Here is a 144,179-nt window from a genome sequence, read left to right on the forward strand (position 1 = left end):
GCATAGGTTCATTTGATGATGTTCACACAATGACAAAAATTGCCTAACAATGAGTTTCTCTGAATGTATCATTGTTAAGCAACATATGAACATAAGTCGACATTATTTTTTATTTTTATCAGGTCTTTTTATAATATACTTTTGCTGGCGGCACATTCTCTAACCTTTTCTTAGCTGAAAATTCTTTCCATCAGCTCATTTAAAAGATAATTAGGTTGGATGTAGAATTATGGGTTTGTAGAAACCTGTATCTATTAAATTATTTCATTGTCTTCTGTTCTTTATAGTTTCTTATGGAAAGTTTGCTATAATTAATATTATTATGTGTCTTTTTCCTCTGGCTGTTTTCAAGACCTTTTGAATAATTTTTGGTTTCCTACCTATTGACCTTAATGCATCTGGGGATGTTTATCCTTATTGTTGTCCTACTTGGGGTTTGCTGAATTTCCTTGGTATGCAGTTTGTGTTTCATCCAATTTGATATGTTTTTATCCATTCTTTTTAAAAATATATTTTCTGTCTCATTTGCACTTTATATCTCTTTGTGGAATTACAGTTCTACATATATTATTTAATATTGTCCTATATGTTGCTGAAGTTCTGTTCTCTTTATTTTTTTATTTATTTTCCTCTCTGCTCTTCGGATAGGATGATTTATGTTTACATGTCTTCAAGTTCACTGAACATCTCTTCTGCTGTCTCCCAAGTTTGTATGTATTTAAGTCAGTAATTTATCTATTTTAGATATTATCCTTTTAAATACTAGAATTTGAGTTGTGTTCTTTTATATTCTTTCTTTTGTTTTAGAATATAAATTCTCTTGAGGTTTGTTTGTGTTGACTGCTTTTTCTCTTGACTGTGGTATATGTAGTTTCCATCAGTTAAAAACTCTAAGATAATATCCAAGCCACTCTAACTTGGTGATATGCAAGTTCCAGACAAAATCTTCTGTGATGGACGAAACTGAAGCTTATATCCAGATTCAGCTGGGGTCCTTAGATTCTTTTTCCACTATAATTCAAGGATCTTTCAAATATTTGAGGGATTTCTAGGAGAGTTAGACTTGCTCCCCAACTCTCAGATCACTCTTCCTAGTATTTAATACCCTAAGTTGCTAGCTTCTTTTGTGGCCTGAACTCAGTACTTTGACCTCTCAAGTCAATAAGACTGTAAGTTTCTGTTTGAGTGCAAAGGACCCCGTATTAAGTAGTTGTTGAATGCTTTCAAGAGAAAGGCTGAATTAGTATAGCTCTCACCCTGTGCAATTTACTCATTGGAAAGATTGAATTTCCTGTACTTTCTCTCTGATATTCTTTGCTTCCCAGTGCCTTTAAAGAGCTATACATGTGCTAATATTTGTTGAGAGTTTATAATCACTATTTGTTAGTGGATTTGTCCAACACCAGCTACACTGAATTTAGAACCAGAATCTTAAGATGTGGAGTTTTAATTAACTTGGGTAAGTAAAACCAAACTTTAGGCCTATGAGATAGGCCTAGATTTTCCCCACAACATCTGAAACTGCCCTGTTGTGCTGTAGGTATCAATGAATGTTGGCTGATTTAAAGTTAATTAAATCTGAGCAATTGAGCAACATTGGAGAAAATGATACCACAAAGCAGATTGATATCACTATAAATTCATAATCACTAGCTTCAAGTACATCCAAAACATTGCCTGACAATTTCACTATATTTCTTGTTTTCGATTCATTCTCTTATTTTTATAATAATAATTTCAAACTTTCTCATGCTCCTTAGGTCTCTAGCAACCTTTCCCTATAAAGCCCACTGTCCTCATCACTATTAGTATATAACTTTGCTTTTTGCTATATAGTGAATAATAAAATCATCAGAAATAAATGCTTCAACTTTTTGGCAGCAACCCTGCAACTTACATACATCTGCCTCCAACACAAAAGGTGACTGGAATAGTGATTGGCACATAATAAGCATTAAATAATAGCAATGATCTTTACCGTATCATCTCAGCAGCATTATTATATGTATCATTGTTTTCATTATTGTATATATTATATTTTATATTGTTATCTAACATCTTTTTCTCAATTCCTTCACTTGTTTCTCCAACCGTGTTCTCTCTTGAGTGCTCAGAAATTTTATATTATCATTTGACCTTCTCCTCTCTCTTATTTTCAGTTGGATTGTTAAGTAAAATTCTGTGCTTATAATCTGTATATATTTGTATGTAAGTATTATCATTCATCATCTCTTCAAACAAGTTTGTTCTATCAAAAAACCCTTTCTTCTCTATGCACATCTTTTCAACGTAGGTCCTATTTTTCCCTCTTCACTATTTCCCAAGGAAAATTCCTCAATGAGTTACTTGTACTTGAAGTCTATTTTCTCATAGATTATTCCCTCCATAACCCGATCTACTAAACTGACACTATCAAAACTGCTCTCCCTATGCCGACATATGACCTAAATTAATCATAGTCAATACATATTTTATAGTTGTAATATACTGTAAGAGACATATCATGGCTCTAAGATTAATGATAGCCATAAGGACCACTCAAGTGTCTCACCGGATTGACACTCCATGTCACTTACAGTATCGTGCAACCCGGTCCTGGGATTTCGAACCCTGGCCTGGGGATTTCAGGAGACCAGGCCACTTCAAGACAGATGCAACTTTCATAAATCTTAAAAAATTTACTCTTACAAGAAATGCTTAAATTCCATTTATGAAAGAAACACCTGGTAATGGACCCAGACTGAATACAAGTATAAGAAAAGGAGATGAATCCCATAAACTCTTAGAATGGTCTCCAGGGGGACCATTCAGATGACCTCCAGGGGGTCATCTGACCCCCTGACTGCATCTGGCTCAGGCCACTGACCTGCTCCCGCTACTCATCTTGTAAAAGTGCTGCCAAAACAAACTGAACATGAGATGGTGCTTAAGACACATCTTTGGCACAAATGAGATTGAAGGGGGGAAGTTGCACCTGGGAAATCTGGTCAACTAGGACCACCGGAGACCCCTGAACATGACAAGTCTTTACCTTACTTGATCTCACAAAAAAACATGGCCAGGCATGGTAGCTCACACCTATAATTCCAGCACTTTGGGAGGCCGAGGCAGATGGATCATGAGGTCAGGAGATCGAGACCATCCTGGCCAACGTGGTGAAACTCCATCTCTACTAAAAGTACAAAAATTAGCTGGGTGTGGTGGTGTGTGACTCTAATCCCAGCTACTCGGGAGACTCAGGCCCAAGAATCGCTTGAACCAACAAGGCAGAGGTTGCAGTAAGCCAAGATCATGCCACTGCACTCCAGCCTGGTGACAGAGTGAGATTCCATCTCAAAACAAACAAGCAAACAAACAAACAAAAAGCTTGACACAGGGAAGCACTCCATCTCTGAAAACCTAGTTTTCTCTTGGGTTCTGAAACACAAAACTCCTCTCTTCTTTCATATTTATCTATGAATGCTTCTTATTTATTTTTCTTTCACACTAATAACATGTTAAATTCCTCCAGGTCCTCTTCTCACCTTAAACCTGCTGCCTAGGCAATCTCATCTACACTATAGGTATTACCTGTCATCTGCTTCATAATGATCTCTCCCCAGTTCCTGTCACTATTTCACTACACACACACACACACACACACACACACATACACACACATATAATATATGTATATATATACATATAGTGAATACACACACACTATTTCACTATATATATAGTGAATATACACACAGTTTCACTACACATACACACACATTACACACACATAAACACTACACTACAGATACACAATTTCACTATATATATAGTGAATACACATACACACTCTCTCTCTATATATATATATTGTGAAATAATGAAAGGATTATGTGTGTGTGTGTGTGTGTGTGTATTCCACTTACTTAGTTTATCAAACCTCAACTGTGGGTTCCTGATATGGTTACCCAATTGCACACTCAATATCTCTATAAAGAAATTTAAAACAAAACTTCAACATGTCCAAAAATGACCTCATAATATTTACCCCCGAAAATATTTTTCAGTTACTTCTGACTTATTTTTCATCCTAATGACCAAAATCAATCCACCATTGTCTTCTGTTAAATGTGTATTCCAAACAAATTCTCAAGTTTATACAGTTCTCTTCATCACCACCATTATTCACCATGGTTGTTAATACTGCTTCATCTCTCATATCTCTGAGTCTTGGAGGTAAAAGAAAATATGCATAAGAAGACCATGCTGACTACAGAGTTCAGAATGATAGATCCTTGCACTCCATGTATTTAAAAGCAGAATGAAGGGACAACAATTATATTTATTAATTGTGGAATTTAACCAGGCAGGAAATATCTTGACATTCTGGCACAACTAGAAGTAGTAACTAAATGATTAGTTTGAAACTTCTAATTTAGCATTTAATACCAAAGAAGAAGAATAAATAAGAATCAAGAGCAGTGTGTCTGAGATTGTGGAAAATGTAAGTAAACGGTAGGAAAGTTATAGGTAGCTTAGTTGGCTGATCAGGGCCTTATTTTCTTACCGATTCTTGGGTTTGGTTAAATAACAGATACTTGCTAAAGTCTTTTAGAGGTAGAAAATGGTATGATTTGAGGTCAGCTATATCAGATCAACGGTTTATCCCTACAAACTGTACAGTTTCAGACATGGAAAGGGCATTATAGGTCACCCAGTAACTATTCTACACCCAGTATCTAATCTAGTTAAATTACACATGAAAAATAGCTCCATTAATAAACCCAGTATTACATAATTAGATAAATTCTAAAATGGAGGCAAAAATACAACTTTATCCTTTATTTCACTTGTCATTTTAAAGACAATGCTTGATTTAGATGAACAAAGAATGAATAAAATAATAACTCGTATTTGTTTCATGCATACTATGTGCCAGGCACTGTGCTGAGTGCTATATATGTATTATCTCATTAAAACCTCTTGATTATGTGAGGTTTGTTGTATTATGGTCATTTGGCACCTTAGGAAACTGAGGTTTGTAAATATTAAGTTACTTGCCCAAGATCAATCAGCTAGCATTAGACTAAGGCTGAAACATAAATTTGTCATATGTAAAGCTGTCACTCATTATTTAAACTCTGTATCCACAAACCTGTTGTGGTTTTTATCTACATAATGTTTCAACTCACAAACATGCCATCTTTTCTTGCATCATTTATATAGTGTTCACAGTTTCATGGGGCACAAGCTGTGTGTGTGCAATGAATCAACCTTTGGAAGCTGTATCGTGATCAATGTAGTAAAACGATCTTCCCTTGTCAAAACAAAAATGATAGGTCCTGCCAGAATAAAAGCAACCAGGTTTGATTATAGTCTTTACCTCTGTGATATACACTTTGGAGCCTACAGGATTACCATGAAATTATAGCTCTCCATGTTTCAGTGTTTCTGTCTAATATGTTCTTTATTTTTACATTGGCAGCATGTCCTATGTAAGACAGTTTTGTATTGATGTAGCTTTGCGTAAGTGGGTCCTAGAGAGTTTTTCCACCTCTCATTATATTGGTAACACATAAATCTCAGAGCACAAATTAAAGTTGACAAGAAATGTCACTTTCTTTGTTTCCTCAATAAGAGCACAGTTTTTTTCTTGGGCTTCTTATTTAATCTAATGGGAAAATATTTAATCTTAGTCATTCTGGGATAAATTCATTTATTTAATTAAGAGCTTTTCAGGGGTGGGGCCAAGATGTCAACTAGAAGCAGTGGTGTTTGGAAGCTCCCATCGAAAAAAATATAAGAAGCCTGTGAATCTTTCACCAGCAATCAAGGTATCCAGGTTCTCTCATAAAAATTAATGAGAAGGCTGGTGTGACCTTCGAACAGTGTGGTGTGGCAGCCCACCTGTGAGCCACACAGGGAAGGAGAACCCTATCCCCCAAGCCAAGAAAGGCAGCGAGTGAGCACATTACTCAGCCGGGGAAACTGTGCTTTTTCACAGAACTGTGCAACCCACAGATTGGAAGATGCCACTCTTGAACCCATGCCACTGGGGCCTAGCATCCCAACCCCAGAATGTGCAGATTCTTACAGCCTCTCAGCTGGAATCTGCTTAAGCCTACAGAACTCTGGGCGGGGAGGGGTGACCAGCACTGGCTGCAGCTGCCTGCTGTCAAAGTCATTTGAGCTCCTTGGGGGCAGGCACCAGCCAGCACTGGGACTCCCAACTGCCTAAGATGTTAAGCTCCATGGACGAGGGAAGGGTAGCACCCCTTTCTATAGCTCCAGGATGCGCTTTTCCCCTGCTGGAGCCAGGGAGGCTGGACTGCTCTGTCCCAAGACTTTGCCCCACAGCTCAACACACTGGCTGTGCAGTCTGCGGCCAGAGTGCCTCTTTAGGCCCAGAGGCTCAGGGATAAAATTCGGATCTCCCTGGGCCTGAACCCCTAGGGGGAGGGGTGGCCGTAGTCTCTGCGGACCAGCAGACTTAGCCTCTCCCCTGGTAGTTCTGAGGACTTCCAGGCAGCCCAGATGAGTGGTTCCCCCCCCCCCCAGCAAAATATACCCACTCCACCAAGGGACAAAGTGCTTCGTTAAATGGGTCCTACTCCCTGTGCCACCCAACTGGGTAAGATCCCCCAAGAGGGATTGTCAGACACCCTATACAGGAACAATTCTACTGGCATCAGGTTGGTGCCCCTTGAGGTCAGAGGTCCTGGAAGAAGGAGCAGGCACATATCTTTACTGCTCTCCAGCCTCCTTGAGTGACATTTCCAGGCACGGGAGCAAATCAGATGAATAGGGCCTAAAGTGAATCCCCAGCTAACTGCAGCAGCCCTACATAAGAGGGACCTGACTATTGAAAGAAAAAGAAGCAGAAAGTGACAACAACAGTATCAAAAACAACAAAAAAGGCCCCCCACAAAAACATCATCCAAGGGTCAGCAGCGTTGAAGACTGAAACTAGAGAAACTCATGAAGATGAGAAAGAATCAATGAAAACATGCTGAAAACCCAAAAGGCCAGAGTGCCTCTTCTCCTTCAAGTGATTGCAACATCTCTCCATCAAGAGCGCAGAACTGAATGGAGTATCAGGTGGACAAATTGAAGTAGCCTTCAGAAGATGGGTAATATATAAAAAAACTATGATGAGCTAAAGGAGCATGTTCTAGCCTAAAGCAAATAAGCTAAGAGCCTTGATAAAAGGATAGAAGAATTGCTAACTAGAATAACCAGTTTAGAGAGGAACATAGATGACCTGATGGAGCTGAAAAACTCAGTACAAGTACTTCGTGAAGCATATACAAGTATCAACAGCTGAATTGACCAAGTGGAAAAAAGGATATCAGAGTTTGCAGACCACTTTACTGAAATAAGAAATGCAGACAAGAATAGAGAAAAAAAGAATGAAAAGGAATAATAAAAGCCTCTGAGAAATATGGGACTTTCATAAAAAGACTGAACCTACAAATGATTGGAGTACCAGAAGGAGACAGGGAGAATGCAACAAGCTGGAAAACATATTTCAGGATATTATACAGGAGAACTTCACAAAGCTAGGAAGACAGGCCAATATGCAAATTCGGGAAATACACAGAACACCCATTAAGATGCTCTATGAGAAGATCAGTCCCAAGACACATAATCATCAGATTCTCCAAAGTCAAAATGAAGGAAAAACTGTAAAGGGGAGCCAGAGAGAAAGGCCTGGTCACCTACAAAGGGAAGCCCATCAGACTAACAGCGGATCTCTCAGCAGAAGCTCTACAAGCCAGAAGACATTGGGGGCCAATGTTCAACATTCTTAAAGAATTTTCAACCCAGAATTTTATATCCAGCCAAACTAAACTTCATAAGTGAAGGAGAAATAAATTCCTTTACAGGCAAACAAATGCTGAGGGATTTTGTGACCACCAGACCTTCCCTGCAAGAGCTCCTGAAAAAAGCGCTAAATATGGAAAGGAAAAACTTGTACCAGTCACTGCAGAAACACACAAAAATATAAAGACCAATGACACTATGAAGAAACTGCATCAACTAATGTGGAAAATAACCAAATAGCATCATGATGACAGGATCACATTCACACACAACAATACTAACCTTAAATGTAAATGGGCTAAATGCCACAATTAAAAGACACAGACTGGAAAATTGGTTAAGGAGTCAAGACCCATTGGTGTGCTATATTCAGGAGACCCATCTCAGGTGCAAAGACACAGGCAGGCTCAAAATAAAGGAATGGAGGAAAGCTTACAAGCAAATGGAAAACAAAACAAACAAACAAACAAAATTCAGGTTGTAATCCTGCTCTCTGACAAAACAGATTTGAAGCCAACAAAAATCAAAAAAGACAAATAAGGCATTACATAATGGTAAAGAGAGCAATTCAACAAGAAGAGCTAACTGTTCTAAATATATATGTACCCAATACAGGAGCACCCATATTCATAAAAGAAGACCTACAGAGAGAATTAGATTCCCACACAATAATAGTGGGAGACTTTAATACCCCACCAGTATTAGACAGATCAACGAGACAGAAAATTAACAAGGATATTCAGGACTTGAATTCAGCTCTGGATCAAGTAGACCTAGTAGACGTCTACAGAACTTTTCATACCAAATCAGCAGAATACACATTCTTGTCAGTGCCACATGGCAGTTATTCTAAAATCAACAACATAATTGGAAGTAAAATACTCCTCAACAAATGCAAAACAACTGAAATCATAACAAGCATTCTCTCAGACCACACTGCAATCAAATTCGGACTCAGGATTAAGAAACTCACTCAAACCACACAATTTCATGGAAATTGAACAACCTGCTCCTGAATGACTCCTGGGTAAATAATGAAATTAAGGCAGAAATCAAGAAGTTATTTGAAACCAATGAGAACAAAGACACAATGTACCAGAATCTCTGCGACACAGCTAAAGCAGGGTTAAGAGGGAAATTTATAGCACTAACTGCCCAGATCAGAAAGCTAGAAAGATCTCAAATGACACCCTAAACTCACAAGTAAAAGAGCTAGAGAGGCAAGAGCAAACAAATCCAAAAGCTAGCAGAAGACAAAAAATGTCTAAGATCAGAGAAAAATGGAAAGAGATAGAGACATGAAAAACCCTCGGAAAAAAGAAAAAAAAAATGAATCCAGTGGCTGATTTTTTGGAAAAAAAAAATGTGTATATATATATATATATATATATATATATAGACATAGATATAGATATAGATAGATAGATAGCTAAACTAATGAAGAAGAAGAGAGATAAGAATCAATTAGACACAGTAAAAAATGAGGAAGGGGATATCACTACTGACCCCACAGCAATATGAACTCCCATCAGAGAATACTATAAACACCTCTGTGCAAATAAACTAGAAAATCTAGAAGAAATGAATAAATTCCTGGATGCGTAAACCCTACCAAGACTAAACCAGGAAGAAGTTGATTTCCTGAGTAGACCAATAACAAGCTCTGAAATTGAGGCAGTAATTTATAGCCTACCAACCAAAAGAAGCCCAGAACCAGACAGATTCACAGCTGAATTCTGCCAGAAATACAAAGAGGAGTTGGTACCATTCCTTCCAAAACTATTTTAAAGTATTGCAAAGAAGGGACCCCTCTCTAAGTCATTTTGTGAAGCCAGCATTATCCTGATACCAAAACCAGGAGGAGACACAACAAAAAAAGAAAACTTCAGGCCAATATCCCTGATGAACATAGATGCAAACTCCTCAAAAATACTGGCAAACCAAATCCAGCAGCATATAAAAAAACTTACCCACCATGATCAGCTTCATCCCTAGGATGCGAGGCTGGTTCAACATATGCAAATCAATAAGTGTAATCTATCACATAAACAGAACCAAAGACAAAAAGCACATGATTATCTCAATAGATGCAGAAAAGGCCTTTGATAAAATTCAACTTTGTTCATGTTAAAAACTCTCAGTAAACTGGGTATTGATGAAACATATGTCAAAGTAATAAGAGCTACTTATGACAAACCCACAGCCAATATCATATTGAATGGGCAAAAGCTGGAAGTGTTCCCTTTGAAAACTGGTACAAGACAAGGATGCCCTTCCTCACCACTCCAATTCAACATAGTATTGGAAGTTCTGAACAAGGCAATCAGGAAAGAGAAAGAAATTAAGGTATTCAAATGGGAAGAGAGGAAGTCAAGTTGTTTCTTTTTGTAGATGTCATGATTTTATATTTAGAAAACTCCATCACCTCAGCCCCAAAATTTCTTGAACTGGTAAGTTACTTTAACAAAGTCTCAGGATACAAAATCAGTGTGCAAAAATCACAAACATTTCTTTACACCAACAATAGGCAAGCATACAGCAAAATCATGAATGAACTCCCATTCACAATTGCAACAAAGAGAATAAAATATCTAGAAATACAACTAGCAAGGAATGTGAAGGGTCTCTTCAAGGAGAACTACAAACCACTGCTCAAAGAAATAAGAGAGGACACAAGTGGAAAAACATTCCATCCTCATGGATAGGAAAGATCAATGTCATGAAAATGGCCATACTGCCCAAAGTAATTTATAGACTCAATGCTATTCCCATCAAACTACCATTGACATTCTTCACAAAATTAGAAAAAAAATTTAAATTTCATATGGAATCAAAGAAGACACCGTGTATCCAAGACAATCCTAAATGAAAAGAATAAAGCTGGAGGTATCATGCTACCCGAATTCAAACTATACTATGAGGCTACAGGAACCAAAACAGCATGGTACTGCTACCAAAATAGACATATAGACCAATGGAGCAGAACAGAGACCTCAGAAATAGCACCACACATCTGTAACCATCTGATCTTCAACAAACCTGACAAAAAGAAGCAATGAAGAAAGGATGTTCTATTCAGTAAATGCTGTTGGGAAAAGTGGCTAGCCATATGTAGAAAACTGAAACTGAACCCCTTCTTTACACCTCACACAGAAATTAACTCAAGATGGATTGAAGACTTAAATGTAAAACCCAGAACCATAAAAACCCTAGAAGAAAACCTAGGCAATACCATTCAGGACATAGGCATGGGCAAATACTTCATGACTAAAACACCAAACGCAATGGCAACAAAAGCCAAAATTGACAAATGGGATGTAAGTAAAATAAAGAGTTTCTGAACAGCAAAAGGAGCTATCATCAATGTGAACAGGTAACCTACAGAATGGGCAAAAAATTTTTGCAATCTAACCATCTGACAAAGGTCTAATATCCAGAATTTACAAGGAACTTAAACAAATTTGCAAGAAAAAAACAATCCCATCAAAAAGTGGGCAAAGGATATGAAGAGACACTTGTCAAAAGAAGACATTTATGTGGCCAAGAAACACATAAAAAAAGCTCAGCATCACTGATCATCAGATAAATGTAATCATAACCACAATGAGATACCATCTCATGCCAGTCAGAATGGCGATTATTAAAAAGTCCGGAAACAACTGATGCTGGAGAGGATGTGGAGAGATAGGAATGCTTTTACACTGTTGATGAGAATGTAAATTAGTTCAACCATTATGGAAGACAGTGTGACGATTCTTCAAGGATCTAGAACCAGAAATACTGTATTACCCAGCAATCCCATTAATGGGTATTACCCAAAGGAATATACGTCATTCTACTATTAAGGCACATGCACATGTATGTTTATTGCAGCACTGTTTACAATAGCAAAGACATGGAACCAACCGAAATGCCCATCAATGATAAACTGGATAAAGAAAATGTGGCACATATACACCACGGAATACTATGCAGCCATAAAAAAAGAATGATATTATATCTTTTACAGGGGCATGGATGAAGCTGGAAACCATCATCCTCAGCAAACTAACACAGGAACAGAAAACCAAACACTACGTGTTCTCACTCATAAGTGGGAACACTGAGAACACATGGACACAGAAAAGGGGACAACACACACCATGGCCTATTGGAGGATGGGGAGTGAGGGGAGGGAACTTAGAGAATGAGTCAATAGGTACAGCAAACCACAATGGCACACAGATACCTATGTAACAAACCTGCATGTTCTACACATGTATCCAGTTTTTTAAGCTTTTCAGTCAATTCAAAGTGTTTTTTCTTTCAACTTCTCTCTAGGGACCATGTAAGATCTACTTTCTAGAGGGCTTCAAGTATCGTGAAGGCATTAAGAGAAATTAAGTATAGTGGAATCTAGTAATTCTTAGGTATCTTCCATACTGATATTCTCTTAAATTTATATTATCCCATCTTGTCTGTGGGCCTCAGTATCTGTGTGCTTTAATGTGCTGAGAAATTCATGTTCTCAAATGGTCTTTGGGTGCATAAAAGACAGCCGCATATACTTTATCCTGTTAATGAGTCCTTACTAGTTCCAACCCTGTCTGTTGCTATTTCCATATTACTATTGAGGTGGGGGTACAGAAATAATTGTTTTCAAGTCTTCTTCTGGCCTACTAAAAACTCTCTTCAGGTTTGAAAGGACCTTTGTGTAAACATATAGGACAAACATTTTTATTCTGTGACCCTGTAATTATATTCCCCACAAAAAACAAGAGCCTCAGAGCCTGCCTGGTATCTGTGAGTGTCATCTTATATGGAAATAGTGTCTTCATAGATGTAATCCAATTAAGATGAGGTCATTAAAATTGGCCTAAATCCAATATAACTAGTGTCTTTATAAGAAGATGATGTGAAGACAGAGACACAGGTAGATGACAGCTATGCGATGATAGAGGTAGCTGTTGGAGTGATGAATCTACGAAGACAAGAAGTACCGAGGATGCTGGCCACCGCCAGATGCTAAGAAGAGGTAAGGAAGCGTTCTACTCGGAATCTCAGAGATAGCAAGGACATGCTAATACTTTGATATTGGACTTTTAGCCTCCAAAGCTGTGATATAATAACCTTCTATTGCTTTAAGTCACCCAGTTTCTGGTATTTTGACAGAACAGTTCTAGGAAACCATTATAGGTCTCTACACCATGCTGGCAGAAGAATGCTTATCAAGACTTTAAAAGTCTCAGAAATTCACCCAGGTTGAAGTTCTGTGGCTCCTTGAGTTCTTGGATCCTAAAATTCAATTAGAAGTCTCATTGCCCACATCACCCTGGGAATCAGTCTAGAGAAGACATGATAAAAAGACATGGTGCAAGCACTTTTCTTTGGGTATACACAAAGATCTAATTCTCTTCCCTTTGGCTCTGTCCATATTCTAATTCTTCATTTAGCATGAGTTCATGCAAAAAAAACACTACCAGACTGATCACTTATTCTTCTGTGTCTATGGTTTTTATATAGACTTTATGCTTTGAATTTGTCAGGATTCTGCTCTTTTTATTCAAAGCTAAGTTTCTTACAACTTAAGAGCTTTTTTCCTTCAAAAATTTGTCTCTGTCATGTATTTCAAAAGCATATTTTGAAATTCAAAGGTTAAGAATTTATCTCTTCAATTTGTGTTCTTCTACTTAATCATCACTCTTCCAAATGGTATAGACTAAATAGATGAAAATAAAGAGTAATAGAAAATTAGCAGAAAAAGAATCACTTTAAATTTTCAAAACATTATGTCATTTTTGGAAATTATTTTGATGTTGGATCAGCCTATTTGGAGGTTTGGTTTATTATGGTCTACACGAGTTCGCCAGCCTTTTTCCTTTGTGTCATTATAAGAAAGAATATCTTCAGCCAATACTCCCTGAGTGGTGGAACTGTAATTGACTCAGTATGAAAATGTTAAAGGAAATGAAAACATTTCACTTTCTTCCTTAAAAGAAAGCTGAGAAAGCCTGGGTTTAGGAGTAAAGTTTTAGGCTGTGCCTTACGTTTCACAAAGGGTTTTTGTGTATGTTAGTTCTATATAGGGCTATAAGTTGGTATTAGTCCTGGGATCAAGAATTACCTGATTCTTGATATTGACCCACTTCTACAAGGGCTCTGAAGAGAAGATATGTGAGAGAGAATCTACACAAATGAACATTAATACTCAAAGTTCTGACCTCAAACCCAAGTGAAATTCTAATGAGCTGTGCTGTACCATGCAGAGGAATCTATGTGTATGACATACATCCTTTGGCTTTCATGCCAGACTTTCTGTTGGCATCTTGGCACAATTTCAGCTGTCTTCTATACCATTTTTTGTATTGTAAAGTATAGTGCTGTAGATACTATAGTTAGACTTCTTGCCAGTTTAGTTTCTAGCATGGAGAAATATAATTGGCTTAGGGAGCCTATGCTAACTTTTATTTTTTGTGTTACTAAAAGTGCTTCAACCTGTCTTCCTTACTGAGATTGTTCAGATGTGTGTCCCCTCCAAATATCATGTTGAAATGTAATCTCCAATGTTGGAGTGGGGCCTAGTGGGTTGTGTTTGGGTCATGGGGGCAGATCCCTCGTGAATGAATGGCTTAGTACCCTTCATACAGTAACGGGCGAGCTCTTACTCTGAGGCCACGTGAGATCTGGTTGTTTAAGAGTGTGGCACCTCCCCACTTTCTCTCTCACTCCCCCTTTTGCCATGTGATGCTCTTGCTCCTCCTTTACCTTGCATCATAATTGTAAACTTCCTGAGACCCTCACCAAAAGCAGATGCCAGTGCCACACTTTTTGTATAGTCTGTAGAATTGTGAGCCAAAAAAAAAAAAAAAACAAAAAAAAAACATGTTTTCTTTATAAATTACCCAGCCTCAGGTATTCCTTTTTAGTAATATAAATGGACTAAAACACTTTCATATACCTGGAGAAAGATTATCTTTAAAAATATAAAACTATGTGATAGGACTATGATCTTAGAATAAAGAGAGATCTAATTGGCCTTAATTTTTTCATTAATTTACTGTTGAGTTGGGTATGTACCCTCTCTGGGCCTCCATGTCTGTAAAATGAAAGGGTCAAGAAAACTGACTTAGAACTTACCCAGAATGTTCTTTAAACTGTCCCAAAGGTTCTGATATAGGAAGAAAAAGATCTTTCTATTTTAACAGGCAGACTTCATACTTTAGAGTGCTCAGGTCATGGCTAGAAGCTTTAACATTCAGGGACACTACATCTTGTGAAACCTTGAGAAGTGCCACCTGCTAAGATTGAGGCCTGAAATAACTTCTTGGCCCTGGTCAAAGACGAACACTGTCATTGCAGGCAGAGTTGGCAAGAAAAGGAGGAATGATGAGTTCCCCATCACCACTTCTCCATGTCTCATTTAATCATCTCTACAGTGCTATAAAGTGATCAGTTATTTCCAGTTCATAGATAATGAAATAAAGTGAAAGTGACTTGCCCAAGTTCTGGTCTTCGTATGTTGGAAAACTGCACTTAAATCTAAGTTTTCTACTTCCAGCTTTCTGTCTTCCATACTCCAGCTGACTTGCCTATGTACTGGCATTTCTGCATGCAAAAGTAAAATGAAATAAAATAAAAAGGCATTCTCTACTCATCACCTTCTGAGTCTGTTCTTAAGTGTTACTGATTTGATTATACACTTAAACTGCTTCGAAAGGCACTGTGTTCCTTTATTCACAAAATGGGGATAATTACCGCTGGCTCTCAGACACTTCACAAAATAGTTTTGGGTTTAATTAGAAAATGAGCAATAGTTTTAGAAAGCTCAGTGCATCCTTGGTTATTAATGGACTGAACTATTTTTAGTCAATTAATAAGACAGTCTTTTTCTATTCCCATTCAAATCTTCAATCATATCTTTAATTGTATACCTCTCACCACTCCCTTTTAAGTAACCCTATACAGACTCTCCTCTTCTTTTCATCTATACTTACTTTTTGGAAAAGAAGTTGACGCAATCATTTCTACCTTTATTTGAATTTCTCAGTGAGCTATATCCTCTAGGATAGTATCAATTTCATCTAAAATCAGGACTGTTGAATTTACCCACTAAAGGGAATTTAGATGTTAGTGAGGAAACATTTGAAGAAGTAAAATGGTTTTCTTTATGTCCTTGAAATTAAGGTATGTTTCTACAAATGGCTATCTATAGTTATTTTTTCCCATTTACCATATCAAAAAGGAAAAATAATATTCAATAACAAACACAAACATTTATATCCATGCTCTCCCCCATTACAATTTCCAAATCATAAGGAGATAGTAGGATATAGGATGTTTTATAAGCAAATCTATTTGATACATGTTTAGTTTTATTCTCCTATAGGTCCACAGCTGGGATTGCAATTAGTCACTTCACAAAGTTTCAAGAACAACTGACAGTGTTGTTTATCTTGCACACTTTACCTCACCTCTTACTGAAAGAGACTCTATCTCCACTTGCTACAGAGGATGTGTAGCTTCAGTTGAGCTATTTATAAGATCACAGTTCTGACTTCCCTGATTGGTCCAGGCAGTAAACATATGATCAAAGTAGACCAATAAGGTTAATTTGCATTTTTTGTTAAATACTGAAGCTAGGAAAGAGAAGTTCTATTTCTTTTCTTGTTGACTAGTTATAAGAATATGACAAGAATTGCCAGCAGCCTTATTTGCTGTAATGTGGAGATTCCTGAAGAAATAACTGCCAGTGGAGGGGAGAGAGCAAGAGAAAGAGAGATTTTAAAACCATAGGTTTTTGAGTTATTTAGTACCAATTGCTTTTCCTTTGTCAGGCCACTGCAATGTCATTCCAATGAACACCCTAACCCCTTTTATTCTTAGGTAATTCAAGTTGATTATCTGTCATTTGGAGCTAAGAGTGATGAGCTTAACATTATGGCATAACATTATAGAATAAAGTAATGCTGTAAATTACAATCAGGAGGTAGATAAGGAAGTGAGAAAATGCAGCTTGCAATGGAAAAAACCCAGCAGCCACTAGAACTAAGTTAAATACATAATAAAAATGTATTTATTGTAATTTATATATATATATATATATATATTTTAGATGCTTGAAAATACAAGCTGTTAAGGGGATTGTGGCAAAGAGGATGAACATCTCTTGAAAAATTAGTTATCTCCAGGAACTTATCATCTAGTTTTGTCTTTAACCTTCTGGAATTATTTTTGTTTCCATTTTACAGTAAAAAAAATCTGAAACTTTAGGAGAATAAGTGTTTTGGTCAAGGTCACACAGCTGGGAAGTGCTATGGTACAAGAAAACCTAGATTGCAGGTATATATGATAAGCTAAAGATTTTTCCAATAAATATACCGCAAAATTTACATGGAATTAATGAAGGAGGTGATCAGTAATGTCCCTGAGTGAAATTGTTCTGAGTGTAATCGTGGCCAGAATCATGACATGAGAAAATGTTAAATACAGAAAGAATATTTGAAATGATTTAGCCTAGTTCTCTCCTTTCACAGTTCAAGAAACACAGACTCAGAAGGGCTAGTGAACTTACCTCAGGTCCAATACCCCTTTAGTTGGAGTGTGTTCATGCATCAGTGGTCTCTCAAATTCCCTGCCAATCTGGAGAGTCTCTGTGTTCTTCTGATTTCACAGCATGAGAATGCCTTATGTCTTCCACATAGAGCAATGCCAGTGAAACTGCAAGAAGGGATACTTTTAAAATGAACATTTTAAATTTCATTCCTCAGTATTTGTATGAGCAGAATGCAAATGGTGTCAACTCCATTATTTTCTGCACAAAATGTTCCCTGCTCAGGGCCAAATCAGGGGTAGGAAATATGGAACTGTGCCCCAAGTACCTCAAGGGCAGCTGGCCACTTCTATTTCTAGATCCCAAACACCTGCATTTCTCAAAAGCTGGTGCCATTTCAGAAGAGACGTTTGGAAGTCATCAGTATACTGCTTACTTACTGTGGATTTGAAAACCTTGAAATGTCAAGTTTTAGCTTGAGGCCAAGTTGAATTTTTGAGCCCTCATACTGATGGGTGATGAGATCATTTACATTGGATTATACCTCTGGTGTGTGAGCAATTCAGTAAATGATGAATACAGTGGGAATCACTGCAGTACATCTGCTGGACACTTTTACAGAATAGTTCTCTCATCTCACTTCCTAGGTGTGCAATCTTCAATCAGGAAACGTATTTGAAGCAGGAAATCAGTTTCTAGGGCTGTATCATCTGCTCTTGTCTCCTTTTTTTTGTGGAGTATAATTTTGTCCAGTGCTATGTCACAAAGTAGACAAGCACAGGACAATGATTCATGGCTAGAAAATAATGCACTTTTTAAAATGCCACCAAAGTTACAGCAGATCATTTGCTGACTGTTGTTAGGAAATAATAACATTTTGTAAAAGAAAAATAAAAGACACAGAGGAATTAACTTTTTTAAAAATAAAGAAGTTAGGTATTGAGCTAAATGCTGGGAATTCAGTCCATTGTAACACGAATGTGTCCCTGGTTCTTACCAAGCTTTCCACCCAGCTGTAATGTTAGTTGATTTTAATAGGCAATTTTAATATGATAAGTGCTGCTAAAAGTTAAATAAACAGTATTAAAGGAATAAATGGTAAAATAATTTAACTTAGTTAAGATGACCTTGCAATTTGTCCCTGAATAAGCTGTATTTAAGCTGATTCCTGAATGAGGTGAATATTGAGGATGTGTAGGATTAGTATTCAAATAAAACCAAGACAGCAAGGGCAATCCAAACAGGACAGTAAAAGTGGAAGCATTCGTTCAGGCAGCAGTTATATTGAGTCCTGTGCTTCTACCTTTGCTTGTTGTGTAATGTGGGTTATTTTGGGTGGCTTCTATTTGCTTTTTATTAACACATTAATTTATCTATGCATTCAATAATCCTGTATTGATTGTTTCATTTGTTTCTAGCACTGTGATAGTCACTAGTCCTTTGAGCTGGAAGCTAGATTTTGTCTAAATTTTTGATACTTTAAAGTCAAACATTTTATGAACTTGGAGTTATATTTTGATGCTAATAAAAGATATGTGATTACAAAGGCTTAAACATTTTCTGGTAGATGTCTAGGTGTAGCCTGTTGTGGAGAAATAAAAGCTCTTTCTATTCTCAGTACTCTTATATAAAGTCCTAGCTTCCTGACTCATAGACATTTTACAATATACACAATGTTTTCACTTTCCCTAGGAATATTTTACTCTTCGCTTATAAGAATTAGATCTTTAGCCATTTATTTACTTGATTGCTCTGATCTGAGAGTGCCAAATGGTTATAGTTTGGACTAGGTTTTTACATTAAGAGTCAAGGTGTCAGGAAGACTAGAACAATATCTCCCTAAAGTATTTCCATTTTAGGAGAGATGAAGCCCGGACCTCGAAGATACCTTTGTGTCTTAGAAGTTTAAAAGATACCCAGTGGTTTATCTGGTACCCAGAAGGATGTATTTACATTTCAAAAGGTTAGAGTGAGAAGTCAGGATCTTTTCTATCTAATCTCAAAGGAATCATTATTCCATCAGCAAAAATGTTTTCTCTCCTTTCAGAAGGAATGTGATGGCTGCCTTTTTTCTGAACATAAATGGAGAAAAAATTGTTGTCTGTTTCTTACCTATGGAGTATCCAGCTGCTAGCATAGAACATTAGACCTGGCTTTTGCCAAGTCACTCCCAGGGTAAGGTCTAGGGTTAAGGGGAGTGAGGTGATAAACTTATATACTATGGGGTAATTAATAAGAACTCAGTCTGTGATCCAGAGTACCTTGTGTTCACAGTTAAAACAAAGTTAATAAACAAGAATACTAAAAATTAAACATCAGTTCAGAAGTGGTATGATAATATCAGGAAGCTATTAAGAAGCCAGGTTTCATCTGTTGTCGCTTAGTCTGTTATTCCGATCTTTAGGGTCATGATATGGCTTCTGGAGCATCAACGTTTACAATCATATTCTGGGCAAGAAATAGGGAGAATGCAAAGAGGCAAAAGTAGATGTTTGGATGTCTCTCCACAAGCCACTTAGATTTAACTGATTATCCCTATCCGCAGGAGAGGCTGAGGAATATAGTTTTACTTTCATTTGAACACAATATAGAGGAGCTATGAACAAAGATTCAAATGGAGAGTATCAGTCTCTCTTTCAACCATACCCATTAAAAAAGATGAAAACTTATGGACAATTGAAATTATTTTAGAACAAACCCTTTATTTTCCTGTATATTCTAAGGCCACATGTAGCTAGAGTGACTTGATCAAGAACATAGGTAATTTGATGAATGACTGCCTTCCCAAATGACTCCCTCTGCATGGGTCTTGCTGCTTTATTTGCAAAACTCTAGGTGTTCAAATATTTGATAGTTTAGTAGAAAAGGTAATGTTTCCACAAGATTGTGTGCAGACTCTGTGCACGCAGTTCAATATGCTAATACACATAATAAAAAATTTAAAAATAGGGCATTTGTCAGGTGTTTCTGGTTTACTGTTTTTGGAAAAGTTGTGATTCCTAACATAGTTTCTCCTAGATCACTTGTTATTCCAATGTTGGAAAATGTATTAAGAAAGACATTTTAATATCATTGAAGCATGTGTTTGGCCAGTTTGTAGATGAAGTTAGAAAGTTTCATTTAATAGGTTTTTTGAACTATATTCATTAATTATTTCATTCAATAAGTATCTGAGACCTATGTTTTGCCAGGCATTGAACTGGACACCTGCTTTATCCTAAGTAACCTGTAACTATTGTCAGTGAGAGTAATGGCAGATGCTCATAAATCCTTTATTCTTCAGAGAGGTAGAATTATTTGACTAAAGATTCAACCATCTCTAGAATGAATTGTTTTACTAAATTATGAATAAAATCTCAAATAGAGAGTTTGTATTTTCAATATGCATTAATAAGCCATGTACCCTTAATATTGTACTGATGTTTCTGTTCCAGCATTTGAATCAGGATCTTGGCAAGCTATTCATGTAATAACCATGCTATTAAAAAGTGAAGTAGCACTTTTGTATTGTATTTTTGTAAATATCTATTTAAAAGTGAAAACACAACAATCTGACTTGATTGTGGGTAACATACATTATTATTAACAGTCCATTCTTCATTCTTTGTACCAATATTGTACCAATATTGATCTAAATACAAATTTAACATTCAGTGGTATAGAAAGAAAAACATAAGATGAACTTAGTTTGAAATCCCAGCTCTACCACTTTTAAGCTATGCGATAACTGAATGTTACTTGATCTGCCTGATCCTTTGTTCTTCAACAAAGACAGAAAAGGAGGTTGGGGAAAGAGGGAGGAGATATCCTTCCCTTGGGGGTATTATTAAGAACTAATTTGTTTAGTACATGACTTTATGAGAATTAAAAATAATAGATGGACAATGTCTAGCAGGATGTTTAGTATATAGTAGGTCCTCAGTAAAGAGTAGACATTACTGCAACACATTCTAATTCTCTCCCTCACTCTTTTCTTTCCTTCCCCTACCCCTCTTCCTCCTTTAAATATACTACAAATGTAATTTCATAACATCTTTCTCTCTTAATGGACTTATAGATGTGTAATATCAAAATCTAAACCAAAAGGGCATTTGTAAGGACAGAGGAAATTTGTAAATTAGAGCGGAACTTGTAGAAACGATGCCAACATATTGAATGAAACTCCTCTTCCGTCTTTGTGCACATATAGTCAACCTCCTATAACTGTTCTCATTTCTTTTACTTCCCTACTCTACTCCTTTTATCCCCCCTCTCTCTCTCCATTTTTCTTAGTTGCAACAACTCTTTCTTTCAAAGGCATGCCATTCATCACTGCTGTATTGGTGGTGAACATACTAACAAAGGAAGCAGTAAAAGTTGAGTAGTTCATATGTATTACATTGAAAACCTTTGTACTATCTGCCACGGCTGAACAATCCTAACTGATCTTAATCTGGAAATCAAACTGCCTCCCATTCCTACTGATTGTGCTGAAGTGTTGTCTTTGGCATGGTTTGTGGTCTCACTGAAATCTTTAAAACCAAATAAAAGTGACTTCAGGCAGGCAATTATCTATTATCCCTGTCTCTTTCAGACCCTATCTTGTGTCTTTGGTTAAGTCTACACAGTCTGAAGATTAGTCAGATATTTTTGTGGCAAAATATGATTTTGTGCTCTTTTGGAAAGATTACTGGAAAACAATTTAGGGATTTGGCTGTACCCTTACTCACCATTCCCAATTTTGCCTTGTGACCTCAGCAAAACCATTTAACTTTTTGTCTTCACCTTTCCTTGTCAGTGGAGAGTGAATAACAAAGGCTCACAGGGTTGTTACAAGGAATATATCACCTGATTTTTGATAAGTGCTTTAAAAGCTTAATAAAAGCAAGGCAAGAGAGTGAAGTTGACTGACTTTTACAGTTGCTCTGGGAAAAAAGTTCATTATTCCCAGTGATACATTTAAGCTACTAGAATACATATTTCAAGTGATTCTCTTTTTGAAAAACCTGAACCTTTAAAATTAGGCTCCTTTCATACATATTCTTTTAGTGTAGGAGCATTTTTAAATGATTAATAATTCTACTTCCTCTTTCTGCAAAAATTTGAATTTGATAATGAAGGTAAGTCTCCTAATTTGCTGTTTTGTGGGCACAGAAGTTCTTAGACTGAAACAAACACCCTGAGCTCCACATTCTGCTTTCCTTGGCACAGGTGCTCATGTTCAGGTAGAAATATCTTGGAAAAATGGAATAAAATAGTTTTTCTCCTTTACCTATATGGGCAAAGGGAAGGTAAAAGTCAAATACAAAAATAGACTATGTTGCCAGAGAATGTATGTATTTAAAAAAAAGGTAGTGATGTTTGCCTCACTGTGTTAGGTGACTTTCTTAAATTTGAGTTCCGTTAGTAATGTCTCAAATCTTTATCTTGTATATTACTCTACAATCCTTTTCACTTAAACAGCCTATGCTAACTTGAAGGCCTTTACACTGGTGGTAGGGCAGACGTTTGAGAGTTGAATTCAGCTTTTATACATATGATGAATTTAAACTTCAAGTCTCTTCTTTCTACTTATTTATATGTCTTGGCTCTTTAAACTGAACTAAATTCATTGAAATGTTTTGCAAGGTAATAATGATATAATTTGACAAGCCAAGGGCTTGCATTTGATGCCTCAGGCTTACTAAGTTAATGGGAAAGGGTCTCCTAAATCCATTAACTTTGTCGCATTTATTGAAACCTTTGGAAAATCTTTCTCAGCAACCCTGGAAAGAAGAAATTCACTTCCCTTTTTAAAGGCTCTTGGGGCTAACAGTCTATTTAAGGAGGTGCCTCTAAGTAGCAACTCTCCCATCATAATATTATAATCATGCATCAGAGGGTGATTTTTCTAATAATGTATTACTCAAAATGTGGTACTAGCCAGGATATCAGCAAGGGAGATCATAAAATTTTATTTAACCTTTTGTTAATTTAAAGGCTCCAACACTCTCTAATTTATTTATTATGTATGGGAAGAAGGGAAATGCCAGTAACCTCAAAGGCTATAAGACCTGCATGCTGTTTCATTCACTGTGTTCAGAAAATATACATCACCAATGGGGCAAGGAAAAGATTTAAAAGCCCCAATTAAAAATGCTTGTAAGCCTTACAAGAGCAGACATACTAAATAGAGACCAATGTAGAATGTATCTGAGATTAAAAAAAGAAAACAAACACTGCCAGTCTGCAGATGAGAGAAAAACTCAACAAATATGATTCTAATATTTTTAATCAAAGAATTTTAGAATAGCAGAGTGGGTTTTCATCAACATGTCTGTAAATCAAAAATAAAATTCTAAGCCCCCCAGCTGAGGGAATGGAAGCCCCTCTTGGCCAAGGGGACCCCCCCCAAAAAAAAAAACTGAAAAACTAGTTCAGGCCATGACAGCAAGGGTGAGGGACCAGACATGCCTCATTCTACCCTCCTTCCTTTGGAGTTTAGACACAACTGACCAGCATTAACATTGAAACAGAGCTCTTGAGACTGACAAGATAGACTCTCTGTAACAATAAGATACCAAATTCCAGCCGGACTCTGGTATAATATCACATGACAGACAGCAGGCCCTGAAAGAAATAAAGTATTTTGCCCCAAAATACGTTTCTTTGACATATTTTGAAATGGTCCTGAAAAGCTGTCTCTTGGGGAAATTTACGTTCTGTAGAGAATCTCCTTCCCTTACTTGGTCTTTTCCAGGAAATCTGACACCATTTTAGGTTTAATAAACAACATTCACATCTATTCTCCCTGCAGCCTGATACCTGGATGCTTCATCTACATGACAAGAATTTTGGCTTCCACAACCTCTACCACCCCTGCCCCTTACCTTAACTCAAGCTGACTTCATTTCTTCAGGTATAAGTTAACTCTTTCAACCAATTATCACTCAGAAAATATTTCAATCCACCTATGACCTGGAAGCCCACCACTTTGAAGTGTCCCACCTTTCTGGTTCAAATCAATGTATACGTTAACCTGTATTGATTTATATCCTTGCCTGTAATTTCTGTCTCCCTAAAATATATAAAATTGAGCTGTAACTCAACTACCTTGGACACATGTTCTCGAGACCTTCTGAAGCTGTCTCACTGGCCGTGGTCCTTAACCTTGGCAAAATAAACCTCTAAATTGATTTAGATGTGCCTCAGAAACTTTTTGGTTTGCATATCAAAGGAAAAAACAACCAGTTTTTAATTCCAGAATGATTCTCAGGCACTACTGCACCAGTTATCCATAGTCTGCATCATGGGTTCATCATGGAATGATGAGCACCCAAGCCCAAGGCTGCATTCATCCATCTATACATCTCTGATAATGAAGAAATCAAATTGTAATATCTCCTTTATGGTGGTTTATGTGTATGTGATAATCCATGTAAAGCTTTTAATATGATGCTTGCCACATAGTAGTAATTCTTCAATAAATGTTAACTATTATTTTTTGTTAACTTGATATTTAATGTTAAGCTAAATCATAAATGGCATTTTATAATAATGTATTTATTAGACAAAACATTACTTTTAAACATTAATTTAGGCTTTAATGCAAACACAGCAAGTCTCTTCTGATTAGTAAGAATTCTTTTACAGTACCTAACTGTAAAATTTAAATGGAGGCTTATGACACTCAATTATTCCATAAAATTCTCTAAATTAGTTAACTCAAGCTTTGTAAAACAGATTCAAGTCATAGGAATTTGAAATGTCTTAACTCTTAGACAATATTTAAGTTTTCTTTTTTTAAAAATCACTGTAGAGAATGGTTTTAGAGATCTATATGGTAAAACTAGTAAGGAGGTTATATTTGTTGTTCTCCTTTTACCCATGTGATAGGAAAATGCTAGAAAAGAAAAATCTGTGTACTTAGCAATTTCTAGATAAGGAAAATCCCTTTTAAATACTTGCATAATAAATTTATCACTGTCTAGATGGCTCTTAAATGATTAGAAAAATAATAGAAGGAATCTCTGTGTAATAGGAGCCAAAGTTTAGTTAATATCTGGGTGGTCTAGGAGATTTTTCTAGATTGTAACAAGTCATGTGAGTCATCAGAGAGTCTGGTTGCTGCCTTTGCTTCAACTGGCTCAACTTGAGGAATTAAGTCTTACACACATATCCTGGCATGCTGGGGCACTATATGAATTCATAATAATTGATTTTTTCTGTTGAGCTCAAGACAATATGCCTTGGCCTCTTCAGGATACAGTTCGAGAGTTCAAGTGATTGACTCATTTGTTTACTTCTCTAGCTATAAAAACACCTTGTTCTACCTTTTATTTCTATCCCACTAAACCAAATTTAGTGTTCATTAAACTAAAATTATTAAAGCAGAGGCTATTTTTCTTTTAAAAAATATTATTACAGGGCCTGAGGACAAAACAAAACAAAACGAAATTGGCACTTGTTCTATATTCGTTTTAAGTTACTCATCTTAATCTGAAGGCGGGATGCTACCATGGTGTCAGGATGGATGTGGCTAGGGCTGAAAATAATGCTAGTCATGCCTTGGACCACAACCTCTTTGAGTCATAGTGTTTCTGCTATTGAGCATCTTTATGTGACAGATGTTTAAGAACAGCAACGAAAAACAAGTGAGGGTCTTCAGATCTCAGAATATCATCTTAAAGAACAAGAATATTTCAGTAGTCCTAGTCTACAAACAGCCTTACCTTGCTTTATTTAAATTGCTTTTTCTGGGCAGAAGAGAAAGTAAAAGTAATCCTAGAACTGATTTATTAGAGGAAGGGACCTCTTTTTTTATTTGCTCAATTGCATTATCTATTTAAGGAAATTAAACATTAGCAAAATTTTTAAAAAGGTAAAAAGCATACCTACTGATGAGAATGAGAATGTAGGTAGCTCCTTTAATATTCAAGAGTATATTACAAATACAAATGGTCTTTATTTCTCATAATTTCATTTTTCTTATGCCTCATGTGAGATCATCTAAACAGTATTTATTAAGAAACTTCCTTTTCAATAAATATCCAGTAATAGTTTTGATTCTAGTTTTGGTTATGCTTTTAACTGTCTAAATGACCCCAGAACAGTCATTTAGTCTATTGTTTTCTGTTTGAACTTTTTTTTTTTTTTTTTTTTGAGACGGAGTCTAGCTCTGTCGCCCAGGCTGGAGTGCAGTGGCTGGATCTCGGCTCACTGCAAGCTCCGCCTCCTGGGTTTACGCCATTCTCCTGCCTCAGCCTCCCAAGTACCTGGGACTACAGGCGCCCTCCACCAAGCCTGGCTAAGTTTTTTGTATTTTTAGTAGAGATGGGGTTTCACCGTGTTAGCCAGGACGGTCTCGATCTCCTGACCTTGTGATCCACCCGCCTCGGCCTCCCAGAGTGCTGGGATTACAGGCATGAGCCAACGCGCCCGGCTGTTTGAACATTTTTAAAGTGAAAGAATCCCCACAATGCTGAGATTCCCAATGTTCGAAGCAAGCTTCCATTTTATATCTAGCCTAATCTGACAGTTCAGTTTGAGGGGGGCACAGGATCTGATTTCAACTGGATGTCTGGAGTGTTACCAGGAGACCCCAAGAGGCAACATGTCATAGGGAAGTTAGTTCCTCTTCAGCAATAAGTAAATCTCAATGATAGTGTCATAGACATTTTCTTCATAACGCCCACGATATTGTATTCGATCTTTGAGTGAGACTTTTTTCAGTTTATAAAGAACCTAATCTAAGACCAATATATCATGAATAGATTGGAAACTCTCTCCAGCAGCTGACATTTGGGGCCACTAAAGTCCCAGCTTTCCCACTGCAGAGAGCTAATTTTGTTGTATATATATCAAAGCTCTCTGGCTTAAACAACACATGTCACAGTTTGCCAAGCAGGGCTCTAGCCACTGATGCTCCTTTTACAGCAGAATTAACAGACGGTTTTTCTGAAGAAGAGCTCAGCCTGGGAAGCTGGTGTAACCAGCTGGCTCTCTGAAGTCTCCCAGACTCCCATTCCTGTAAAATTTGTATTTATCCAAAAGTATTTCCTCTCCTATGGACACTGAAATAAGACTTAATTTGAAATCAGTCTAATACTGTATAACCAACTCTTTTGATTAATCGTGGCTATTATTTGAGACTTAGAGTTTATTATGGTGCTGGAATAAAGCACATTTCAAAAGGGATAATAAAAATAAAGCTTCCACATGGTTACAGTTTAAATGAAAAGCACTTGATTTTTAGTTGCAGGAAATATCTCAACACAACTTAAGACAATTTAACAAAAGCAGTGCCTCTCATTTGGTAGAAATTCAAGAGGTAACTCTTGAAAGTTTGAGTACGTAAACTCTTGATTTCCTAAAACATATCCCTATTCCTTTTGCCTTTTATAAAGTACCTTTGCAACACTGCAAAAGCCTAGTCTCTGCTCACCACCCCCGCATGTTTCTTCACTTTACACTAAAAATGAGATCTTTATCTCTGTATTAGAAATAGTGAGATACCCATCTCTCTTGGCTTGGCTCTTTCATCTTTCTGGAGGAAAAGCAACCACCCAATTATACACAGCCATAAATTAACTTGACAAGTGGCATCCTGGAATCGCCACTCTAGTCTGAACTTTTTAAATTGTTCTTACGTTCAGAGTCTCTTCTTTAGGAAGGAGAATTACATGCCCCAGTGGAAACTGTTTTATTTTTGTTTTCAGGCTTACCAACAGTATACTCTGTGCAGCAGGTTTAGCAGTTCCATAGTTCCTTTTCTTGGTGGACTTATTATGCAAAAGACATCACCTATGCTCCTTCTTATAAACACATCCCGAGCACGGAGGCTGAGTTCACCAGTGTCCCATTCATCATCCTCTGCAGAAGACCTAGGGGACTCAAGTCTTACAGCTGACAAACTTCACAGGTTTAGAATTTGGAAATGTCCCCCACCCCTTCTCCCAAGATGCTGCCTTTTCACTGAGAATAGTATTCTGGCCTCTGTTGTGATATACACAGAAGTCCCTCGGGGAATGTAACCTATAAATTAAGTGATAGGCCGGGCGCGGTGGCTCAAGCCTGTAATCCCAGCACTTTGGGAGGCCGAGACGGGCGGATCACGAGGTCAGGAGATCGAGACCATCCTGGCTAACACGGTGAAACCCCGTCTCTACTAAAAAATACGAAAAACTAGCCGGGCGAGGTGGTGGGCGCCTACAGTCCCACTTACTCGGGAGGCTGAGGCAGGAGAATGGCGTGAACCTGGGAGGCGGAGCTTGCAGTGAGCTGAGATCCGGCCACTGCACTCCAGCCTGGGTGACAGCGAGACTCCGTCTCAAAAAAAAATAAAAAATATAAATAAATTAATTAATTAATTAAGTGATAATCTTATATATCTGAGGGAAAGTGAAAACATGATTGCCTTTAAATGTAACCCTAGCTGTGTTAGGCTTATTGTTTACTTGCACTCCTAATTAAAACAAAATGGAGCATATAATATGTTTACACTTACTTTACAGTAAAAATATGCATTGACAATGTTATACACATAGTGAGATAGATTTTAAAATAAACTAAAATGAATTTTTATGCTTATTGTGTGTTCAGAAATACCAGTTCTATTACCCACCTTTAACTTCTCTCACTCCAGTATCTTCCTTGATGTTTGTTCCAGTGGCTGCTAAAATGGGCTCTTGAATGGGAGAGGTGAAAAGAAAAGCCATTGTGTGATGTTTGGAAGGATTAATTTTTGTTTCTCCTATTTTCCACCCCAACTCTATACTTAGAGATAGCAATTTCTTTTCATTTGAATGGGCTTTACAGTGGATAAAAGGATAACTTTCCTTCTTAGCCCTCGTGAGACTGTGTTAAGTGGTAAGAAATGCTCTGAGAACTCCTTTGCCCTGCTATGAAAGACCAACAGCATGTCGAATATACCCTTCCGTTTTCTTCCTCTTCCTTCCTCTGCTCAATTACAAATACTTTCTCCTTGCCTGACACACTAATCCATCAGCATTGCCTCTTGCTTCGTATTCTTCTCCTATCTCATTGTCAATACTGCAACTTTTTTTTTGACTTATTTTACTTTTCCTACTCTCCTGTTATCATGATGCAAATATGTCAAAGTCTTTAGCAAAGCCCCATACAATAGAAGTACATGGTCTGTAGAAAATATCCCAACCCACATAACATGAATATGAAATAGTTTAGGGATGACTGTTAGAGACGCTAATTTCAAACCTTATTTCAATAAGAATGTGTTTTACCTAAAGGAAGTTTTGATAAATTCTTTAGGAACACTTGGTTCTTGCCTTCCAGATACGGAAAAAATAAATGGGTAAATTTTAGCTTTTTTCTCTTCCTAAATTAAGATCTTCTGTTATGTCAAAGTGTCTCAAATTATCGTCTGTGACTCATCTCCCTTCCCAGTGTCTGGTTTTTTCCCTCTTAAATATTTGTGCCTGGTGGAGGAAAAGTTTGTTTCTTGGTACATTGTATCTTCCTGGATTACTAAAGTGTAACTGGCATCAAATTATTGGTAATTCTTCAACTCTTGAGTCCAAAATAACAGATATGCACCTGCCTACATTTAAACTACAATTATCATTCAATTATTATTTCTTTGGAGAAGGAAATTATGCTTTAAAATAAAGCAGCCACAAGACCGCTTTCTTAGGGCAGCTTCATTTGCTTTCCCGGACACAGGTCAAGACAGCCCAGTGCAGGACCTCTGCAGGCGCTGGCTTAGTTGGATGCATACAGATTGAGCTCAGGGGAATGTGGGGTCAGTTCATGAAGGACTCCTCGTCACCTTTGTTGTCCTAGGTCTACCTACTACTCTAAACTTCTGATACCTCCGGCTCTCCTCACTCCAACTCCCCTATCAAAATAGGAAAATGACTAGTACCATTCCTTTACCTTTGATTGATTGGTTACATTTTATTTGAAACTTACTGTCACTAAAATTTTCACCCCCCCACCCGGCCCACCAGACATACGTATTTTCTTTTATTGGCCTCTTCTCTCTAATTTTAGACTACATGCTGCCTCACCCCCACCTTGTCAAATGAATTTCAAGCATTAGCAAATAGTTGTGTGGTTTTTTTCTTTGCTCAAAGACAGTGCAAAGGGGAAAAGGAAAAAGGGGTCCTTGAAATCACTCAACAGCTAGCTCTGCAGAATCATCTAATTTTTCTTTGTAGAATTTTCTAGATGGTGATGAATGAGTAAGAGGAGCCAGTCCTTGGTCTCTCTGATCAAATATCTTCAGAATCTTGGAGGGATGGTGAAGATGGAGGTGGAGGGATCCAGGGAAATGACTCAACAGGAGGACTGGACTAAGGCCGCTGGTAAAACTGAACCTGAACACCCGGAGGAAGTGTTTATCTCTGATACCGTGATAAATATATGGCATAAGTCAGTGGTTGTACAAGTCACAGACCTGCCTCTTCACTTCTCTTGGCAGACTCAGGCTCTACCTCTTCTTGCTCTTTTTAAAAATCCTACCCCTTATCATCTTGATATTTCTTCCTGAGTGAAAACAATATATATTAACTGCAGTTCTAAAATACATCTGTATCCATTCTCTATAATTAGTACCTGTGGTAAAAAATGCTTCCAACAAGGAGAAGTTTTATTATAACATTGGCTAATCATAACAATAACATTTAAAGTAATAATTATTGTATTAGTTACTCTTTACTGGAAGCTTATTATAGGCCAGGTACTCTACTAAGTAGTTAATATGTACTATTCCTGTCTCACAAGTAATTGTATCAATTAAATATGACACGTAAAGTACTTTAGCTCAGAATTGGGCATGTAGTAATGCTAAGAATGTTAGTTCATACATTATCATTTTATATATCATTATTAAGTTAATAAGTACAGTCAGTATTGTTTATTCATTTGGCCTTTACACCATCCCTATGCAGAGGGAAGTAGTATTACTGCATTTTAGAGATGAGGATACAGGAATATCCATGAGTGAAGGGAGCTAAAAATGAACCTGAACAATCTGACCTCAGAGCCTGTATTTGCACAAATTTAGTCATTAATATTGTATGTATATACTTTTTTCATATCCTTGATTTTACATCATATTTAGATATTATCCCATATATGCTCTTTCATTTCTATCTCTAGAAGTAAAGCTTCTGAGAAGTATAACATGCTATTGAAATACCTACTTAAAATTTTTTTTAATGTTCTGTTACAATTCTGCTCAGTTCAAGTCAGAGGTCGCTTTATACTGGCCTTGCTAGAAATGTTCCTACTGAACATAGTACAGCATAAAGTTTATTTTCATGTGTTCCCCTTTCCCTCTGCCTAGTCAGCTTTTTTGCCTTCTTTATTCTCTTCAAGAGAGAAAAACCATAAAAGCAATAAAGGCAAATATTCTCCAGAAAGCAATCAGAGCAGAAAAAGAACTTCAAGCCCGGGGGTGTTTTCATGGCAAGGAGAGCTGACATGTGGAGGGCAGGTTATAAAAGACTAACTAAGCTGGCCCAGAAGAGAGAGAAGGCTATGGGACAGAGGTAGGGTGGGTGAGAGAGGTCCATTACATTAGGGCAGAAGATGGGAAGACTCTTGGGAGTTTTGAGGGACAAGTGAATTGCTAAGGGCTAACTTAGTTCTTGTATTACTTTAAATGTTTGAGGAAACTGTGAAAAGAGAATACAATCCTGTTTGGGCCATAAACTTTTAAATATGGCCCAGGCGAACACAGTGTTGGGTTCATAATGAATATGTGTGTGGGGGAGTTTGGGGAGGTGTCATAGATTTACAGTCATTATAGACATTAAAACAAAAACAATATATTCAGCAATGTAGATGAAAGTCATTTAGGAATATTTTGTATCAAATGTCTTCTTTTGCAAAACTATAGGTAGTTCAATTATATCATCTTGATGCTTATAATATAATGTAAGAAAGGGGAGTGGTTAAGTCACAGTGGGTTCTTCTACTCAATAAGATTTTTGTGTAGGGTTAAAGAATTAATGTATATATGAAATACCTAACACAGTGCCTACCATATAGTAGGTGCTAAATAATATTAACTTCTACTGTTTATTGTTATATAGTGCATTACAGGCATGCAATATATATTTGCAACAAAAAGTTTAAATTTTGGAGCATGATATTTATCAGTGATATTTAACTAATACTTTACTTCACTTTCCGCCACTCAATGTCCTCTAAATTTCTGTTTTTTCCATAGATCCCAGGAGCAAACATAGTGCTCTACACACTCAGCTCTTGTAGTCCAGGGTTGAACACTTATCTACATGTATTTCATACTTCAAAATTTACAGAATCCTTCCTATAGAAACTTTTTTTAGAATAGAGTTCCTAAAATTTCACCCTGGGAATTTTTTTGACCTCTAGACTGGTTCTGTCAAAAGAGAGTAAGACCTAGGTTAAGAGATGTTTAACTTGTCCTTCTGATCACTTCAGTAACACCTGTGGAAAGTTACCATCGAGAAACTGAGGCAGGCATGCAGCTCTTCTTTAGCCCCCTGATGTTCTCTAGGGGTGAGGGAAACATGGATAGGAGCATTGAGACCTGCTCAGGACTCACCTTGTTGGAGAGTAAAATTAGGCACAAGGCTGAGCCTCATGATATTCAATATTCTTCACATAGGATGGTTTCCATGATGCATTGCCAAGTTCAGAGTTTTAATCAATTGGCTTCACTTAGACTGACTTCATCATTTGGCTACCCAATACATTTTGGGGGATCTTGTTATTCTTTTCTAAAATATTTTTGGTAGGAGATCTTCAGAGATTCTTCTGTTTGCTCCTGGGATCTGTGGAGAAACAAATCTTTCTTGAACTTTACTTGTGTACCACCACTCTTGGATATCTACCAAACATGGTGTATGAAAATCAGCTTTTCATAGATCTTTGGTCAAATATGTCTATTTCAAACATGTATAATGGGAAGGGGATACCGAAGTACCGTATGCAAATGTAAACCTAGACATTCAAAGTTTTAAACAAGAGATGTTAATTATCCTTCAAAATGTTACATTCCTTGCAGTGGGGACTACCTAGAATATATTCACATTCATTTAAAATAATTTTTGTTAGATAATGGCTCATAGTATGATCATTTCAGTCATGGTTAAAATCATCAATACACTTATTGACCTCTTTGATAAATCAATACTTAACTATTGTAGGCAGTTAAATTCATATATATTTGATTCTGTTGAGAAAAGGACATTTATAATAAATTAAATCTAACATGACAAGGAAAATTTCTTAATAAGAAATTTAATTAATTGCAAGTAACAAAACTCCTTCACAGCAGCTTAGGAAAGAGAGCCTGGGACAGGAAAACAGGAATATATCTAAGTCTCATAAAAATTAGAAGCCATTGGGATCTCAGGTATTTTTTTCTCTCACTCTCTCTTTCTACACACTAAAAAATTTTTTCTACTGTCTCTCTTTCTGTCTACTGGCTTAGCTTATATATGCATTCAGTAGCTTTCCGGTTTACATTTCTCAATTTATGAGAAGATCCCAGAATTATACTATCTTATCCTCATTTCTAAATTTTCAAGAAAGAGAACTAGCTATTCCAATATGGCCAATTGTCCACCCTAATCAAATCAGCTATGCAGCATCCCTGCCACTGCACAACTCCAAGAGCACTGTTCATAATGAAGTCTCTGTAAATTCAGTCTATATAACTCTATTCCTTAAAAATAGCACCTCTTGGAACATGACAAAAACTGCAATGGAAATGCCCCTTGGGATTGTACAAAGTGAAAGCCCTGCAGCTGTGGCCAAGGGCAAAGAGGCGTATAGAAAAAATGTGGAAACAGGGGACCCATTCCAGCCATAGAAATAAGAGGATAGCAAAAGACACCAAGCTTCATATACTGCAATGGCAAACAAACAAATAATAACACCAACAAATCAAAATCAAAGAACCCAAAGATTCTTTTCTAACTTTACAAAGCATGGATAGATAAGTAGGTCAGAACAATTTTAAAAGACAATCTGGCTCATATCCTGATAACTGATTTGGACATTTTGCATTTGTAAGAAAGAGGTAATAAATCATTGCCCATTAGAGGTAGAAGGAGACTTAAAAATATTCTAGTCTATTTCCCTCATTTGACAAAAGAGATGAGTAAGGCGCAATTAGATAGAGGACATGCCCATGTTCACACAGCTCATTAGCTGCAAAGCTAGAATTAAAAGCTGGTTCTCCTGAATTCTGGAGAATGTAAGTGTATTGCTGCTTTTGAAACATTGGCCTAGAAGTCTGGTATCACATTTACTTGCCTGGTTTGCTTTCTGGAGATGATCCAGACATGGTTATAAACAAGAATTGCTATTTAATTGGGCTGTTCTGATTTAAGCCTATTGCCTTTAAAAATAGTCTGCCTTTCTGAGTTTCCTGGCAATCTCTTGCTAGAAACACCCTTTCTTTACAGCCCCCACGTTTGATATCATCATGCGTACTGTGTTGAATAGTTTCCCCCCCCCGAATTTAATTCTATCCAGAATCTGTGAATATGATGTGGCTTGGAAGTAGGTTCTTTGCAGATGTATCCAAGTTAAGATGAGGTTATGACAGATGAGAGTGGGCTCTAAATCCAATATAGCTCATGTCCTTAAAAGGAGAGGGAAATTTAGACAAAGGCACAGACATCTGGGGAGAATATCACATGACAAGAGAAACAGAGATTGGAGTAGTATGTCTACAAGCCAAGGAACAAATGGCAAGGAGTGCTGGCAACCACCAGAGACTAGGATAGAGGCAGGAAACAGAATTTTTCTTAGAGCCTCTACAAGCAACCAACCCTGCTGACACCTTGATTTCAGATTTCTGAATTTTATTTTAGTCCTGAAAGAATAAACATATTCTGTTTTAAGCTACATTGTTTGAGATAATTTGTTATAGCAGCTATAGGAAACTGAGAAACATTTTATGTGTAACTTCCCTATAGACTGATATTTGAAATTTGTGCAAAATAAGCAATAGAATCATTTTACACTAAATGTAGATGTGTACAAGGCAGTCCTCTGGATTTTCTTAAGCAGTAGTCCTAAATGAGACATGAGCAGATCTTTTTTACTCTTTTTCAGCACTTTGTTTAGAACAAAAGGAAAGAATGTGAAAAACTTTGAAATGAACCAAAAACATTACTGTGTGCCTTCAATAGAAAACTGAGCATTATCTAGGTCACTTTTCTGAGTTATCGCTTTCTTTTATTTTACAGTTGTGTAAGTTGTAGAATATTGATGATAATGCAAATGATTCTTTTTCATAGAAATGCAAATAAATTCTGTGCAAGGAGTGCAATTGTCTAGTTTTCTATCATATATTTGTAAATTCATCCAGCATTTCCTGATGACCAATATATTTGTGATTCTTTGACCCCTCCTTTGAACTAGTTGTAACATCTTATTGGTGCCCCTGTTAATTAATGAGTTCAGTAAAATCTTTGATTTATACTCATTTTGTATTTGCATAAAAGTCATGACTTTACTCTTTGTAAAGATATAGGCTTTAATGAGAATCTAGAATGAATTCTCCATTTAAGTCTTAATTTTAGTAACCTTTCTCAGAACTTTTTAAAGGAAAGAATCACAAGGGCAAACTTTTCATTTCTTTTTACCTTATGTTGAAGGCTTTTCTATTTCCAAAAGCATTTTTAAAAGATTCCTAGCTCCTGACTACTTTAACAATTATTATGTATTATGGATGACAAAAAGAACAGAAAAAAATTGTAAGGGAAGTAGTCTGGAATATTAGTCAAAACAGTGCCATTGATCTCTTGAGCAGTGCCAATCTAGAGAACAAAGTTCAAAGTTATTCTTTGCTTCCCATCACTACCTTGGCTAAAAACCAGCTTCTAAGACCTAACATAACTCCGAGATAAGTTGATAATGGGAACTTAAATCTAATTTTCAAAGCTTCTCCAGTGATGTGAAACAGCTTTGAAAGGATAATTGATACTGCCCTTTACATTCTTAAAAGATGAGATGAGGATCACACTAGCATGAAAAGTGATGCAGTGATCATGTTGTATTTGTGTGACAATCTCATGTCCAACTGGGACAAGAGAAATAGGAGTATTTAGAGGGCTTAGGGGGAAAAGGCAGCATACCAGATGTGTCCTGGCCAGAATGGAGTCTATTTTGCAGAACATAAGGAGATGTAATGACCCATAAAAACTCCTGGTTACTGCTGTAACACAAGAGGGGACTGGGAAAGAGACATAGTACATTTCCTGGCAGCCTGGCCCTACCCCAGAGTTTTGTGTCTTTTTATAGGTTCTTCACATGCTGAGCTACAGCATCAAGAGTCTGGCTTGGAAATTGACTCAATTATTAGGCCCTGGGTATGTTTGGTGCTTAAGTCTCTTTTTATTTTCCTTATGTAATTTGTCTTCTTTCGATACAACAGATCCAGGGCATAAGCGTAATGACTTGGAATGGCTAATATCCCAACCGTATATAGTTATTTTTCTAACATGCTTGAGTTTATTTTCACTTCTTATGCCTTTCAGTCCCTGCTGACTTTGTTACTCAGTTCAAAGTGCACTGTTTCTTCACTGACATGAGAGTCTAGGATATTTGCAGTTCCTCTGGAGACTCCTGCCTGCTCACATATCCTCAGCTAGCACCATCTTTGTCTTTCACAGCTCCTCAGGTGGCTGAAATTTTCACAGCTTGTTAGGTGGTTCTGGCTTTCACAGTCTGTGGCCCTGAATGACTGCTAGGGGAACAGCATTCTCACTTTCTCCCAAAGCCAAACTTCACAGTGGAAATGTATGAGTTGTGCCAGTAGCCTCCCAGAAATCCTGCGGTCATGGCAGATGCAAGCTAACTCAGCAGGGTGATGAGATTTCTTCCAGATTGGGAATTGATGTCCCAAACAGAAAGTGAATTGTACTCACTTCATTCTCAAGTAAGTTGTTGTGACGAGTGAAAATCAGAGCAATACCACATAAAATGGCTGGCAAAATAAACAGCAAGGAGCATTATATGTACAATATTGGTCCCTGTATGTCTTCTTTTCTTTTAATAGCTGTTAATATGACCAAGATGGCAAAATGTATTTAATACAGGCTTCCCTTGATACGGCACTATTTTCAGGAGCCAGGGAAAAGCAGCATTTTATCAGGAAGAAGATAATAAACAGGAATTGAAATGTTTTCATTTGGATCCTAAGTGGTGCCTAAGGTAAAATTGAACAATGTTAAAGCAACAATAATTGGTTCTTCCTGGCTTTTCCCATTGAAGGAAATTGAAATTCAATTGACTTTCAATGGAATAGCCATGGAGTTCCAATTGTCGTTGCTCCGACTTTGTGCTTGTCTATCCCAAGAATGGTATGGGAGCCAAAAAAAGAAAAAAGTCTTTAAACAGCTGGGAAAAATAGTGCAAATATTTTAGGACAGATTGGAGGAGACTGGGATATTCCAAATATGTAAACACATTGCAGTGTACTTCAGAGCCCATAACTGATACATCACTAATGGCAATATCAATTTGGAAATGGTTGGAAGTGTAGTGCAATTTTTGCCATGTAGTTATTGATAGTAAAGTAAAAATTAATAAAAATAAATTATGAAAACAGTCTAGGTTTGAATGCAAAATGAGAACTCTAAATTGAGTGTATATGTTTTATGAATTTAGATAATTTTAAGTAGTGTTTCTAGGGTTCAAGGTACCACCATAAAATTATTGCAATAATTAATGCTTATTTTTAGATACCCTGTCAGATGTTTTGCAGTTTATCTGATTTATTCCTTACAAAAACTTAGTGAGTCTAGTACTGGTCGATTTATAGTTGAAGACTTTGAGGTTTAGAGAAATTAAGCACTTTTCTCAAGATAATATAGCCAGAAAATGGTTGAGCCAGGGTTTAGTCCAAGGAAGACTGACCCTTTAACGTCTATTAGACCCTGGCCCCAAGAAAGGTTATTCACTAGAGAAAAAAAAAAAAGAAAAAAGAAAAACAACCCTTGGGACTACAGATATACTATAAACAGGAACAGAAATAAGGGACTAGAGTTGTTAAAGCAATGGTTGAACAAACTAGTTGGAGAAATAACTGAAAAGGAGCCATTAATTGTTTGATAAAAATTCTACTTAAATGCCTAGTTTGTTTAATGTATTAGATCTGACATGAGCTAAAGAGACATATTTTAAAACACTTTATTGTGAGACATTTTAAGCAAATGCAAAAGTAAGTAGACTAGTAGTATGAATCTCTATATATCATTCTCTTACCTTAAACAATTATCAACTCTCTGCAAATCATGTTTCATGTTATCCTCAATTGCTTCCCCACCACCAACATCATTAGGAAGCAAATCCAGAGGTCCTATTATTTTATTCACAAATATGTCGATATGTCACATTCTGATAAAGACTTTTTATTTTAGAAATAACCGCAGTATATTTGAAATAAATTATAACTTTAAGTATTAATCAGTATTCAATTTCCTAAAATAGCTAAGAATTTTTAAAAATATGCTTTATTCAGGTATAGTTTACATTAAATAAAAACAATCTATTTTATATGTAGATTTCAATGTTTAACATATATATACATCTGTGTAACTACTACCAAAGTCAAGATATAGAACATTTTCCTCATCTCCAACATTTCCTTCTTACTTTCTTCATTTCTGCTCTTCTCAACATCAGCTCCAAGAAACCACTAATCTTCTTTCTATCATTATGAATTATTATTTTCCATTTGATTTCTGGTTTTGGTCTTTAATATTTCCTTTCTTTTACTTATTTTGATTTAATTTTCTTTTTCTAGCTTCTTAATTAAAACTTTGATAATAAACTTGAATCTTTTCTCCTAATACAAGTATTTAAATCTATAAATTTCCCTCTAAACACTACTTTAGTTGCATTCCATACATTTGATACATTGCCATTTTATCTTCATTTCAGTCAAAATATTTTCTAATTTCCCTTTGATTTCTTTTAACTCATAGGTTATTTAGAAGTTTGTTGTTTAAAAATATTTGGTGATTTTTGCAGAAACCTTAATGTAACTGATTTCTAATTTACTATTTTGCTCAGAAAATATACTTCCTGTGATTTCAGTCATTTTAGCTTAGTTGTGACTCATTTCGTTGTTCTGCAGAGTCTATCTTGGTGAGTGAGTGTTCCATGAGTGCTTGAAAAGAAAGCTTATTCTGTTGCTGCTGAGTTGTGTGCTCTAAGTAATGCCAATTAAGCCAAGTTGATTGTAGTGTTATTCAATCTTTTCTATCTTTACAGATTCTTTCTATTTATTCTATCAATTAATGACAGAATAAAAGAAAATATCCAACTGTGTTTGTGTATCTGTCACTATTTCTGTCAATCATTGCTTCATATATCATGAAGATCTTTTATTGTGTGTATATCCACTTAAAATCACAATGCCCTTGAAGGATTAATACATTTATCTTTTATTCTTTTTTTGACATTCATGTTGCCTCATAGTTATATAGCTATTCCAGCTTTTTATATTTGTTGTTTGCATAATATATATTTTCCCATTCTTTAATTTTTAGCAAACTGCATACATGTTATAGTGGTTGTCTTGTAGAAAACTTACAATTTGGTTATGTTCATATCCAGCTTGATAATTTCTGATTTGTAATTGAAGTGTTTAAAACATTTACATTTAATATAACTGTTAAAATGGTTGAATTTAAATCTGCCACCATCTTACCTGTATTCTATTTTTCCCATCTAGTCGTTGTGTCTATTTTCTTTTTCTGTCTTGTTGTACATAAATTATTTTTATAATTCTATTTATCTCTTTGTTTTATACTTTTAATTATTACTCTAGGATTTAAAATATTCACCTTTAATTTATTACAGCTTACCTTCAAATAATGCTGTATCACTTTACATAAAAAACCCTTACACCTTTACACTTGTATACTTTAATTTCTCCATTCCTCTTTTGTGCTTTTGTTGCCATGTATTTTACTACTACATATGTTCTAATGCACAAACTGATACATTGTTAATATTTTCCCTTTAATCAGTTAATTATATTTAACAAAAGTTTAATTTAAAAAGTAGTTATGGTCATATGTGTATATATGTATGTATGTGTTTGTATATATATATATGTGTTTCCTGTGTGAAAGTTACAACCTTTCTCTGAGGAATACTAGATTGTTTCAGTGAGAAATTAAGATTCTGCAGTCTGAGCGGTAGGGTGCTCATTGTTACTAAATTGGTCATTATGTGTAAACACCTAAAAATAATGAGATGTATTTAGTGAGAATTTTCTCCTTGTTCATAAACAATTATCACAAACTTAGCAGCCTCAAATAACACACATTTTATATATTTATTATTTCCATTACTTTCAATTTTTTGCAAGAATATAGTTGTCAATGTTGCGCTTTCTTTTCTGTTTAAAAAACTTCCATTAAAATTATTGTAATGTAGGTTTCATGAGATGAATTCTCTAAGCTTCTGTTTGTCTCTAAAAGTCCTTTTTTGCTTCCATTTTTGAAAGATACAGTCTTTGGATAGATAACTCTGTTTTGCGTTTTTTTTTTCTTTTGGCACAGAAAAGTGCCATTCCATTTGCTTTTAGCTTGCATAATTTCAGAAAAGAAGTCTTAATTTATCTTACTTTCGTTGCTCTATGGGCAATATGTCTTATTTCTCTAGGTACTTTTAAGAGTTTCTCTTTTTCATTGGTTTTCAGCAATTTGTTAGTAATACATGTCTTGAGGCATCTTAACTACATGTCTTTTTGATTTTTAAAGCAAAATAGATCATAAGTTCATACTAATACTTATTCAAATTCAGACATGCAAAATTTTTGCTTTATCTCACTTGTCTTATACTGGTACCTTCTTTCTCCTATGTCCAAAATTGCAGTTCTCAACAACGTACTTTTTAGCTGTCCTCATATCAAAATACAGATATCTGAGAACAATACCAGCCATATTATGTTTGAAAATAGCTTAAATTTTGTTTCTGCATAGAATTCTGCATTTAATTCTAGAATATGCCACTAGTTATATTTGTCAAATCACTATTTTTTAAAGTTCCTTGGAATAATTCCTACAAGTGTGTATATAAATAAGCTTTTATTTGGTTTCATTTTATTTTAACTCTTAATGTCTACTTTAAATTTCTCATTTTATTTTATAAATACATTAAATTTCCATGACTCAAGTGTCAAGTCTATAAAATACAGGACATTGAATGAAGAAGAGAAGATTCTATTCCCTGCCCATCCACTATTAGCGGTTACTCTCATTTAACTCCAGCCCCTTGGCCCTAGTCAACAAAGAGTAAACTTTCTGTCTCTACAGATTTGTTTATTCTGGACATTTTATACAATTAGAACCATAAAATATGTGGCTTTTCATATCTGGCTTTTTTTCCTTTGTCATAGTGTTCTAAAGGTACATCCATGTTGTAGCATAGTTCAGTACTTCATTTTTATGGCTGAATAATATTCACTGTATGGCTATTACACATTACACTTTTTCATTTATCAGTTGATGGACGTTTGGGATATTTCTGGTATTTTATAAATAATGCTATAAACATTTGTATATACATTTTTACACATATCTTTTCATTTTTCTTGGATAAATGCATAGGAGTGGAATTTCTGGGTCATGTGGTAACTCTAAGTTTAAACTTTTGAGGACCTTTGAGACTGTTTTGCAAAGTGGTTGCATCATTTTACATTCCCACCAGCAGTATATACGTATTTTAATTTCTCCATATTTTTCCAACACCTGTTATTATCTGCATTTTTTGTTACATTCATCTTAGCAGTTATAAAGCGGCATCTCATGTTTTTAATTTGCATTTCTTTGATGGCTAATGCTGTTGAGTGTGTTTTCATGTGCTTATCATCTATATATAGCTTCTTTAGAGAAATGTCTATTCAGATTCTTGGCCCACTCTCTTCTCTCTTTTTTTTTTTGCCCACTCCGTGTAGCCATTTAAGAAAACTCATGTTTATTTTTTATTATTTTTAAAGTAAGCAATTATACAAAATGAATATGTCCTCTCCCCTCATAGATAAATGGCAGCAGCTTGTGATAAACAGTTGTTTTCTTCACTTGTTTTTGGTCATGATGATTCTTCCATAATTACATAAAGAGAAAGTCTTTAATCAATGTACTACTGTACTGTGGAGGCATGCCATACTTTAGTTCATAGTATAAATGTGTCATACTTTATTTAGTTGATTCCCTGTTGGTTGAACATTTGGAGTGTTTACAATTTGTGTGCCATTTCAGATAATAAAGATGCATAGAATAAGCTTCTGTATCCAATTGTATAATTGTGTAATATATCTCTGCAACTGATTCCTAAAATCAGGATTGAACCGTTTTAAATTCTCACTGGCAAGGTATGAGTTTTTGTTGTTGTTGTTGTTGTTGAGACGGAGTGGCACTCTATCCTCTATCCCTCAGACTGGAGTGCAGTGGCGCGATCTCGGCTCACTGCAAGCTCCGCCTCCCGGGTTCACGCCATTCTCCTGTCACAGCCTCCAGAGTAGCTGGGACTACAGGCGCCCGCCACCTCGCCCGGCTAATTTTTGTATTTTTAGTAGAGACAGAGTTTCACCGTGGTCTCAATTTCCTGACCTTGTGATCCGCCAGCCTCGGCCTCCGAAAGTGCTGGGATTATAGGCGTGAGCCACCGCGCCCGGCCAAGGTGTGAGTATTCTTGTGTTTCATTCAAAATTATGTTGTCAAAGATTCGATGTTTCCAATCTGACCAGAGAGAAATAGCAGATCTGTGCACTATTAATTAGCATTTTCTTATGGTTAAGAGTCATGTGCAATTAATTTTCTATGAAAGTTCTGTTCACATTTCTATCCTGCTTTTTTTTTTTTTCGATCTGAATCACAGATTATTTTTCTGTTGTTTTTTCTTCTTCTCGCTCTCTCTTTTTTTTTTTAACAAAATGGTAAAATACATCACACATACTGGAATTTTTTCTCTCTCTCTGTGTGTGTGTGTGTGTGTGTGTGTGTGTGTGTGTGTGTGTGTGTGTTAGCCCTGCCATTTAGGGTTCTTTCATGACCACTCACCATCACTGTCTAAGGGAACAGCTTCATGAGAAAATTACAGTTTTTTTTTTTTTTCACATTGTAAACATTGGTATCTGTACCTATAAAAAAATTTGTCTCTTAGGTCCCTGGGTATAATTATGGACTTTCATTGGTTAACATCAGTATGCCTCTCTGAGTACTACAGTATACCCCTTTAAATTTTTATAATTTGTATTTCCTTTATCTAGGTGTATCATTATGGGTCTTTTGTGGATGACCCAATTCTTTGATATTGCAAAGGGCCAAATAGTTTCACCTGGGAAGTCTGGTTTATTTTTCATATAATTACTAAGCTACTCCAAACACAACCTAGAGTTTTGTCACTATCAATATCACAAAACTATGGTTTGCTTATTATTTCTCTTACTTGAATTGATCTATGTAAACTATGCAGAATGGCAGAAACTGTCTATAAGTTTTGCTAATGGCCAAAGTAAGTTCTGAATGAAATTTAATGAGATGATGAAAATGATCTTTACTGACAATCCTTTGTTAATAATCATTAAGAGATTGTTTCAATTTGAGCTTGCTGCTGTAGCATACTTTCTCTTAGAGAGCATTGTTCGTTTTTTTTTTTTTTCCCATGAGATCAATTAAATGGTTGTTCCTATGTGTGAATATTGGGATCTTTTTCCTTAATGGGCTAATCTCAGGAAGGGTTTATATTACTAAGAGAGCAGTCAATTAAAAACCTAAAATCTCAGTGGTTTAGTACAATGTTTATTTCTTGCTTCTATAAGGTCTATCGAGTATGTGTTCATTTCTCTTCTCTATGTTGTAATATACAGCTGAAACACATATCTTCAAAGTCAGCTTGATAGGAGAAAATAAAGATAAAAAAGACATACTGGTTTTTAAATCCTGTGACCTAAAAGTGAAGCATCACTTCAGCTCATAGCGAACTGGCTAAAAGTAGTTACACAGGCTCAATCTAACTGCAAGGGAGACTGTGACATAATGGAGTGCATTGATCTTTGGTGTGCTGACTATAGTTTGAATGTCTGTCCCTTTCAAAAACATATTGAAATTTAATCCCCAATGTGGCAGTATTGAGAAATGGGGCGTTTAAGGGGTGACTGGGCCATGAGGGCTCTTCCCTTATAAACAAATTAATTTATTCATGGATTAATGGGTAAATGTATTAATGGGTTATTATGGGAGTGGAATTGGTGACCTTATAAGGAGAGGAAGAGAGATCTGAGCTAGTACACTTAGCCCTGTCACCATATGATGTCCTGTGCTGCCTCAGGATTCTGCAGAAAGTTTCCACCAGCAAGAAGGCCCTCACCAGATGTAACCCCTTGACTTTGGACCTTGGACTTTTAAGCCTCCATAAGCGTAGAAAATAAATTCTTTATCTATAAATTACCCAGACTTAGGTATTCAGTTACAAGGGGAAAAAGAATCATACGGTTTTCATAGGGATATATCAGAAGGAAAACCTTTTCCTTGGACTCTGAGAATTGTGCCATAGCACCTTGAGAAGAAATGGGTTAGGAAGACCTGGAGAAGAGAAATATGGAAGTGATCAGAGAAAAGAAAGAGCCACACCAAAATGGCAGCAAACGAATTCATATGAAGTCACATAACAAATAAGAAATTCCCTATAATGGGGATTGAGTGATACATTTCTAGGAGCGTTTATGTCTGGCATTAGTTTTGAAGTTGTGTTTTGCTTTATGCTATAATTTTTTTTTTAATTGTGGTAAGAACAACTAACATGAAATCTACCCTCTTAATTTTTTAAGTGTGCAATATAGTATTGTTAACTGTAGGCACAATGTTATACAGCAGATCTCTAGAACTTAATCATATTGCATAAGCAAACTTTATGTCTATTGAATAGCAACTCTCTCCACTCACTGCCTGGCAGCCACTCTCTGCTTCTATGTGTCTGACTATTTTATGTACCTCACATACATGGTATCATGCATTGCACTCCCATGTGCATTGTAATTACTTTTCATTATCCACAAATAGTAAGTGAAGATACTATAGAGAATAGCCTTGGTAGATGATTATTTAGGGGGAACATGCAGAATGAGATTCTTTCAAGTAGAGCATTAAATGTGGTAGATAGAGAAAATCCTCAGATATAGAGAAAAGCAAGGAAAAATAATTAAAATCAAGCTGTCACTGGAAGTTAGGCTGAGAGATTCCAGGAGCTCATAAACAAGCCCCTCCTCTACTACTGAATTCTGGCAGAGAAGTCTTGAGTAGAGCACTGCAACTCCCACCCCACAGCAAACACGATGCGGTTCTAACCATTTAAAGAGTGGCCCTGTAAAATTGTAGGATTCAGGATTTTCTTGGTTGAACAAATAATATTCCATTTATTGACTTGTTAGTATTTAGTAGAAATTATGCTATAAAATTTATAAATTTTATCTAACACAATAGGTATTAGCTTACTTATTTTACAGATTAGATAACTGTGGCTCTGAGAATTTAAATCACTTGCCGTGTGTGTGTGTGTGTGTGTGTGTGTGTGTGTGTGTGTATGCCTGTACTGGAAATAAATGCCTTAGATTCCATTCTTCTCCTGTCTTAAACTATATACTGATTTGCTAAGCTTTGCCATCAATTATATCAGAATTTACTGGAACTTACCGGAACGTGATATTTGTACATAACAGATATCAATGGCATGTACTCGTTTTGTCTAAGAAGTGCAAAGGAATACTACTCTACTGCCCAAGGTGTTGATGAGATAATTTCTAGATTTTTTTTTTTTTTTTTTTTTTAGAAACTGTGTGGAGGTTTGAGATAGCATTTTCTTGGCTAAATAAGTTTTAACGGCAGCTACACATATCTCAGATTCATGGTACATCTAATTAGGCCAAGATAACATCTACTTGTTGAGGAGAGGAATTAAATGTTTTATTGGAATAAAACATACTTAATGGCTTAAGGTAGAATAATGTAGTAGAATGCTAGTGCCCAGGCTTTAGGAGCCATATCCTCCTAATTATTTGTCTATGGAATTCATGCTTCAAAAAAAGCTAATCTATGGAGAAATCCTTTTACAAATTGCTTGATTCTTACCAGCTACCAGTGGAATAAGCAATCTGTTTCTACATTAATAGGCTGCTACCTAGAGGAAACACTTAGGCAAAATTGCAAGCTGTCCTAAAATTCTGGAAAGCAAAAATGTCAAAGATGCCCAGTTTTACCAAGCTGGTCACTGAATCCTAAACTGCTTATTAAGACTGGCATGTTTGGAACATATGTGGAACACAACCACCAATTTATCCCATATAGGACAAGTAGCCAAAACCAAAACCTAAACTAAATATCTGGTCCTTTGGTTGGAAAAGAGATATTTCTATGTTGTCTTATTTAATGGACTCTATTATGCTTGAATGAGCAAGTATTTTGTTTGTTTATTTTTGCTCACTGCCCTACATTGCATGCTAGCCTCTGCTTAAAGTAAGAATGCTTCCAAAAAGATATATAAGTTTACATATCAAGACATGTTTGCTTAAATCATGGTCAGCTCCATTCTGTTTTATAGCTCATCACCTGGTGCTTACCAAAACTTGCCCTTCCAAACTACATTTCATTTTTCAGTAGCTATATATTCATTAAAAAAAGTTGTAGAATAATTCAGTCCCCAAAACATAAGTGGTCATCTTACACTTCCAGTAATGCATGCTCTCTAACGCATAAGAAAAGATGCTGTTTTGATTACTTTATAGAAACTAGACAATGCTCTCTTAAGTTATGCAATCTAGTGGTGAAACTATCTTTTTTCTTCCACGAGAAGGAATAAAAGTTATATGTAAGCAATATTAAGTGCGTGACTAAATGTTAGTAAAAAAAAATGTCAATCAAAAAAAAAAAGGTAGGGCTGAGCAATCAATTTTTATCTGGTTCAGAGCATGTTACAAATACCAAGAGATTTCAAAGAGTTGAAAATGAATCACAGCAGCACTCACGACTGAGCAGCAACAGGGAGTGATATAAAATAAGTTCCCAGCTTGGGGTTTTTCTGTAGATTTCTCCCTTTGCTATGCAATCAATCATGTGCAGTATTGCATTCTCTCCATTTCTGCATTCATCATTGTGTTGGCAATTTCACTGGGGAAATTGGACAGAGTAGAGGAGAAAAGGAATCTAGTTGGACTCTTTAGTGACATAGATGTCAGGTCTTTTCTTTTGAATTTGAGGTTTGGAGTTCCATTTGATTTAGAGATGCATTTACAGACATAGAAAATTGTGGAAAACTCAGAATTTGTTGGTGAATATCACAGCGTAAACACTTAATATGGGGATTCTGTTATAGTAAAGCAAAATTTGAACAAAAATGCATTGTTTAAGAACCTTTGTAGGTAGGAGCTAGAACAATTCTATCAAAATGTAGAAATGGTAGAACCAATTTATTTAGCATGTACCCTGTGCAATGCTCTGGGCTCAATGTTTGGAGAAATAGAAAATCTTGTCTTATTTCAGAGTGGAAAGGCTTGTGATTCAACTGAGTATATAGCAAGGGCTAGACGAAGAATTTAGAAGAAAAAAAAGATGTTGATCATTGAAAGAAGCATTTGAAATAGGGAATATTTTATGGGAAGTCTAAGAATGGGGGTTAGAAAAAAGTACAGGGCAAAGACATAGAGGCAGGAGTGGGCAATCCTCCTACATGGAACAGGGCCTGGGTCAACCTTATCTGGATAGGGGCCAGTCAGAGTCATGCTTTGTGAGTATCTTATAGGTCACAGGAACCAGAGGAACACAATTAATTGCATGCAATACAGAAGTTTTTTATCTTTTGAAAAAGTGTAAGAAAAAATGGTAAAAGTTTTTTCTTTTCAAAAAAATCTTTTAAAAAAAAATTGATTTTCCACCTAAGAGGTAGTCAGTATTCCGGTAGTTCCTCATGTTCAGTATATGATGTAAGGCTAGAGAGAGCCTGGATTTTAGGTCTACTATTCACCCCTACGTAAAATGTTTGCTTGTGTTTATTTGCATGTGAGAAATTAAGCTTTTCAGCAATGTAATGTTCACAGAATGATAGTGTTATGCATTTAATGTTTGTGCCCCTCCCTCCCAAATTTATATGTTGAAGAGTTAACCCCCAGTGTGGTGGTATTTGGAGATGGGGCCTTTGGGAGGCAATTATGATTAGATTAGCTCATGAGGATGGGGCCCTCATGGTGGGATTAATGGCCTTATAAGAAAAGGAAGAGAGAGATTCTCTCTTCTCAAGGTACTGAAGGAAAAAAAAAAATTATTCCAAAATGTGTTTCTTTGATATATTTTGAGATGGGTGCCAAAGGGCTGGCAGACTGAAGTAGCCCTGCAAAGTTGTCTTTGTGGGGGAAATCTGTGTCTGTAAATCCATAGAAAATATGTATTACTGTGGCTTGCCCTTAACTTTGTCAGGATCTAGAAAAGGTAAACTGAGAATCTGACACCTTCAAGAGTCTGAAAGAAACATTTACCATAGATTCTCTCTGAGGGCTGCTCCCATAAGGTTTCATTTATGTAATGAGACCATTTTGCTAGCCAAGCCTTTCTTCCGTCCTTCCATAACCTGTGTTGCCACTAACTCCTGATTTACCACTATATCCTCTTTTTGCCCATGCTTTGAGCCTGCACTCTTTCTGTAACCTCAAGATGGTACGTAAGTTTCTGTACCCCATTGTGGGAGTTGGATCTCATTCTGAAGTCTCCCATGTATACATGTTAAGTAAATTTGGATGCCTTTTCTCCTACTAATTAATCTGCTTTTGTGAGTTGGTTTTTTGGAGAACTTTCAGAGGGTCAAGGGGAAAGTTCCTCTTTGACCCCTATAGCGTGTGCGCACCCCTATAGCGTGTGCAGCCATCTGCAACCCAAGGAGAGAAATCTTTCACCAGGAACTGAATAGCCAGCACCTTGGTTTTAAACTTCCCAGCCTCCAGATCTGTAAGAAAATAAATTTCTGTTGTTTAGACCACCTAGTATCTGGTATTTTGTTATGGTGGCCCAAACACGTTATATAGACAGACAATTTTTTTGAAAGTTGTTTGGTATAGGAAATTATTTTTCTTTGAAAAGGATATTTGGGGAATCAGTGGTTCAGGATGTCTCTAACATCTAATTGGGGTTGAAATTTGAAACTTCCATTGAAAGGCCAATAGAGTCTTAGTTTACTGACTTTGATTCAAGTAGTGACTGTAGACTTCGCTATGAAATCTATTCCTAGATTTTAAACCTGGGCTCTGTTGCAAGTATCCGGATGTGGTGGTTCTTGCTGTAACTGAAAGAGCCCGCTTATATTTTGCTTTCTGAGAACAAAAAAACTTACACTCCTTCAAACAACTTATAACCATGAAGTTTCAGAAAGATTTTCTGCCATTTTCTTGTTTTTAGGAATAAGGCATCTTAAACAGAAAAATAGAACTTCCTTAAGTATACTCAAAATATGTTATGCCTGCATTTCTGAGTTCCTGGGTTTCTCACATAAGTACATCATAATTAGAGGCTTCGTTACTTTAACTAACCCTTCTAGACCAAACTGGTATTAAGGAACTTTCATTTATTTTTTATTCATCAAGAACGGAAAGTACATTATTGGCTGGAGAAGCAGTCAATTTTGTTTTATGCAGATGCTGCCTGCCGGATATGATTTTATTCCTTAGTTATTATTCAATTGTGCTAATGAACACTGTATTATAAAAATATTCTTTACATTAAAGAACATCTATTTAGCTTCTCTGTGACTAAAAGACCCATTATATATTTTAAAAATAAACTAACAATATTAAATACATGCTTTCATAATCTCAAAAACTAGGAAGAAGGCTATATTCACTTCTGTGTTACATTTGAATGTATCTAAAGTGACATTAGAATTTCATCGATATGATCTATGATGCAGAACTATATCTTAGAGAAAGGGGAGAAAAATTCCATGTGGTAATCATAGGTTATTCCTCTTGATTAAATAGCATGGGTGCTTATTCTTAATTTCAGAGAGACTCGGGAGTAATCAAAGAGATAAGGAATATTGGACATTAAAATATTCTACAAAATAGATATTTAACAAGAAATAAAAGGTGTATGAGTAATCTGTAAAGTGTTATTCAGTGTTTTGATTTCTTCAAGATCTAACTATTGTTAAGAAAGTTTCCTAGGACACTTACATGCAAAAGTTAGAAGTAAAATACGTTTTTAGGGCATCAACTTCTACTACTATTTGAGTTATATTCTGGTTGAGTGAAGTTTTTGTTTCCAGTATCATTAGTTTAAGGAAAATCTAATCATGTAGATTGAAGTGAAGAATTAGGCAGTTTTACAGGCAATTTAGGCCAAATTGTTACATGTTGGAGGGATTACATAGATAATTGTTTATATTCTCACTGTCATTCTGGAGCAGAAGTTCCCAAATAATGTCTCTAGGATATCCTTTCCATAAGAGATACACAATACCATGGGAGTTAAAAAAAAATCCATGGCTAAATATTTCAGAACACAGGTTATATACTTAAAGAGCTTTTTTTCTGTAAGACTTTCAATATACTTTATTTAATTTATGCAAGTTGTTTGGGACTCCCTGAGCTGGAGACATTATATATTAGAAATAATAGTCAGTTTTGATAGCATTAGGAAGGTATTACAGCCAGGAGGCCCAAGAGCTTCCTAACTTGGCTTGTACTAATCACATTTTCTCTTCATGTGGTCTCCAGAGGAAGCGGTATACAGAAGAAGCAATAACAATAATAAATAGGAACTCAGAGTACCATTTTAATATTAATAATGTGAATGCCTGATACTCCTCCAATGAAGTCTCTTAAGTATGCTGGTAAGATGTGCAGAAATAAATGATCTCTGTTCACTGACCCAAACTTACCAACGTGATTCCATTGAGTCGAAGATCAATATGGCCAGCTGAAATAATCTGGAAGCCAGTTTACTATATATTCAAATGAAAATAGGAAGAAGATATTAGACCTACTCTGAGTAAATGCTAGCATAATTCCAAACTCATTCTATAAATGAAAGGCATAAAAGAACAAAATGGAGAAAAGCAAAATAGCTAGATTGCCATGTGTCACCAAACTGCATGGCAGCCAGTGCTGGAAGAAAACAACACACAGAAAGCAAAAGAAAAGCCAGAGGGCTGGGTCCAAAGAAGAGGTTCAGTTTAGTTAACCTGTGCAGCTGCAACCAAAACAGGTGTTTAAGGGGACAGTGCCATAAGCACATGCTCTAAAGCATCATTTACCCCACCCAATAATACATTGGGCTAAAATAAATGTTCTGAAATCTGTTCAATCAGAATAATAAATCCTTGTCTTTGAGGAAAGGAGAGGTAAGAGATTAAGAAATAGGAGCATGCCCCATCCCTACAGATGCATAGTTTGCCAAATGTATTGACCACAGAGTCTTTTTCTTTTTCAAGAGGACTTAAGGATCAGTTTTTAGTGAAAATACATTAGAAAATGGTGCATTACTCTGTACACGTATTTTTAAAACCATTGCCTAGAATAAATAACTCTAAGTGAGTGATAAAATATCATAAAACCTGTCTTTTTTTATAGCATTTTAATATAATACATTTAAACTGTGCAATTTCTGAGACCTGGAATATGAAGTGAAATCTATCTAGAGATGTTTTACATCAGGAAAATTCTCCGTCTTTCTAGGAAACTGTAGCAGAATAACGTTTCCTATATCTGTGATTTTGATGCAGGGTATGTAGAGGATATGTAGAGCTGGATGTATGGAGGAACGCTTCAATTCAGTAAAGCATCTGGCCACAACTGTTACCATGAAAACTATTGAAGTTATCTTGAATAGGAGAGGATTCATGTGTTGGCATGGGTTGGGCTAGATTACTTCCTCTACGAGTCTCTTTTTTTTAATCAGAGGAACATTGCTTCTGTTTATAGTCTACCAGTTTTTCCAGCTTCTGCAATGTATTTAATGTTCTGTCTGGAGTGTCCTAATAGGCTAAAGAAAATTTGTCCTTATAAAGCCATCATCCCTTCCTTTGTGACTTATTTACTGTTTTTACTATTCATAGTAGAGTTAACTAGTATTAATTTTCAGACAACTCTTAATTTTCTTAGAGAATTGGAAAAAAGCTACCATACACACACACACAATAGGTTGTTTTTTGTTTTTTTTGAGATGGAGTCGCGCTCTGTTCCCCAGGCTAGAGTGCAGTTGTGTGATCTTGGCTCACTGCAAGCTCTACCTCCTGGGTTCACACCATTCTCCTGCCTCAGCCTCCTGAATAGCTGGGACTACAGGCGCCTGCCACCATGCCCGGCTAATTTTTTGTATTTTTAGTAGAGACGGGGTTTCACCATGTTAGCTGGGATGGTCTTGATCTTCTGACCTTGTGATCTGCCCGTCTCGGCCTCCCAAAGTGCTGGGACTGCAGGCGTGACCCACGGTGCCTGGCCCACACACTAGTTTTTTATGTATCAAGAGGCAAGTTCACACTGTGAGTAATTTGTTTGCATGGTTTTCCATTTCTTTGCAGTTCTGGATAACTTCCATCAGCATATTCCTTGAAATGAGCTTGAAGTATTTGTTCTGTATTTTATGTTGAAATTGGGCTCCTGTCTTTTGCAGACAAATGACTTGTTAACATATTGTTTTTGAAGCACAATTTGCATTTCTGTGAACCAGGGATTAGGCATTGTGTGTAGATTAGGAATAATTTATGTCTAATTAATAATTGATGTTTTTCCCTATTCTGACCGAGATTTTGTTCTGCATAATACGAGAAGAGCAGAGTACTCTCTAGTGATGACAAGAGAAAACGTTTTTCAAGAACACTGAAATCAGCTGCAGTGGGACTTTTAACCACTTCACTGCTAAATAATTGAGCCAGAATTTTTTTTTCCCAGGATTCTTGTCTTCTCAAATGAGAAAACATGTGCATACAATAGTGTTCTGTGTATCCAAAACTCAAAAACTTTGTGACCTCACATATCTAGAGGGCACTGACAAATTGAAAAGGACACCCAAAAGACCTCTAGGCAATAAAAATAGAGGCCATGAAGTTCATACATTAATGCTCACTAATTTTCGTCTGGGGAAAGTCCCTCAGGTGTTCACTTAAAGCAGAATTAATCTACATATAATTTAAAAAATACTTTTTTAAATATCTAAGGTTTATTGTAATAAATTCTAATAATAAAGAAGTATTTACAGTAAAAAGTAACTCTCTCCACTCCCATTCAATTTCCCAGCAGTGATAAATATTAATTCTTTCCAGTTTCCTTAAAACTCAGCAAGCCTGACTATTTTATTTCTCAGATTAAAATAGCTAATTCAGAAAAGCTGAGAAAGGCATGTGGAGGGAGTTAGAAGCCTTAACAGTCTATCTGTATGATGAGAAACAAAAATAAAAAGAAACAAAGAATGAATACACCAAAACAACAACAACAACAACAACAACAACAAAAAACCACAGTCACAAATACTCCAAAATCGTAACAATCGAGGACATTTAGTTTACAAAAGGTTTCAAGCAGTACTTTTAAATGAAGTATCGCAAGAGTGTGTTCACGTAAGAGAAAAGTAATCTGACAGCATTTTTCAAAATGTGAGGATTAGAACTAGAGTTACATGAAATACTGTATGTTTAGCACAGAGCTAGCACCAAAAAAGACTCTCCTTAGTGTTATCTACCCTCAGGTTTTCTTCCTTGGTTTTAATACTTTCACCCTCCTTTCATATCAGGAACCCATATTCATAATGAAGCCAAAATATTCTCATCCCAAAATGTTAAGTTGCAATATGAAAATACATAAAAATTTACCACCACCTCATATATATGCTCCTTTCTCAGTTCTTCACATGCTCTATACTTTGTTCTTAGACCTCATAATACATCCCTTTCAGTCCATCACTTGTGTGCTGGTGTCCCCAGTTTCTTTTTCTTTCTTTCTTTTTTTCTTAAGCTCCAAAAGTCTTTTATTATTATTATTATTATTATTATTATTATTATTATACTTTAAGTTCTAGGGTACATGTGCACAATGTGTAGATTTGTTACATATGTATACATGTGCTATATTGGTGTGGTGCCCCCATTAACTCGTCATTTACGTTAGGTGTATCTCCTAATGCTATCCCTCCCACCTCCCCCCACCCCACAACAGACCCCGGTATGTGACGTTCCCCTTCCTGTGTCCAAGTGTTCTCATCATTCAATTCCCACCTATGAATGAGAACATGTGGTTTTGGTTTTTTGTCCTTGTGATAGTTTGCTGAGAATGATGGTTTCCAGCTTCACCCATGTCCCTACAAAGGACATGAACTCATCCTTTTTTTATGGCTGCATAGTATTCCACGGTGTATATGTGCCACATTTTCTTAATCCAGTCTGTCATTGATGGACATTTGAGTTGGTTCCAAGTCTTTACTATTGTGAATAGTGCCACAATAATCATATGAGTGCATGTGTCTTTATAGCAGCATGATTTATAATCCTTTGGGTATATACCCAGTAATGGGATGGCAGGGTCAAATGGTATTTCTAGTTCTAGATCCTTGTGGAATCACCACACTGTCTTCCACAATAGTTGAACTAGTTTACAGTCCCACCAACAGTGTAAAAGTGTTCCTATTTCTCCACATCCTCTCCAGCACCTGTTGTTTCCTGGATTTTTTAATGATTGCCATTCTAACTGGTGTGAGATGATATCTCATTGTGGTTTTGATTTGCATTTCTCTGATAGCCAGTGATGATGAGCATTTTTTCATGTGTCTGTTGGCTGCATAAATGTCTTTTTTTGAGAAGTGTCTGTTCATATCCTTTGCCCACTTTTTGATGGGGTTGTTTGTTTTTTTCTTGTAAACTTGTTTGAGTTCTTTGTAGATTCTAGATATTAGCCCTTTGTCAGATGAGTAGATTGCAAAAATTTTCACCCATTCCGTAAGTTGCCTGTTCACTCTGATGGTAGTTTCTTTTGCTGTGCAGAAGCTCTTTAGTTTAATTAGATCCCATTTGTCAATTTTGACTTTTGTTGCCATTGCTTTTGGTGTTTTAGACACGAAGTCCTCACCCATGCCTATGTCCTCAATGGTATTGCCTAGGTTTTCTTCTAGGGTTTTTATGGTTTTAGGTCTAACATTTAAGTCTTTAATTCATCTTGAATTAACTTTTGTATAAGGTGTAAGCAAGGCATCCAGTTTCAGCTTTCTACATATGGCTAGCCTGTTTTCCCAGCACCATTTATTAAATAGGGAATCCTTTCCCCATTTCTTATTTTTATCAGGTTTGTCAAAGATCAGATGGTTGTAGATGTGTGATATTATTTCTGAGGGCTCTATTCTGTTCCATTGGTGTATATATCTGTTTTGGTACCAGTAGCATGTTGTTTTGGTTACTGTAGCCTTGTAGTATAGTTTGAAGTCAGGTAGCATGATGCCTCCAGCTTTGTTCTTTTGGCTTAGGATTGACTTGGCAATGTGGGCTCTTTTTTGGTTCCATATGAACTTTAAAGTAGTTTTTTCCAATTCTGTGAAGAAAGTCATTGGTAGCTTAATGGAGATGGCATTGAATCTATAAATTACCTTGGGCAGTATGGCCATTTTCAGGATATTGATTCTTCCTATCCGTGAGCATGGAGTGTTCTTCCATTTGTTTGTGTCATCTTATTTCATTGAGCAGTGGTTTGTAGTTCTCCTTGAAGAGGTCCTTCACATCCCTTGTAAGTTGGATTCCTAGGTATTTTATTCTCTTTGAAGCAATTGTGAATGGGAGTTCACTCATGATTTGGCTGTTTGTCTGTTATTGGTGTATAAGAATGCTTGTGATTTTTGCCCATTGATTTTGTATCCTGAGACTTTGCTGAAGTTGCTTATCAGCTTAAGGAGACTTTGGGCTGAGACGATGGCGCTTTCTAAATATACAATCATGTCATCTGCAAACAGGGACAATTTGACTTCCTCTTTTCCTAATTGAATACCCTTTATTTCTTTCTCCTGCCTGATTGCCCTAGCCAGAACTTCCAACACTATGTTGAATAGGAGTGGTGAGAGAGGGAATCCCTGTCTTGTGCCAGTTTTCAAAGGGAATGCTTCCAGTTTTTGCCCATTCAGTATGATATTAGCTGTGGGTTTGTCATAAATAGCTGTTATTATTTTGAGATATGTGCCATGAATACCAAATTTATTGAGAGTTTTTAGCATGAAGTGCTGTTGAATTTTGTCAAAGGCCTTTTCTGCATCTATTGAGATAATCATGTGGTTTTTGTCATTGCTTGTGTTTATATGCTGGATTACATTTATTGATTTGCGTATGTTGAACCAGTCTTGCATCCCAGGGATGAAGTCCACTTGATCATGGTGGATAAGGTTTTTTATGTGCTGCTGGATTTGGTTTGCCAGTATTTTATTGAGGATTTTTGCATCGATGTTCATCAGGGATATTGGTCTAAAATTCTCTTTTTTTGTTGTGTCTCTGCCAGGCTTTGGTATCAGGATGATGCTGGCCTCATAAAATGAGTTAGGGAGGATTCCCTCTTTTTCTATTGATTGGAATAGTTTCAGAATGAATGGTATCAGCTCCTCTTTGTACCTCTGGTAGAATTTGGCTGTGAATACATCTGGTCCTGGACTTTTTTTGATTGGTAGGCTGTTAATTATTGCCTCAATTTCATAGCCTGTTATTGGTCTATTCAGGGATTCAACATTTTCTTGGTTTAGTCTTGGGAGGGTGTATGTGTCTAGGAATTTATCCATTTCTTCTAGATTTTCTAATTGATTTGTGTAGAGGTGTTTATAGTATTCTCTGATGGTAGTTTCTATTTCTGTGGGATTGGTAGTGGTATCCCCTTTATCATTTTTTATTGCATCTATTTGATTCTTCTCTCTTTTCTTCTTTATTAGTCTTGCTAGCAGTCTATCAATTGTGTGGATCTTTTCAAAAAACCAGCTCCTGGATTCATTGATTTTTTGAAGGGATTTTTTGTGTCTCTATCTCCTTCAGTTCTGCTCTGATCTGTCCTAAATATATATTCACCCAAATGCAGGAGCACCCAGATTCATAAAGCAAGTCCTTAGAGACCTACAAAGAGACTTGCACTCCCACACAATAATAGTGGGAGACTTTAACACCCCACTGTCAACATTAGACAGATCAATGAGACAGAAAGTTAACAAGGATATCCAGGAATTGAATTCAGCTCTACACTAAGCAGACCTAATAGACATCTACAGAACTCTCCACCCCAAATCAACAGAATATACATTCTTCTCAGCACCACATCACACTTCCTCCAATATTGACCACATAGTTGGAAATAAAGCACTCCTCAGCAACTGTAAAAAAACAGAAATTATAACAAGCTGTCTCTCAGACCACAGTGCAATCAAACTATAACTCAGGATTAAGAAACTCACCCGAAACCTCTTAACTACATGGAGACTGAACAACCTGCTCCTGAATGTCTACTGGGTAAATAACAAAATGAAGGCAGAAATAAAGATGTTCTTTGAAACCAATGAGAACAAAGACCCAACATAGCAGAATCTCTGGGACACATTTAAAGCAGTGTGTAGAGGGAAATTTATAGCACTAAATGCCCACAAGAGAAAGCAGGAAAGATCTAAATTTGACACCCTAACATCACAATTAGAAGAACTAGAGAAGCAAGAGCAAACTCATTCAGAAGCTTGCAGAAGGCAAGAAATAACTAAGGTTTACCCAGTTTCTACCACTGAGGCTTGACTCCACTGTGTATCATTTTAGTCATTTTCTTCCTACTGACTAAGAGGACCTTTACATTCCCCTCATTTTGACTACTTTTTAGGGAGGTTTCTTCTTGACTCTAGGCCTCTGAGCTACCTATTCTTCATGAATTTACATTTAAAAAATTATAATTGTAATTTAAAATTCTTTCTGTGCCCCTTTGAGATGGAAATTTTTTGAAATGCGTCTTGCCAGTTTTACAACCCAGGAGTAGAATTTCTCAAGGACGTGGGCATCCTTTTTTTGAAATGTAATCATCAAGGAACATAGCACCTTTACCTCCCAGCCTCTGTGGGAGAGAAGGAGGCTAATTTCAGTGGGTGCCTTGCTCCAAGTTGTAGATCTATCTTTTTTTGTGAAGGTAAAATTTACTTTTCCTTTTGGTACATTCAATTAGCAAATACAGTTAGCCTAAGATCTCCCCTGTCTCGGTGGAGTTAAGTTCACACTGAGTTCTGGTCCTTCTGCCTTATTGCAAGAGCCTTGAATAACGTCTCTACTACCTGTTCAACTGTGGTGTACTTTTGCTTCAATGCAGTCAGTGTATTGATCCTCCTTACCTTCTGCTTTTCCAGCTCCACATCTCATATCGAATCAATATTAACCTTTTCTACTATTAATTACATCACAACCGCTGTGTATGACTATAGGAAATCAGATAATGATGTGAATTATTATTCGTGCAAATAGTGGACTCACTTCTCTCATTTGCATGGAATTTCACCACTCTCCTTAGCCCAATTATCTGTCAGCTGTGCTAATCCTAGATACTTCTATTGGAGGGGTGGTGGAACTTTATGAATTTGGTAACTTATATTTTAAATCAATTTCATTTGTTTCTTCCTATATATTGTTGTCATATGATCTCAAAAAAATGACTATAATATTCCTCCTTAAGACTTTTAAATGATTCTCATTGCCTTTAGAGTAATTTTAATTTAGAAAAAACATGATATTGTTCACCCTTGCCTATATATCACAAGCTTTACCTTTCATCATGCCCTACAGTATAGTCTGTGCTATAACCATAGTGAATTGGTTTATAACATATTAATATCTCAGAGTGTTTTATATTTCCCAACTTTTACTGACACAGTTCCATTTCCTCATGCACGCATTCATTTCTTCAGCTGCCTTTATTAAACATGCATTGTAGGCCTGTCCACCAACTTTCCTTTTTACATCTATTTGTTCCTGATAACACTGTCTCCTTTTCAAGATTCAGCTTAGTATCTGTTTAATAAAGCATTTTTAACCTTTCCTATTGGGTAAAGTTAGCCTCCTTTTCTATTTTTCCTGACTCTGTTACATTCTTCTATCATGGAACATGTAACACTTTTGGAATTTGTTTATATATTTCATGACTAAAGAATCAGAACCTATTTTTGGTAGGTAGAGGAACAAAATTGCCCATTTTGGCTGAATTTGACTGGTTTTTCTCTTTTGAATTAAATCCATTAATTTATAGGTCTCTACCTATTGCTTTAGTGCCGCATACACAACAACTCTGACACGTAATGCTCTTGTAGGCTTGGTTTCGACGCTTTGGTAGTAACCTTATTGACTGGTCTGTCCCTTAGACAAAGACATGATACATACACCTCATAAGATGGTCTGTTGAAAAAAAGTCCTTGAACCTGTTTAGTTTTTGGGAAAAAAAATCACTTTATAAAAATAATTATGGAAGCATCTTGTCTAACAATAGCTTTCAGTGCATGAATCATTCTGAATAAACAAGTTTTATCAGTAGCTAAATATTTAAATATTCTGACTATAAACTATTATTTTATTTTATCTTACTTTATTTCATTCCATTTTTTTTTTTTATGTCTTGAGATGGAGTCCTGCTATGTTGCCCACGCTGGTCTTGAAATCCTAGGCTCAAGTAATCTGCCTGCCTCAGCATCCCAGAGTGCTGGGATTATAGGCATGAGATACTGTGCCAGCCTAAAAATATTCTGGTCAAAGAAAATATTTTTGATATTTATTATATGTGCCATTGATTTTTAATTAGAATATATGAAATAGAATTTTATTCCTTTTGATATCTTGTTTCTCATATGGGGTCATCAGTTGAACAGCCTGTGATATAAAGTTAGGGTGCTGTCAGGAGCAACTCAGTATGTCACAACTGTGAGCCTGCTGGCTGCTGTCTGTATTTCTCTTATAGACCTTCTCTATTATATGTTGCTTCTTGGAATTCTGAAAATCATACACTTTAACTTGTAAAAGTTTTATGTAAAACAATAGCAAGAATATACTAAGTCTAGGCCTGAGGAGCCTGTTTTCAAAAAGACATAGCACTTTTACCAATAGAATCTGTTATGATGTGTTTGCCTGGTCAAAGTTAAAATCGAAAGATAAAACAAGGCAAAACCTTATCTTATTAATTTAGATTCCAGATGGTTTTGTTTCCTGGGAGTTGAGCACTAGATAGACAAATTTTATTGATGGGCTCTGGTATTTAGATATTAACAACAAATTTTTTTTATTATATAAATGTTTCATTACAGCTAATCAAGATTAGAAACCCTTTCAAGGCATTTTGAATCAAACCAGGTACATTGTATATTTGTATTAGAGAATAGTTATTATGCATGCAATTTGGGATGATCATAAAGAAATATTTTTTAAAAAGCCTCTTGCACTTAATCACCCCTCAGCTTGTTAATTAAATGAAATTAAAAGCTGGACCTCAGTTTCCTTATTGCACATGGGTCTTGTCAAACTTGACTGTGGCTAATTAGATATCTTTTAAAAAAGTGCAGTTTTGCCTCAGTAAAACTGTGTTAGCTTGCGAAGTTGGATATTCTATACAACCACGACTTCTTATTGACTGTAATATATTCAACATATCTAGTTTGGTGGAAACGATGGTGTAGTGCGGGTGGTGGTAAACTCCATCTATTCCAAAATGTAAAATAAGCATACAAGAGAATTGTTTGTTTTCTGACACTTCATGAATTTATTGTGTAAAATGGTAAGAAGGAAATCCAACAACCAGCATTTTTTTTAGGGACGCAGTTACATAATTAGGTGGTTTTCTGAGAACATGTATTTGGGTAAGGTGAGAGTGATATGGAAGTTGGTGGCTTGGAGACGTTCTGCAGAAGCTTCTATAGATAGATAGGTTCTGTGCATGTCATGAACACACCTAAATTGGAGGAGTGCACTTGAAAAAAAGGATATTCCTACATGAAGATCTTAATTGACAGGAGTCCCTAGACATAAGCAAACTTTTGACTTGCTATTGCTGGAGAAAATAGAATATTTGAATTTAAAAATTAAGTGTGAATTCATAGGAGGATGGGATCAAAATGGAAGTGAGAACCACTCATCTCTGTCGTCTTTCTAATCCGAACACTAGAAATGACAACAGATGATATTGGTATGATCACACACACACAAACACACACACACACACTGTCATAAGAATGAAGTTATAGCTATAAATACCATTATTGGAAAACAATTATACTATCAATGGAACATCTCTTAAGAAATCTCATACTCAAACAAATTAACAAGAGAAAAACAGCCCCATCAAAAAGTGGGCAAAGGATATGAACAGACACTTCTCAAAAGAAGACATTTATGCAGCCAACAAACATGGGAAAAAATACTCATCATCACTGGTCATTAGAGAAATACAAATTAAAACCACAATAAGATGCCATCTCATGCCAGTTAGAATGGCAATCATTAACAAGTCAGGAAACAACAGATGCTGGAGAGGATGTGGAGAAATAGGAACACTTTTACACTGTTGGTGGGACTGTAAACTAGTTCAACCATTGTGGAAGACAGTGTGGTGTTTCCTCAAGGATCTAGAACTAGAAATACCATTTGACCCAGCCATCCCATTACTGGGTATATACCCAAAGGATTATAAATCATGCTGCTATAAAGACACATGCACACGTATGTTTGTTGTGGGTACTATTCACAATAGCAAAGACTTGTAACCAATCCAAATGTCCATCAATGATAGACTGGATAAAGAAAATGTGGCACATATACACCATGGAATACTGTGCAGCTATAAAAAAGGATGAGTTCATGTCCTTTGCAGGGACATGGGTGAAGCTGGAAACCATCATTCTCAGCAAACTATCACAAGAACAAAAAACCAAACACCACACATTCTCACTCATAAGTGGGAGCTGAATAATGAGAATACATGGACACAGGGAGGGGAACATCACACACCAGGGCCTGTTGGGGGTTGGGGAGCTAGGGAAGGGATAGCATTAGGAGAAATATCTAATGTAGAAGACGGGTTAATGGGTGCAGCAAACCACCATGGCACATGTGTCCCTTTGTTACAAACCTGCACTTTCTGCACATGTACCCCAGAACTTAAAATATAAAAAACAAAAAGAAACCTCATACTCATAAGCTGTCACTCTCCATTTTCCCCCATTCCCTGCACCACCTCCAGACTTAAGCAATCACTAATCCACTTTCTGTCTCCAATTAGCCTACTCTGAACATTTCACTTAATCTCTAAACTATTTTTGCAACCCTTTTGGAAGTTTAAAAATACCTCAAAATAAAAAGCTGTATTTACTTTTCTATTCTTTTTAGAAATATATTTTTGTGAATAATTTGTTCTTGTGTATAACAGAATATTAAAAATGTTACATAACTAATCTAAAAATAGAATAGTTTGCATGTGATATTTTTTGACTCAGGAGCCAGCATCTTAAACATCATACTGTATTGTCACACAATGCACAAGTCTTAACTTATTTCTTTCTACATCTGCTTCTGTGTATAACAGAGTTTCTGGTCTATATTAGGTACTTAATAAATTTTTGTTGAATGAATACCAACATATATGTATGTATAGATAAATGAATATGTGAATGAATCATTTCATATTATATAAGCACAAAATTATTTTAATTAAGTAAACTTTCAAAATCAGTTCATTTTAGGAATTTTTAAAAATAATTTTAGCATCATTCATTCTTTATATTATTTGCAATCAGAACATTTTAAATTTTAATCCTGACTCTGCTCTTTACTAACTTTTTTGATCAAATGATCTAATCTTATAGGTAAGCCTCAATTTACCTAAAAGTGACAATGATAATATATTCCTACACCAACTCATGTCATTGTTGTACAGATTTTGTGAAATGATGTACTTTTTAAAGATTCATATAGGAAATTATTATAATATATGAAGAGCTGTAACTTGGGAGATCTATTTTCATATGATGATAAGAACTGTTTTCCGACACCGTTAATGCATTCCTATGTGAATCCGCTCAGAGTATGCAACAGTAATAAATAGTTAAGTTTCCTTGAGTAATATAAAACCATTCTCAGACTTATCTGGCTGGTCCAGATGGATCCTAAAGAAGATTCTTTCCAAAGAAGAGTTTTCATTTACACATGTGAGTTCCCATTGATGTCAAAGCAAGTATCAACCAAGAAAAGAAGCTCTTAAAACTAACTGCTCAGATGTCTAGCACAGGGACTCACAAGAAAGAAGGATAAAATAAAATATAAAAATAAGCCTCACAGTGTCTTAGAAACAAGTAGACTTAAGTAAAAAACATTTTAGGAAAAATGGTCTCTGCCATAAATCAGAATTAAAGGTATAAGGAAAGTAAAAATCAACAACAAAGACAAATCAATTTAACTCCAACTGCTATCTAAAACATACATGAGGAGTAGAATATGAGGCTCTTGCATAGTTTCAATCACACAACAAAGCAAGGCTTATTAAGGCTTCCCAGAAAGTAAGGGTTATTATGGCTTCTCAGAAAGCAATGGCAAGGCAGACATCAAAGAAGATGGCCTGGGTCGCCAAGCAACTATCCATATAAAAACGGCATAACAATGAAAAGACCTAAAATTATTATGGGCCTGACATAGTCTCAGTGTATCCTGCATGAGAACCTGGATGAGGCAAAAAGAAGGAAGAATAAAAGGATGTAATATTTTTAGTATTGTATAAAGTTATTATATAATGTTGTAAAGCCATATGTTCAAACTTGAAAACTTCTCGGGCACTTCAAATTGGTTGTTTTCCTCATTGAGTAAATCATTTTTGGCCATAAATCATGTATTTACAAATCCACATTGTTTTGCTGAAAAGAGGGAGGAGGACTTTGGATTTTATTTAATTGAATGTATCAGGGAATTCTGAGCACCTGTGAAAATGAAACTATTAGGCTATTTAGCGTCAAGAGATACAGATAAAGAGAAATAAATTTTTACTAGTGATGATTTCAAAATATCTATATAGAATTGGCTTGGATGAAGCAGCCTCTAGTTGGGAATATTTGTTTAGAGAGGAATTTAGGGACCTTGTCTTGAAACCCTACATACATAGTAATCACAATGTTTTTATTTAAATTGGATGCCTTTTTGGGGTGACTTTTGGTGCCCGATTTAGACATAGAGGCCTTCAACTCTCTTTACCACCAAGACAATCATTGCTGTTTTTAATACAAAATATTTAGAAGAAATAGCAACAGAAAATAATAACTGTAAAAGGCAGTGTAGAAGGGAGTAGTAGATAATTGAATATAAATGTTCTGAACAAAAAAGGAATTGAGAGAGAAGAGGTATCTGGGTTAGGGCCATCTGGCAGGGTTAATAAAGGAGGTAGGTAGAACTTCAATTAGGTGTTGAAACATAGGTTGTTTTGGAAGGAGACAGAAGAGAAGGGCTTCTTGGGCACCAGCATTTGGAGAAATACTGTTTGGAGAGAAGAAAGTCCCGCCAGACTGTCAGGTTATGAAAAATTACCATCTGGATAGATATAAGTTTGTCTATAAGATGTAACTTATATCTATCCAGATATAAGTTTATTCTCAAGTCTTTCAATTCCAGAGATACGCATCCATGGTGCTTAGATGTTGCTCTAATTCCAGTCAGGATGGACCTTATGGATGGAATCTCTTTAACAGTTTAAAAATTGTGTGTGTGTGTGTGTGTGTGCATGTGTGTGTGTGTTTGTATTGCTAGCATGCATAGTTGACGTAGCAATGACACCTTTTATTTCACATGTCAGATATAGTCCAGTAGATTGCTAGTGACTTAGTGGAGTATTATCTGAGACACAGCTTAGCTCAGCAAGGGAAACGTGCCTGGATATGTCATTACTTTTTGCCATGAGGACAGATAAAGACAGTGGACAACAATCCTACATATCCCCACATCTAGGTATAACACAGTGAAACTGGCACTTTAACATGAGGTATTGGATTGAAAGTGCTACCTTCATCACTATCACTTGTGTGACCCTGGGTAAGCTATTCAATTATTTTCCACCAAAGATTCTGCATCAGTGAAATCAGGTTACTATTTACATTATAAAAATTGTGTTAAATTTAGGCCTCAAGTATTGAGCCTTGACTAACACCTAAAATACAGCAGCAATATATTTTGCATATGTATATATACTTTCTAATTTTTACCAAATACTTTGCATATGCTGTTAAGGAAAACATGAAACTCTCTGTTCTAAGATGTGGCATATGTAAACATAACGGTGAATTCTAATCAAATAGGCATTATGAGAAATAGTTACCATTGTGCCCCACAAAATGTTCTGTTACATTTGTCAGAGATAAGTTACTGGGAAGGTATACCATTCATCTGATCTAGCATAATATTTTTTATGATCTTTAGAGACATACAGATCAATTTCAGGGCTGGTCAATTTACCATAAGTCTAATGTAATATTGCAGAAACATCCCAACATGTTTTTATTTGGACATATTCCACATTTTATGCTTTTTATCCACCTTAGAGTTCTAAAATTCATTAAATATTATCAATTTTCTCAGTCTTCAGAAGAGCTATTTAATTTTTATATAACTTAAGATGTCAATCTTGAGTCAAAGCTCTGTTCTCCTCATGTTAAATGATTGACTTTGATCAACACACTTCATACACATGAGTCTGACTTTCCTACCTGAATATGGTATTCATATTTCCCCACCAAAGCATTAAACTGGTGAAAGATTAATAGCCTAAGATACCTTTAGAATATGCTGAGCTGCTCCTTTGTCATTGATGTTATCCTTTTTGGGGGCTGATAGGATTAGGCTGTGTCTCACCCAAGTCTCGTCTTGATTTCCCACATGTTATGGAGGGAAGGACCTAGTGGGAGGTAATTGATTCATGAGGGCAGGTCTTTCTCATGCTGTTCTTGTGATAGTGAATAAGTCTCATGAGATCTGATGGTTTTTAAAAAGGGGTTTCCCTGCACAAGCTCTATTCTTGACTGCCACTATGTGAGATGTGCCTTTCACCTTCCACCATAATTGTGAGACCTCCCCAGCCATGTGGAACTGTAAGTCCAATAGCCTCTTTCTTTTGAAAATTGCACAGTCCCAGGTATGTGTTTATCAGCAACATGAAAACAAACTAGTACAGTAAATTTGTACCAGTAGAGTGGGACACCGCTGTAGATACCTGAAAATGTGGAAGCAACTTTGGAACTGGGTAACAGGCAGATGTTGGAACAGTTTGCAGAGCGCAGAAAAAGACAGGAAAATATGGGAAAGTTTGGAACTTCCTAGAGACTTGTTGAATGGCTTTGACTAAAATGGTGATAATGATACGGACAATGAAATCCAGGCAAATGTGGTCTCAATGGAGATGAGGAATGTGTTGGGAACTGGAGCAAAGGTGACTCTTGTTATGTTTTAGCAAATAGACTGGTGGCATTTTGCTCCTGCCTTAGAGATATGAGGAACTTTGAACTTGAGAGAGATGATGTACGGTATCTGGTGGAAGAAATTTTGAAGGAGGAAAGTATTCAAGAAGTGACATGGGTGCTGTTAAAGGCATTTGGTTTTATAAGGAAGCAGAGCATAAAAGTTTGGAAAATTTGCAGCCTGACAATGTGATATAAAAGAAAATTGCGTTTTCTGAGGAGAAATACAAGTTGGCTGCAGAAATCTGCATACGTAACAAGGAGCTGAATGTTAATCACCAAGACAATGGAGAGAATATCTCCAGAGCACATTAGAGGTCTTCACGGCAGCCCCTTCCATCACAGGACCAGAGGCTGAGGAGGAAAAAGTGGTTTCATGGGCAAGGCCCAGAGCCCCTGTACTGTGTGCAGCCTAGAGACTTGGTGCCCAGTGTCCTAACTGCTACGGCCTTAGTTGAAAGGGCCCAACATGGAACTCAGGCTGTGGCTTCAAGCCCCAAGTCTTGGCAGCTTCCATGTGTTGTTGAGCCTGCAAGTGCACAAAAGTCAAGAATTGAGGTTTGGGAACCTCTACTTTGATTTCAGAAGATATATAGACATGCCTGGATGCCCAGGCAGAAGTTTGCTGCAGGGGTGAGGCTCTCATGGAGAACATCTGCTAGGGCAGTGCCAAAGGGAAATGTGGAGTCAGAGCCCCACACAGAGTCCCTACTGCGGTACTGCTTAGTGGAGCTGTGAGAGGAGGGCCACCATCCTCCAGACCCCAGAATGGTAGATCTACTGACAGCCTGCACTATGCTCCTGGAAAAGCCACAGACACTCAATGCCAGCCCATGAAAGCAGTCAGGAGTGAGGCTGTACTGTGCAGAGCCACAGGGTGGAAGTGTCCAAGACAATGGGGACCCACTGCTTGCATCAGTCTGACCTGGATGCAAGACATGGAGTCAAAGGAGATCATTTTGGAGTTTAAAGATTTGACTGCTCTGATGGATTTTGGACTTGTGTTGGGCCTGTAGCCCCTTTGTTTTGGCCAATTTCTCCCATTTAGAATGACTATATTTACCCAATGCCTGTACTCCTATTGTATCTAGGAAGTATCTAATTTGCTTTTTTTGTTTTGTTTTGTTTTTTCTTGTTTTTTTTTGTTTTGTTTTGTTTTTTGAGATGGAGTCTTGCTCTTTCGCCCGGGCTGGAGTGCAGTGGCCGGATCTCAGCTCACCGCAAGCTCCGCCTCCCGGGTTTATGCCATTCTCCTGCCTCAGCCTCCCGAGTAGCTGGGACTACAGGTGCCCGCCACCTCGCCCGGCTAGTTTTTTGTATTTTTTAGTAGAGACGGGGTTTCACCGTGTTAGCCAGGATGATCTCGATCTCCTGACCTCGTGATCCGCCCGTCTTGGCCTCCCAAAGTGCTGGGATTACAGGCTTGAGCCACCGCGCCCGGCCCTAATTTGCTTTTGATTTCACAAGCTCATAGGCTGAAGGGACTTGCCTTGTCTCAGATGAGACTTTGGACTGTGGACTTTTGGGTTAATGCTGAAATGAATTAAGACTTTGGGGGACTGTTGGAAAGGCATGATTGGTTTTGAAATGTGAGGACATGAGATTTGAGAGGGGCTAGGGATGCAAAAATGTGGGTTAGCTGTGTCCCAACCCAAATCTCATCTTGAATTTCCACATGTCATGGGAGGGACCCAGTGGGAAGTAATTGAATCATAGGGGCAGGTCTCTTCTGTGCTGTTCTTATGATAGTAAATACATCTCATGAGATCCGAAGGTTTTAAAAAGGGGAGTTTCCCTGCACAAATTCTCCTCTTTGGTCTGCCACCATGTGAGACATACCTTTCACGTTCTGCTGTGATTGTGAGGCCTCCCAGCCATATGGAACTGTAAGTCCAATAAACCTCTTTCTTTTGAAATTGCCCAGTCTCAAGTATGTGTTTATCAGCAGCATGAAAACGGACTAATACAGGGGTCTTACAATTTCATTTTACTAGATTGATTGCAATGCTTATTATTAACACCCAGTTAATTAAAATTTTTTTTAAAAAACAAACAAATATCTAAACAAAATCCTGAAATGTCTGCAATACTGTCAAGCTGATATAAATAAAACTAAGCAAACCAATTTGTTTTCATTTTTCTTTTTCTTTTATTTAAGTACAGTATAAAATATATCATTGTTTTTGGTCTTATGAAACTTGGGATTTTAACAATAGTATGATAAGCTATCTAATATTAGATAGTGAGTTTTGAATGTTCCTTAATTTTGCCCATATTCTCTGGAGAAGCTAAGCGAACTCCCGGTGATTATGACTTAAATAGTTTAAAGCCTAAAATCAGCCAGGATATAATAAAGAAAGCCAGAGGAAGGGAGAAATATATGGATTGCCTCAACTATAAAAAACGTCCTAATTCTTGTGTAAGATGGGACATGGATCATAATTCCAGCTTGCATGACTTCTATTATATGAAAAAAGAAGGAAAATATTTCTTCTGGTGGCTGAAGTGACTGTTTCTGGAAGAAAAGCAATAGGAGGCAATTTGGTAGATTAAAGTTTGTGATCCAGTAGAAATTAGAAACTTGGTTTTTGGTAAAATGAAATGGTACTGTTTTTATCACCTGTGAATCACAATAAGATCCGAGGATTGTTGTGAAGTCAACCTTTTTTGAGAGCCTTATAGATGCCACAAGGGCAGACAGTAGAGTAGGCAAGCCTTCAAGAATTGAAGCCTAATCATCTGGAAGTCTTATGACTTGTGATAAATTCAGATGGAAAGCACCTGAACAATGTCAGCTACTATGAGAAAATGCAGGATATTCAGTGAAGATATATTTAATATACCAACCATTGAATTTCCAGCCTATTATACTTCTTAATATAGCCTGATGTCAAAAATGACTGGCAAGGTATGGTGATCAGGGCCAGAGAACTATCTTATTTAGCTTAATGGCTATCTCTCAGGTATAACTCAATGCAAACAAAGTAGAACATTAGTAAAATTCATATAATTTTTATCTATATGCATGCGTGTGTAACTTCAACAGTCATCAAAGGTGTTATATTCAAATAAGTTCTCTGATGTTTTCAGAGGTAATTTGGTTTTCTGGGTGCTAGCATGTTGATTTCCAGAAGGTAGAAACCATGATTCCCATGCATCTGCGTTTTCTTGATGCCATAGTGCTGGGTGTGTCATGGTTGAAGCTCAACACATTCTCAGTCATTGATGGATTAATTCTCCATTCTCTTTAATCTAAGCCTGCATTTTCCTCTGTTATGATTCAGGTACTTCACTCCCAGCCTCTTCTTTAGATATGTCATTTTAGACTTTATCTGGGAATGAAGAAATGTTTTTGAAGAGAAAATTTCTATACTTCTGCCATGTGGGCTCCGCAGGAACTGGAACAGTTAAAAATAATGTGGGGTACATAATAATTGGATATTTGAATGGGATAGTATCCATTTGATCATGAAGTACTACTTCCTTGTTTTAAAGATAAGAAAACTGAGGCTAGGGAGATTAGGGAACTTGTGGCAGATAGGCATAAAGCCTTCAAATATGTTAGCACTTTGTTTTAGCAGTGATTTCTCCTTTGGGAATTCTGTCTTCAATTCTGGAGTGATTTTAGGCTCGTAAGATCATAATTCGTCAAAATTTAAAGCTACTTAAGTTTTGTCAGCACTCCAGTGCCCTGTTTAAAAGAAGAAACACCAACTAAATCCCTTCACCAGTTGGAATCACTAGTTGAAAATGTGAAACATTCTTATTACACCAAAAGGAAAGCACAAGTGCTTTCTTCTAAGTGTTTATGCAGGCTTTAGAGGGGGTGCTTGTTCTTCAAAAACAATAGTGTGTCTTTATAAATGGGCATCCTACTGAATCAAAGAATGTGCAAATGCAGTGTAAGGAGAGCCTCTTTCAATTTCCTCCTCTGGTGCTGCCAACTATTTAGTCTGAGACTGTTTACACTTTCTTGGATATAAATGATTTTATCTCCATTGCTGACAATGTTGAATTCAATGTCCTTCTTTTTGATACAGTATTTGCTGAAGAAATTGTATTGATTTACAGACTCTCTCTTCTGTAATTCCCCTAACATCTCAAGGCCTTTTAGGTTAACCAGTTTCTTTCAAACATCCTTCAAGACAAAAACATATTGGTTTTCAAAATCTCAGCAGGCTCTGGCAATATGGGAATTAGTGCTGGCCCTAGTAATTAATAATTTATGTCTCTATAGCTCTCTTTACAAATTCAAGTTCTAGCAGCATATAACATTTTATGCTTCAATTGTTTTTTATCCACCGATAGTTCTGATTTTTTGTGGTATATTTTCTTCAGATGTATAGGTGAAAGCAATGATTTATTTGCACGAGGTAAGGAAGAAGCAAGGAAAATTAACTCCCTCCACCCACTCCCCCTTTAGACAATCAATAATTCTTGTTCTCATCCAAGCTTTAATCATTGCCTGTCTGGATGACTGCAGACTTCCTCTTAGTCTTCCTATATATGACCTCCCTCCCACTAGAGACTTTAAAAACTTTAGCTAAATTCATCTTCTTCTCCCTGAAACCATATTACTAGTCTTCAAGCATCTCCTTTGCTTTCAAAGTTAAGTTTGAATTTCTTGATTGTGGTCAACTTAGTGGAAACCAATTTAATTTTCTTCTGTCTTAAAGTCAGAGTGATTTTTAGTTCATCCATTTTCTTTAAGTTGTCAAAAGTTCTTTTAAGAGAGTTTTCTAGATGATTTGTTGAATGTGAGAAGTGACTTTTAAATCATATTCTGTTGATAAAATGTGACTCTTTAGTGTAAGTTTAGGCCAGAAATTATATAATGTCTTTTCAGTGTGTACATACTGCAAGTGACTCCCAATAAACATCTTATTAGTGTTGTAGGATGCTTTTTCACATTTATCATTCAAATTGGCATAACTCACATGGTTATGATGACAGCTTGCTGTCTATATTTGTCAAAGTGGCATTGTTTTGAATGTAAGCTTCTTTCCTCAAGTTCTGTACTCTTTTAGGAATATTTTTGCATAAAATCACTTCACTGCAAAACAAGGGGAAGGGATATAGGTGACTAAAAAGATGAATTAGGCAAGGCAAAATGAAATAAAGGGCAAAAGTGATGAGTCATACACTGAAGACACAGAGGCTATCCTCTTGGGGGAGAGACTATCAACCAGAATCCTGAAGACTATACTAGGCTTGTCCTGTGCTGTTTGACCTATATTCATTGCTATGTCTCTTAATTTTTATTGATGGATCTACGCTTTATGTTGTCCTTATTCAATTTATGTATTCAACAGATATGTAGTGAGAGAATACAATGCTCCTTGTATTGTTTTGAAAACTGGGGATAGAGCAGTAAACGAAGCAGGCAAACCATGTCTAATATATACACGATTCAGATTCTACTAAATGCAAGGAAGAAAATTATTTTAAAAAGGAGGATGAGGCATCATGGAGTGACAGGAGAGAGCTCCCTTAGGTCAGGTAGACAGAGGTGACCTCTGTGAATAGGAGAAATGTAAGCAGAAACTTGGGTGATGAATCATCTGCTATGTGAAAATCTAAAGGAAAAGCAACTTAGAGGAAGAAGAAAGCAAAAGAGCCCAAACCAGCCTTGTGTACAGAGAACAGAAGAAAGCCGTCATGGCTGGAGCAGGCTGATTGAGAGAGAGAATTGTAGGAGAATGAAGCTCAGACATGTGGGCCACAGAAACTAGTCTGGCTCTTATTTTAGATGCAATTGGAGGAAGTTCAACAGAAAATCAGGGTGACCTGATTTACTTTTTAAAGAGATTGCCATGGCAAATGTGTGGTAAATGAATTATAGGAGAGCAAAAATAAAATCAGTTAGGGCCTTTCCTAATCCATTTCTAAAATCTGAACCTTTCCTAGACTATTAAATGGACCCACCCCAAATTAGCAAGAATTAACTCCTTTGACTTCATGTATTTTCAGGATACTATATAGTTTCTCCCCGTGTGAATGACATTGATTTTCAATAGTTTTCCATGAATGTTTGCTAACTGAGGGTCACAAGGCCACTAGAGAAGTCTTGGAGCCTTCTTGCTTTTGTCTATTGTATTTACTAATGCTTGGCTTCTGCCTTTGGTCTATGAACAAAGACGTACGTGACTAAAATATGTTTGAAACTATTGGTCTGTAGGATATTGTCTATGGCATCATCCCTAAGTATTTTTTAAATCTTATATCTTGTCATTTTTTCCCTGGCACCTCATATTCAAGTCCTACACTCTGTATCCAACTGTATATACAATTAGGCAGAGTTCTTGGAATATAACTTACTACGTGATACTTCTCAGCTTCATACATTCCGTTGTAGCTGCTTGGAATGTCTTCTCTTTGACAAATGCTTTTTCAGACATTACAACTGGATGAACACCTTTGTTTTTTCATTTGTGTTTTTCAACCTAACACTTTGCAAGAACCATTATACTAGAACTTACACTTCCAAATCCAGCATTTATTTTATTGTTTGGTATTTATTTTGCAATTTTGTTAAGTTCTCTGAAACCAAAACCCATGTCTTTTTCACTTTTCCATTTCTAGTGCCTAAAGAGTGTCTAACATGTAAGAATTTAAAAGTGTCATTGAGTGAAATAATAATTTGATTAGTGTGTAAGTAAATAAAAGTTCTAGTCATTTAAATGTGTTTAAGCCATTTGCTAATTTTATGCCACAAAACTAATAATACCTGATACCACTGGGACACTTCTTTTTAAATTCTGTGACCGTAGAAGAAGAGAAATAATAGAGGCTTCAGTCAGGCTAAACTTTGAAGCAACAGCAAAAATTATTGATAAAAGTATAAGTAGTTGAAATTTAAAGGTTTGGTTTTGTATTAGCAGTCCTGAATAAAGCTTTCCATCTTAGTCTAAATGGATGTATTAAAATAAATGAATAACAGGGAGTTAGGATTGGCTTTTAATTGTGTCTTTTGTATTTATCACTGTACCTACTGCATCTGCTAAACTTGATAAATATTCATTGAATAATAAATTTAATCAGGTATGTGTAAGACTTGTACACTGAAAATTATAAAACATTACTGAAAGAAATTAATGACCTAAAGAAGTGGAAAGATATCCTTTGATCATGAATTGAAAAAAATTAATATTGTTAAAATGGCAGTATTTCTCAAATCGATATACAGATTCAATGCAATCCCTATCAAAAAAATAAGGAACAAAAAGATAAATTTGACTTGATCAAATTTAAGATATTTGGGCATCAAGTGAAATTATCAACTGAAAAACAATCCACAGAATGGAAAACAATTTGCAAACCATATATCTAATATGGGTTTAATATTCAGAATATGTAAAGATTTCCTACAACTCAATAACAAAAAGAACAGAATTTAAAAATCAGCCAAAACTTAAATAGACATTTGTCAAAATAACATATACAAAGTAAGAAACCAATAAAAAGATGCTCAATATTTACTCACTAAAAAAATGCAAACCAAAACCTCAATGAGATACCAATTCATACTCACTTAGATGGCTATAATTTATTAAAAGGAAAGAAAAATGCGTTTGGAGAACAATATCATGTGGATACATTTCTAGTGAGAATGTCAAATGGTGTACTTGCTCTAGAAAACAGTTCAATGGTTCCTCAAAAAGTTAAGCATAGAATCATCATATGACCAAGCAAACCTAGGTATATACCCAAGAGATTTAAAAACAGATGTTCAAACAAAACTTGCACATGAATATTCATAGAGATTATTCATAAGAGCCAAAAAGTAAAAACAACCCAAATGTCCATCAACTGAAGAATAAGTAAACAAAATGTAGCATATCCGTACAATGTCATTTTAGTCAGCCTTAAAAAGGAATGAAATACTAATTCATGCTGCAATATGGATGGACCTTGTAAACATTATGCCAAGTGAAAAAGCTAGACAAAAATCCATACATATTGTGTAGTTCTATTTATGTGAAATGTTCAGAATAAACAAATTCTTGGAAACAAGAAGGACATTAGTGGTTTCCAAGGACTGAAGGGAAGGAGAGAATGAGAAACTAGTGCTTAACTGGGTACAAGATGTCTTTTTGGAAGGATAGAAATGTGCTGAAATGAGATAGTGGTTACGGTTACATAATATTGTAAAGGTACTAAAAGCCACTGTATTATACACTTCAGCTAAAATGGTGAATTTAATATTATATCAGTTTTCCCTCAACCAAATAACCAGATTAAAAAATTAATCTAATAAAAATTAACACTATTATTTATTAGCATGTTTGTGTATTAAATGAGAAACTATTTGGCCAGCTTGTTCTAAGCCCTACATTTAAGTCATGGATAAATGTATAGCTGGATAGATGGATGGATGATGGATGAAATGAAAAGAAAGATGGATTAACTGATGAATAAATGAATGAATAAATGTCTTACCTGCTCAAAATTAAAGGGTTAATAAGTAACAATGTTTTACTCACTTTGTTATATCTTATTCCTTTCCTTAATACATTTGGCCTCCCCAAATTCATGATCTGACCGATTTAGAGGTTCCTATCTGTGACTTTTAAATGTTTGTATTTATTTGTATAAGGTATTTTCTGAAGAAAACACCTTACTCTAAACTACATCTTCTTGATATTCCACAGTTTACTACTTACTTGATTACTATCAGAAATCAGATATCTATAAATAAATATATAAATATATATTTATTTACATATATCTTATATATACATGCTAATGATAGGGCAACTAATAGAGATATGTCTGCTGATAGATATACATCTAAGAAAGCAGGAAATTCTTTCGACTTTTAAGACAACCTTGTTGTTTAATCTTTAAGATTATCGGTCTTACAGATTGATCAATATTTTTGGATTTTGGTGTGCTAGGTATTCTTAACTGAAGATATAATTGAAATAAATTTATGGACAGAGCAAAGGGAAAATAACTTGGGAATTTAAAAATTGTAATTATTTTCAAACAATTACAAAGTTTTTAAAATTGAATTTAGTGATCCAATGTTTTCATTTAGGGGAAAAAAAAAGAGAAAAGAAATAAAAACTCCAGATAAAACATAAAGAGGCTGATTCTAACAATCATATGGGACTGAGATGCTTACGTTTTGGAGGGCCATTAACTCTTTCAATCATTAGAGTCTCATTTAGTGCATTGAGGCTGACAGATAATAAACACAATTTGAACACAGGAGTGGTGGTGGTTTTCCCAGTGACTGGTGGGCCCCAGCTGGCTTCCAAGACTGTAGGAGTTCAGAGAAGAGGGGCAAGCCAGTCTGATTCCAGCTCTGTGAAGAGATTCTCCCTGTCTGACTGTGGATGGACAGATGTAACCCACTCAAGCAAGAGCATATTTGCATATTTATAAGGTTTGCATATGATGGTTGAGGCTGGTTAAAGTTACAATAAAAAGTTAGCAATATGCAAGCTCTCTATTATCATTTTTTTGGTATTGTTTTGTTTAAACAATAGTTTTGGCACCATTCTCATTCAAAGAGTGTTGTTTAAATATGTAATATCACTTTATTTTCATTTGACAAACATAATTTGAGTACTTGCTGTGTGAAAGCACTGTGCTGCAACCCTTTTTGGAATGTAAAGATTAAAGTTTCAACATCGTTTTACTCGAGAAGTTTTAAATCTATTTGAAGCAATAAGCCATTATACCAATAACTGTTAAATAGCAAGAATCCAGAGATGTTTCCAAAGTAGAGGTAGAACTCATAGAACTGCTACAAAGAGAAGCATTGATAAGAAGCAGAAGCACCTGTATTTCTAATCAAGATAAAAAGATGGGACTTGCTGAGAAACGTCAGTTGAAATTATACAGCCAAAAAAAAAAACCTTTCTCTTTTCCTTTTAGGGAACTATTATATCTCAGGGGCTAATATCAGAATAACCTCAAAACCAAATAGTTTTCTGAGGATTAGTTATATATATAAAATATTATTTCTAGAAGAATAGGAGGTGATGACCTCAGCTTAGACCTCTGAAATGAGTGACAGAAGAAGAAATACAGCCCCTGCAGCCATAGTATAGGAGTGAAACAATCTACAAATAGAGAATTTAATAGAATATGTTATTTTTTTAACCTCTGTGAAAATTCTGGGTCATGATTTTTTGTATGTTATTTCAAAACGCTAATTAATTTTTTATTCCAGAAACATTCCGTATTTACAGAATCTCCAAGGGGAAGCAAAGAAGGTAATTAAGCCAAGATGACAAAATTCCATTAAACAATGATCTGAAATATTAAAGAAATATGTGGTAAAATGGCTGCTACATTTGTAGGAAACACACAAAAACGAAGCGAGGTCCAGAAACCTTGCCATCTCATGACACTGGAGGCAAAGTGCACAAAGTCTTACTTCTGTTAAGAGTGTGTCTATTTAACTTTGTCTAGCCCTAAAATTATTTAGCTTCTCTTCTATACTTAGTAAATCTTTGGAAAGGTGATATCTTAGTTCATTTTCTGTTGCTTATAATAGAATATGTGAAACTGGATAATATAGAAAGAATAGGAATTTATTTCTTAGAGTTATGGAGTCTAAGAAGTACAAGGTTGAGAGACTGCATCTGGTGAAGGTCTTCTTGTTGGTGAGGACTTTGCAGAGTCCCAAGGTGGCACAGGGTATTTGATGGTGAGGAGGGCTGAACTGGCTAGCTCAAGTATCTTTCCCTCTTTTTATAAAGCCACCAGTCCCACTCCCATAATTTTCCATTGTTCTATGAACAGATTAATTCATTTATGAAGGTAGAGCCCTCCTAACCCAATCACATCTTAAAGGCTCCACTTATCAATACTACCACATTGAAGATTAAACTTCAACATGAGTTTTGGAGGGGACAAACATTAACACCATAGCAAGTAGTTGCGGCATCTCTTAACATTTGAAAATAACATTTGTAGGAGTTTACACAGAGAGATGGGTTGGACATGAGTTTTATGAATATTTTTCACCCATTTTGGGATTTTGAAGACTTGATATTCTTCTCTTCCCTCTCTGAGGTAATGGAGTTCCCGTGTAGCATTAGAGAAACAACAGACATTCAATTTGCTTTTTCCCCAATCCATAGTTATGCGCTACTGTCAGTATCTACAGTCATTTAGAAAAACTGAATGTACTGAGAGAACATTGATATTCTTGGATTAAAGGCCCTATGTATGGAAAGAAGAAATTAATGAAAAGATAATTATTTTTCTTCATAATTTGATAATTGAAAAATGAACCATTTAAACAAAAAAATACCATTTGGATAAGCTGTATTTGTGTTTGTTTCTAGAGCATTGTTTATGCCAAATAATTTTTCCTCTTGGTAAAAGTATTATCATAAAAATAATTCTGAAGTGCGAGCCATGCCTAGGAGAAAATTAATTCATTGTACCATCCAATGGGTTGACTTTGCTTTTATAGCTAGGAATATCATTGAGGACTTCACAGAGGAGCTGATATTGAGCTGAGTCTAGAAGATGAATGAGAGACCTGAAAATCCAAGCAGAGTAAAAGGCATGTGTGAAGGGCCAGAGATATGACAGGATGTGGAATATTTGAGAAATTGTGTTCAAAATTGCTAAAAGATGTTGGTAAATGGAAACAGATTAGATCGTGGAAATACAAAGCAGATTAATAACCAATATTAAAAGTCTTACATGCCATCTTAAAACATAAGGAGTTGGTTTTATAGGCAACTGGGACACAACAGAAATAGCTAGGAATATGGTCAGGTATTTATATGCGAATCTGAGGAATAGCATCAGTAAAATAGGTAAATTGAAATGCCCACTCTGGAAAGAAATTAGGAGGCTAGTCCTGTACTCAGATATGGGTTGATAATGATGCTTTGAATTAGAGAAGAGTGAGTCCAGACAAAAGAGAAACTAGAGATATTTATAAATACCTAGAACAGACTAGATTGGGTGACCTTTTGAATATAGAGGTGAAAAGATGGCAACTTTGAGAATGTAATGGAGGAATTACTAAGACCATTGCTACATATTTTTTATCATATTCTTTTATCTAGATGTGAAAATGTTAATAAGAGCTAGAGAGACATGTGGCTCATGTCTGTTGCCAATAGACTATCAACAAACAATACAGTTGGACCAGATGTAAAATCAACTGGAAATAAATCTGGGAAGCTATTTGTGGTTATTTTCATATTTTCCTAGTTCTTTTTCTTCTTTTCACACATCTGTCATTTTGTACTGTTGTCAAACAAAGAAAGAAAAGAAAGACAACAACTTTCTAGTAGGGTTAAAAGCCAGTGCAAATTTTGCCTTTTCCAGTAACTTCAGTTGTGGAGAAAAAGGTTTTCTCCTAATAAAGTGAAGCATTTCTGAGTTATTCCCATAATTAAAAACAAATGATTAATTCATTTTCTCCAATAACCATAAAAAAGGAAAGGCAAGTGGGGAAGAGGTGGGAAGTAGAAAACATTATACCCAACTCTCTTTTATCTCAGTTTTATTTGACTTCATATGTCTAGTAACATTATTTTATTTCTTCTAGCCTAAATATGTATCAAGTATTGTTATCCGCTTTTCAATCTACTTTTATATTATTTCAATTTTTTGTGAAAACCTTATACAGAGGAAAGGTAGAAGCCCCTTTTCCAAGGCAAAGAGGGGCACAGAAAAAAAGAAGTGACTTAAAAAGTCTTGGAAGAAGAACTTAGCTATGAAGACTCCTAGACCCAGTGGCTTTTAAATAATAATACCTGAGTTAGAGAGATAATGTACACTTTGCAGTGGTTGAGTCCATTTAACTATACCAGAACCAGAGAATGAGTCTTACTTTTCCCTCTTTCTTTAGGTTTTGTTTGATCATAGAGTCATTCCAATGCCATCTCAGTCATGAAGGTGTCAGTAGCATGTAACAATGCTTCCTAAAATTTTCTGCTAAACATCACTAATGGCATTGGAGAGTCATGTTAGTCACCTTGCTCTTGTATTAGCCTGTTCTTATGTTGCTAATAGAGACATACGCAAGACTGGGTAATTTATAAAGAAAAAATGTCTAATGGACTCAGTTCCACATGGCTGGGGAGGCCACACAATCATGGTGGAAGGTGAATGAGGGGCAAAGTCACATCTTAACGTGGCAGACAAGAGAAGAGAACTTGTGCAGGGAAACTCTTCTTTATAAAGTCATCAGATCTCATGAGACTTATTCACTATCATGAGAACAGCACAGGAAAGAACCAAGCCCATGATTCAGTTACCTCCCACTGAGTCCCTCCCAGGACATGTGAGAATTTTGGGAGCTACAATTCGAGATGAGATTTGGGTGGGGACACAGCCAAACCACATCAGTCTAATGAGGAGGTTGATAAATTGATCATTTATATAGCAAGCACTTTAGATTATTTTATTTAATTTTTGAAATCTACGAGAATTTAAATTCTCTGTAATCTACTTATACTATTTAAATATACAATGAATAAATTTAACTGAACTTTAAATAAAATTAAAGCTCCAGAGATATGGGCATATTTTTTCTGTAGTTTCATATATTCTCTGGGAAACTTAAGGTTGCAGTCTATAAACTTCAGTTTGAAAATTATGATAATGTTTCATGACATTACAGTGTTTAGTAAACCACTCAGAAGCAGGACATTAGGCTAAATAGTTTACTGTGGGGATCTGGCAAACACTGTCCAACCACTGCTGTGTTAACCTGTCCAGATTAACCTGCATGTACAATTATATATTTCTGGGATTCAGGCTATGATTTTACCCACTTCAAACCAACTTCCAAAGCAATAACATGATTATATTGGTCTTTACTGACACACCAGGAAACAAAATAAAGAAACAGCAACAACCAAAAAAAAAGTGTCTCTCCACAGAAAGCAGAAGATGAAAACAAAATAAGTAAAACATAGCAATCCTTTAAGTGGTTGCCCACTATTTGAAGAGCATTATATAAACTCACTGACTTTGTCCCACTAGGCATCCTACTGTTATCCCTTTGAGGAACTCAATGAAGAGGTGAGTGGTCTTTAGTGAGCATCTTGAAGAGGTTTGAACTATCCTGGAAGCTAATATTACCTGGTATATGTTTATGAGTGGCTCCTAAATTAAAGCAGTCAAGATCAAATTCTCTTGATTGAGTAGCAATAGAAAACACAAGAATGGAATTGAACATAGTTTCTGATTGTGTCAGACACAACTCTGACTGATGCCACTGGGGCCTACCATTCAACCACACTGAAATTTCAAAAATATATTAAGTCTCATGCTTCTGTCTTCATAGCACAAAGACAATCCTGAAAGTAAAGAAATTGTAAGTACTGTATTTGCAGTTTACTACCTTGTCTTTTTAACCTAAGATGTCCAGATAAGCCAGAACATGAATGAATGTGCCTTGAAAGGGATAGCAGGCCATTTTTGTTTGCGAATAGGATAACTCTCTTTTGGCATTTGAAAAATATATACAGTGGTGGCTCTCAGTTTGCTGATAAACACAGTTGACAGTCTTAGGCTCAGGTATCTCAGTATTTGGAAATGATAGTCTGTCTCACAAGGGACATCTATATATTGTCTTAACATGAGATAAACAGAGAAGCCATAATTGTGTAGACCAGAGGTCAGCAAACTATAGCCTGTACGTCAAACCTGACCATTATGTTTCTTTAATGGTGTGCGAGTTACATTTTTTTTTTTTTTTTTGAGACGGAGTCTCGCTCTGTTGCCCAGTCTGGAGTGCAGTGGGGCGATCTCGACTCACTGCAAGCTCCGCCTCCCGGGTTCACACCATTCTCCTGCCTCAGCCTCTCGAGTAGCTGGGACTACAGGCGCCCGCCACCTCGCCCGGCTAATTTTTTGTATTTTTGGTAGAGACGGGGTTTCATCGTGCTAGCCAGGATGGTCTAGATTTCCTGACCTCGGGATCTGCCCGCCTCGGCCTCCCAAAGTGCTGGGATTACAGGCGTGAGCCACCGTGCCTGGCCTAAATTTTTTTTATATTTGGAAATATGGAATAAATCATGACAAGAATAATATTTTGTGAAATGTAAAAATTATATGAAATTTAAAATCAATGTCATAAATCAAGTTTTACTGGAATTTGAACCATGTCCACTCATATATTGTCTATGCCTGCTTTTGATATGACAGAGTTTCATAGTTGTAACAGAGACCTATAGCTCACAAAGCCTAAAATATTTACTCGTTAGCCCTTTACAGAAAAGATTTGCTGACCCCTGGAGTATAAGAATGGAAGAAGAATGGGAGGGCAGTGTGATGCCATTGAATTGTGAGAATGTCAGAGTAGAATTCAAAAGATACTCTAGATACTTGAAGAAACAACTTTTAAATGAGGCATAACAATGATCTCCTAAAGAGATCCAGTCATCTCCCAGGTTTTTAAAGGGCCTTGTCAGTAATAGCAGTATGCCATCTCCTCTGAGGTAACTGAAAGTTCCACATTTGACAGGTAAGTTTCCTTCCTCCCTTCCATGCCATGGAGCTTGTGCATTATGTGTCTCCTCGGCATCCAAATACAAATACAAAACAAAAATATAAAGCCTATCAATGGGTGACTTTCTTAAAAGTGGTGGGAGTGAGGGTGTATAGGAAACCTCAATTTAGCATCCACAGCTGTCTTTATCACAAATGATGCCCTGTCAGATGTGACAGTTGTTGTGTCTGACATTGCTATTTTCATCTGTGCACATGCAACAAGAATACACTACTGATAAGGCATACAAGGAGTTGTGCCAGTACAGACTGTGCTGAAAAATATGTTTGGTTTAATGGCCCTTGGTAACATTGTTAGAATTAGCTAACCTACAGGCAAGATATTATTGTGATCATAAGATATTCCATTTACAAGTTGTTTTAGTAAATTTAGTATGACTATCACCAAGCTAAGAAAATTGATTGCTTAGAATTGTTATTTGGTACCACGTAAACCAAAATGTTGGAATATGTTTTCTACTTTTTCAGTTTTTTTAAATTTCAATAGAGTTTTGGAGAACAGGTGGTGTGTGGTTATATGAATCATTTTTTAGTGGTGATTTCTGAGATTTTGGTGTATTAATCACCTGAGCAGTGTACACTGTTACCCAGTGTGTAGTATTTTATCCCTCACCTCCCTTCCACCTCCTTCCACCACCTCCCTTCCCTAAGCCCCCAATATCCGTTGTATTGTTCTTATGCCTTTGAATCCTCATAGCTCCCACTTCTAAGTAAGAACAATGTTTGGTTTTTCTATTCCTGAGTTACTTCACTTAGAATACTGGTCTCCAAAATTAACGAATTGGATCTAAATAAACAAATAGCTTCTGCACAGCAAAAGAAACTATCAGAGTGAACAGGCAACCTAGAGAATGGGAGAAAACTTTTGAATCTACCCATCTGACAAAGGTCTAATATCGAGAATTTATAAGTAACTTAAACAAATTTACAAGAAGAAACAACCCCATCAAAAAGTGGGCAAAGGATATGAACAGACACTTCTCAAAAGACATTTACATGGCCAACAAACATGAAAAAACCTCAATATCACTAATCATTAGAGAAATGCAAATTAAAAACCACAATGAGATACCATCCCATGCCAGTCAGAATGGTGATTATTAAAAAGTCAAGAAACAATAACTGCTGGCAAGGCTGTGGAGAAATAGGAACACTTTTACAATGTTGGTGGGAATGTCAATAAGTTCAACCATTGTAGAAGACAATGTGGCAATTCCTCAGGGATCTAGAACCAGAAATAATAGACTGTATAAAGAAAATGTGGTACATATACATGATGGAATACTATGCAGCTATAAAAAGGAAGGAGATCATGTCCTTTGCAGGGGCATGGATGAAGCTGGAAGCCATCATCCTCAGCAAATGACACAGGAACATAAAACCAAACACCTCTTGTTCTCACTCATAAATGGGAATTGAACAATGAGAACACAGACACAGGGACGCTCAAATCCAATCTTAAAATCAGAAGAAGGACAGAATGTAGTATATAATGGCATGATATAAGCCAGTAATATTTTCAAAACTTACTAACAAAACTAGAAGTTACTTGCTTTAGTGGCTTTATTGAATCATCCTCCAGATATTTCTATTTGCAAAGTAACTCATATGCAAATATCTTTGAAATAGAATAAGCCAATCTTCCATTTTCAGACAGCTCTGTAAAGATATATGCCTATGTCCTTGTTTAGTTGTTGTGGCAAAAGCTCCTTGGATAATTTCACAATTTTATTGCCTAGCCTATTTTTTTCATTTAGTGTTTTAACAGCCTCAAGATATCTGTGTGAAGTATATATCTAACAGTTAAATTGACATCTTTCTTATTTTTTATTTTTTGCTTTTCTTTGAACAAAAGGCTTATTTTATGGTCTAATCAATTAGAAATCTTTGAGTATGAAACTGTTATCTCACTGATGTGCACCTAAAAGATATTATGGAAATATCCACTGATTCTATTATAGCTTCTTAGAGAACAGAAATTAAATTAGAACTGTATTGAATATTTTTGTAAGCATGTGCTAACAATAGTTTTCATTAAGACTATGGATTGATTTTGACCTGTTATAGAATTATGGTTTTCATCTTACAGGTTTATGTTATTTCTGCCGTTTTCTTTTACTTTCTCAGAGGTAATTTTTGTGCATTCAAAGCATTCATTTTTATTCTCTTTGTTCATATGTGTGTGTGTGTGTGTGTGTTTGTAATTTTCATTCAAGGAATTATGAAAAATCTAAAAGAAATTGCAACTCTGAATTATCATGAAATCTTAGGATTGAAATGAGTTTTATTTTTTTTTATTATTATCATACTTTAAGTTCTAGGGTACATGTGCATAACGTGCAGGTTTGTTACGTATGTATACTTGTGCCATGTTGGTGTGCTGCACCCATCAACTCGTCAGCACCCATCAATTCATCATTTATATCAGGTATAACTCCCAATGCAATCCCTCCCCCCTCCTCCCACATGATAGGCCCTGATGTGTGATGTTCCCCTTCCCAAGTCCAAGTGATGTGATTGTTCAGTTCCCACCTATGAGTGAGAACATGCGGTGTTTGGTTTTCTGTTCTTGTGATAGTTTGCTAAGAATGATGGTTTCCGGCTGCGTCCGTGTCCCTACAAAGGATGCAAACTCATCCTTTTTTATGGCTGCATAATATTCCATGGTGTATATGTGCCACATTTTGTTAATCCAGTCTGTCATTGATGGAATGAGATGAAATGAGTTTTAGAACGTATGTTCGCCTAGGCCAGGTGCGGTGGCTCATGCCTGTAATCCTAGCACTTTGGGAGGCTGAGGCAGGCAGATCATGAGATCAGATGATTGAGACCATCCTGGCCAACGTGATGAAAAGCCATCTCTACTAAAATACAAAAACTTAGCCAGGCATGGTGGTGAGCACCTGCAGCCCCAGCTACTCGGGAGGCTGAGGCAGAGGCAGAGGAATCTCTTGAACCAGGGAGGCATAAGTTGTAGTGAGCCGAGATTGCACTACTGCCCTCCAGCCTGGTGACACACAGAGACTCCATCTAAAAAAGAAAAAAAGAAAAGTATGTTGGATAAATTGCTTCTTTTACAAATGATACTATGAAAATATGGAATTACAGGTAAGGTATGTTCATTAAACCAATAGCCAAACTTGGACACAACCTCAGCTTCTAATTTCCAGCTAACCACTTTTTTTTTTTTTTCCACAAAAAAAATATTTTCTAACCATTTTAGTTGCCGTTTATTCCCTATTGAGATATTTGGAAAGATAGATTTTTTTCCAGCCTTTCTTTTTTTCTTTCTGTTTTCTGGTTACTTTTTATACAAGGCATTTTCTTTTACTGGGTGAGGTTTAGAGTCAACTCTTTAGTTTGTCTCCCCTTTTATTTTGATTTATGTTATTTTGGATATAAGTAAAATTATCCCCCAAATTATGGCATACTGTGGCTTATGATTTGGCCTTGACTATTTTGAGCTATTTATTGTATTATTTGCCCCATACTTTATAAGTTACTGAAAATAGATAAATTGCATGAGAACACTATACTTGTTTTAAGAAACAATTTGATAAATCCACAAAGTAACTGGATTCCCTTTACTGGGGACTCTTCACTTCTCTGGTTGTTGTCATGTTACTCAGAATAAATACTTTCAGTTATTCTTCATATATCCTATTAGCTCTTTTATTTTTCTATTATGTAATCAAAGGTAAAAAAAAAAACTCTTATAGCTTTATGCGTTTATCTCTTCTTAAACATCCTTTCCAAGTAATATGAAATACATTTTTTTCTTCTATAGATAAAATATATTTTTAAAGTTAACTTTCAATACTCAAGGGTTTCCCCTCTGATAATGACAAATTAAATAATTTGGACATAAATTCCTACAGAAGTAAATTTTGAAAAGCTAGAATCTATTAATAAAATATAAAAATAGGCAGGGCACAGTGGGTCACACCTGTAATCACAGCACTTTGGGAGGCCACGGCTGGTGGATCACCTGAGGTCAGGAGTTCGAGACTAGCCTGACCAGCATGGTGAAACCCTATCTCTACTAAACGTACAAAAATTAGCTGGGTGTGGTGATGCACACCTATAATCCCGGCTACTCAGGAGGCTGAGGCAGGATAATTGCTTGAACCCGGGAGGCAAAGGTTTCAGTGAACTGAGATAGTGCCATTGCACTCCAGCCTGGGCGACAGAGTGAGACTCCGTCTCAATAAACAAAATAATAACATAAGCAATAATACTTTTTTTAAAAGGTAGGAATAATTACAAGATTAAGATCCAGAAAATGATAGTCATCCAGAAAACCTAGCATTTGTGAGGCATTGTTTTTGTTCCAGTGGTATTCATAGATAAAAAAAAAAAAAAAAAAGAAATCAGCTAATAGGCTTGCCTTTTGCAGTTAAGGAACCCCAGGACAGAGTAGAGGGTGTTAAATATAGGGGCATGCTAAATTACCTCATGGTTTCAGTTGGACTGTAGTAGTAAGAAGGAACAAGATGTAAACTAGGCCTTGAACAAACTTCGTACCTGCTTCATAGCTTTTGAGTGATCAGGAAGATTTCAATCCTTGAATTTGGATCAAGATGATTTAGAAATTTTTGTGACCTAGATGCCTTGGAAAACAGTTGAAGATCCTTTCTGGAGGATGATAACTTCATCTGTCTTTGCAAATTATTTCTGCAAATAATTTCTCAAACACAGTATCTAGAATAAAATAACGATGAGCAGAATTTGAGTAGACAAGTTTCTATGATTAAGAACCAGCAGAAGTAATAGACAATACAAAGGGATCCACAACAACTCCAGATACTGGAATTATCAGACCCGGGCTGTAAGATAGCTATATCCACCTAATTTAGGGAGATAAATAACATGCTTGCCATAAACGTGGAACTTATGGCAAGGACTGACATATTAAATGCCCTAGCAAATTAGAAATTAAATAAATTAGAAACTCAAAAACTAAAAGAATACAAAAAATAACATGTAGATTTCAATAGCTGGGTTTAGTAGCTGAGGAGAAATTAATCAACAATATGCCAGAAAAAAATAGCTCAAATAAAGCAGGGAGAGATGAAAAATGTAGAGAATACAGGAACATAGAGGAAAAAAGGGGGCAGATCCAAAATGATTAGTTGGAACCTCAAAAAGAGAAAAGGGAAAGAATGGGGAAGATGAAATATTGAAATCTATTAGGAATCAGAATTTTTCAGAATTGATGAAAAACATCTACTCAGTAAGCCCCGAGGTGTATAAAATAAATAATTTATATCCATGGTATCATTATAAAACTGTGGAATATCAAATATCTGGCAAGCAACCAGTAAAAAAAAAAAGCATATGACATTTAAATAACAAAGTCTTAAATTAGCAGCTGACTTCCCAAAAGAAACAGTGAACACCAGTGAGGCTGGAACATCAACGGGTTGAAAGAAACCCTGAGCACAAATTTTATATTCAGTTAAAATACACTTTAGAAATGAAGTTGAGACAAATTTATGTATTTTACATAAATCCGTACTGAAAGAGTTTGCTACCAGCATATCAGCAGAGAGAAAGATTTCCTAAGTGGATTGGAGTGCCAGGAACAAATGAAGAATATCTTATATATCCTTTTTGGTTCATTATTTTCATATTCTAGTTCACAAACTTAGTTTAAATGTTAACTACTTTAAGTTGATATATAGAATGTTTGTCGTTGTTGGCATAGAAAATGCATATTTATCTAAAAAAGTGAACAGAAGATAAAAACTTTGTTTATGATTGAGCAAATCAATTTGTATTTTCATTAAAAATATAAATGAACTATAAAAAATTCTTATTGATAGTTGTAAACAGAGAGATTTCAGAATTTATTTTTTACTTTACTAGATCATTACATGTTCTTACTTTTAAAATTTCTTAAAATGTATCTGAATGACCAAAATGTAAAGCTGAATTATTTTATGTAATTTACAACTCTTTAGTTTAGGTTTTCAAAGGTTAACATAAAACTGCATCTGTATATTTTATATGTCAATAGGCATGAAAATTATTTCAGTGGATAGAAGGCATTTTTTCATATTTGGATGACCTACAGAATGGGGGTTTCTAAGCTAAGCTAAATTCATATCAATCTGAACAGCTAAAAATTCAGGTAATTCAGGAGATTCCATTTTTTATGTGAATTTAAAATACCAAAAAATTTAAACTGTTGCTCATTGAGCAAATATTACAAAACATTGACATGCAATGTTTTCTTTTTTTATAAACTAATATCTTTATTTTTTCTGTAGATATAGCCTTAAAATGACTATTATTGAATGAACTATTTGAAAATATAAATACTCAAAATGAAAATTAATCACTTTGGCCCATTAGGTCAAACAATATAGTAAGGAAAAATAATATTCAGAAGCTGTTATTGGTTATTTTGTTGATAGAACAGATAGATAATAGTTAGTTGATATATAGATAATAGAAAGAATATATGTAAAATACACATACACATACATAGAAAGAATATTCAGGATATACTTATACTAAAAATTATTCGTTGTCATGTAAAAGTCAGTCTTAGCTGGGCAACCTATACTTTGTATAGTAACCTTATTTTTCAGTCTCTTAAAATCCGTGGAACTGATTTGATAAAGCTAACTTTTGACAATTAGGAGCCTCTAGAAAACTCTACCAAATTTGACTGCAGTAAAATAGCATTTGTTTACAACTTTTTGTATTTCTGCAGAGGCATCAAAACATTTCAGATCTACAGACTCTGATTTCATTTGTCTAAGTAGATAAATCTTTGGTATTGTCTCCATCAGCATGACAGCACTTCTCTCTAATTTAATTTTCAGTTTCCCTCCCAATCCAAAGGAAAACAAATGTGTAAATGGAATACGTAGAAAGGTAATTTAGGTCATTTTTTTTATTTTAATAAGAACTGCCAGAACAAAGTTTGGCAAAAATATTGCCCTAACCTTACCATTTTCTCTCTTCACTCATGCATTAATTTGACTTGACTTCTAGTGACACTGAAATATTAAAGGAATGATATTTTACATGAGAACTCAATAGTAGCATTATTTTATTTAATACATTCTTCCTTGAATAATATTTATTTTTTTGCCTTTTTTTAAAATTCATTCTCATAAAGTACCTTAACAGAGTCTTAAAAAGAGACATTACTGAAAAGGATCAATAAGTACTGGCCATACCTATATTGATGGAGTGACACAAGCTAATTAATTTGATCATTACCATTTGCCTCAAATTGGTACTATTAGTATACCTGAAAAAAAATCTGTACTAATTAGAATTTTTTGGTTTAATTGAACTCAACACTGAGTTAGAAACCAAAGATTGAACCCTTTGGTTGTAGGTTTCCCCAGCCTATAGTTGAAACTAATGTGAAATAGTTGTTAGCATTTAGGCAAATTGTCTTAGGGATACAACATAAAGGAGGAAGAAGGAGGATGAGAACAAAAAGGAGAAGGGGAAACAGAAGGTGAAGGGGGAGAAGCTTATTTTGATGTTAGATACTAACACCACCATGTTGAGCCCCTACTAGGGGCTTCAGTAGTACTGTCTTAGTACTTTAAATATTTTTTTTTATTGTCATAAAAGCAGTACAAAGTTAGGGATTATTACTGATCATTTTACAAATGAGGAAGTGAGACTCTGCAAAGCTAAGCATCTCAGCCAAATTGATACCTTTGTGATTCTCTGCCCCAATACTAAGGAATTACTCATTTGGTACAAATAAACTAAAGTCCCTATTTGCCCCTGTGCTCTTGGCTTCTGTTTATTTCTTTGCTGTGTATTTTTCAACATTTGAGTTCATAATCCTTTACATGATTATGCACAAATTAGGTAAATAAGCATTCAAATAAAAATAACACAACTAATGGCTAATAAATGTTCCCAAACAAAGATCCTAAGGATCATTTCTAATTTTCATATGAATTGGTTACATGCAAATCAATGTTCCTAAGGCACTTGAAGATTGTCCTTTTAAGTAGGTAAACCACGCCTTCGTGTTTCTCTTATGTTGCCTAGTTCACATTTTATGCCTTGATGATACAAATATAAATTTGAAGAGCACTGGAGCAGCTTCCCAAGGCTCTGCTGCTCACAGTTGGGTCTTGGGCTTTCCAGTAATCTCTTATGCTCTGGAGCTTTCCCTTATCTCATCTCATCAGAAAAATGAAATAATTCCTAGTGTTTCTAATTTTTTTTTCTAATTTTCAGTTTGTATGGATACATAACAGTTGCATATTCTAAATGCTTTTAAAACTGTGGTTATATTTGTTTAAATACAATTTTAGGAAAATACTTCAACACATAGAACAGATTAAAGACAACTGTTTTCAAAAAGTGTGCATGGAGCAGGCCTGATCCTCAGGTCTCCTGGCAGTCCCTCTACACACACATACGCACGCACGCACGCACACTCTCTCTCTCTCTCTGTCAAAGAAAAATTGTACCGAACAGAATAAAACAGGCAAGAAAAGCTTTAAGATTATTTGAACAGGGGTTAAGGCTATGTCAATAGGGGAAAGAGATTGAACTCAACTCTGCTGAAACAAAAGGCTAGAGACATTTTAAGCCCTGGGACAAGCTAGTGGCAAAATACTGGAGGACGTCAGGGAGAACATTGGTCAGTATGATTAGACCATCTCTATTTGCCAACAGGTTGCTTATAAAATTAGACTCCTACCCTCCTACAGGGACTGGGAGATAAGATCACTGTGTTTCTTGTGATTACATTTTAAAGGGGTGGCTCCTAGGTCCTTGAGGGAAACATTGATTAGAGATCTGTATCTCCAAGCAGCAAAGAAATAATTTACACTTGCAAGTTTTCTAAAGTAAATGCTCTGAGAAAAAGGAAATCAGGGGCATATAGTTAGCAAGAAACCTGTCTAAAATTTAGTTAAGTTCAAGGGAGTGTTAAGGCCATGTTGGTCAACACACCCACACACACACATCCACAGCATAGTTGGTAAACCTCCAGCCTTACGTTATCAAAGACTTCTTCCTCTGCCAAATTGCCTGTGAGTTTCCTCATCTACATTATAATACATTCTAAGTTAATGTATGAAAACTATTAAGTTGATATGCCATTTGTACTTAGACTACCTATAATTCCATGTATAGTTACAGTGATGGGCTTTGTATGCATTATATGAAACTTATGAACGCCTTATTTAAGTTTGTAACTGGTTATTCCTTTAATTAAATTATCTAGATGATTTACATAAAATATCATTAACTGTTTGTTGCTGCTATTACTTCTTCACCCATCCTATGGTACCTGGATGGCTTCATATGACTTCAGTGTTTCAGAGCAATTTAAATTCTAAGCAGTAAGAAGTTCCAAATCTGTGGTTCCCATGCCAATTATAATTTAGTCTCTTGGCACATCTGGTTGTAGTATTTTCTATTATTATATAGATTCTAATATTTATGCCTTAATATTATATTTGCCTTACAGCCCAGTTATGATTCCTATGAGAACTATAACTTTACATTCCATCATGCTTGTTTTAAAAATCTCGGCCGTAAAATCGCATTAATATGTTTTCTGTTGCTCTTTCTTCCCTTTGTTTTTAAAAATACGTAATAGTTATGTGTTTGTCCTTTCCCTTTGCATACCACAACGCATTTCAGAATATGATTCAGGACTGTATTTGAAATTCTCACCTCCATAAGTAAATACATGTGATTAATCCTGAGCGACATGAGGGCCAACCTGCAAGAATAATTTTACATAGGTCACCTATAGGGCAGCACTTTCATTCACGCAGAAAATCTGTTGTCAGAGCAAATATTTAGAAACCAAAAACATCCTTCCCCTCTAAGTGCTGCTGTGTGGCGAGGTATTGTAAATGCTCAAAACCCATGCAAGCAAATGGTAAGAGAAGGTTATTATTTGGGGAGGCGGGATTTAAGCTATGCTTCTTCAAACCTTAATGTGCTTGTGTATCCCTTTAAGATCATGCTGAAATGCTGCTTCTGATTCAGTAGGTCTGGATGGGGCCTCAGACTCCACTTTCAAACTAAGCCTGGGCAAATACTCTCAAATTAACTACATCGCCCAACACTCCTTGGTGTATTACAACTGGCTAGCTAATAAACTCATGTATTTATCTCCCTGGCTTTGGTCATTGGAGTTTGATGGTTCTGCTAACATTGTTAGGTAATCTGCATTTTATCCCATTTAATACCTAGTCTACTGCACGTACACTCCCTCTTCCTCTCTGTCATATCTGCACCTTATCTCCCATTCAAGAACCAGTACTCCCTCCTCCAACAATGCATCTCACCCTGACTTTCCTACCCCACTGTCAGGGACCATCTCTGTCTTATAAAGTGCCTCCACATATCCCATCCTGTGAGGGCTGACCAAGACAACCTTAACACTTCCCTCAACCTGATTAAACTTAAAGCTAGGCTTCTTCCTAGCTATAAGCCTCTGAACTCTCTTTTCTCAGTGCATTTACTTTAGACAACTTTCAGTTGTAAATATTTTCTCTGCTCCTTGGAAATGTAAACCTAGGTTGAAATTCCACAACCTAGGAATGTCTTTCTCAGGAACCTGAGAATCATCCCTTTTAAATGTAGTCATCAAGAAAGATAGGGGCCCTGTCTCCCAGTTTCTGTAGAAGGGTAGGAGCCTCCCTTCCACAAGCACCTAAATGGTCTGCAAAGGCAGATTGCCTCTAAAATTAAAATGGCCCATTATCACACCCCTATGGACATATTTGCCATCTGGCATACTCTGCTTCTGCTTTCATCCTGACCCTCTCATTCATAGTGATGCAGCGTATTTTCTTGACCTCTTCATGGGACTTGAAACAGGGGTGTCCAGTTTACTCAGCCTGCCAGACTCAACCCTTCATGGGATGCAGTGCAGGAACTAGAGCAAACAAGTGCAAGACCAAGTTGGCCATTTCAGTGCCAGCAGGAGCAAATTCTGTTCACTCGAGTTTACTGTGCTCCAGCCCTTGCAGGAGTAAGCATGTAGGTGAGCCAGTGCAGGAACCTGCCAGCCGCTTTGGCACTGGTTGGAGCAAACTTTGTGCAGGTACCACAGCAGCATCCAGGTGGGGGCGCCTGCAACCCCAAGGGCCCAGAGGACGTTACAATGATCTCTTGGCTCCACTGTCCGCAGACGGCCGTGTGTTATCAGTTCAGTGGGCCCTTTGCCTCATTATTTGGGGTGGCTGCTTTCTACTAGCAAGGGCAAAGGGCCAGTGTGACAGCCTTTTTGGGTATTTGTACTTGGTGCATCCTGAATTCTTGTCTGGTGCCCAAGAGGAATGAGGTCACATGGATGAATTGAAGGATAGTGAATGCCTAGAATTTTACTGGTGATGAAAGTGTCTCTCAGTGGATAGGGGAGCTGAAAAGGGGATGAAAAGGCAGGTCACTCTCCCCTGAAGTCAAACTGCCTCTCTTCCTCTCTCTTCTGAAATCTTGCCTCTCCCTGACATCCAGCCACTTCTTGTCTCTACCAGCTGAGTCTGGGGTCTTTGTAGGCACAGGATGGAAAACAGGGAGGACCATAGGTAGTTTTGGAAAAGGCAACATTCAGTCGGTAAAAATACATTATTCAGAAAGAACCAATTGGGAGAGAACGGGCAAACAGGGATGAAGGTTGTCACTTTGGACTGTGGATTTCAGGCTTTTAAGCTTGAAGGTGGAGTTTTTCCAGAGACCCACCCCATCTGCCTAGAATTTCTCTGCCTCTTGCCTCTATGAATAGCATAGATAGTGAAAGAAGGGGAATCCAGGAACAATGTTGGTTGAGAAAACAAAGGCAGAAGGGAAGATAGAAAGTGAAGAGGTAATTTGAATATGTTGAATGTTAAGTTTTGCCAATAATCAAAATCTGTGACTGCTGTAAGTCTTTCAGTGGCACAGAAATCTCAAGGTTGACAAAACTGATATTCTGTCTTACTCTACATTTAATATCTTTAGAAAATATGGTAGACAATTTTATGTATGAGATTGCACAGAACTCTTGAAACTTCCCTGGATTACTCTTATTTGTAGATGTAAAGGAAATGCTCAGAGGAATCATGACCTAACATCTTTAGTATTCTAATCTAAGACTCTCTCTGTCTGACTCTATGGCATGGATTAAAGATTTCAATTGCATGGTAAATATTTATACATGTCAATAATGATGATGAAGGTAATGTAGCTATAATTTTGGAGTGTCTACTGTATTAAATACTAGACCTGTATGGTTTAATGTGGTAGCCACAAGCAGCATGTGAATATTGAGCACTTGAAATGTGGCTAGTCCAAATTGAAATGTGTTGTAAGTAGGAAATATACACTGAATTTTGAAGATGAATATGAAGAGAAAATGTAAGATATTTTATTAATAATTGAAATATTGATTACACATTATATTTGTAATGTTTTAGATATAATGAATTAAAATATAAAATTTAACTTTTTTTTTACTTTGCGTGTGGCTAGTAGCAAATTTAAAATTACACGTATGACTTATGCATTTAAATTGGAGAGTGAAATGCAAGACAATTTAATCTTTGAGATTATAATGGTCTATGTCTACTTGGAATTGTAATTTTAGGTAATTAATACATAACAATGAATAAATAAAAGTTCATTTTATTTATTAAGGTATACTTTATTATTTAAAAAATCTATTATGCATTTCTAGTACAGATAGTGGAAAAAGTCATTTTGTTTTTATCTCTCCTGCTAAAACCACATACACCCATACTCACCCCAACACACACAAAAGAGAAAAAAAGAAATTTAATAGAAATAAATAAATAAATGTCCTATTCTAGTACATTTGGGCTGATAAAAAAAAATCTACTAGGTAGCTTATAAGCAATGGAAATTTATTTCTCTCTGTTCTGGAAGCTGGAAAGTCCAAGATTCAATGCCAGTAGATTTGATGTCTGGTGAGGGCAGCATTTTATCATAGATGGTGCTTTCTCACGCTGTCCTCACTTGGTGGAAGGTGCATGTGAGCTCCCTTGGGCCTCTTTTATAAGAGCACTAATCCCATTTCTGATGGCTCTGCCCTCATCATCTCATCATTTCCCAGAGGTCCCACATGTATATTTATGTGTGTATTCACACACATATAATCACAATCAATTATGTATACACATGTGTTTGTGCATGTATGTATGTAACTACACATAGACTTTGGAATGTCAATAATTTTTTTAGTGAAACATTTTTAAGACTAGCATTTGTGTTATAAATGACATAAATGTTATAATAAGAAAAAATATAAACTTTCCCTTCAGTAAATGTCTATATTTCTGCTTTACCTTAGGTCCTAAATTATTGATATTTCATGGCCATTTATCTCAGTAAATTGCTTATTTATTCATAAAAAGATTCATTCACATTCACGTTGGAAATCAGCATACCTAAAATTGCTACCCTCTAGCCAAGGCGTCGTATCTGTAGGGACAATTCTTGTGAAATGACACATTATTTGAAAATTTCATTCCTACATCCTAATATGTAAATGTAGATTCTACTTTCACCACTTATCCCCTGCTCTCCAAAATATAAACAAAATGGAATTTCTCAGATCCCAGGTCTAGAAGACCCTGTGACATCTACTTTGTCTTGTTTCAGATTTGACCTCTGTCTTCCCAGTTTGGTTCTCTCCTGGGTATCTTGAATTTTCATCACTACTACTCTCTCTGATGACCTGGTTTGCATATCCATAAATCCTCTTGTTTCTATTCCAGTCAGGTTCTGCCACTCTTTTCTAAATCATACTAGATAAGGTCCTACTATATTGTTATGTCTTAGAGAGACTTTATTTTCTCTCTAATTTAAATCTCAATTATTTGAAAGCATAGCATTTCTAGGGTACAATCATAATTATACTACTACTACTAATTATTATTATAGTCAATGTAGTACTATTTTGTTAACCTAAGTAATAATTATATCATAAAAACTCCAAAATATTCCTTACAGATCTGGTATAATTCTAGGGTAGAATATTTAAACTTGAACAAAACTATACCAAATAGAACTACTTAAAAAAAAGTAAAAACCCAGTAAGAACCTCTTTCCTTTGAAGAGAGTTCAAAGTCCTGATGAAGGTGATATGTGATGATTCTAATTTCTGGATGTGATTCTATTGCTTCACGTGCTGGCTACTAAAGGCCTTTGAAGGCTTCTCCAATCTAAGAAACAAAAATACCTACAAAATTTTTACTAATTGAATTATGATACAATCATTTGCATATACATTTATTTTTATTTAAGTAAAATCTCATCTCAGAGAAGTTAAGACAGCTTTATCTTCTACAGGGAACAATTCAACCTATATGTGAATCAGCATAACTTTTGTAACTTTCTCTTAATAGTAATTCTTATCCAAATATTATTATCTGAAAACATACCTTCTCAAAACAGATATGAGGAACTCATTGGGATTATGTGCCACCCATTTCTTAAAAAATTAAGAACGTTCTAAATGTTTATAATTCATGAAATTTCTATAAAATTTATAGAATTGTTTATAAAATTTTATAAAGGTAAATAAGATATCAGATGCCTGACACAAAATATTTTGCCAAATATAGTTCCATAAACTACTCGCTACTTATGGATACACAAAATGCACAGTTGAATTGAAATGAATGATTTTAGAGTATTAGTAATATTAAACCAGATATTTAAACAAGTTCTTGTGCTTTTTGAAACACCTGATTGGTCAATAAATCAGCTCTTGGACTAATTATTAAATAGGTATCAAAAAAGATATAGCATGACAATATTCCTGTGGCCAGGAGCCTGAAACTGAGCATGAACTGGTATGTAACCTTGACTCAAAAATGCTATCAGGTGGGGCTGATGGTTCACACCTGTAATCCCAGCACTTTGAAAGGTCAAGGCAGGTAGATTGCTTGAGCCCAGGAGTTCAAAGACCAGCTTGGGAGACCCCATCACTACCCAAAATACAAAATTTAGTTGGGTGTGGTGATGCACACCTGTAGTCCCAGGTACTTGGGAGGGTGGCAGAGCTTGCAGTGAACAGATATTGTGCCACTGCACTTCAACCTGGGCAACAGGGTGAGACAAAAAAAAAAAAAAAAAGATAAGAGATAAAAAAAGAAGGGAATTCTGTCAGTTTGATTTTGTAGCAGTTTAGAGCTTAGGTTGTAGTTAAACAGTTACGAATTTAAAATATGACTCTTGTACTTCTGAACTATGTACTATGTGACTAAGAAAAGTTTCTCGTCTTTTCTAGGTATTGCCCTAAAAGAGTTATTATGAGCAAATACTTTATGTGGTTGACTGAATTATTTTTGCAATATTCCAATGCTCTTCTTGTGCCCTTTGCCTTATGACTTTATGCTGCCACGCACTGATGGCGAGTTTGGACAGAGAATGTTGGTAGTAGTGGTAATGTGTTCATTATGAGCTAAAGCCTTAGGTGACCTTCTGCTTTTTCACTCATTCTCTTGCATTCCTGTTATTCACTTTAAGAAAAACATGCCCCAGGTAACTTTTGGTTCATGTAGAATGAAAGTGTTATAGAACAGACCTAAAACCAATCTTCATCCTTGAGCCCCAAATATAAAATACAGCCTGTCTCTGCTGAGTTGTTGTCAACCCACAAGTCTTAGTTAAATGCCTATTGTTTTAAGTCAGTGAATTTGGGTAGTTTATTATACAACATTTTTGTGGTAATAGCTGACTGATACATTTTCAAAGTGCACATACATTATTTAACATAGTCTCTGGTACATAAGAGCTCAATAAGTATCAACTATTTTAATTAATATTTTCTTTTGCCTGGTTTATGATAGTAAATAAAACTTGAAATCAGAAAATGTCCAGTTATTTCATTGGCTTACTGAGGATTATTACTTGCAAATTATTTTTTTAAACTCATTTTCATTACATGTTGTCAATATCTTAAAATATGTGTAATTGTCACTTTGATACAAGTTTAAATCTACTTATTATCCATGTGACCTTACATATTTGATCATTAAGCTATTGATAGACCATTTATTATATTTCTTTTCCTTTTGGACTTTTAGCTTCCTCTTATGTAAAAGAAGGATAAAGATAAACACTTTACAAAGTTGACAGAGATTCATGATAAAGTAAATAAAGAACAGAGCATAGTACTCAGCACATAAAAAAGTGCTGCATTTATGATAGTTGCTATTATTATTAGGCAATCTGTAATTTTTTTTTGTGCATGTATGTGTGAGTTAGTTGATACGGTTGCTAAAAGATACGTCATTTTTATCCACTATCAAGGTAAAATCATCCGTTATTTTTCATGTGTCATATTTAATTCACAACAAGTTGTAAAGAGATAATTTGATGACCTTTTCTTTATTTTCTTGAAAACAGAATGACAAAAATTTAATATGATTTTATTTTCATAAAACAGTAATATTTAAAATTATATCAATAATATGGGAGCATGAATTTTCACAGCAAAACACCTGGGCTTCAGTTTCTGATGTTTGCAATATCTTTATTTTGGTCTATTACTGAATGGCTTAAGGCAGGATTTCTCAATTGAATCTTCATAAGACAAGTTTTATGTTCATCCCTATGTAGTTTAAACTAGACTTTATTGATTCATTCCCACACACACACAAATAAACCTCCAGGAACAGACTCACTTTTGTTTAATTCATATGACACAGATTGTAGCAGAGGTTAGATACATGCTCAAACTTCCTTCTCTTCTCAGACACACAGGAAGACCCAGATTCCTTAGTAATTCGGCTGGTCCCATGTGGTTGGTTTCTGACCAATATAATTGGGGGTATGCTATCCCTAGGACTGGCTCATGAAACTCCCCATGCAACCTTCCATTTTCTTTCTTTCTTTTTTTTTTTTTTTTAATTATTATTATACTTTAAGTTCTACGGTACATGTGCATAATGTGCAGGTTTGTTACATATGTATACTTGTGCCATGTTGGTGTGCTGCACCCATCAACTCGTCAGCACCCATCAATTCGTCATTTACATCAGGTATAACTCCCAATGCAATCCCTCCCCCCTTCCCCCTCCCCATGATAGGCCCCGATGTGTGATGTTCCCCTTCCCGAGTCCAAGTGATCTCATTGTTCAGTTCCCACCTATGAGTGAGAACATTTTCTATCTCAACCTATCAGCCAGACAGATGGAGGAGATTCAGAGAATGACTTGAGGGAGACCCTGGATCTGGCGGAGCCACAAGGCAACTGGAGACTGGATCCCTTAGTTACAGTTTAAAGAAAAATACCCACCCCCCCAAAAAAGCTTCGGCCCATCAGCTCTGAAATCAGCAAGAAATTAACCTTTGTTTTTTTAGGTGCTGAGATTTTTTTCATTGTCATATAAAGCTGGTGATGTTACCCTAGCTAATACTCTGAAATATAAATCAAAATGTAGATTTATCTCTAATAAGGGATTCTATCTGTTTAGGAGATAGAATGCTCTTATTTCCTACCCAGAATGTATTCTTCTGTTGATTAAGAATAGCTGGAAGGTTAAAAGATGTATAGAGGAGATTTGGTTGAGGGAGACTCAAAACAAGAAAGGTAGCAACATTGGAAGGAGGCATCTCACCTGAATACTTGGAGAAAACAATGATGTATCTCTATTGCAAAGAACAAAGTGCTTTTCAGTTGACTCTAATCATATGATAAATCAGATTTTTTTTTTTTTTTTTTTTTTTGAGACGGAGTCTCGCTCTGTGGCCCAGGCTGGAGTGCAGTGGCCGGATCTCAGCTCACTGCCAGCGCCGCCTCCCGGGCCCACGCCATTCTCCTGCCTCAGCCTCCCGAGCAGCTAGGACTACAGGTGCCTGCCACCTCGCCCGGCTAGTTTTTTGTATTTTTTAGTAGAGACGGGGTTTCACTGGGTTAGCCAGGATGGTCTCAATCTCCTGACCTCGTGATCCATCCTCCTCGGCCTCCCAAAGTGCTGGGATTACAGGCGTGAGCCACCGTGCCCGGCCTAATACACTGATTTCTTTTCCTTTGGATAAATACACAATAGTGAGTTGATAGATTTTGTAGTAGTTCTCTTTTTAGTTATTTTAATGTGTGTCAAGGGTGTGGGGGATCTTCATACTGCTCTCCAGAGAAGCTATATTAATTTACATTCCCACCAACAGTGTATAAAGGGTTCCCTTTCCTTCATATTCTTGCCAGCATCTTTTATTTTTTGACTTTGAATAATGACCATTGTAACTGAGGTAAGATGATTCCTCTTTGTGGTTTTGATGTGCATTTCCCATGTGATTAGTGACATTGAATATTTTTTCATGTTCCCGTTTGCACTTTTGATGTCTTCTTTTGAAAAATATCTGTTCATGTTCACTGACACTTTTTAATAAGATTATTATTTTTTTATTGTTGAGTCATTTGAGTCTGTATATTCTGGATATTAGTGCCTTGTCAAATAAATAGTTTGCAAATATTTTCTCTCCTTCAATAGGATTTTTCCTTCATTGATTTTTTTTTTCCTTTGCAGTACAGAAGATTTTTCGTTGAATATAGTCCCCCAGAATAGACTGTTTTTGTTTTAGTTGTCTGTGCATAAAACCCTTAACAAACCAATGTCCTGAAGTGTTTCTCCTATGCTTTCTTCTAGTAGTTTTATAGTTTCATGTCTTTAATCCATCTTGAGTTGATTTTTGTATGTGGTAAGAGATAGAGGTCCAATTGTATTCTTCTGTGTATGGGTATCCAGTTTTTCCAGCACCAATAATTGAAGAGGGTGTCCTTTCCCCAGTGTATGTGCTTGGTGCCTTTGTTGAAAATCAGTTAGCTGTAAATATGTGAATTAATTTCTGGATTCTTTATTCTGTTCCATTGATTTATGTGTCTTTTTTATACCAGTGTCATGCTCTTTTACTTACTATATAGCCTTGCCATATATTCTGAGGTCAGGTACAGTGTGATGCCTCTAGCTTTGTTATTTTTGCTTAGGGTTTCTTTGACTACTTGGGTCTATTTAGGGTTAATGTGGGTTTTAGAATGTTTTTCTATTTCTGTGAAAAATGACATTTGTATTTTCATAGGAGTTGCATTGAATTCTGTAAGTTACTTTGGGAATTATGGTTATTTTAACAATATTATTATTATTATTTTCAATCCATGAGCATGGGATGTCTTTCCATTTGTTTGTGTTCTCTTCAATTTTTTTTGTCAGTATTTTGTAGTTTTCACTGTAGAAGTCCTTTACCACCTTGAGTCAATTTATTCCTATGTATTTTATTTTATTTTTATATCTGTAAATAAGATTGCCTTTGTGATTTATTTCTTATCTAGTTTATTATTGGTGTATAGAAATGCTACTGATTTATGTATGTTGATTTTTTTATCATAAAACTTTACTGAATTTTCTTATCAGATCTAAGAGTTTTTTTGGTGGAGTCTTTAGGTTTTTCTAGATTTAAGATTATGTTGTCTGCAAACAGGGACGATTTGACTTCCCGTTTTCCAATTTGGATCCCTTTCATTTCTTTCTCTAGTTTTTCATTTCTGTCTAGTTTTTCCAGTGCAATGTTGCATAACAGAGATAAAAATGGTCATTCTTTTCCTGGTCCAGTTCTTAGAGAAAAGGCTTTCAGCTTTTCCATGTTTAGTATGTTGTTAGCTATGGGTTTGTCATATATAGCCTTTATTATGTTAAGGTATGTTCCTTCACTGCCTAGTTAAGAACTTTTATTATGAAACAATGTTGAATTGTATCAGATACTTTTGTGTGTCTATCAGTATAATTATATGGTTTTTGTCCATTCTGTTGATGTGACAGATCATCACATTTACTGATTTGGTTATGTTAAAACATGCTTGAATCTCAGAGATAAATCTAATTTGATCATGGTGATACAGGAGTTAAGGAATTACTTAAGTAGATAGCAAGGGCATTGGAGTCCTTGGTAAGGCTATTGTTTTAATGTAAACTAGCCCCAAATCACTTTCTAACAAAGAACAGCCTGCAAGCTGCGAGCTTGCATGGGTGAATTCTGGCAGAAACTAAGGACTAGACATTTTCAAGATGGCAGCTCCATCTTCCCTTCTCTGGCAGCCACATGTGCTGTGTGCTGTAAGGAACAGACAAGATGGCACAAATCAACTGGGAAGCCTATTTGCATAATAAGATTAGGCTTGGGAGACCAGTCTTCCCTGCATGCTATGTAAACGTCATATCTGATTGAAGTAATCTATGAGCCCTATGTAAATCAGACACTGCCTTCTCAAACTGGACTATAAAACTTGGCGCATTTGCCACCAGCTGGTCCTTTCCACTTGAGACCCCCTTCCTCTACAGAGGAAGCTGTTTCTCTTTCTCCTCTCTTCTTCATATTAAACCTCTGTTCCTAAACTCCTATGTGTGTCATGTCCTAAATTTTCCTGGCGCATGAAAACAAACCCCAGGGCACATACCCCAGACAATTTAGCTGCTTCATGATGAGGACCTCATCTGGGATACCAAGGTACAACATTTATCAAAATGGTGAGTAGAGGAGCTGAGTGGACTCCAACTCTGTCCTTTCATTCTGAGGCTCTTGGCCTCCATTTTAGAACCAAATCAAACCAAATACTGGGCCCCCTTCAGCCATTTAAAAACGATTAGCATGGTTCCCAGCCTTACAAGACTTGGGGGATAGGCATGCTGGGGAGAACATGGAGAATCTCCCAGTACCTGTGGATTTCTGTCATATTGGCCATGTTTAAACCAATTTCCTTTCATGGAAAACTTAACCATTGTGTGGAACTGGAAGAACTCCTGGGGCAAATGAAGATTTCTGGCCAGGGCTACCCCCCAGTGTCATCCAAAGGCTACTGAACTGACCCCAGCCTCTGACCACCCCAGTGGGTGTCAGCAACAGGATCTCCAACTTTCCTATAGTAATTTCCTCCTTTCCTGTCCATGACCATCATATCGCTTATCTTTTCTGTGTATGCAACCTATGGGAAGTTTTACAGTTCAGGGAAGTAATCTTGTTTGTCAAGATCAAGGAATGTCATAGTAACCAAGCTCAAGGGAAGGTGTCTTTGTGATTTTCTAGGAACAGAGGTTCCCCCCAGCAGTAAGCATCTGTCTCTTCCCTTGGTCAGGAGAGCACATGGCATTTCCAGGTCTCTCTCTGCCTTTGGTCTGGAGAGCACATGGCATGTCAAGGTCACTCTGCCCTTGGTCTAGACAGCACATGGTGTTTCAAGGTCAACAGCACCACCTAGTGGAGTAGGAATCCTCTCCATAAGGCACATTGTCAGTCCACCAAAACACCCTAGCCTCCCAATTCTCTTCCCTTTATGCACCTCTCCACTAGAAATCAGGCTTCATGCTGCTTCTGTAAATGAGAAAATCCTGTCTTCAACTATTAGGGGTATAATATCTTCCAAAGCCAAATTCATCTCAATACTGTCGCATCAACAGAAAAATGGCCATTCGGTCCCTATGTTCTTTTAAGGCACCTATTCTGCCACCAATTAGAGTGGCACTTAATTAGTAAGGGGATTTTAAGTTTACTAGTTAACCAGAACCATTCTCTAAGGGTAAACAATTCAGCATGGGCCATAATAGCAGGATATAGAGTTCAGTCTAGCATGCCCCCTCCATTAAAGTGACTTTGCCCAACTATTACATAGTGTTTTTTTGTTTTGTTTTTTGAGATACATATTTTGGGGAGCCAGGCAGGTCATACAAGTCTACAAAGTCCAAGGGAAATCCCACACAGAGGACTAGAGCCACTTGGGTGAGTGTGACTAGCCCCAGTCATTTAGTTCCTCTGGTTCCATGGCTGGGGGTCATGTTTGCAACCATGGGTGGCACATTCAACAAGGTGCTGGGACCCAGGAACCACGGAGGGAAAACAGCAGGGAAGATGCCCCCACTGTCTTCCTCTCCACTCTGGGTCACACCAAAGGGAAGGAGACTGAAGTTATGCCGTTTTCTCACTTCTCTTCATTATCTTTGGCCCGCACTCCTCTGGAGTGCATTCTGAAGCACAGGGACTCCTCTGACCTTGAGACTTTAAAGAGAAAACATTTCATTTGATTTTGCATAAGGGTATGGCCTTTTTATGAGATCTTCTGCAGGCATTATAAAATCAACCCAGTTCTTTTAGCAATCATATCAGGCAGGCACAAAGAGAATAATTCCCCCAAATTAGAGAAGCAACTTCCAGGGGAACCATCTGAGAATCTTCCTTATCTGGGGCCCCTTCAAGTTCCCTTCTCATTGCAGAACCTTAGGCGAATAAAGGGAGACTTAGGCCAATTTTCTGATGACCCTGATAGTTATATAAAAGCTTTCTGAAATTAAACTCATGTATTTGACCTCTCATGGAGGAATATTTTACTGCTCCTAAGGCCAATCTTAACCACAGGTAAGAAGCAGGCAGCCCTGTAGGAAGCAGAGAAATTTGGAGATGAGCAGTATGTCTCCTATATTACGCCTAAAAGGAAAACAGAAATTAGGTTAGGAAAGGCAAAAAAAAAAAAAAAAAAAAAAAAAAGTAAACACCATTCCCAATAGGAAGAGAGGCAATACCTTTTGACAACCCTAACTGAAACACCCGGACTTTTCTATGGTGTTTTTCCTCCTTTCACAGTTTAAAATGGCTCTTTTATAATGTTCTTCCAACCTGGGAAAAGTTAATTTCCCCAAACCTTAAAATACTTGGTTTAGAGTTGAGTTAGGGGGAAGGGAACCCAGAAGGCTGACATGTTGGCCAAAGGGTAAAACCTTCTTACCAATCAGGTTTTGGTTTCTCTCTCCCTGTTCAACCTAGTAAAATGGACAATAAGGATAATTGTTTATGTTCTCTGTAAAATTTTAATTAATAAAAATGGATTTGTGATATTGGTCTTAAGCTGTAGCCAATCTGGTAAGTTTTGTGTGTCTTTCTGTATGGTGCTGTAAAAGAAAGGGTATCTTAGGTTAGGATGCAGGCCCAGGACCTCGTAAGCCTGCTGTTCAAGCCAGCCCAACAAATTAGTAACAAACTTGGCTACAACCTCCATCTTGTTTCATGTCCTTGGGAACATGACCTGTAACCACGTGGCGATACTTAGTTTTAGTCTCTGCCATTTTACAATGGTACCTGTCTTCTTATGCTAAATCAGTTCCTGGGTAAGGGCCACAAAATCAGATAGACCAGTTTATCAATCTGGGTGGTGCCAGCTGATCCATCAAGGGCAGCATTTACAAAATATCTTAAACACCTAGAGAGGGTCAAAATCTTGTTACCTCCAGCTGTGTGACCCCTAGGCCACGGTTCCTAATCTTATGTCTAGTTTCTTGGTCTGGTCCCCAGGCAAGAGATAAACATATTTTAAGAATGGGCTATTATCATCTTTGTTTTAGACTATAAACTGTAAACCAGATTCCTCCCAAAATTGGTTCAGCCTATGTCCAGGGATGGGCAAGGGCAGCTTGGGACTGGAAACAAAATGAAGTTGGTTGGTCAGATCTCCCTTACGATCTCAGTCACAGTTTTGCAATGATTGTTTCAGAAGTTTCCTATCACCCCTTTGAAAATACCTTGTACACTCACGGTTAAGTCATAACTGAATTAAGGCTTGTCGGTTCACCTATGAGGTTACTTTTGTAAATTTCAAAAAGTTGAAAATCTAAACTGCTTGGCATGGCTAAAGTCAAGTAACAAGATACTTAAAACGATTTTCCTAAAGAACACTCAGCTTAATTAAAAGTGGATATTCAAGTTATAGGTATAACTAAAAGACCTTTGTTTTTCTCTTCTTGGATCTTTTTTTCTAGCAAAATGTTTTCTTCCTCTCAGTCGACTGAAGTATTATTATTTTTTTCAATTTTTTGTCTTGCCACTCTTAATGCATGCATGAGAAGCTCTAAGATAACTCCTGGTAGCATAGGACTCCTTGGGAAAAACAGAAGAGGTGCCACGGACCCTGTTTCGAGAAAAAAGCCCTTTGTTTTCATCATGACACCCAAATAAGCAGATAGTTCCCTCTCAAAATCAAAGGCTTCGTTCCGTTTCGCATTGTGTTATCTCACTGTTTTGAGTTTAGGGGTAGCAAGACCTTAAGAGAAAATGATCACCCAACTCACAGGTATTTGAGGATAAAAACCCATGGCTGGGCTCAGCTTTAAGAGATCTTACCTGAGATTCCTTGTGGAACAGAGTTCCATCAAAGCCAAAACAAAAGACCAATGTAGAAATAGTTATTCTTGCTGCACTTTATGCAAATAATCAGGTCAAGTAAAAGACTAAAGTTTATTCTACAAACAACGCAGTGCTATCATAGTTTTTTTAAATCAAAAATGAGGCCTGGGGAGAGAAATTGTACTCCAAAGCTTGTCATGCATTTGTCACTAAATCCTAGTCTCATTAATTGTTTTTAGCTTTCTGCCTACATTTTACACTAACCCTGCTTATTCCTGTGAATCAAGTGATAATCTCCTGCAGCTTTGAAGAAACAAAAAGGGATGAGTAATGTAAAAATCTGGATCAATATGCTAGTTCTGGGAAATTATCCTGCAAATTCTGCCAGGTAATAAAAGTGAGTAGGGCGCCCATAACCCACAGGTTGCTTTGTTTGGCAAAATAACACCAAGGAACTTCACAGACCCCCAAAAGGAAATTCTGTATCTTGACATATAAAATTTTAAATGGAAATTATCCAGTACACCACACTTGCAGGAACTGCTATACTCACTCTACTATTTGCAGTAGGGTTATACATAGTAGCACCTTCTAACCGAAATACTGGACAGAGAGTTTCCACTGCTGTAGTAGTTTGCTTAATTATTATCCTTAAAACAGGGATAATAGCTACCAACAAAAAGGAAGCATGAAAGTATTACTGAGTTTTGCTAGAACTTCTTATTGGGTTTGGTATTATGTCCCACCGTGGCTATGCAAAGAAGGTTACAAAGGAAAGATTTTCTTTTGTGGAAGTCATGAAGGATTGATAATTGCAGAAACAGCTAGCCAAGGTTAACACTAAATTTACTCTAGCCACCCAAATTCAATGCCACTTATCCTAAAAGGAATGTTACTATTATATTAATGTTTCAGCAACGTCTGGTAAAGGCAAACCAGTGCTATAACTCATCAGAATAGCTGACAGCAATCGAACTCCAAATGGTGCTGCAGACTGAACCATACATGGACATACCTTTCTTCTGAGGACCCTTAGATGAATCCCAGGAAGAGCCCCGGCTGGTGTTCCCTACATGAAGCCCCTTTTCAGCAGGAAGTAGCCAGAAACAGTCATCACCCAACACCCGCTAGCAGCAGTTGGAGTTATCACTACAGAGGTGGGGAACTGTATGGGAGTTAGGAAGGAATTACTTAGGCAGATAGCAATGGCATAGGAGTCCACTGTAAAGCTTTTGTTTTTAATGAAAAGCAGCCCCAAATCATTTTCTAACAAAGAGCAGCCTGCAAGCTGGGAGCTTGCATGGCTGAATGCCGGCAGAAACTAAGGACTGGACATTTTCAAGATGGCGACTCCATCTTTCCTTCTCTGGCAGCTACTTGTGCTGTAAGTAACAGACAAGATGGCACTAATCAACTGGAAAGCCCATTTGCATAAGAAAACTAGGGTGGGTGACCAGCCTTCCCTGTATGCTATGTAAACATTACACCTGACTGAACTAATCTGTGAGCCCTAGGTAAGTCAGACACTGCCTCCTCAAACTTGAACTATAAAACTCGGCGCATTTGCCGCCAGCTGGTCTTAGGAGACCCCTTCCTCTATAGAGGAAGCTGTTTCTCCTTCTCTTCTCTTCTACCTGTTAAACCTCTGCTCCTAAACTCCTCCTGTGTGTCTGTGTCCTAACTTTTCCTGGTACATGACAACAAACCCAAGGGTATCAACCCCAGACAATGTAACCGCTTCAATGGTGTATTATCTTTTTGATATGCTATTAAATTTTGTTTGCTAATCTTTTGTGGAGGATTTTTGCATCTATATTCACAAGGAATATTGGCCTATAGTTGTTTGTGTGTGTGTGTGTGTGTGTGTCCTTGTCTGGTTTTGGTATCAGGGTAATGCTGGCCTCATAGAATGAATTAAGAAGAATTCTCTCATCTTCAATTTTTTGGAATCACTTGGGGAGAGCGAGTGCTAGTTCTTTGAAAGTTTAGTAGAATTTGGAAGTGAAGCCATCTGGTCCTAGACTTTTTTCTTTGGGGGACTTTTTTTCAGTGAGTCAGTCTTGCTACTTGTTATTGGTCTGTTCAGATTTTCCTGTTTTTCTAATTCAATTTAGTCTGGTTGTTTGTGTCCAGGAATTCATCTGTTTCCTCTGGGTTTTCCAGTTTGTCAGCATGTAGTTGTTCATAATAGTCTCTAATTATCTTTTGCATTTCTGTAGTATCAGTTGTAAGGTAGATAGTGTCCTTTTCACTTCTAGGTATAAGACTCCTCTAAGCATTTCTTGTAGGACCAGTCTACTGGTCTTTTTTCATGTCTTATTTTGTTTATTTGGGTCTTCTCTCTTTTTTCTTAGTTTGTCTAGCCAGTGGCTTATCAATTTTATTTATCTTTTCAGAAAACAATTTTATATTTTGTTGATTATTTGTACTGTTTTTTAAGTCTCTATTTTGTTTAGATCTGCTCTGATCTTTATGATTTCTTTCTACTAACTTTGCATTTGGTTTGTTATTGCTTTTCTAGTTCCTGGAGGTGCATTGTTAGATTGTTTATTTCAAATCTCTCTACTTTTTTGATATAGGTATTTATTGCCATAAACTGCCGTGTTAACACTGCTTTTTCTGTATTGCATAGATTTTAATTTATTGTGTTTCCATTTTCATTTGTTTCAAGACTTTTTTATTTCCTCCCTAATTTCTTCCTTGACCCAGTGGTCATTCAGAACATGTTTAATTTCAATGTGTTTGTAGTTTCCAAAGTTCCTCTTGTTATTGATTTCTAGTTTTATTTCATTGTCATCTGAGAAAGATAATTGACATAATTTTGATTTTTAAAAATTTGTTGAGATGTGTTTTGTGTCTTAACATATGGTATATCCTGGAGAATGTTCCATGTACTGATGAGAAGAATGTGTATTCTGAAGCTACTGGATGAAATGATCGATAAATATCTGTTATGTCCATTTGTACTAATATGGAATTTAAATCCAATGTTTCTTTGTTAATTTTGTGTCTAGATAATCTGTCTAATACTGAGAGTTGGCTATAGAAGTCACCCACTATTATTGTGTTGCAGTCTATCTCTTCCTTTAGATCTAATAATATTTGCTGAATATATCTGGGTACTCCAGCCAGTGCTGGGTTTATATTTGTTTAGAATTTTTATGTCCTGTTGCTGATTTCTTAAATTATTAAATATTGCCATTCTTTGCCTGATTTTACTGGGTTTTTTTTTTTTTTTAACTTAAAGTCTTCTTTTAATCCAACTATAGCTTCTCCAGCTCATTTTGGTTTCTGTTTACATGGAATATTGTTTTCCATTCCTTTACTTTCAGCCTATATGTGTCTTTACAGGTAAAATGAATTTATTGTAGGTACCACGTAATAGATCTTTTTTAAAAACCCATGTAGCCAGTCCATATCTTTTAAATGGAAAGTTTAAATCACATACATTAAAGGTTCATATTGATATGGTTTATTCCTGTTATTTTATTAATTGATTTCTGGTTTTCTGTCTTCTCTCTCTCTCTTTCATCATTATGATTTGTTTGTTTTCTGTCGTGGTAATATTTGAAATCTTTCTCCTCCTTATTTGTGTATTTGCTCTACCTGTAGCTTTTCCACTTTCATGTATTTTTATGATGGTAGATGATACGGTTTGACCTTGTGTTCCCACCCAAATCTCATCTCGAATTGTGCTGATGGAGGGACCTGTAATCCCCACATATAGGAGGAGAGAGGTGATTGGATCACTGCAGCAATTTCCCCCATGCTGTTCTCATGATAGTGAGTGAGTTCTCATGAGATCTGATGGTTTTATAAGCATCTGTCATTTTCCCTGCTTGGGCTTCTCTCTCATATCACCATGTAAAGAAGGTTCTTGCTTCCCCTTTGCCTTCCACCAATTTTCTAAGGCCTCCCCAGCCATGTAGAACTATGAGTTATTTAAACCTATTTCCTTTACAAGTTAGTCTTGGGTGGTATCTTTGTAGCTATGTGGGAATGAACTAATACAGTAGATAGTGTCCTTTTCACTTCTAGGTATAAGACTCCTCTAAGCATTTCTTGTAGGACCAGTCTACTGGCAATGAAGTCCCCCAGCTTTTGGTTGTCTTGGAAATACTTTATTTGTAACTTTCTTTTACATTTTCTGTAAAGGATGTTTCAATGATCTTAGATCTAATTTTATCTCTACAACATCTCACTTCCTAGGACAACTCAAGATTCACAGTATCATTGATGTCCATAGCTATAGCCTCATCCCCTTTCCCATGGCAAAGACTTGGGAAAGAATCAGGAGAATGACTGCTCCAGCTTTCAAGAATATAGGCGGCAGAAATATGTCAAGCTGTATTTTTAAAAGTTTACCTATCCTTGAATAAATCCACTTCATATATTTTTTAACTTTGTGTTCATATTTTTTATTATCAATATTTTCCTGGTGTCCATAATGATATTTTATAAAATGGATTATTAAAAATCTCTGTGAAATTTGCCTGGAGGCAAGCTCCCAATTCAAGAATAATTAAAGTGACAGTTTAAGAGTAAATTATGCAAACCAGAGATGTACAGTGAGTTTATTGTCACGCTCATCTCTGTACTCTGCAAAAAGAAAGTGATTCAGCTTAATTTTTCATCAAGTAGTATCTTCCCAGGAGGCATTATGGAAGAGTGGAGTATGAAAGCATATATCAGCTTTCACAAAGTGATGGCATAAATAACATATGGTATTCATATTTGTGCGTGTGTTGAAAAAAGAATGGTAAGAACTAATTTTTATTTCTATTTTGACATAATTAAAAAAATACACTGGCTGTGCTAACTGAAGTATAATGTGTTTGTTAAATAAACTAATTTTTCTTTTTGTTTGATTAAGAGCTTTTAAAAATCAGTCTCTTAAAAATTATAAATTTTAGCCATACTTACAATTTGATGGCTAGACTGATACATCTTTTTTAAAAAAGTAACCTATTGTCACATCCCCAGCTATTTCAGGTCTTCTGAAAAGTTATTGTAATTGAATTACATACCCCCAAGTAATATTTTATTAAAAACTTGCCCACAGAAATTTAAAAAGAGATCATTGCTGTTTCCCTGAAAACATCATATGAATATTCTATTTTAATAAAAAGGCCATGTCCATAATTTATTGTTAGCCTAAACATTCCAATACGATTATCTTCATGAGGAGGATGGTCAGTCTTGATTAGTGGAGATTTGATATTTAATGATGTTTTTTTTCATCCCTCTTCATATAACCAGAGGCTGGGCTATAATTATAGTATCAGTCAAAGGCCATGACTCTGTTCAGTCACAGATGACCCCTCATGGTTGAACTTGATAATTATAATAAAAGATAACATCTGTTAGTGTCAAGTACCGTACTAATTATTTTATTTACAATCACTCTTTGAATTCCAACAACTATATAAAGTTGATAGAATTATTATTCCTATTGTACAGATGAGGAAACTAAAGAAAAAGAATAGATATATTTTCCATGGTTCTATAGCTGGTGACTCTGAAATTCAACTTTTTTTTTTTCTAACTCTAGAATCTTAGTCATAATAATATGTATGCAGTATAAAATTTTCTGGAGAAGTAGACCTAATTCTTTTTTTCAGTCTCTCCTCAAATTATAAATTTGGATTTTTACATTGCTTCACAAGACATTTTGGGAAAAATATTTGCTATGTCAGTGTTACTGCTTTATTCTGACATCCTTTTGAATCTGGCTGTAAACACACCAGCTAGGTGGACAGTTTTGAGTATCTTGATCTGTATAATATAGAAACACAGTATGAATATCAAAGTAATAGGTACTAGGGACATGAATAAGTTTCCCATCTCCACTTGTCTCACTGTCTTCATTATCAGTCATCAATACCTAGGTGAATTCATCTGGAGAGAGAGAACAGACCTAAGCAATTACTTAACAAGAAAATTGCTATTAAAATAAGAATAAGCTAAAAGGATATGTGGAGGCTACATATAATTATTCAGTTTTAATAGTAAATTTCGCTGTATTTGTGCTAAACCTACAATTTTCTTGTCTTCAAATTACCTCCATTTATCTTTTTAGACAGCTCAAAGAATAGAAGGAAAAAAAATTTAATGTAGACTTTTGTAGAGTTCTTAAAAATTGAAAAATTGTGCTCTCAAGAGGAGAGATAAAAGTTTATCTCATTTTAGAAAATAATTGTTTTCTAAGTATCATTTAGGTGAGATTAGAATTTGGGAAGAGTGTGCCGCAGGATGGGTTGGATTTAAGTCACGTCTGAAAAAAATTATGGTATGGTAGAAAGTTTCTCTCTAAATAAAACTTATGGGAAAAATGCTCAAGCACAATCAACAACACTTTTCTCAGAGTGTTATTTAATTTTACAGATGGTCACAGGGTCATAAATGCTGTATGCTATATATGTTTTCAATGTTATAACTTGAATCAGTGTGAAGACTTGGACTTTAGTGAACTTACTTTTTTTTTGGTCTGCTCAAGTGGAAAAGGGGGCATCTTTATAACATATGAGGAAGAATGAACTAATTTCTCCTTTTTGTAGGAGACTGAAGCTTGGCTAATGGCGACATTGAGGTAGAGACACAATCTTCTTACTCTGTACCTGTTATTTTATGTTCATTACCCTTACAACAACCTTAAGAGATATATATATTTTTTCCATTTTTCCATATGAACTAAAATGGAAAGAAACTGAGTAATTTGCTAAATTTCATACAATAGTAAGTGGAGAATTTTTATTCAGATCAGTCTCCAAATTCCATTTTTTTTTCATTGAACCTGTATGACTTTTTCATCCTCCTGCCTAGGGAAATATTTGGCACAAAGCTATAGCTAAATAAAACCTTAGCAGATTATCTACCTTAACACTTGATGTGTTATCAGGAAGTAATTTAGGCAAGCTCAAAATGAACTAGCTGCTTCACTTTGAATTGTGGCTTAGAACAAAAAAATGGTAATTGTTCACTGCAACCCAACACCTGGAAACAATGTCAGAGTCACCATAATACAAATGCAAGACAACTCGTTAATTTGATCATAACAAGGAGCATACGTGTTCAAACTGAATAAATACATGGGATTTATTTTAACTTATTTACATGTTCTAGCTCCTTTGGGTGCATATGCATAACCATTGTACAAGAACAAATTAGTGATTCAGAGACTATCAATAGCAATGTCCTGAGCCTTTTTATTTTAGAGGCCCTATTGACTCTACTAAGTCAGATTAGTTCTGGAAAAGTGCTGACCTTTTTAGAGAAATCGTTAAGCTCCTTGCACTCTAATTTCCAACATGTCTCCTGCCTTTGCAATCCAAAATAGTACTACCATCCTTGTTTATAATTAAGGCATGTGGAAAGGATCAGAAAGGCAAATTGTGCATGGAGATAATATTCGTACATGCCTTTTACTGGTAGAAATATATGACAGACCTGAAAGGATCTGGTGTGGTCTTGTCAGATAATCTTGGACAATTAATTTGCCTCCCATGACTTTGATTTTCTCATTTAGGAATGAAAGACATACTATCAATGATATCTCAGATCCTTCCAGCTCTAACTTAGTATGATGAACAAAATTTATATCCATATGTGCAAAAGACTTGACTCATAATTTATTCTGAAGCCAAATAGTACTCTAAAATTGAGAAACCGTATTTTTCCTAAAACAAAAATGATAACGGCTGCTTTTTAACATGGGGATGCTGTGAGTAATAGTTCCAAGATTTATAAAATAACACTTTCAGGTACAAAAATCCCATGGGAATATGGAGTGTTCTTTTAAAAATGTTTTTAAAACCGTGTTTGCATAATAAGAGTGTAGTTTTAAATTTATAGTAGTGAACATCAGGTCCAGGTTTTGTGGGGCTCACAGTTATATAAATTTTGAATTTTTTTTTTTAGGAAAAAGAACAAAATTAGAATTACAGAATTAAGTAGAGGACTTAGAAAGACTGCGTGCAAGTGAAGTTCAGACTTCATGAGCTTTATGAAATTTTTTTCCTGCTTATAATATACGTTTATTTTGGATGAGTTGGGAGATTGTGATAGAGCTAACGGTGAAGATACTTGGCTAAAGCCTCTCCATTCTGCCTATTTTACTATATTCTGCAAGTTGGATATATTACTAACACAGAGAAGAAAATGAAAGCATAAACTGTGTAAAATAATGCAGGGAAGATACTGTATATTCTTTGATAAGAAGCTCCATTTAAGTACCTGTTGTTATTACTGTGACTTTCACAGCTGGCTATGTAGAGCTAACCATAATCCTGTGAAGCATGCGGTTCCCTTTATCCTTGTCTGTCTCAGGAAGAGTTGAAGTAGTCCTCTGCCTTAGTGAAATAAATCTCACCAAACTGAAAAGGCACTGCTTTGTGGTTATCTTCATTTAGGCAAAGAATAGAGAAAGAGTGTGTTTGTAGGAGAAAATGCCCCTGAGTGGAGAGCTAATAACTGACATATCCTTACTTAAAATTTTATTGACCTATCCATGCATATTCACTTATTTGTGCTAGTCTTGTCCTGTAAATATTTATGACCAAGATAAATGTATACAGTAATGAAGGGAAGATCAGGAAGGGAGGCTGGCAGCTTCATTTTATAATAATATATTTTCCAGCAAAGCCTGTTTCCCATGGGTTTTTCTCTTACCATATGTATCTTTTAATGGCAGCTGTGTATGGTCTTTGAACACACACAGGTTCATCTGATGAACGGTTTATGGTCCCTAGGTGAGGTCATGAGTACCTTTGTTTTATAAAGTTAGAAAGAGTTCATGCACAATGTAATATTTCCATTCATCAGATAATCAAAGATCAAAATCAGAACATTTAGCATCAGTCAGGGTGTGAATAGTAAGATTTGCAAACCATTGGCCTGTTGACAGAATTAAATTTGATCAAAGGTTTTGAGCATTCATCTGGCAGTATATATTTAAAAGTTTGAATAGTTCATACTCTTCAGCTTAGTAAAATTCTCTAAAAGTTTTTCCTAAGTAAATAGTCAAATGTACTGCAAATATTTTATACCTGAAAATGTTCCTTAAACATTTTAATGATTATGAAAAACATTGTAAATCTCCCAATTATCTATCTATTTATAATTGGTCAAATAAAATTTACTTATGTACTGAAAAGGCTGTAGGAAAACTCAAAAATAAATATTAATGGGAGGAAGCGGAGCAAGATGGCAGAAAAGAAGTCTCCACTGATCATCCCCCTGGTGAGGACACCAAGTTAACAACTACACAGAAAAAAGCACTTTCGTAAGAACCAAAAATCAGGTGAGCACTCATAGTACCTGGTTGTAACTTCATATTACTAAAAGAGATACTGAAGAGATAGAAAAAACAGCCCTGAATCCCTGATGCCACCCCTCACCCACCCCCTGCAGAGGTGGTCTGTTGTGGAGAGCATCTCTGGGTGCTGGCAGAGGGAGAGCACAGCAATTATGAGGCACTGAACTCAGTGCTGTCCTGGTAGGAAAGAAAGAAAAAACAGACCAAATTCAGCTGACACCTGCCCACAGAAGGAGCATTTAAACCAGCTCTAGCTAGAAAGAATCACCTATCCCAGGAGTCCAAACTTGAGTGCTTCCAAGCCTCACCAACAAGGGTTATAGTACTCTGTTTCAGGTAAACTTGAAATGCAGTCCAGGCCGTAAGGACTGCAGCTCTTGGGTGAGTCCTAGTGCTGCCCTAGGCCCAGAAACAGCAGACTGGGCGGGGGCGGGGCATGTGACACAATAAGACACCAACTGGGAAAGCAAAGGGAGTAATACCAGCACTAGTGTCACTGCTGGTGTCACCCCCACACCCCAACACCAGGCTTCCAGCTCCAAAGAGACCCCTTCTTTTTTCCAGAGGTGAGGAGAGGAAAAAGTGGGGAGGATATTGTCTTGCATCTAGGATACCAGCTCAGCTACAGCAGGATAGGGAAATGGTTAGGGTCACAAGGCCCCTGTTCCAAACCCTAGCTCCCAGACAATATTTCTAGGTTCACCCTAGGCCAGAAGGTAACCTGCTGCCCTGAAAGGAAGGACCCAGTCCTGGCAGCATTCCTCACCAGGTAGCTGAAGAGCCCTTTGGCTCATTCCAGCAGCAATACCCAGGTACTACACTGAAGGCCTTGAATGAGCCTCTGAGACTTGCTGGCTTCAGGTGAGACTCAGCACATTACCAGCTGTCGTGGCTCTGGGGTAAAACTCCTGCTTGAGAAAGCAGAAGGAAAAGTAAAGAGGACTTTGTCTTGTACCTTAGGTACCAACATGGTCACAGTGGAGTAGAGCACCAAGTGTGGCTCCTGAAGTCCTTGATCTCAGGATTTGACTCTTGGATCACATTTCTGGATGTGCCCTGGGCCATAGGGGAGCACTGTTCCCTGAAGGATGAGCCCCAGTCCAGGCAACATGCACCAACAAGCTAACTTAAGAGACCTTGGGCCCTAAGGGAACATTGGCCGTAGTCTGGCAGTACTTCTTATGGCCCGGAGTGGTGGTGGCTATGGACTGAGGCTGCTCTGCCTTTGAAAAGGGGAGGGAAGAGTGGGAAGGACTGTGCCTTGTGGTTTGAATGCCAGCTCAGCCACAGTACAATAGAATACCAGCTAGACTTCTAATGCTTTTGACTCTAGTCACTGACTCCTGGATGGCATTTCTGGACTGACCTGAGACCCGGGGGACCTCACTACCCTGTAGGGAAGGACACAGGCCTAGCTTGCTTTGCCACTTTCTGATTGTGGAGCCCCAGGGCCTTGAGCAGACATAGGCAGTAACCAGGCAGTGGTTATAGCAGGCCTTGGGTGAGATCTAGCACTGTGCTGGTCTTAGGTCTGACCCAGCGTAGTTATAGTGGTGGTGGCCACAGGGTTGCTTGTGTCACTGCGTCCCCAGTTTAGGTGTCTCAGAACAGAGAGAGAGAGAGACTCTACATGTTTGGGAGAAAGTAAGAAAACAGCAAGAGTCTCTGGCTGGTAATCCAGAGAATTATCCTGGATCTTGTCCAAGACCATCAAGGTGGTACTTCTATAAGTCTGCAAGAACCACAGCATTACTGGACTTCGGCTGCCCCTTAGAGCAAATACAGCTTAGATCACAACATCCAAGTCCTTTCAAATATCTGTAAAGCCTTCCCAAGAAGGATGGCTACAAATAAGCCAAGATAATAAAGACTATAGTAAATACCTAACTCTTTTATGCCCAGACACTGAATAACATCTACTAGCATTAAAACCATCCAGGAAAACATGACTTTGCCAAGTAAACTAAAAAAGGCATCACAGATCAATCCTGGAGAAATAGAGATATGTGACCTTTCAGAGAGATAATTCAAAATAGCTGTATTGAGGAAACTTAAAGAAATACAAGGTAATACAGAGAAAGGGTTCAGAATTCTATCAGATAAATTTAGTAAAAAAATTGAAATAATTAAAAGAATCGAGGATAAAATCTGGACCTGAAAAATGCAATTGACATACTGAAGAATGCATCAGAGTCATTTAATAGCAGAATTGATCAAACAGAAGAATTAGTGAGCTTGAAGACAGGCTATTTGAAAATACACAACCAGAGGAGACAAAAGAAAAAAGAATAAAAAACAAACGCACCCACAGAATCTACAAAAACAGTCTCAAAAGGGCAAATCTAAGAGTTGTTGGCCTTAAAGAGAAAAGAAAAAGGGGTAGAGAGTTTATTCAAAAGAAGAATGATTTAGAACTTTCTAAATCTAGAGAATGATATTAATATCCAAGTATAAGAAGGTTATAGATCACCAAGCAGATTTAACCCAAAGAGGACTATCTCAAGGCATTTAATAATCAAACTCCCAAAGGTCAAATATAAAGAAAGGATTCTAAAAAGAATAAGAGGAAAAGAAAAATGAAGTTTCACTACGTCTGGCAGAAGACTTTTCAGTAGAAATCTTACAGGCTGGGAGAGAGTGGCATGACACATTTAAAGTGCTGAAGGAAACAAACTTTTATCCTAGAATAGTATATCAGGTGAAAATATTCTTCAAACATAAAGGAGAGAAAAAAAAAGACTTTCCTAGACAAACAAAAGCTGAAGGATTTCCTAAATACCAGATCTGCCCTACAAGAAATGCTACAGGGAGTACTTCAAACAGAAATAAAATTACATGAATGCACAATAAATAATCACTTGAAGGTGCAAAACTCACTGGTAATAGTAAGTAAACAGAAAAACACAGAATATTATAACACTGTAATTGTCGTATTTAAACTACCCTTATCTTAAGCAGAAAGATGAAATGATGAACCAATCAAAAATAATAACTACAACTTTTCAAGACATAGTACAATAAGATATAAATACAACAAAAAGTTAAAAATCAGAGGGACAAAGTCAAGGATTAGAGTTTTTATTAGTTTTATTTTTGCTTGTCTGTTTATGCAAATAGTGTTAAATCGTTGTCAGAGTAAACTAATGGGTTTTAAGATAGTGTTTGCAAGCCACATGGTAACCTGAAACCAAAAAACATACAATGGATGCATAAAAAATAAAAAAAAAAACAGGTCACCAAACCATATCACCAGATCAAATCACCTTCACTAGAGGAAGGCAGGAAGGAAAGAAAGAAGGAAGAGAAGACCATAAAACAACCAGAAAACAAAAAACGATGAAAGTAAGTCTTTACTAATGAATAGAACTAAAAGTCCCAATCAAAAGACTGGCTGAATTGGTTAAAACGAAAACAAACAAATAAACAAAAAGTGCAGACAATTTGTTGTCTACAAGAAACACACTTCACCTATAAAAACAAACATTGAAAATAAAGTGATGGAAAAAAGATATTCCATGCCAATGAAAACTAAAAAAGAACAAGAATCGCTATACTTATATCAGACAAAATAGATTTCAAGAAAAAGACTATAAAAAGAGACAAAAAAGTCACTATATAATGATAAAGGGGTCAATTCAGCAAGAAGATATAACAACTTTATATATTTATCCAACACTACAGCACAAAACGAAATATTTATTAGAGCTAACAAAAAGATACACCCTAATATAATCATAGCTAGAGACATCAACACCCCCCTTTCAGCATTGGACAGATCATTCAGACAGAAAATCAACAACAACAACAAAAAACCCCATCAGACTTAATCTGTACTGTAGACCAAACTGATCTAATAACTATTTACAGAACATTTCATCCAAGAACTTCAGTATATATATATATTCCTTTCAAAGCACATGAATTATTCTCAAGGATAGACAATACATTAGGTCACAAAACAAGTCTTAAAACATTAAAGGAAAACTTGAAATAATTTAAACATCTTCTCTGACAACAATGGAATAAAACTCAAATAAGAGCAATTCTGGAATCTATACAAGTACATGGAAATTAAACAATATTCTCCTGAATGACCAGTGAGTCAATAACAAAATTAGAAGAAAATAGAAAAATTTCTTGAAACAAATGTTAACGGAGACACAACATACCAACATCTATGGGATACAGTGAAATCAGTACTAACAGGAAAGTTATAGCTAGAAATGCCTACATCAAAAAAGATTTTAAAAAGCTTTAAATGAACAATCTAATGAGGCACCTGAAAGAATTAGAAAAGCAAGAGAAAGCCAAATCCAAAATTAGGAGAAAATATAAGAAGTATCAGAGAAGAAATAAATAAAATTGAAATTAAAAAGTAGAATACAAAAGATAATTAAACAAAAAGATGTTTATTAAAAGTTAAACAAAATTGGCAGACCTTCAGCCAGACTAAGATAAAAGGAGATAAGATACAAATGAATAAAATTAGAAATGTATAAGGAGACCTTACAACTGATATTGCAGAAATTCAAAAGATCACTATTGCCTACTATAAGCAACTATATGCCAATAAATTGGAAACTCTAGAAGAAATGGGCAAATACCTGGATGAGTGCAACCTATCAAGATTGAGCCAGGAAGAAATCCAAAACCTGAACAGCCCAATAACAAGTAACAAGTTGAAATCCATAATAAAATGTCTCTCAGTAAAGAAAAGCTTAGGACCTATGGCTTCACTGCTGAATTCTACAAAACATTTAAAGAATAACTAATACCAGTCCTACTAAAACTATTCTGAAAAAAAGAGGAGGAGGAAATACTTCCCAACTCATTTTACAAGACCAGTATTACTTTGGTACCAAAATCAAACCAAGACACATCAAATAAAGAAAACTACAGACTAATGTCTTGGATGAATGTTGATGAAAAAATTCTAGACAAAACACAAGCAAACTGAATTCAACAATACATTAGAAAGGTTTTTCATCATGACCAAGTGGGATTTTCCCCTAGGATGCAAAGATGTTTCAACATACACAAACCAATCAATGGAATACATCTTATCAACAGAATGAAGGATAAAAACCATATGATTATTTCAATTGATGCTGAAAAATCATGTGATAAAATTCAACATCTTTTCATAATAAAAAGCCCTTAAAAACTGGGCATAGAAGGAACATATCTCAACATAATAAAAGTCACATACTACAGATCCACAGCTAATATCATACTGAATGGGGAAAAACTGAAAGCCTTTCCTTGTAGATCTGGAACATGACAAGAATGTCCGTTGTCACCACTGTTATTCAACATAGTACTGGAAGTCCTAGCTAGAGCAATCAGACAAGAGAAAGATACAAAGGGCATCCAAATTGTGAAGGAGTAAGTCCAGTTATTCTTGTTTGTAGATAATATGATCTTATATTGGGAAAAAACCTCTATAAGAAAACTATTAGAATTCTTAAACAAATTCAGTAAAGCTGCAGAATACAAAATCAACACACAAAAATCAGTAGCATTTCTATATGCCAACAATGAACAATGTGAAAGGAAATAAAGAAGTAATGTTACTTACAGTAGCTATAAATAAAATTAAATACCTAGGAATTAAGAACAAAAAGTGAAAGATCTCTGCCATGAAAACTATGAAACACTGATGAAAGAAATTAAAGAGGACACCAGAAAATAGAAGACTATTTCTTGTTCATGGATTGAAATAATCAATAATAATCAGTTAAGATGTCCATACTACTGAAAGCAATCTACAGATTCAATGCAATCCCTACCAAAATACCAATAACAATAGAAAAAATCAATCTTAATATGCATCTGGAACCACAAAAGAGCCAGAATAGCCAAAGCTATCCTACCTAAGAAAAACAAAAACCAACCAACCAAACAAACAAACAAAACTGGAGCAATCACATTACCTGATTTCAACTTATACTGCAGGACTATAGTAACCAAAGCCAGCATGGTACTGGCATAAAAACAGACACCTAGACCAATGGAACATAATAGAGTACCCAGAAACAAATCCACACTCCTTCAGCAACTCATTTTCTACAAAGGTGCCAAGAACTGATTTTCTACATTTTCTACAAAGGTGCCAAGAACCTTCTGAGGAAAAGACAGTCTCCTCAATAAATGGTGCTTAAAACTGGATATTCATATTCAGAAGAACAAAACTGGATCTCTATCACTTACCATGTAAAAAATAAAATCAAAATGGATTAAAGACTTACATTCAAGATCTCATACTATAAAACTACTACAAGAAAACATTGGGGAAAGTTTCTGGGACATTGATTTGGGCAAAAATGTCTTGCCCACAGGCACAAGCAATCAAAGCAAACATTAACAGGTGGAATCACATCAAGTTAAAAAGCTTCTGCACAACAAAATAAACAATCAACAAAGTGAAGAGGGAGTCCACAGAATGGGAGAAAATATTTGGAGTCTCCCCATCTATCAAGTGATTAATAACCAGAATATATAGGGAGCTCAAACAACTCTATAGGATCAAATCTAATAATGTGATGAAAAATGAGCAAAAGACCTGATTAGGCTTTTGTCAAAAGAAGACATACAAATGGTAAACAGACATATGAAAAAAATATGCTCAACATTATTAATGATCACAGAAATGCAAATAAAAACTACAACAGGATATCATCTCACCCCAGTTAAAATGGTTTATAGCCAAAAGGTAGGCAATAACTAATACTGGCGAGAAAGTGGAGAAAATAAGACCCATGTACACTGTTGGGAATGTGAATTACTACAACCACTATGGAGAACCGTTTGGAGGTGCCTCAAAAAACTAAAAACAGAGCTACCATATGATCCAGCAATCCTACTGCTGGGTATATACCCTGCAAAAAGGAAATCAGTATATTGAAGAGATATCTGAATTCCTATATTTGTTACAGCACTGTTTACACTCGCTGAGATTTGGAAGCAACCTAAGTGTCCATTCTTCTTTATCCTGCAGATGAACGGATAAAGAAAATGTGGTGCATATACACAATGGAGTACTATCCAGCCATAAAAAAGAATGTGATCCAGTCATTTCCAACAACATGGATAGAACTGGAGGTCATTATGATAAGTAAAGGAGGCCAGGCACAGAAAGACAGACATCTCGTGTTTTCACTTATCTGTAGGATCTAAATATGAAAACAATTGAACTCATGGACATAGAGAGTAGAAGGATGGTTACCAGAGGCTAGGAAGGGTAGTGAGGAGCTGGGGTGGAGTTAGAGATAGGTAATGGGTTTAAAAAAATAGAATGAATAAGCACGGCCTACTATTTGATAGTATAATAGGAGTACTATAGTCAATAATAACTCAATCATATATTTTAAAATAAAGCATGTAATTGGATTGTTTGTAACTCAAAGAAAAAATGCTTGAGGGGATGGATACCTCATTCTCCATGAAGTGCTTATTTCACATTGCACGTCTGTATCAAAATATCTTATGTACCCCGTAAATATATACATCTACTCTGTGCCCACAGAAATAAAAAAAATGAGTCTTCCAATCCGGAAACATAGTGTAATTGTCCATATATTTAGGCCTTCGCTTTCTACTATTAGTGTTTGCTCTTTTAAGTAGAAGTAGGCGTTTCACACCCTTCATTATGATTTTCTAGTAATACTTTCTATTTTTATTGTAAATGACATTGTTTAATTTTAATCTGAATTTTTCTTGACAGCATAGAGAAATATAATCAGTATTTCACATTAACTTTTTATTCTGTGACTTTGTAAAATTCACTTATTTAATCTGGTATTTCATTTCTGAAATCCTTAGTATTTTCTATGTATTGAATCCCATCATCTACAAATAAAGCAATTTTAATTATTTCTTTCCTATCTGTTGCTTCTAATGTTTTGTTTTTGCCTTATTGAATAGGTTGGAACAGTGTTGAATAAAAGTGGGGGAATACATATCCTTGGCCTATTCCTAGTCTTGGGTAACAAGCATTCGGCTCTTCATAATTAAGGTTTTTTAAAAAAGATTTTTTTTTTATTATGTAAGTTTTTCTCCATTCCTAGTTTGCTGAAAGTTTTTATCATGAGCAGGTGTTAAATTTTGTCAACTATTTTTCATTTGTTCCTATTAAAATGGCCTTACAGTATTCTCTTTCATACTATTAACACAGTAAATTACACTGATAGGTTTTCATATGTTTAATCTTAATTAGTTGTGATTTTATTATTCCTTTTACAAATTGCTAAATTTGTTTCGATCATATTTTGTGATAGATTTTTGTGTTTCTGTTTGTGAAGTTAGTTGTAATTTTTGTGTTATCCTTGTCTGTTTTTCCTTTTTTAAATATTAGGGTAATATTGTTCTCATAAAATGAGTTGAAAATGTTTTTCTCCCCTGTTTCGTGAGTTTGTGTAAGGTTGACATTATTTCTTCTTTAAGTGTTTGATATAAATAAACAACGAAGCCATATGTATCTGCAATTATTTTCATGAAAGGTTTTTTACTATCAGTTGAATGTCTTTCAATGAATATTCAATGACTGTGAATACAAAATATTAGGATATTCATATTTTCTATTTCACATGTGTCAATCTGGTGTTTTGTAAATTATTTTTGTCTAGTATTAATATAGGTACTTTAGCTTTCTCATACTTATTGTTTTCATGGTGTATCAATTTCTGTCTTTTTACCTTTACCTTACTTGTGTCTTTATGTTTAGATTGTTGTAGACATAATACAGCAGAATCTTGCTTTTTATCCAGTCTGCCTTTTAATTATAGTGTTTAATCCATTTACTTTCAATGTAATAATTGATATGGTTATTACTGGCTCTATCATTTTACTGTGTTTTCTCTTTAAAATATCTCTTCTTTGTCCTCTTTCGTTTGATTTTTTATTAAGGATTTTTGTTCAATTCTATCTCTTCTTCTTCTTTGCCTTTTTAGTAAGCAAAATAAAAACAATGAGTAATTGTCTTAGGGGATTATAACGTGCTTCAAAAGCTGACTCTAGTCTACTTTGAATTAGTATGATTCTATTTCAAGTATCGTGGAAAAGCCATATAATAATATACTTACTTTTACTCCTTCCCATCATTTGTGTTATTTGCTGTCATATTTTTTACATTCACATATGTATTCAGCCCCGTAATACGTATTATTATTTTCTCTTTAAATATTCAAATTTTGTCACTTAGAATTTTTATTTTATATTTACTAAAATAGTTCTTCTAACATTTTTGACACATTTCATTCTTGTAAAAACATGAGAAGAAAATGTAAGTAAAATAAATTAGTTGAGGAATCCAATGTAATAACTACATCCCAGCTGCCACCTGGTTGACAGCGATATTAAAAACCATTCTTATTTCAAAGATGTTAAAACGTGATATAACTGGGTATGGTGCCTTGTACCTGTAATCTCAGCTACTTGGGAGGATTGCTGAAGCTCAGTAGTTTAAGACCACCCTAGGCAACATAACAAGACATTATTTCAAAAAGGAAGTAAAATAATATAAACATAAACTCCTGTGTACCCATCATCTTGCTTAAAAAAATAGAACAATTCTCAACACTATCGAAGTTCCTGTGTATTCCTCCCTGATCCCATCTCTTTCCTTTCACTCAAGAGAAAACCACTAGCTAGATGTTGTATTTATCATTCTCTTGCATTTTTCTATAGTTTTAATAAATATGTACTCAAAAATATAATAGGTGTTGTTCTTGAACTATTTTACGATATGACTATAACATGTATTCTGTGATTTGCTTTTTGTAAATTCAATATTATGCGAGAATCATCTATACTAATATCCATTTTTATTATTTGTTTTCACATCTGTATAGTATTTCACCATATGCATATGTCCAAATTCATCTATGCTGCTTTTGATGGACATTAAGGAATGTTTGTAGTATTTTGTTATTACAGATTATTTTGCTGTAAATATTCTTATCTCCTAGAACATTTTTGAGAGTTTCTCTGGATTATAACCAATGGGTGGGACTGCTAGGCCTAGATGATAAGAGTTGTCAACTCTGATTGCCATCAAAATCTGCTGCATCCTTCTCTCTCCCCTGAATATTTTTGCTTGATTTATAGGCTTGGCTAAATATCTATGTTCAGGAACCTTTAATTTAAAAAAAGAAAAGAAGAGGAAAATGAAAAGAAAGAGGTAATGGTTCTTTCTAGCCTGAAATCTGGATTTTTTTCAGACATAGTTTTGGGAAAAACTTTGGGAACCAAAGCCAGAAAGAGAATAAGACAAAGAAAGTCATTGATATTGTCTCTGTTGGGTATAGGTGTGAGGTGGGGCTGCACTTGGAGAGTGCAGCATAGTTGAAATCACAGAAGCTACTAAGAAGTCACTACTAGATTTGGGGACATAAAAATTCAAACAAGCTCTCTTTCCGCCATCTTTCCGGGCTGCCACAATGGTGCGCATGAATGTCCTGGCTGATGCTCTCAAGAGCATCAACAATGCCGAAAAGAGAGGCAAACGCCAGGTGCTTATTAGGCCGTGCTCCAAAGTCATCGTCCGGTTTCTCACTGTGATGATGAAGCATGGTTACATTGGCGAATTTGAAATCATTGATGATCACAGAGCTGGGAAAATTGTTGTGAACCTTACAGGCAGGCTAAACAAGTGTGGAGTGATCAGCCCCAGATTTGATGTGCAACTCAAAGATCTAGAAAAATGGCCGAATAACCTGCTTCCATCCCGCCAGTTTGGTTTCATTGTACTGACAACCTCAGCTGGCATCATGGACCATGAAGAAGCAAGACGAAAACACACAGGAGGGAAAATCCTGGGATTCTTTTTCTAGGGATGTAATACATACATTTACAAATAAAATGCCTCATGGACAAAAAAAAAAAAAAAAAAAAAAAAATTCAAACAAAAGAGAGCATTTCATTTTTATGAAATTTAAACTGTGTCGAGAAAGCTGAAATCGGCTGTCTTAAGATGCTTTCCTGAACCCTAGTCACTATTAAAACTTCCTGTTCGGTTTCCTATTTAACAGACTTCAAAGGTAACTATCTTCTTGGTCTAAGTTATCACAGCACCAGGAACTTCAGCCTTTCGCTCTTTTTCCTTCATGACGACTTCCATATTGTTCCTTTAATAATCTTAGCCATGTCCATCTCTCCACTGTGTGTTGCAATTACTGATTTTATAGTACGATTGGCTTTAAATTTTCTCAAGAAAGACTTTTTCATACTAGAGCTCTTAAAGAATCTGAACTAGTTGTAGATTGGCTCTTCTCCAATACCTCAGATGTGCTATACTGCTTTGCAGTGGATCTTTGCAGTGGGTGCTTTTGTAGGGGAAGGAGCAGTGCCTGCTGGCCCTGTACTGCACTACCTTTTTCCTTTTAGTTTTCTCTAGTAGTTCCATGATATATTAGTCATGGTTCTCTGTAGAGGGACAGAACAAATAGTGTGTGTGTGTGTGTGTGTATGAGTAATATAGGATATATATATATATATATATGAGTTTATATATATAAATATATATAATATATATAAATTTATAATATATAAATTTATAATATATAAATATAAATAAATATAATATATATAATATATATAAATATATTATAAATTTATATATTTATAATATATTTATAAATATATAAATATATATAATAGTGTGTGTGTGTGTATAATATAGGATATATATATATATATGAGTTTAATAAGGAGTGTTAACTCACATGATCATAAGGTCCCAGAATACGTTGTCTGCAAGCTGAGGGGCGAGGAAGCCAGTCCAAGTCCCAGAGCTGAAGAACTTGGAATCCCATGTCGGAGAACCATGTAGGCCCGGAGGCTAAGGCAGTCTAGCCTTTTCACGTTTTTCTGCCTGCTTTATATTCAGGCTGTGGTGGCAGCTGATTGTATGGTGCCCACGAAGATTAAGGGTGGGTCTGCCTTTCCCAGCCCAGTGACTCAAATGTTGATCTTCTTTGGCAACACCCTCACAGACACACCCAGGATCAATATTTTGCCTCCTTCAATTCACTCAAGTTGACACTCAGTATTAACCACCACACATGGCTAGCTAAGGATGAGTGGGAGAATGATTTTCAAATTGACTTTTTCTCCCCCGTTCTGCAGTGGCTTTAAGCCCTCCTATGGGGAAGAGAATTCCTCCTCCTGGGAATTTTTTATTCTTTCTTTCTGTTATGGACTAAACTGTGACACCTTCCCATTCACATGCCAAAGCCCTAACTTCCACTGTGAATTGAATGTATTGGAGACAAGGATCCGGAGGCAAGTAAGGTTATATGAGGTCAAAAAAATGGAGTCCTAGTCAGATAAAATTGGTGCACATCCATCAAGTAAAGGCCCTGTTAAGATGTCACCAGAAAGTGGGCTTCTGCAAGCCAGGAAGGGAGCTTGCACCAGAAACTGAATCAGCTGGAAACTTGTTTTTGTACTTCTCAGCATCCAGAACTCTGAGAACATAAATTTCTTTTGTTTAAGCAAGTTTGTCTGTGGTATTTTGTCATGTCTGCACAAGCAGACTAATACAACTCATTTCTTCCAGGTTTCAGCATTGAGCTGGGATTCTTTCTGGCTCCCACTCATTTAATTATATAGTCTTTACTACAATTGTTGCAAAGTTGCAACAGTTGATTCTGTTATTTTTTGTTTGTTTGCAATCGCAGTTATGCTCTGTGATTAAAGAGACAGCTCCACCAACATGCTGAAAGCATCCATTAAGATACGCTTGCAGCACCTTCCATGACCATACGAAGACACACTGGGGACACGTTGACAACACATGCAAGGACCATGCTGGGTCGATTTCTTCTGGCATGCTCAGTGACTGGTCCTGCCATGGTTCCTTCTTCTTTCTGTCCTGAGCCTGCTGACTGGGTTGCTGTCTGTAGTACCTGCATTTCCCTGCTGCTACCACCTTCACTGCTCCTGTTGTACTTCTCTCTTCCTAATGCTGCTGCTGTTGCTCTCCCCTCTTCCCAAGGATGAGAGAATTTAGAGTTTCTAATTAGAAGAAACTTTATATGATCAAGTCTAATCAACCATTTGATGCAGAAATCCCTCTAGAGTACTCCTGTCAAACAATAATCTCTGTTTTGCATGAACAGTTTCAGTGCTAGGGAAAGTACTACTATAGTAAGTACACTTGTACTTTTATATTTTGTGTACTTGCATGAATATTTTTGTAGAAAAATGTCTAGAAGTAAGACTGGGTTTAAGACATATGCACACTTTACATTTCGATGGCTACTAACCAATTGTACATGTTTATATACATGTGTTACTACTGATTTGCTCTCTCAAAGCATCTGACCTCATATTTCCAAGTCAATACCGAAGCTTATTGCTGCTACACACTTGGTCATCTCCATTTGGTGTGCAGCTAGGATGGCTTAAATATACCTCTTACCCTTCACTATGGCCTTAGAAATAAATCATTTTTTCCCAAATGGGCAAATAGTCTTTCCCATGCATATGAAAGTCAACACAGCTGCAGGTAAAATGTATGACCAGTGCCAACCTACAGGCATAATTGCTGCTTCTTATGAACATAAACAGAGTTCCTTACAAAATTAAAGCAAAGATGTCTTGCTAGCTTTAAGGTCATTTTAGGCTTGTGAGTTATTTTTTGGTGACCCAGCAATATCCAGCATGCTTTTCACAGCTTATAGTTGTTTGAGCCAGCAGCAGGACACTAGATAGTGGAAGGAGAGGCTAGTAAATGCAACATCCACAGTAACCATTTGGACAGGGTTATGTACATCAGTCCCTTTCTCTTTTTGCCAACTTGAATAAAGGTGCTTTCAAATACTTGTGCATTCTTGAATATATTATTTTTCTCCTTGTATAGTTATTACTACATGTCCACTGTTAAGGTATTGAACAGGTCCACTGAATCATTGCTTTGGGCAATGTAGTTCAGTAACACAGGTTGACCGCTCATGGCTACTCATGGCTATCTTTTATTAAGACAGTTCTACTTCTGCTTTTTGATGCAATAAGCCACAGAATATAATGGTAGAGAGTGACCTCAAGTGCTTACTTACTGCCCTTATGGGTTGGTTTTTGTATTCTACTGCTCTGTGTTAACTGCTGCCATGGTATAGTTCACTGTCCTTTCTTAAGCAGACATCCCCTCAGGGTAGGGCCAACATCTGCCTCCACAGGACACAGGTAGCCCCTGCTGGAAATGGGCAAGAATGAGGCATGCATATCTCTAGTTAGTAGTTTTATAAATAAATTAAGAAATAACAAGTAGAGCACTCTCTAAAATTACTCACATATTTACTTTTTTGCTATTCTTCATTCTTTTGTGTAGTTTTAAGTTTTATTTGATATCATTTGCCTTCAGACAAACACTGTCTTGGGAATTTCTTGTGGTTCAGATGCTTTACTGATGATGAATTATCTCAGCTCCTATTTATTTGAAAATGTCTTTATTTTGCCTTTATTCCTGATGAATAGTTTTGTAGGATATAGAATTCCAAGTGACTTTTTTAGTACTTAATTTTTTTCTCATCATCTAATTTACATTGTTTCTGATATAAAGTCAGTGATAATATTTGTGTTTGTTACCCTATATGTAAAGTGTCTTTTTATTTGACTACTTTAAAGATTTTTTTTTCTTAGCAATGATTTTCGGCAATTTGACTAGAATAATCTTACATGTGGTTTTATCACTGTTTATTTTGCTTAACATTTGTTGATTTTCTTGGATCTGAGGGTTGATATGTTTTCATTACATTTGAAAAATTTTTTAGCAATTATTTCTACAACTTTTTTTCCTGGACTAGTCTTTTTTCTTCACTTCTGGGTTCCACTTACATGTACATTAGATCAGTGGTCCCCAACCTTTTTGGCCTGTGGTGGAGGGGGAAATGTGGGGGATGGTTTCAGGCTGAAACTTCCACCTCAGATCATCAGGCATTAGATTCTCATAAGGGGCATGCAACCTAGATCCCTTGCACGTGCAGTTCACAATAGAGTTCGCATTCCTATGAGAATCTAATGCTGCTGCTGATCTGACAGGAGGCAGAACACAGGCAGTAATCCTTACTTGCATTAGACTACAGATTATCACAAAGATTACAGAACCTGTGCTATTTTCATTATTGCTTGACCGTTTAATTTTATTTTTTCTCTGTGTGCTTTAGTTTGGTTATTTTCCATACCAGTTCAAGTTCATTGCTTTTCATCAGTCTGCTGTTAAACTCATTCAATAAATATCAGATTTTGTATTTTTTATATTTAGAATTCCTTTCAATTCTCTTTTATAGTTTTTTACCTGTTAAATCCCCCCATCTGTTAACTGATAATATTTGCCAATTCTTTTAGAGTCTTAAATATATTAATCATACAATTTTTATTGCCATTTTCTCCTAAGTCCCACATCTGTGTCTTTTCTTGATCTGTTTCTAGTTAGTATTTTGTCCTCCTGGTTATGAGTCACATTTTTCTATCTTTTTGCAACATTTTTAAATGTATACGGGACATTATGAATGCTACAAATTCCACATTTTCTTGTTTTCCTGTGAAGGACATTGAATCTTGTTCTGGAGGGCAGTTAATTTTGTTTGTAGGCTTTGTGGCCTTTCTGGGATGTTAACTAAATGCCTGAGATTTTTAACATTTTTGGCCGATTCTAATTCTGACATGTCGTAGCAGTATATACCCTCCATAATCTTACTTCAGCTCACAGTCTCCATTAGCTGTTTGCTGCTAAGCCTCATGGAGTCTTGTTCTCTACATAATTGTTCTCTATATAATTGTTTAGCATTTTCAGTGAGCTATTTATAATCAATGGGGCAAATTAAAGTAAATGTATTGCAATAGTTGTTGCTATGTTATAACTGTATATATCACTTAAAAATACACTTATGTTACTTAAAAGTACACTTATATCACTTAACTGTATATCACTTAAAAATGTGGTTTAGTATTTGGTCAAACACTGAAGGTGATTCCTATACAGATTTCTGTCATTTTTTTACTGTTTAGCTCTTTCCTCTCTAGTGCCCTAACATGTAACTTTCCACGATCTCAGCATCCCCATATTCTGATGTCAGTTTCCTCTTCCTAGGGATAGTCTGCTCTATTTTTTCCCTGCTTCCCTGTGCTGTGGCGTAGAAAGTGCCCCAAAGCCGATGTGAATATAATGCTCACTGTATGGTTCTTTTCTCTGAAGTATCATAGCCCTGCACTGGTTGTGGTTCAATGCCTGAAGACAGTTATAAATATGTTGTTATAATCATGTCATATTATCAAACCTGATTTTGAATCCATACTACACTTTTTTAGTGTTGTGACTCTGGAGAATCTTCTGAAATTCTTGGTGTCTTGGTTTTCTTATCTCTTAGAAAAAGAAAATAGTTCCCAATTAACTGTAATGTCTAATGTAACATAGGCCTGCCACTGTAGTTCATTAACAAGTGTTATTTTCATGTCCTCTTTTCCCATCTCTATTTTACTTTCATCTTGGCAGAAGAGCACAGTACTTGTTCCAAATAACCCTTTCAGTTTTCTCTGATTTCTTAGGGACAACGGTATGAACAAAATAATGAGGCTCCTTGGGGAAGAGCACTCTTGAGAATAACTATTTGTTCTGAGTCCTGAAGTACTTGAAATCCCGTGTTTTACATGTCACCATGAACACTAATTCTGAGGCATTCTTACCACTCATAATCTTCCTCGATGTGGATAGAGACTTACTATCCTCCTGTAGCTTTCGGAATAACTAATAGCATGCTCTAGGCTTAAAGGGAGATGTTGCCTAAATGTGGTTCTATGTGTAAGTCTTTAAAAGAGGTAAAAAAATTGTTCAGTGGAGCAATGCAGGGATGGTTTTAAAACTTTAAAAACTCTTATCCAGACTCCACGAGCCTTGACAATTGTTTTATTTTAAGGTATTTTTAAAATTTTAAGAACTGTTCTGAAGAATGAACATATTTAGAAATACTATATATAGACTACATTAATGCACTGTAGAAATACTTTACAAAGGATTTATGGTGTATTTTTAAGTGATATACAGTTATAACATAACAACAACTATTGCAATACATTTACTTTAATTTGCCCCATTGACTATAAATAGCTCACTGAAAATGCTAAGCAATTATATTGAAATGTGACATCCTTTCTGAACAACAAAAAGAGGATATAGTTCTTGTTTTTGTTAAAATTCTCCTATTCTGTAAATACATTGTTCTTGGTATTCATAAGTTGCTACATACTATACCTAGTGAGAAAGCATCAAAGAAAATTATCAACTACTTTTTTAGAATAGTTGCAGGACTTGAGAAAAATAAATCCAAAGTTTAATCTCAATAATATAACAACCAGAGTATGCTTTTCTGGAAGTTGTAATGATCCCCCCCAAATAGTCTGTGTTGTTTATTCATCTATCCACTCTCCCCCTACTTACCTATCCATCCCATTATTAGTATTATTTAAATCAGAAATGTATTGGGCTCCATCATCCAAGGAAGAACAATGCTAAGGGTCCTCCAGTCTGTAGGAATGGCTATGTACAAGCCTGGAGACAGGACAATATCGCCAGATTAAGAAAGACACTTGCAAGGTCGGCAATATAAAATGTCATATAAAAAGTGGTAAATGCTAAGGCTAGAGATACGAATATGGATGAGGCTTGGGAATACTTTTAAGAAGTATGTACTTAATTCTAAAAGCAATATATGGAGATGCTGAAGTTTTTTAAGTACTAAAGGAATTAATGCCATCTGATTTTTAAGTCGCATTTTCTTATTCTGACATTACTGACACCTTCAATCTCCTATACTGATGCAGAGTTAAATATGGAGATGTATCTGCACCCAGTTGCAGTTGAACTTAATAATGTCCATTCTCACTGGGGGAACAAAACTGTAATCTGTTTTATGATTTTAAGCCTTCTACTAAGTCAGAGCAATGATTTAGTTGTTGCCATGTTCTTGCCTTATTGGGCTTCCTGTCAACATGGCAGGGGTTCTTCCTTGATTTCCAGTTACCCTTCTGTTTTCCCTATTCCAAACCATCAATTTCAGCCTCCTTGAAGGGAATTCTTATTGTCTTCTTGTTCCTCATGTTTCTCATGTTTTTCTAGCTCTTTTCCATTGGTGTATGGTATGTTTTTCTTTAATCTATATTACTGGCTAGGGCTTTGAGCAAAACTAGATGGTCTCTAAAAAAACTGCAGTGCATACCACACCATGATTCAGATCTGCATTTCTTATATGTGTCTCATATTTGGGGTTTCTCATATTCTCAAGCTACTCAGAATACTTTCTTATTTTCTTCTGTGGATTCATACCAGTCAAAATAATTTCACCAATCTTGGTTTTCTGGAGATTTTTTTAAAGTGTAGTTATATTGAACATATACTTTTTCAGACTATGGATGGCTCTCTCTCTTCCCACCTTGCTGATTGTGATATTTTCCAAATGAGTGCTTTACTTTTCTTTTCACTTGCATACCCCAGAGACTCATGGCATATGTACCAACAAGAAGTATGATTCTGTTGAATATTTATTTTAGCCAGGTAATGGCCAAATTTGTTACAACTTTTTGAACACTAAAATCTGGACCGCTTGTTAACACACCAAAACTGCAGAAGCCTATGAGTCCTTAGTCTTTACATAATCTAACCCTGGATTTTTTTTCTTTTGTTGTGGCACATGCTGCTTCAGATTTAAAGTTCACTCAGATATTGAACTGTGAGCTCAGATGCAGATTTAAAAAGTTATTTTAGCAGCAATGATGTGTGACAAAGTCCAAATGGTTTATTTCATGGGGAATTAAAAACACCTTAAAGCACTCCTCAGGTTCTCACAATTTTGTGTCAAAGTAAAGCAGCAGATTGGAAACAATGGAACATAATAGTAAGAGAGAAAAAGTAACAGTTATCAACAGAGGAAGAAGTCGAATTTATTTAATATAGGCCAGGAAAATATAAAGCACTTAAAAATATATATAAAGCAAAACTCTTATGAAATTTAATAATATATAGGTATGTTTATCGTGGCACTATTCACAGTAGCAAAGACTTGGAACCAACCCAAATGTCCATCAATGACAGACTGGATATATACACCAAGGAATACTATGCAGCCATAAAAAAGGATGAATTCATGTCCTTTGTAGGGACATGGATGCAGCTGGAAACCATCATTCTCAGCAAACTATCACAAGAACAGAAAACCAAACACCACATGTTCTCACTCATAGGTGGGAATTGAACAATGAGAACACTTGGACACAAGAAAGGGAACATCACACACCGGGTCCTATTGTGGGGAGGGGAGTGGGGGAGGGATAGCATTAGGAGATACACCTAATGTAAATGACGAGTTAATGGGTGCAGCACACCAACATGGCACATGTATACATATGTAACCTGAATGTTGTGCGCATGTACCCTAATACTTAAAGTATAAAAATAAATAAATAAATAAATAAAACAATCATGAGAAATGGTATATTTTGATTATATACTCTGTTAAAGAAATTGTAGGAATATTGGTGCACTTTAAAATGATTTCTATCTTAAGTGGCTAAAATATAAAGATATAATACTTAAAGTATTAGAAATAATTGAATAGAAAATGCATTTCTCTTTAGGACTTAGTGTCTTGAATAGCAGCAATCTGCTATGCTCTGCTCTGATTCCCATCTTTCGAATGTGGCAAATAAGTCACAAGTTAGTGGGATGATAATAGCCATAGACTTATAGTCAATAGACTTGGGTGTTCTGATTCAGTTCCTTGTCAGTTGACAGGTTTCTGTCAAGATATTTATCCAGATCCTCAATTACCTCATTGGTAAAATGAAAGTAATAAAATTTTCTTTGCAGTAATGTTCTGATGATTAAACATTTTAGATTATCTGGCCCATGATGCATCCATTTATCCATTTGTCTGATTTCTTTTGATCTTTTGTTTATTATTTTCTAATATCTTAAGGCGAAGACCAAGTTCCCTTGTTTTTTTTACACAAATAAAAGATGTTTCTAAGAGTGCCTGTTGTGCTTGTGAATAAGAACATTGTTATTTCAGTGAGAGAATATTTTCACCACACTGTGGTTATACAAAATGCTATGTGAAGATATATGTATAAAACATGATTCTAAGATTGCTAGTTTTTCATCGCTTCAGGGTAGAATTATCTTTTTATTATTGTGGTAAAAAAAAATCCTCTAATACGAGATTTACACTTTTAACAAATTTTAAGTGCACAGTACAGAATTTTAACGAATTTTAACTATAAACACAATGTTGCATAGAAGATCTATACAACTTTGCATCTTGCATGACTGATACTTTATGTCCACTGAACAGCAACTCCCCATTTCCTCCTTCCCTAAGGCCCACCATTCTACTTTTTCTTTCTATGGGTTTGAGTACTTTAGATACCTCAGATAAGTGGAATCATACCGTATTTGTCCTTCAGTGACTGGCATACTTCATTTAACGTGTTTTCAAGATTCATCCATGTTGTAGAATATGAAAATACTTCCTTCATTTTTTTTCTGAATAATATCCCATTGTATGTTTTGTAGTTTTCTAATCCATTCATTGATAGATAGATATGTAGGTATTTTAAAATCTCTTGGCTTTGTGAATAATGTTTCAAAGAGCACGGGAGTGAAAACATCTCAATATTCTGATTTCAGTTCTTTTGAGTAAATACCTAAAAGCAAGATTGCTGCATCATGTGGCAGTTCTTTTTTAAATTTTTTGAGGGACCTCCATACCATTTTCCACAGCACTTATAGCATTTTACAATCCCACTGAAAGTGCATGAAGGTTCCAGTTTCTCACAGTCTTACCAACACTTGATCTTTTCAGTTTTTTTTTAAATTAAATGTTTAATTTTGGGGGTAATGAACATCCTAACAGGTGTGAGTTGTTCCCTCATCGTGATATTGATTTGCAATTTAGTAATGATTAGTGATGTTGAGCATCTTTTCATACACCTGCTGTTATTTGTAGGTCTTCTTTGGAAAAATGTCTACTCAGATCTTTTACCAACCTTTTTTTTTTTTTTTTTTTTTTTTTTTTTTTTTTTTTTTTTTTTTTTTGGAGACAGAGTCTTACTCCGTCACCGAGGCTGGAGCACAGTGGCATGATGTCAACTCACTGCAACCTCCATCTCCTGGGTTCAAGTGACTCTGGTGTCTCAGCCTCATGAGTAGCTGGGGTTACAGGCACCTGCCACCACACCCAGCTAATTTTTGTATTTTTAGTAGAGACAAGGATTTGCCATGTTGACCATGTTGGTCTCAAACTCCTGACCTCAAATGATTTGCCCAACTCAGCCTCCCAAAATGCTGGGATTACAGGCATGAGCCACTGCATCCGGTCTACTCAGATCTTTTTCCACTTTTTTAATTGGGTTATTGATTGGTTTATTTATTTATTTATTTTGATTTGTAGGAGTTTCTTAGACATTTTGGATACCAACTTCTTATCAGATATATGAGTAGTAAATGTTTTCTCCAATTTGTAGGTTGCATTTTCACTCTGTTAATTATTTCCTTTGCCATGCATGGGCTATTTAGTTTGGTGTAATCTCACTTCACTTTGCTTTTGTTGCATTATGTTTTTCATGTCATAGCGAAAAAATCATTACCAAGACCAACGTTATAAAGCTTTCCTTCTAAGTTTCCTTTCATGAGATTTATAACTTTAGGTCTTACATTTAAGTTTTTAATCCATTTTGAGTTAATTTGTGGGTAAGGTATAATAAAACGTTCTAATTTTATTCTTTGTTTTTTTTTTTTTTTTTTGACACGGAATCTCGCTCTGTCGCCCAGGCTGGAGTGCAGTGGCGCGATCTCAGCTCGCTACAAGCTCCGCCTCCCGGGTTTACGCCATTCTCCTGCCTCAGCCTCCCGAGTAGCTGGGACTACAGGCGCCTGCCACCTCGCCTGGCTAGTTTTTTGTATTTTTTAGTAGAGACGGGGTTTCACCGTATTAGCCAGGATGGTCTCGATCTCCTGACCTCGTGATCCACCCGTCTTGGCCTTCCAAAGTGCTGGGATTACAGGCTTGAGCCACCGCGTCCGGCCCTAATTTTATTCTTTATGGTATGGATATCCAGTTGTCCAAACACCATTTGCTGAACAGGTTTACCTTTCCCCATTTGTGATCTTGGCACTCTTGTTGAAGATTACTTGACTGTATTTGCATGGGTTTACTTCTGAACTCTCTATTCTGTTCCTTGGTCCGTGTACCTGTCTTTATGCCAGTACCGTACTGTTTTGATTGATGTGGATTTGTAAGATGTTTTGAAATCAGAAATTGTGAGGACTCCAGGTTTGTTCTTCTTTCTCAAGATTGTTTTTGTTATTTGGGATCCTTTGTAGTTCTATATGAATTTTAAGAGTTTTTTCTTTCTTCAAAAAACTACCATTGAGATTATGATAGACGTTCTGTTTTAATCTGTAGAACACCTTGGATAGTATGAACAGTTCAACAGTAAGTCTTCCAATTCATGAAAATGGGATATCTTCCCATTTACTTGTGTCTTCTTTAGATTTTTGTTTTCTTTTAGCAATATTTTATAGTTTTCTTATGTACAAATTATTTGCCTCCTTGGTTAGGTTTATTTCAAAGCATTTTGTTATTTTTATGCTGTTATAAATAAAATTATTTTATTAATGTACTTTTTAGTGTTTTTGTTGTTGTTAGTGTATGGGAAAACAACTTATTTTTGGATACTGATGTTATATCTTGCAACTGCTAAATTTGTTTATAATTTGTAACAGTTTTGGCCGGGCGCGGTGGCTCAAGCCTGTAATCCCAGCACTTTGGGAGGCCAAGACGGGCGGATCACGAGGTCAGGAGATCGAGACCATCCTGGCTAACATGGTGAAACCCCGTCTCTACTAAAAAAAATACAAAAAAACTAGCTGGGTGAGGTGGCAGGCGCCTGTAGTCCCAGCTACTCGGGAGGCTGAGGCAGGAGAATGGCATAAACCCGGGAAGCAGAGCTTGCAGTGCTTGCAGTGAGCTGAGATCCGGCCACTACACTCCAGCCCGGGCAATTGAGCGAGACTCCGTCTCAAAAAAAAAAAAAAAAAAAAAAAAAAACAGTTTTGTGGAATCTTTATGGTCTTCTACATATAAGATCATTTCATCTGTGAATAGTAATAATAGTAATAATTATACATCTTCTTTTTCTATTTGTGTATTTTATGTCTTTTTCTTGCCTAATTTCTCTGGCTAATACGTACTGTACTATGTTAAATAAGGTGATGAGATTGGGCATCTTCATCTTGTGCCTGATCTTGGAGGAATACTTCATGATTGAGTAGGAAGTTTGTTGTGAACTTTTATATATTTCCTTTATTATGTTGAGATAATTTCCTTCCATTTCTTGTTTTGTGTGTGTTTTCATCATAAAAGAGTGTTGAATTTTATCAAATGCTTTTTCTACTTCTATCAAAATGATAATGTGATTTTTATGCTTTCATTTGTTAATATTGTATATCACATTGATTGGTTTTTATATCTTAAACCATTCTGGCATATCAGGAATAAATTCCACGTTGTCATAATGTATAATCCCTTTAATGTGGTGTTAAAATTTGATTTGCTAGTATTTTGCTGAGTGTTTCTACATTTATATTTATCAGGAATATTGGTGTTCATTTTTTTCTAATGTCTTGTTTTCTGGCCTGGGTATCATTGCATTTAATGTTGACCTCATAATATTAGTTAGAAAGTGTTCTTCGTTCTTAATTTCTTTGGGAGAATTTGAGGAGGATTAGTGTTGACTCTTTAAATGTTTGGTAAAATTTACCAGTGAAGCCATCTGGTACAGGGGTTTTCTCTATTGCAAGGTTTTTGATTACTGATTTGGCCTTCTTACTAGATATAGGACTGTTCAGATTTTCTATTTCTTCATGACTCTGTCTTGGTAAGTTGTATGTTCCTAGAAATTTATTCATTTCTTCTAGGTTATTCAATTTGTTGGCATCTAATTATTTAGACTCTCATCATCCTTTTAATTTCTGTGGCATCAGTTGTAGTATCTCTTCTTTCGTTTTGAATTTCATTATTTGAGACTTCTCTCTTCTTAGCTGACTAGTCTAAAGGCTTGTCAGTTTTGTTGATCTCTTCGAAATACCAATTCTTAGTTTTATTGGTTTGTTCTGTTTTTCTATTCTGTAATTTATTTATTCTGCTTTATTCTTTTTTTCTTCTTAATGCTAAATGTGAACTAATTTATTATTTTTTCCAGTTCCATGAGGTACTAGGTTAAATTTTCATATGAAATCTTTCTTCTTTCTTATGTATAAGGGATTTATCTCTATGAACTTTCCTCTTACTGCTACTTTTGCTGTATCCCCTAAATTTTGGTATGTTGTGTTTTCATTTCCATTTGTTTTAAGATATTTTCCAATATCCCTTTTAATTTCTTCTTTGACTACTTGGTTAAGAATGCGTTGTTTGCTTTATTTATAATTATAAATTTTCCAGTTTTCCCCCTGCCATTAATTTTAAGTTTCATTCTACTATGGTTGGAAAATGTACTCAGTATAACTTCAATCTTATTAAATCTTTTGGCTTATTTTGTGACCTAACATATGATCTATCTTAGAGGATGTTTTGTGTTCTTAAGATGAGTGTGTATTAATTATGCTGCTCTTGGATGAAACGTTCGGTGTATATTTGTTAGGTCCATTTGGTCTATAGCAGGGATGTTCAATATTTTGGCTTGAAGAACCAAAACTGGAAGAAGAATTTTCTTGGGCCACACATAAAATATGCTAACACTAATGATAGCTGATGAGCTAAAAAAAAAAAAAAAAAAAAAAAATAGCAAAAAAAGTGCTCATAATACTTAAAGAACGTTTATGAATTTGTGTTGGGCCACATTCAAAGCTGTCCTGAGTTGCATGCAGCCCACTGGCCATGGTTGAATGGGCTTGGTCTATAGTGTTATTGAGGTACTGTATTTTCTTAGTGATTTCCTGTTTGGATGTTTTATTATTCAAAGTATTGGAATTCTCTGCTATTATTGTGTTGCTATTTCTCCCTTCAGTTCTCTTGATGTTTGCTTTATATATTTGGATGCTCTGGTTTTGGGTGTGTATTCATTTATAATTATATGTATTTCTGGTGAACTGACTCTTTTCTTTTTTTTTTTTTATTATTATTTTTTTTTTATTATACTTTAAGTTCTAGGGTACATGTGCATAACGTGCAGGTTACATATGTATACATGTGCCATGTTGGTGTGCTGCACCCATCAACTCGTCAGCACCCATCAATTCATCATTTATATCAGGTATAACTCCCCAATGCAATCCCTCCCCCCTCCCCCCTCCCCATGATAGGCCCCAGTGTGTGATGTTCCCCTTCCCGAGTCCAAGTGAGCTCATTGTTCAGTTCCCACCTATGAGTGAGAACATGCAGTGTTTGGTTTTCTCTTCTTGTGATAATTTGCTAAGAATGATGGTTTCCAGCTGCATCCATGTCTCTACAAAGGACGCAAACTCATCCTTTTTTATGGCTGCATAGTATTCCATGGTGTATATGTGCCACATTTTCTTAATCCAGTCTGTCACTGATGGACATTTGGGTTGATTCCAAGTCTTTGCTATTGTGAATAGTGCCGCAATAAACATACGTGTGCATGTGTCTTTGTAGTAGCATAATTTATAATCCTTTGGGTATATACCCAGTAGTGGGATGGCTGGGTCATATGGTACATCTAGTTCTAGGTCCTTGAGGAATCGCCATACTGTTTTCCATAATGGTTGAACTAGTTTACAATCCCACCAACAGTGTAAAAGTGTTCCTATTTCTCCACATCCTCTCCAACACCTATTGTTTCCTGATTTTTTAATGATTGCCATTCTAACTGGTGTGAGATGGTATCTCATTGTGGTTTTGATTTGCATTTCTCTGATGGCCAGTGATGATGAGCATTTTTTCATGTGTCTGTTGGCTGTATGAATGTCTTCTTTTGAGAAATGTCTGTTCATATCCTTTCCCCACTTTTGGATGGGGTTGTTTGTTTTTTTCTTGTATATTTGCTTGAGTTCTTTGTAGATTCTGGAAATGAGCCCTTTGTCAGATGAGTAGATTGCAAAAATTTTCTCCCATTCTGTAGGTTGCCTGTTCACTCTGATGGTAGTTTCTTTTGCTGTGCAGAAGCTCTTTAGTTTAATGAGATCCCATTTGTCAATTTTGGCTTTTGCTGCCGTTGCTTTTGGTGTTTTAGACATGAAGTCCTTGCCCATGCCTATGTCCTGAATGGTACTACCTAGATTTTCTTCTAGGGTTTTTATGGTATTAGGTCTAACATTTAAGTCTCTAATCCATCTTGAATTAATCTTCGTATAAGGAGTAAGGAAAGGATCCAGTTTCAGCTTTCTACTTATGGCTAGCCAATTTTCCCAGCACCATTTATTAAATAGGGAATCCTTTCCCCATTTCTTGTTTTTCTCAGGTTTGTCAAATATCAGATGGTTGTAGATGTGTGGCATTATTTCTGAAGGCTCCGTTCTGTTCCATTGGTCTATATCTCTGTTTTGGTACCAGTACCATGCTGTTTTGGTTACTGTAGCCTTGTAGTATAGTTTGAAGTCAGGTAGCGTGACGCCTCCGGCTTTGTCCTTTTGACTTAGGATTGTCTTGGCAATACGGGCTCTTTTTTGGTTCCATATGAACTTTAAAGCAGTTTTTTCCAATTCGGTGAAGAAACTCATTGGTAGCTTGATGGGGATGGCATTGAATCTATAAATTACCTTGGGCAGTATGGCCATTTTCACAATATTGATTCTGCCTATCCATGAGCATGGTATGTTCTTCCATTTGTTTGTGTCCTCTTTGATTTCACTGAGCAGTGGTTTGTAGTTCTCCTTGAAGAGGTCCTTTCCATCCCTTGTAAGTTGGATTCCTAGGTATTTGATTCTCTTTGAAGCAATTGTGAATGGAAGTTCATTCCTGATTTGGCTCTCTGCTTGTCTGTTACTGGTGTATAAGAATGCTTGTGATTTTTGCACATTAATTTTGTATCCTGAGACTTTGCTGAAGTTGCTTATCAGCTTAAGAAGATTTTGGGCTGAGACGATGGGGTTTTCTAAATACACAATCATGTCATCTGCAAACAGGGACAATTTGACTTCCTCTTTTCCTAACTGAATACCCTTGATTTCTTTCTCTTGCCTGATTGCCCTAGCCAGAACTTCCAACACTATGTTGAATAGGAGTGGTGAGAGAGGGCATCCCTGTCTTGTGCCAGTTTTCAAAGGGAACTTTTCCAGTTTTTGCCCATTCAGTATGATATTAGCTGTGGGTTTGTCATAAATAGCTCTTATTATTTTGAGGTACGTTCCATCAATACCGAATTTGTTGAGTGTTTTTAGCATGAAGGGCTGTTGAATTTTGTCAAAAGCCTTTTCTGCATCTATTGAGATAATCATGTGGTTCTTGTCTTTGGTTCTGTTGATATGCTGGATTACGTTGATTGATTTGCGAATGTTGAACCAGCCTTGCATCCCAGGGATGAAGCCCACTTGATCATGGTGGATAAGCTTTTTGATGTGCTGCTGAATCTGGTTTGCCAGTATTTTATTGAGGATTTTTGCATCGATGTTCATCAGGGAGATTGGTCTAAAATTCTCTTTTTTTGTTGTGTCTCTGCCAGGCTTTGGTATCAGGATGATGTTGGCCTCATAAAATGAGTTAGGGAGGATTCCCTCTTTTTCTATTGATTGGAATAGTTTCAGAAGGAATGGTACCAGCTCCTCCTTGTACCTCTGGTAGAATTCAGCTGTGAATCCATCTGGTCCTGGGCTTTTTTTGGTGGGCAGGCTATTAATTGTTGCCTCAATTTCAGAGGCTGCTATTGGTCTATTCAGGGATTCAACTTCTTCCTGGTTTAGTCTTGGAAGAGTGTACGTGTCCAGGAAATTATCCATTTCTTCTAGATTTTCTAGTTGATTTGCGTAGAGGTGTTTATAGTATTCTCTGATGGTAGTTTGTATTTCTGTGGGGTCGGTGGTGATATCCCCTTGATCATTTTTTATTGCGTCTATTTGATTCCTCTCTCTTTTCTTCTTTATTAATCTTGCTAGCGGTCTGTCAATTTTGTTGATCTTTTCAAAAAACCAACTCCTGGATTCATTGATTTTTTGGAGGGTTTTTTGTGTCTCTATCTCCTTCAGTTCTGCTCTGATCTTAGTTATTTCTTGCTTTCTGCTAGCTTTTGAATGTGTTTGCTCTTGCCTCTCTAGTTCTTTTAATTGTGATGTTAGAGTGTCAATTTTAGATCTTTCCTGCTTTCTCTTGTGGGCACTTAGTGCTATAAATTTCCCTCTACATACTGCTTTAAATGTGTCCCAGAGATTCTGGTATGTTGTATCTTTGTTCTCATTGGATTCAAAGAACATCTTTATTTCTGCTTTCATTTCGTTATGTACCCAGTAGTCATTCAGGAGCAGGTTGTTCAG

The 144,179-nt window shown here is 36.1% G+C and overlaps 1 pseudogene across 1 annotated transcript; it reads left to right on the forward strand.

Annotated features, from left to right (window-relative positions):
- The first annotated feature begins 126,113 nt into the window (after window positions 1–126,113).
- LOC111537216 lies at window positions 126,114–126,600 on the forward strand (annotated as a pseudogene). The gene has a single exon (XR_002729942.1). The product of XR_002729942.1 is annotated as a 40S ribosomal protein S15a pseudogene (transcript).
- The last annotated feature ends 17,579 nt before the right edge of the window (window positions 126,601–144,179 follow it).

This window comes from Piliocolobus tephrosceles, chromosome 14 (genome assembly GCF_002776525.5).
Source record: "Piliocolobus tephrosceles isolate RC106 chromosome 14, ASM277652v3, whole genome shotgun sequence".
In the NCBI taxonomy this organism is placed as follows: Eukaryota; Metazoa; Chordata; class Mammalia; order Primates; family Cercopithecidae; genus Piliocolobus; species Piliocolobus tephrosceles.